Source organism: Mesocricetus auratus, unplaced genomic scaffold, assembly GCF_017639785.1.
Source record: "Mesocricetus auratus isolate SY011 unplaced genomic scaffold, BCM_Maur_2.0 Super-Scaffold_100009, whole genome shotgun sequence".
Classification (NCBI taxonomy): domain Eukaryota; kingdom Metazoa; phylum Chordata; class Mammalia; order Rodentia; family Cricetidae; genus Mesocricetus; species Mesocricetus auratus.
The window spans coordinates 21400953-21545131 of record NW_024429193.1 but is presented as its reverse complement, the minus strand read 5'-3'; the positions used below and the strand labels follow the sequence as shown (position 1 = coordinate 21545131).

At 41.6% G+C, this 144179-nt stretch overlaps 1 protein-coding gene and 1 long non-coding RNA gene across 2 annotated transcripts; one reads left to right on the top strand and one right to left on the bottom strand.

Moving 5' to 3' along the window:
- Nucleotides 1–83110: 83110 nt before the first annotated feature.
- Ddit4l (DNA damage inducible transcript 4 like) lies at nucleotides 83111–87223 on the top strand. Its single transcript, XM_005081967.4, has 3 exons — nucleotides 83111–83310; nucleotides 83551–83692; nucleotides 85211–87223. Exons 2-3 carry the CDS (start codon nucleotides 83602–83604, stop codon nucleotides 85699–85701), a joined length of 582 nt encoding a protein of 193 aa, XP_005082024.1. The 5' UTR covers nucleotides 83111–83310; nucleotides 83551–83601; the 3' UTR covers nucleotides 85702–87223.
- Nucleotides 87224–87564: 341 nt separating this feature from the next.
- On the bottom strand, nucleotides 87565–142702 carry LOC121142318. The gene is made up of 3 exons (XR_005879300.1): nucleotides 142596–142702; nucleotides 90916–91005; nucleotides 87565–87721 (listed from the first exon to the last, which is right to left on the bottom strand). It is a non-coding gene; the product is annotated as an uncharacterized LOC121142318 (long non-coding RNA).
- Nucleotides 142703–144179: the final 1477 nt, after the last annotated feature.

Below are 144179 nucleotides of genomic sequence, written 5' to 3'. Positions count from 1 at the left end.
GGCTGATTATCCTTTGCTCTATGTCTAATATCCACATATGAGTGAGTACATACCATGCTTGTCTTTCTGTGTTAGGGTTACCTCACTCAGGATGGCTTCTTCTAACTCTATCCACTTGCCTGCAAATTTCAAGAATTTGTTGGGTTTTTTTCCACTGAGTAATACTCCATTGTGTAAATGTACCACATTTTCTGTATCCATTCTTCGGTTGAGGGACATCTAGGTTGCTTCCAGGTTCTGGCTATTACAAATAATGCTACTGTGAACATAGTTGAACAGATGTCCTTGTGGTATGAATGTGCATCCTTTTATGACATAATTTGGTATTCTCCAGAATCAAAAAAACAAAGAGAATTTTAAGGTTTATATTGGATGTATGGCTATAAATCAAATTTTAAAAAACTCATATGAAGAAAATCATTAGCCTTACACTGTCATTTCTAGAAGTGGATAAATATTAAAGGAGAAAACACAGAAATTAACCTTTCTGATACTCAGAAGAGCTAAGACAAGTCAACTGAACAAATACCGTGTATCTCAAAATAGCGTCAGATGGGGTCTGATAACATTGCTGGTGAAGTGTACCAACTAGGAGAGGGATTGGCAAAAACAAAGACTAACTCATATTGAGTCAATTCTTTGAAAAGAGTCATTCAGTAACTAAGTCCCTAAAAGCAAAATCATTCCCAAGCTGAAATCATCCCAGCAAACTTTTTTAAATACCATAGATTTCCAAATGCTGTTTACTGAATAGATGGTAGTATCCCACTGTTTTCTTCTGCAAAATAGATACTGTTGACACAAAAGTGTAATTCTTATCTAAGCAAACTATTTATTTTAACATTAATGACTGTTTCAAAGCCTTCTCTTCTTAACATACAAAGCCTGTCAAAAGGCTTCCATCTTTTACATCTCCAAACTGATCAACAAGTAAGAACTGTTTTACTGAAGCCTCTCACCTCCTTTGGCTTATCTGAAAGAAGAAATTGCTTCTCGGAGCTCATGGGGTTCTGACAGTATCTTGGAATAGAGAGAATAACTCAGATGCATGGAGGCTGTTGGACTCCAGTGCTCCCAAAGCTCTCATGGGAGCTGGTTCTGCACAGCACACACATCTCTGCCATCTACATTGTTTTCCTTGCTACTTTTTTACCTTTACTCAACAAACATGCTACCTAGGTCTCAAAGGAACAAAATTTCATTTCTTTCCTAATCATTCTACCCCAACTTCACACACTTTTCTGCTGTGTTATTATGGTAGAGGTGCCAATTCTGCTTCTCTGGCTGTTTCTTGTTTGTTATTGCACATTGGGAATTGGATTTATTGATCCACTGAGTACCTGAAAAGCCAGACATAAAAGCAAAAGTTCTATTAGCTTTCTATTTTCTTCTAATATAACTGGAGATTACTTTTTCTTCCATTAAGAATTTAAAATTGAAAGAATTCATTCCCTTACTTAATCTTTGACCAGCACAACAGGATGCCTGACCTATTTTGCTTAGATTTACTAATTTTAGCTTTTGAATTTGCTAATTATTCTTTATAGTAAAACTTAAAGATGCGTGGTTCTGTCTATGTGATATGCATGGACCAGAAGAAGCAGCGACATGCGTGTGCACTTGCACACACACACACACACACACACACACACACATTAGTTTAGAGTCCTTATCTTACACTCAGAAAATTCTGATTCCAGTTGCTTATGCCTAATAAGAGACAGTGTGTCGATGTAAATACACATCTACAAAGTCTCATAAATTCACTTATGGGACATTCTCAATTATATAAAATGATATTCTCTTTCAGCATTTGTTGTTAAAATATACAATAGTGGTAGACACAACACAGAAAAGTCCAAAGGAATAAAGATGTTCGGCTCTTGTAAAGAGTAAACAGATTTTTCAAATATATTCTTTCTCAGAGAAATAACCTGGAATGTGAGAAATGCCTGGAGAGAAGCATGGTTATTAATGCATTTTCTTTCACTAAATCCTGAGAACCAGCCATATGCTTTATATTATGAATGTGCAGATGGTCTCGTTGCAGCTCTTTTTCTCTAATTGAAACCATCAGGGTAAAATAGTGCAGTCATTTAGAAAGCTGGTTCAGCCAGGTCTCTCTTTTCCCTTCTCCAAAGGGACCCGAGCCTCTGCATGCTTACATGAGTTGGGGACCCTTACTGTTCAACAAAAGAGAGAAACAAAGCACAAGCAGGGCAGCCTTAATCTTAGCTTATATGCACTAACTCTTGCATCTAGTTAAGTCAATGTACTACACAGATGAGGTTTCTCTTAGACACTTTTGTCTAGAGCCCATCTCTGGTGTCCCTTAAGGAGCAACAAGTCTGAATTCGGAACCCTTGCTGAATCTGTCTTTTACCCAATCATGATGTTGAAATCAAGAGTATGAAGTTAACCTGTCAGCCTGCCTGCATCTCCCATCAAGAGCTGCTGTAAACTAAGCATGTCATCCCGGTCTGGCTAAATTCTTCAGTGCAGAGGTTTGACAATCTGTCCCAAGGGGATGCACATCCTTCTTGGAGGACTGATTCTTGTCAGCCATGCCAGGACGTATATTTGGAAATCTGCCAAAAATTCAGGAGAGCCTCAATTTTTTTTTTTTTTTTTGGTTTTTTGAGACAGGGTTTCTCTGTATTGTTTTGGAGGCTGTCCTGGAACTAGCTCTGTAGACCAGGCTGGCCTCTAACTCACAGAGATCTGCCTGCCTTTGCCTCCCGAGTGCTGGGATTAAAGGCGTGGGCCACCAACGCCTGGCTGCAATCAATTTCTATTGTCTTTAAGATGTCAGTTAACAGATGTTCTGACCTCGGTGGAGAATGACTCCTATCTAAATAACAATAGACTTGGGCCAGGGAGAGTTTACACCCACCAAGACTAAGTGAGACTTGGTAGTATAGAGTGCTTGAAGGCCTTAATATGTGCAGCTAAGGGGTGTCTTTAGGATTAAGGGAAGTAATTGTCATATGCCCTTTATACATGATAATAGATGTCTTCTGCCATTGACCCTACCTTTGGATGGTTACTTAAGATGCTTGATCAATAAACTGGTGCTTTCAGTACTAACTGACTGCCCTCCTGTTATGATCAGATGTCTCTGTCTTTTGCTTAATGCCTCCGGATAGGTAGCCTTCCCTCAATCACACTCCCCTACTCAGGAACGTACTCGGAGGCCATTCGACTGGTTCCAAAGACATCAGTCCACAACATAGCCACAATGATAAGTACAAGATTCTCACTCCAGTAATTCTCTTTCGGGTTCTTCCCCTTCTGTCTACTCAGCTTCCATACCTCTGGCCCTTTAATGAGGACAAAACTATGATTTTTTTCAAGGCATTGTTCAGAAGGCAGCAGCCTTACATGTAGAAAAACTAGGCTACAGAAGGCAGACTTAAGTCTAAATCCACATGCTTTGCTTGACACCATTGTTCTGAGGGAAAAAAATGTTTTCCAGCAGCATACTCATATGTATACAAATGTGGTATTAATTCTTCATAAAAAGAATAGCCCGTTCAAAATGCAGTTAGAGGAATGAACTGTGAGGCACACCACTCTTTTAAAAAAAAGATCTTAGAACGTATGTTCTTAACCTGCCAGACACAGGTTGCGGACCTCATCATGGTGAGGTGTTTAGCTGCCTGAAGACAATGGTAGCTCATGGAGCAGCTTGATGAAACAGTTCAGGATGATCAAACACACACCCGTCTGTCCTCCACAGGATTCTGATTCTTAAACGCAAGTAGTTTTCAAATAGACAAAAATCATTTAGCTCAGTACAATGAAATCAAAAGAAGGAAATGAAAGAAAGAACTAACAACAAATTACCTAAATGTGCCATCAGCACAAATCCAAGTCCTGAGAGAAGACAGAAAGAAAAGGTCTGGATTGTTTATTTCCAGGAAGAACACGCTAAATAAACATTCTGTAGAATGACATATTTCTTCTCCTTTTCCAGCATGTGTGCACATGGAGCTAGTGCTAGTTGGAATGGAAATTATATATCACTGCACGTATTCACATCTTATTCATATCCAATGTGCCATTCAACCTGCAATGACTGTTCTTTCCATTAGCAGCAGCCTAAGGTTCTTCCTCTCACAGAGCCAGCTTCCAGGCATCGCCTCAGAGATTCTAGAAGCTGTCTCATCATTCCCCTTCAAAAGTGTCTACTCCAGCCCACCAGGACCCATTCTAAGAGGTCATTGCTCCAGTTTTTCATGACCCAACCCTCCTTGAGACCTCCAGCTCCCATCACGACTTGGTGACCATGAACACTTCATCACCTACCTCATCATCACCTCATCTTTACCTTCATCTCTAAAGCCCAAGTAACCCACCTGCACATGCCATTTATTATCCCAAATATTAATGCTAAGATATAGCAGAAAAAATTAACAGATTGAAACTCGTTGAAACTTTGTGAATTCCTCAACATCCTAGTCAAATTGGAAAGCAAATCACACAGTAGTGAATATTACTTTCATAAACCATGTTCCACCCTGCTATTGGTCAGAAGTGTTTTAGAACCCCCCACAAAAAATACCCACAACTTTGCTTTCAGTTACCCACCTGAATTTGATGCTATGACCCTATTGCTTTGTTCACAGGACAAGGAGCAATCAAGTTGATACTGACCAGGAAGCTTCCTCCTTGATAACTAGCTCTCATGGTACTGTGATGTACACTTCTGGGAGAAGTTAGGGGGAATCATCAACAGTCTTATGCAGCTGTAAACACTATGAACCACAATAGTGACCAGCACGGGAAAACACGCCCATGGGCACAATAGTGATGCAGATGCTATGAAAGTAACCAACTGCTTCGTGGTTGGGTTTAAGACCCACTCTACAGGACCAAACATGCTTGGTACTGAAAATCCGGCCAATAGCCCATGGTTAGGAGCTCACGTGCCCAGAGATATATTACTATTACTTTGCTAAATGGACACAGTATCACACTGCCCTCTAAGATTGTATCTGTGTGCCAATAGATTTGTGCAGTTCTCAGACCTCATCAGAGAAGTTTCTTTGTATAGTGGGTGGTGATTAATGCAGAAATTGACAAGTGGTCAAAGAGCAGAGAATAAGTGTGTGTGAATGCTAAGCCACAAACGGGACGACAATGTCTTGCCCTATTCCTGAGGTTCATGGATCACAGAGGAAGAGAGGGCCAGGGAGATTGTTAGAGTCACATATTAGGGAGAAAGTAGTGTCTTCCAGGCAAAGTAGTGTCTTCCGAACAAAACGGGGCTGCTGCTCTCATGAACCCACAGCATCTGTGGTTGCCTACATAAAATCAAACCAGTCAACGTTCCAGCATAGAAAAGAGTTTATGAGCCCTGACTCCTAACTGAGGAGCTATGGACAGTTGATGGCTGTTAAGGGATGTGAAGTCAGTATTCTTTAAGAGTAATTGGTAAATTGGCAAATTGGCCACACTTCAGTGGATTGGCCCACACTCAGAAGTATATGGACAATACAAACTGGAGTCCATAAGTTATCACCTCTTTTAAAAGAGGGCATGAAATTAAAGGGGTAGGGAGGTGGGGATAGATCTGGCAAGAGATGAGGAGAGGACTTGGAGGTGAATATGGTTAAAAACCATTGTATGAAATTCTCAAAAAGTTAATAAAACATTTATTTTAAAAACAAAAAGGAAAGAAGATTTTGTTAGAGATTTCAAATAACTGATTCAAACATCTGGTCAGGTATATCTTTGAACAGCATCACACTCAGATTAGAATCTAAATTAAAATAATCTCAATATTTTATGCAGATATTTTCATATATTGAACTCTCTGGCATGATGTAGTCAGACTGTCTAAATATTTAAATTATTGCCTTCTTTTTATGTTGTTATTTATAATAAGCTACGCTATCCCATGCAGCTACTAATCAGGATCTTGGCTAATTCATAACTTGCATGGTTCAAAAGTAATATATAAATTTATATGCCTCATTTCCTCTTATCTAAAGCTATGACTTTGTTTCTGAAGTAATACATTAAACATAAGTGTAAACATATGGTATGGGATTTGCCTTTATCAATAAGCGTGGAAAAGGTAACTGGAAATCTTTGGGTGAGTGCTGAATTAACTAGTTAAAGGACAAAGTAGTCCATTCAGAAAAGCATGAGGCAGCATTACCTGAGACATAAATCTACAAATCATTTAAAACCAAAGTGGGGAAAAAATCTATGTGTACAATCAAGTGCAATAGAGTCTTTCTCTACTAAGTTTATATGTTAATCAAAAATGTGCAGAACTTCAGAACACAGAAAAAATGCTCATCAAGTCTACTGTCCTTATGCAGACAGATGGCAAACAATGGGTCACTAAAACCAGCCAGAACATTAGGGAGACCTTCACATTTTCCAAAGGGCTGAAAACAGTATCAAGTATAATGGAATGGAACACACACTGAATCAGATTCTTCTCACCATTCACCCATTGATTCTAGATATGAAGATGCGTGTGCACATGCCCATGCATCTGTGTGGGAGTCCAAGGTCAACAGGCCCTGTCTTTCAAGATCAGGTCTATCTCTGAAACTGGAGCTTACATACTGACTAAACAAGCTGGCCACTGAGTGCCGGAGATCTGCCTATCTCCCTCCGCCCTCGCCCTGGCTGTACCAGAGCTCACGGCACCACACACATACCCCTTTTTACATGGGAAGGAGGGATCAAAGCTCAGGTTTTCATGCTTGTGTGGCAGGCACTTTGCTGGCTGGGCCATTTACCCTAACTCTATATTTGGACATTTGGTCAGCAAATTTCCCAGTCTCAAGAGTTTTTTAGACATGCAGTTCTAGTCATGCTCCAATAAGGATGAAAAATGCCTATGGCAGAGAGCTGCGTTGTATTACCTGAGAAAACTTAATACAATGACTGGCTCCCTCTCATATCCTGCTCTTATTCATGAGCAGCCACCAGTCCCTTACTCTGTCAATGTTTTACTAGCAGCACTGCCCCAAGAGCCCTTTCACTGTCGCTCATAACCATTGCCATCCTCTGAAGAAATGCCCCCTAAGGAAGATACTCCTGTGTCTACCCTGTTCATCCATAGTTCCATCACTAATGCTCAATAATGTGCCAAAGAGCCTGTTTGGAGGAGCACAGTAGAAGGGTGAACCGAAGCAAGGTCTCAGGAGCAGCCATTATTACAGATATAGCCCATAAGTTATTGGTTATACTCCAAGTTCTAGTATAAACACTTTAAATGCTACCTGACTCAGGAAGGACTTTCTTTATCCCTCAGGAACTAGAGGCCAGGTTAAAATATTTCTCCCTGCTTCACACACTTGATACTAAAACCGACTCAAGCTGAGGTTATTTCCTAATGGTAATGTCACAGGGTCTCTTGTGAAAATGGGAAGTTTCTGAAAGATTATTCTAGAAGGGCAGAAAATATGAGGAACTGTCCTACTGAAATCTCTAATGGAGCAGAAAACAAATGAAAGGCTTTCCGGTCCTCATCCCCATGTGCTGTGGAGGATGAATCATTGGCCATGCACCTGTGCATATACAAAAAAATAAATTAACTTTTAATACCTTCAGACTTCTAATGAAAATCACTGTATCTGCAAAGTGGATTTCTTTACAGAATTTTTTCTGATCATGAAATGACACATCAACTGAGATGCAATATTTCAAAACTAATCTTAAAAGCTGTACAGAATTTTGAGAGCAGAAGCCAGATGAATAACTCAATAAGTCTCATATCCTCAAACTTCAGGTGATTTATTTTTAATTACTTTTAATACCTACCACCTGTTTTGTACATCTATCATCACATGTAATCAAAACTTGGCAGTAAAACTGTTTCTACATTCTGTGCAGGTCAATTCAACTAACGGTTTGGGGACCTTGTGACGGGACATGTGGTGCTAGGACTTTGACATGCTTCCAGCTCTCTTAGGGAAGTCCAAAACTGAGCATCAAGAAGATACAGACCGGGCGGGCGGTGGTGGCGCATGCCTTTAATCCCAGCACTCGGGAGGCAGAGGCAGGCGGATCTCTGTGAGTTCGAGGCCGTGCTGGACCGATAGCCTCCAAAACAATATAGAGAAACCCTGTCTCGTAAAAACCAAAAAAAAAAAAAAAAAAGAAGATACAGACACTAGCCAATGCTAAACTCCGGTCATCTCTGATCGTAGCACATCTACACAAGAGCTGGAAGGAAAGCAAGTGCCAAGAAAGGCATCAACCTGCTGTGAGGAGGAATTGAGCTGGAGCTGTGTTGCTGGAGGTTTTCTTTCCAGCCTTGTCCCACAGTCGTTTAGTCCCAAAGAAACACACAGACGCCATATTAATTACAAAGCTATGGTCAATGGCTTGGGCATCTTACCGGCTAGCTCTCTTTTAATTGTTAACCCATTTCTATTAATCTATGTATTTGCACGTGGTCTTGGCTTACTGGAGAATGCCCTGACCTGCTACTCCTTTGGCTGCTACATGGCATCCTCTCGTAGCACCTCTCTGTGCCTACCTTTCTCAGAATTCTCCTCATCTCCCAGCCCCACCTATCTTCCTGCCTCTACTGGCTATTGACCAAACAGTGTTTTATTCATCAACCAATAGGAGAAACACATGTACAGGACATTCCCCATCATAGCTGTTAGGATATGAATGGCAAACCTGCAAGAGAAAAGCATCCAGAGAAGGACATGGGGGAGAAGGAGCCAAGATATGTGGTGTCCTGGGGGACAGAAGAAGTCACATAGTACATGGAGAAGTGTGAGCATCATGTGGGTTGTGGTCGTCAATAGTTCCCAAAGGTAACTAGGGTTAGACTGTAAGAATTCATGCAAAATGGATCCTTGCAAATGCTGCATGAAAGATAGAAAGATGAATGCCTGTGACTGTTCTTATTATGTAACCCTTTTTGAAAGTGAAAAAGACATAGGCAAGCAAATTGACATTGACATTAGCCGTGATCCTTCTTTCACGTAACTTTGAGTGAGGACACACTGGGTCCCACTAAGCTGTGATGGAGGAGCCAAGAGGCAAGTTCTGAGACTGCTTACAGTGTTGCCTTACGTGAGCCTGAGTAGTTTGCTTAGAGACAGTGCAAGGCAGCTAGCCCTGTGGATGACCTTGCTGGACTACCACAGCTCTGGAGACGAGGTTCCTGGGGGAGGTTCAGAAACCCTTAGCATTCATCTGGGCTTCCACAAAAGATTTTGCTGGGACAAGGTGTGCCAGGCCCAAAGGTGGAGGGAAAAACACAAAACACCTGACTGTATGTCTGCTGATGCTCCTTTAGGCCTCACACCCCACTAACCGGTACTACCTCTCTGTTGACAGTTACAAAGCTGCATTTCTCATTAACACTGGCACAAATGCTACATAAATGTTCGAGTGGCTTTATGAGTACGTTTGATGAGCTCTGTCATGGGTCCCATTATTCTTTCTTTAATGGAGTATGTGCTGTTTTTCTCATACTTGCTTAGGGACACATAGTCAAATAAATGAATACCTCGTAAAGACAGGCATAGTTAATGGTGTAAAGTAATGCACACCATGTAGAACTTCCTATAGAAAATGTTTCCTGACACAGTCATTATCCCAGCTGTTTTAACACCCTGGGAAATGCCTGAACTTATCCAGTGGGGCAGGTAGCAGATTGCCCAAAGTCCCTATCTTGCTCCATTCCTCAGCAGTGCCTCAGGGGTCAGTAGATCACAGCAAGGTGTCCAGTCAGTAAAAAGGCCAGTGGGCAGGAAATGAGACGCAAACACTAATTCACATGGGTAGATGGTTCTCCTGAGTACCTCAGCATTTGTAGTGACTTGGGCCTAAAGGATAGTTTAATGTTGAAGCCATGGTTATGTCCAACGTAACTAATTGGATGCCTCAAATCCAAAGAGAAGAACAGCTCCACAGAGAGGAGCAGATCTGATCCTATGTAAATGCTGGTCTCCTGTAAGAATAGGAATCTAAAGATAAGAATTCTGTCCCCACACTGCCCTTAGCTCCTTCAAGCCCTGGTCTCCCAGTCTCCAGTACCTTTAAGTTTCTGGACATCACTCAAGTGTAACTAAGACAAACCACTCAGGCCAGGTTTGGCTGTTGGTTTTTGTTTTAATTGCCACTTGTTCTTTATATTTGAGCATGTCCCTCTTGGCAAGGCAAAATGTCAGTATCTACCTGTAGTACTACCTTCTTAGGACTGATCTCCATTTTTTCAGGTTAAAAATAGTTCACGGAAGTTCATTTTTCAAGATTTTTGTGAAACTTGAAATATATCTGGGGGAAATTAACCTACCTAAGACTGCGCGTGGCATGTGAGAGCCCACCTACTGGTTCAGCCCATCCAGCTAAGATGAGAACTTTAACTAACATAGTCAAGAAAGCTCTTTAAAAATGAGGAAAGTATCTTTGTACTGGACTCTGTAAGAAAAATTGATTATTTTCAAAGGATTGAACCTAAGCTAGAATATATATTAAACATATGTCTATAAATTCTGTAGAGACAGGCACAAGCAGATTCAACAAATTACAAAGGATATACAATAGGCCTTGCATGTATTTGCAGTTCCTTACCTCCAAGAGTCTAAAAGCCCAGACAGATACAAGTGAGAAAGAAATTTCTCTTCTAACTTTGTCCAGGCCATCCTGGCTGTCAGTTTTTTGAGGTCTAACTGTCATCATATTCACTCGTGTTATCTGAAGTGGCCCGGTCAGCCTTGAGATGTTGTCTCAGCTTGCCCTTGACCTGATTTTTCTTAGTGTTTCATTTACAGCATTTATATTCTGGCTCACAGTCTGTTATTTATTTCTAGAGTAAAAATTCCCGAGACAGAATTCCCTCTGTTCATGTGTTGCCATACCAGGCACAGCAGAGCCTGACACTTGCTAAGACTGACTGGCAGCCATACTGGCTCTGCCACTTAGCATGCCACTCTTTTGAAATTACCCAATCCCTTTTGTTTCAGTCTCCTCATCCTTAGAAGTTGAGGACAACAAATATGTGTATTTAATCATGCTGCTGTGGAGGTTAATCAAAATAGCATTGTGGGAAGCAGTCACAAACACACTATTACTCAAAAAAAAAAAAAGGCTCCTGCTTGGAATTGGGAAACATGTACTATTGATAAAGGTACTTCTAAAGATGACGGCTGGACTGGCAATGACCTTCTAAACAATATATATCTGAATTCATATTAAACAGTGTGTGAATCACACATGATTCAGGAGTTGGTGAATAGGTCGCACCAACTCAAAGAGCTAAAACTAAAGCTACAAAGCAGAACATAGTTCTCATTTGCAAATGTGATCACTCAGTTCCTCAGTCTTAATTCTTATCTTAATAGAAAGGGGAAAACAAAACAGGAATAAAATGGTAGTGTAAGGAAATCTATGTTGGAGAGTTGCATGACACTCATATAACATTTATGAAAGAAGCTTTGCCTACATAAATTCTAATGGGTCTGGGAATAGCACACCCTCATTAGCATTCAAGTCATTTGAGGCTTCCAAGACAGGGGCCCAGAGCAAGATCCGTTGCTCTGTAAATTAAGTAGGTGGTGGGATGACACCATAGAAACGGAGGAGCCATTCCAGGGGTCTCTGGAGCCAGGAGGTGAGATGCCAGCGAGAGCTTTCTGAGCACCTCCTCTGGCTCTCACTTGGAGACTGACCTTGTGGTCAGGAACGGCATCAGAAGTTCACTGAAATTAATCTGGAGCTCTGGCACTGCTTGAGGTACACCTAAGCTGGCCCTGAGACATTCAAACCTCAAAGAAACCCAAACCGCATATGTTGTATTCCCATTTGTAAACTGACCCTAGGGCCAGCTGGGCTTCTGGGAAGCCTTCTAAATTGGAGATTTAGAGCCAGGATAAACCACTGTGTTTTAGCCCCTCAATAACCTCTTATCTGCTTACAGAAATGTTATTCTTTACTTAAGAGCCATTTGAAATATCTTCCTCCTGACTACCTATGCCTGCCCATGCCTATCTTCTTGTCTTGCCTCACCCTGGCCTCATTTTTCCTAGGTTGAAAAATTTATTGTATTTGTGTTCTGGTTGATTTGAAGTTTATTCTCATTTGTCTTTAATGTATTGCTTACACGGGGTGTTCTGGCTTCTGTTCCAGGCTCATCCTCTGGAAATAAGCTCCTAAAACTGGAATGAACATATTAGTTGAAAAGAAACACGGCCTGCATTTGGGAGAAATGAAGGAAGTGTACAGAACACGAGTCTATCTGTAGAATGATTGGAGTACACTAAGGAAGTCTCTTATCTTGCTTTTCCTGTTGCTATGAGAAGACACTCCGCAGTTAATGCAGAAGTTTCAAGGTGGCAGTCCATCATGTCCTGGATGTCATGGGCAACAGGAGCTTGAGGATGGTCACATGCTTTCTCAGTTAAGATGCAAAGACAGGCGACAGCTGCTGTCCAGCACCCTTTCTACTTTTGATTTGATCTAAGACCCAGGCCAATGAAATGGCAACTCCCACTGCTGGAATAAGTCTCCTAGGTCTGTGAACCTAATCCAGATGACCCCTCACAGACATGCCCATAGGATCCTTTCCTGGGTGATCGCAGGCCCTGTCAGGTTGACCATTGATACAAGACATCACAGGAAAACCTTCCCATCAACTCTGCCACCAAAGTCTGCCTCTTAATTATTCTCACGGAACACTTGCCTTCTTGCTAGAGGCTAAGGTGGGGTTAAGCATTATTCTTTTTTAAAAAAGCAAGTATCCTTTCAATGTCAGTCACTCGTCAAGAACAAAGTTATTCTTGAAGACAAGCAGAATGCTAAGGAGAGACAAATTATGTAAGCAATCATTGAAAACTTTGCACATTTTTACCTGAATAACTTTACAAACAATGTTCTTAAACTCTTTACCCTACAGAGGTGATGATGTGGGAGGGAAAACATGTATAAGCGAATGTGAAATGCTTAGAGTGTTAGGAATTCAGATCTGGACCCCGTTCCCCTCCCCACCATATGACTGAGTTATAGCTCATTGACTCTTTACCTAATGTCTTAGTTTGGGTTACTATTGCTGTGGTGAAACCCCATGACCAAAATAACTTGGAGAGGAAAGGATTTATTCAGCTTACACTTCCAAGTACTGTGTATCATTGAAGGAAGTCAGGACAGGAACTGAAACAGGGTAGGAACCTGGAGGCAGGAGATGATGCAGAGGCCATGGAGGGTGCTGCTTACTGGCTTGCTCCCCATGGAGTGCCCAGCCTGCTTTCTTATAGCCCCAAAGTCCAGTGATGGCACCACCCACAATGGGTTGAGCCATCCCACATCAATCACTAATTAAGAAAATGTCCTATAGGCTTGCCTAACCCCCAATCTTTTGTGTGTGTGTGTGTGTGTGTGTGTGTGTGTGTGTGTGTGTGTGTGTGTTGTGTGTCTGTGGTTTTTCAAGACAGGGTTTCTCTGTGGCTTTGGAAGCTGTCCTGGAACTAGCTCTTGTAGACCAGGCTGGCCTCGAACTCACAGAGATCTGCCTGCCTCTGCCTCCTGAGTGTTGAGATTAAAGGTGTGCACCACCACCGCCTGGCCTACCACCCAATCTTACGAAGGCATTTTCTCACTTGTGGTTGCCTCCTCTCCAATGACTCTAGCCTATGCCCAGTTGATACGAAATTAGCCAGCACACCTAACAAATATATATCATGCTGAGTGCAACCAGTAGTCATTGCTGTGATATATTATGGAAGAACTGTCGGCCACCAAGAGAGAGTAGTGGAGAACTCATGCCAAGGCTTCTGTGAGTGTTTTTGAAAGAGCTATAAATGCCATCAGTGTGATGGGATGCCACAGTGAGCCGAATCAGCAAATACTTAAAACTCTCTACTCATTAATTGTATATATGAACTTGTGTGCATGCAGGAGTATGTGTAAGTGTGGGTATGCAGATGGAGGTCAATATCTGGTGTCCTCTTCAATCCCTCCCCTCCCCTCTTTTTTTTCTGTTTTGAAACAGGATCTTTTACTGTGCTCGGAGCTCAGATTCAATGATATGCATGACAGACCACTGAGTCAGGGACCCTCCTGTCTCTGCCTCCTTAGCCCTGGGATTATAGACCCGCACCACTACACCCATCTGTTTACGTGTGTCCTAGGGAAAGACTACAGATATCCATGCTTGCAGTCAGCACTTTGTCTGTTGACCTATCTCCCCAGCTCCACTTTGTCTCCTGAGCCATAGCAACACAGAGGCCATAATAGAGAACCGCAACCAATCAAAATGCAGATGTGTAGAATCCAGTCCCAAGGATACATCTACAGAGCAACTCCTGTACCTAAGACTCGGGGATCACTGCAGAAGGGGAGGTGGAAAGAGTGTATGAGTCAGAGGATGAGGAAGTTTGCTATGAGAGACTGTCTCCTAGTAATGTCAGAAGCTATAGCCCCAAAGTCTCACCAATATCACTGTCTAAACATGAGCCAAAGAAGGATGTCATGAATAGACATGCCAAAGTGGATGGTGAAAAGCCCATGAGGCCTCAACTCTACATAAAATAACTACAAGCAACCAAGGAATGTGGAGAGTGAAAGAAAGAATATTCCCCAGGGAAGGGCTACCAATTGGTCATCTTTTGCCAAATGGTCATCCCTGAAAACATATGCAGATTAGGAACATCATATAGACTGAGCAGGTTATACTTACATATTTGGGAATACATAATATATATATGTATATATATATTATGTATATATATATATGGATGGATGGAAAAAGAGGCCATAAATTCAATATGGAAGGGGGGTTATAGGGATGAAAAGGAGGGGGGAAAAGACATAGTTATATTATAATCTTAAACATTTAAAAATTACCAAAAATAAAATATCTCCCAGGTACAGATAGAAAGGTTAGTGGTAAAACAAAGTAGGAGTGGTAGTAAATCCATGGGGATACTTTTTAATGCCCTGGATCAGGAGCAACCCCAAGAGAAGCACAAACAGTCTGAAAACAAGAGAAACTCAAGGGTACTAGTGGCTGAGCACTGGGCCAGGTTGTCAGAGCAAGTCTCATATGCCCTGGGAGGCTGATGCTCCTCATGACTCTATGCTGTCTATGGGCATGGTAACACAGCTGACACTGCATGGCACAAGGACCTCAAGATGAAAAGTCATGTGATAAGCCCATACCCAACTTCCTAACAAGATAGTAGATATCTCGAAATTTCCTGTTAAGAAAAATTTTTGAATAACTTTGGAAACCTTCAAGATAGTGAAAGTTCTGAATTGAAATAATGCCACAGTCATGCAGTGGGGCCAGGGGAAAAACCTGATTGTTAAGGACCAGTCCTGAACTAGGGTTAATGCCATTCAGCCTTCATCAGAGACGTTTCTTAGAGCAGCAGATGGTAGATAGTGCAGAAACTCACAGCTGGTCAAAGTACAGAAGGACACTTAGCCATAAATGGGACATCTGTGTCAGATCTATCACATGCTTCCCCAAGGTTCACAGACTGTCACAGAAGAGAGGGCAGAAAGATGTAAGAGCCAGGAGTCAGGAGCTCAAGATGAGGAACTGGAGAAAAACTGCCTTCTGCAATGTCAGGACACTGCACTCATAAACTCAACAGCTGCAGAGCCCAGACATAGGCTAGATCAAGCCACTCAACAGTCTACCATGAGGGAGGAGTTCATGAGTCAATGCCCTTAACTAAGGAGTTAGGGACAGTTGATGGCTTGGTGAGAAGGGGTGGGGATCAGTTTTTAAGGGGATGGCCCCCTGTTGGTCCACCATGCTCCAGTTGGTGGTCCCACACCAATAAATATACAGACAGCACAAATCAGAGTCCTTATGTTATTAAATTAAAAACAGTAAGAGAACAGGACATTGGGGGTGGATCTAGAAGTTAAGGTGAATATGATCAAAATACATTCCATGAAATTCTCAAAGACTTAATAAAAATATTTACCTAAAAAAAGGTGATTGTTGTGTGAAAACGGAAAGTCATAATTAAACACCTTAGTTTGTGTGGTGAGATTAACACCCATTGACTCCACTGGACTACTTACTGGTTCTTAGTCGCCACATTTGCTTTTCCATTGCCAGAACTGAATGGCTTATTCAGGCTTTAATTTTTGTACTTTGGTTATTTGCCAATATCACTTCAAGGATCTTTAAAGAAGAAAGAAAAAGAGAAAGCCAAGTCATTACAAACGCCCTCCTATTCTTGTCTTGTGAGTCTATGTGTACCCTGTGTGGTGGCAGTTTGAAAGGCTGAAAAAGAAAAGATGACAAGGACAGCAATTGGGATAGTCCTCTGATGCAGACTCTGAGCTGAGGTCCCTGCGACTGCGAACCCTGTGTCCCGCCGCTCTATTTTAGCAGATCTGCCTTTCCTACCTCTTTGAAGTGTGTCCAAATGAGACTGTAAGTCATGAAAGCAAGATGCCCCCCACAATCGCCAGGACCAAGACACATACTCTTGCTTGATGATGTCTCATCTAAGGAGCCTTTCAGCTTTTAAATGAAAGACTACTACTGCTTCAAAGCTGATAGTTCCTCAGCAAACGGAAGGCAAATTCTTGGGGAAGAGAGAATGGAAGAAAATGCTAAGCTCTCCCGTCCCTCCAGGGCTCCCTTTTTAGGTCACTTTCACCAATTAGCTCCCAAAGATCCTTGCTGACAGCAATTTATAGATGAAAATCCAAACCAAATGAGACCCAGCTGTGGGGCAAAGTCTTCTGTGTTAAATCAGGGGACACATTGGAAGTTGTCTGGAAAAAAAATAAAAAAATCTTTTGGAACTCCACTAGGGAGCCATAAGAGGCTAACCCTCTAGGGAGGACCTTGAGTCACCCCAGTCATTTCCCATCTCACTCCTTGGCTTTCTCCCCATGGCCTGATACCAGGTCCTGGCTTCAGCTTTCAGCATGCTGCCCTGGGTCCCTTATCCTTGACAACTGAGCATGAGTTTAAAAGTTGAGGTTCACTTTGTAGTATGTTCCACCTAACTTCTTGCCTTCTGAGTATGTGAATCCATTTTGTCCTTACTAAAAGGTTACAGAAAATGTCACAGGCAGAACGCTGAAGGAAAATTCAGGCAAATAAACCTCATGAATGTGAAGTGATTTCAGGGTATGTCCTAGGCAAGGCTATCTATTATGTTGGAAAAACCCAATTGTAACAGACAGAACATTGCATTCTGTACTCTCTTAAAAATGACTCACTGGGGATGGGGAGATGGATGGATGAGTGAAGTATTTCCTGAGCAAGTATAAGGATCAGTGGTGGGATCACCAGGACCCATGTTACAAAAGTAAAAACCAACAAACAAAAACCAGGTCAACATAAATGCATTTTCTTACAGTTGTGGAGATTTCAAGTCCACAGCCAAGAGCTTTATAGACTATATTCCCTCTGTGAGTACACATCCATGGTATGTCTCTACATGACCAAAATTCCTCTTAAAAGTAAGGTTAGTTAGGGATGTATCCTAACTTATAGAAAGTTAATTATATTTTTAACGTCTCCCCTTAAGATACATTCTAAAGTGAGACATGACTTTGGAATGACACAAGTAAGCCTGTCCATTGTCACACTGATATTTGCTCTTGTGGAGTTCTAAAACCAGAATCTGTGAGGTAAAGTCATGTGAGTCACATGACTAGCCATTGGAGAAGGCAGGTAAAGATGGGTTTTGATTGATGATTAATGGCAGATGGCCTAGATCACTGTGGGTAGTGCTACTCTTGAAATGGTGGTCGTGAGTGCGATAAGAAATCATGATGAGCAAATGATGATGAGCAAGCCAATAAGCATCACTCCTCCATGGCTTCCTCTATCCTACCTCCAGAACCCTGCCCTGTTTGCCTTCCCAGCCTAACTCCCTTCAGTGATGGACTGTGATACGGAACGGAAAGCCAAAATACACCCTTTCCTTCCCAAGTTGCTTTTGGTTACATTGTTTTATCACAGCAACGGAAATCACAACAATGAGAGAAGGCATATCATAGGTGGTTTGAATATCTGTTTGAAATTGAGACTTTTAGGAAAAGATTCACAATGTCTTCATTTTGGAACTAGATTAAAATGAGACCCTGCTAGAAAGGACCTCTCCCTGTTATGTATTCTCCCAAAGTACTGGTTTTGAACTTCTACTACCCTCATCCTAATTTTCCTTATTTTACACATCCAAATCTGGCCTAGAACCAGAGTCTGAAGAGAAAGTGGGATACCGCATAGACTGTTCATTGCTTGCACACTGATTAGATGCTAACACAGAAATACCTGAGGGAAGAGTTGACAGCAAATGAAGAAAACTAATTTTAAAAATTCTGAAAATGATTCAGAAAACAAAAAATGACTCAAAAATTGCATGATAAGACTTTATGACTATATTTATATAAAATAATATATTAACATTTTCTATCTCTACATGATAGAGACCACCCACCCAGGAGTATGCAAACTGTCCCTTCCAAGTATAAGTCATAAAATAATAGAGATATGATGTCATTAGGCTAAAGAAAACCAAAGCTACAAACTGTAGGCAGTAAAATGACCCTACAGCAGGCTTAAGAGAAGATGGTTTGTGAACCCATAGAAACAGCTCACCAAGAGCCAGCAGTGCTTTATCCAACAGAACGAGACCAGACAGGCTTATTTTTTCTCTAAGTCAAAAAATAGGCTGGGAAATGAGTGGCATCCTGGGGGTGTAGCCCATTTTGACTTCAGCAATGTATTTGAAAATGATTCAGAAACAATTTTGTGGGAAAGATTAAGAAATATCTGGCTTATGTAGATCCTGTTATTGTGGGAAAGAAGGTTTGTAATAGTTTGGCACAGGTCTAGTCTTGGGTCCCGCCAGAACAACATTTTATCAATACCTTAATGATTTTTTTCGTTGTCAGTTTCCAGACAATAAAAAATCTATGAGGGTTTACTAAAATACTGGACTGAGATCTTGACGTGAATACTCGACCTAAATACAAAAATTAATTTTAGTAGGAAAAATGTAAAATCCATACATACACGTTAAAATAACAGAACTAGGCAGATTTCGTTTAAGTGTGGTTTGTGTGAAAAAATAAGCCAAACCAGCCTGTGGTTTGGCCAACAGCAAGCTCCATATGAGTCATGCATCTTTGAACCCTGGGAAGGTAATAATCTCTTTTATTGCATTGCTGAGCATGTAGGATAAGCCAAAGAGGAGTGATGCTCTACCATATTAATGCAATGTTGGTCTGTCTGAGTGTGCCTGAATATTGAGTTTGAATTTGACCAATGTGGGAAAACCAAGGCCAGAGGGATGTTATAAAGTCACATAGTACCTCTTCACTAGTTAGGCCAACCAGCACTGCAGATAGAAAGCCCTGGATCCAGACAGTTGACAAAGTACCATAATAACATGCAGGAAGTATAAGCAGGGGATCAGGACTGAGTTTGAGGACAGTTTGCATGATACATCAAGACTTTATCCCAAAGAACTAATTTTTTCTGTTAAAAAAAAATGTCTAAACCCTGCCATTTGGACTTGTCTATGATAGCTATTCTACATCCACTACACTCTGATCTTCCCAGGTTTCTACCCATGATGGCTCTCTCAGGGGGTAAAAGGTATTATTCATTCATTTGTCAAACATCTTAATAATCACCTAGATTCTGGCAAATTTTCTAAGCATTTTGAGCATCAGTAAACCCAATAACCCTACCACATGTAGCTAATATTCTAGGGGAAAAAAGACAATAAATAATAGATTGCATAGATAAGCTAATTTTGAGGCATAAAAAAGCTGACACAGGGGATGGGGAAGAAAGAGAAGAAGTGGAAAGGGACATGGGGATGCTCAGGAATAGAGCAAAGCCAGCTGTGAGTGTTGTCAGTGCAGGTCTCACAGAGAGGGAGGAAGCATTGGAATGAAGTCTTAAAGGTTGCGTGAGTCACACACACCCCTACTGTGAAAACAAACACCTGAGACGATCAACTTACCCAGAAAAAAGTTTATTTTTAAATAAAAGAGGTTTAGAGCTTCCAGGCCACAGTTAGTTGTTCCCCATTGCTTCTGGGCCTATGCTGCAGCAGTTCATCATGTGAAATGGGACACATGGCAGAGCCAAACTGCTTACCACAAGCTGGAGTCCAAATAAGAGAAGCAGGAGAGACTACAGTTCCATCGAAGGCAAGCTCCTGATGGCCTCCTACAGGCCCCACCTTTTAAAGGTGCTCCCTTGCCCGAGAACACCAAGCTGATGACCAAGCCTTTACCACAACGGCTTCCTGAAGATGCTGCAAAACCAGACTGAAGCACAGCTGAGGGGGTTGCCCGCATGAGTAGTGAGAGAAAAACACTACAGGCAAGATCCCATGTGCCGTGTGCCAGGAAGGGACAATGAGAAGATGGCAGGAAATGAGCTCAGACGGATAACTGGGCACAGAAAGACTTCAGCTTCTACTCTAATTAAGATGGGAATCAACTGGAGTTTTGAATGGAAGAGTAACATGATCCGACTTGTGCTATGGGAAAGATCACTCTAACTTCTGTGGGAAAATTGAGTTCCAGTAGAGTTTGGTGGAAGCCCGTGTATGAGTGAGAAGCCAAGGCAGCAATCCACATGATCAATGACACTGCTCACCGCAGCATGAAGGCAGTGTGAAGGTAGGAAGTTAGAGCAAACACCACTTCCTGAACATCTGGATGTAAGTTGGAAACACAGAGCATCGAGGGTAACTAAGCTTGAACTGGTGAGAACTGAAGCTGCCATCAGTAAAAGTGACAATACAAAGACATCAGCTTGGGGAGGAAGAGGAAAAGATGAGTTGGAGGCAGATCAAACTAGAGGTCTCTATTAGACCTTAAAATGGAAAGGTCAAGTAGAGAAATTAAATGGCTTCAGTTATAAAAGTGTAAGTCTCTGGAAGGTAAGTGGCATTTCAAGCCATTCAAGTGAATTACAGCATCAAGGCAATAAATGTAGACAGAAGTGAAAAAGACCAAGGCCGTGCTGTTTGACACTCTGATGATAGAAGAGGATCAACAAAACAGTAAAGAGAGAGAGCCTAACATGTCAGGAAACTACTGTATAATGCCACAGAAGCCAAGTAAAGAACATGTGAAGAGGAAAGAGCTACCAACTGCCAACTGCTGCTGAGGGATCAAGTTCAATGAGCACTGAGAACTGACCACAGTACCAGGGGAGTCATGTGTTACCTTAACAAAAGTGGTTTCTGCAGTGTGGTCAGAGACAAGGTCAAACCAGAATAGATCAAAACAGGAATTTTAATCTTTTATAAAAGGGAGAATACCTAGAAAAAATGAGATCAAAGAAAGGCTTTTAAGATGAGGAGAGCAATTACAGTTTCCAGTTCATGCTTGTGTATTGGATCAATAGAACATAAATCTGGATTGCTGGAATGATGTCCTTTGATGGATGAGAATTCGTGTAGTATAGTGAGCAAGTGGGGAGCTTGGTGATGCCTCACGTTGCAGGTGTTCATCTACAAAACAAGTGAGATTCAAACAGAAGGGATACTAAGATGCTCCAGTGGTTAGGCAGTGTGGTAAAAGTTTGAGAAAGTGCTCTGTTGTTTTTTTCTTGGACGTAACATCCAACCAGTTCATTTACTCATGGTGCAAATTCTCCGAATGTTAATGCTGCCAGCTTCACAGGAAAAGGCCTCTTTTAGCTCCAAGCAGATTCCTTGGCTTAACATCCTTGCCAGCTGTAGACAACAAAAGAAACACCTTAGACATATGTAGTCTTTGGGAAAAAGACAATGCATAAGGAATGCCACTAGTTATATTTTAGTATTTTTAGCATTGGACTTTTGAGAAATCTTAAAGTAGAGGTAGCGCAGAAAAACCAACTGAAAGGTAAAAGCTAAGTTGCTAAAATACTAATGTTTCAATGTGTCCAAGTAAGCCAGCCTTTCTAACCTCATCTGTAATGCAGATATATTTTTCTGGCCTTTGACAGGAATATTTGATCTTATTCCCAAACTCTTGGAGGTCCAAGATGACAAGGCCTGGATGATGCAGGAACAGTGTGCGGCAAAGTGTAGACCTCCACCAGCATAGAGGAGCACCCAGGGATACAACTGAGGGAACACTGCTGGGGTCTGGGCTCTGGCCTAACCTTGGCTGTGTGCCTTTTCAACAGCCTTTAAATGAAACATCCCATTTATATGAAGGCACAGCCCTTACTTTTCTGATCTTCATCCCTTTGCCCTGGATTTTGCAAGTTGCATTCTAAGCAGTTGAAGTCCATCCCACCCTTGCCACTCAAAGGGTGATTTGCATAATGTTCTTACTACACTGCCAGTGCAGAGAGAGATGGTGCCAGTTACCAAGGAATTCACAAGATTACAGACCCCACCTTCCTCATTAGGACATACTGTAGGTCTATGCAAAGTCTATCATAATTGTGTCTTGTGGATAATTTGGTATCTTCAAAGGGGTGTTTGTAATGTGAATTTTATGGAAGAGTAAATCTAGAAAATTACCTAAAGCCAGCGCATGTGATTCGCCCCCATCATGAATTAAAAGTGCAACAATATTAATAATGCTCCATGGCTCAATCTCTGTTCAACCCTATCGAGATGGCATTCAGTTACCAATCTACATACATGCTCAGGGAAGAGCCAAAGGAGCTGATCACTAGTGTGATGTAATTAGAAGGAGTCCTAAAGGCTTCTCAGAAGCATCTCTACTTGCCTACATTGCACTATGATGACAAGTATTTAAGTCAAAGCTTTATGTTTCCAAGAGCTTGCAACATAACCCTCTTGTCTCAAGGGACATATACAGAAATACAGTCCAGTGGTTAGATAGCAAGCCTGAAGTCTGCCATAATGTCAATGAGCTACCATGTGAGGATGTGACCACTAATGGTCAGAGATGACAAGGAAAGGTTGGGAACATGGAGTAAGGTGCGGGCTGGTGCTGGATTGAGGCATCCGAAGTCCATAAAGATGCTGAGGGCCAGTCCAAGAAGGTGAGCTGAAATCTTGTGAGCAGGGTATGGGGTTCGATGCTTGCAGTCCCAGCACTGGGGAGGTTGAGGCATGGGGGTTGCTGAGACTTTTAAGGACAGCATGGGCTAGAGGGAAAGACTTCATCTCATTAAATGAAGACGGAGGAGGGGAGGAAGGATAAGAGGGGGAGAGGGAGAGACCGGGGAAAAAGAGGAGAGTTAGAAGAACTTTGTTTACCTAAGACCTAAAAATAAACACGAAGCTTCACCATTGAACTCCATAATTACAATTCACTACATAACTAGAAAGACTGCTTTACCAATCACAAAAAGATGGCCTAGAAAAAGAAAAGAGTGGACGAGAAAGCACCTTCTCTGGGTATAAAGGTATTCAAATGGTCAGGTTTACTCAACAATCCCATAAATTCTTCAGAAAAGACAATGTCTTTAACTACCCAAGCTTCAGAGAAGTCCTGTGATCTTATACAAAGTGCACGATGGGTCATTTTGACTGAGAAATGAACAAAAATCATTATTGCAGATGGATTGACTCAGATCGGTGCTGCTTTCCAAAGAGGGATGGGTCAGAGTTCATGGAAACCAGTGGCATTTTACGCCAGTGTGCTTAATGCCATCTCTCTCCATGGGAAATCTCATGTATCCCTGTGACTTTTCCCAGTGCTATGAATGCAATCCCTGCAGCCAGCAGCTAACTTGTGGGGGCCACAAGATGCTGTAAAATCAAGTGCCTAACATACTGAAGTGAGGCCAGAGAAAGAAAGGGGACAGCACCTGGCTTCTTCATAGCAGGGAAGGTGTCATGTCACCACTCTGTTGTACCCAAGGAACTGCCCCTTGGCAAACTGCGATGTCACAAGTTCATTAAACGTGGACCTTGAAGGAGTGAGGAAGAGAGCAGACAGAAATGAACACTCCTTTGCTTAAAGTTGTTAACACCTGCTGTTCAGATGTCCTTAATATGTGGAAACTGGGAAGAAAAATTAATAGGTAAAGATTAATTGAAAACATTTGGGGAACTTGGAGACGGCTCAGCGGGTGAACTCGGCCTGAATTCAGATCCTCAGCATCCACATAAAAAGCCAGATGTGCTGGTGCACTTCTGTAACCCCAGTGCCAGGGTGTGGGGGCAGGAAGACCATGAAGGTTTACCCACCAACAGGTCTAACGAAAACTACCCACTCATATTCAGTCAGAGGCCTTAGTCAGAAGCTAAGGTGAGTGTGCCCACACACAAATGTATATATGCAGATAACCACACAACACAACACATACACACACACACTAAAAGTATAACTAATAAAAAAATGAAGTAATCTTGTTTCAAATTATTGGCAGTAGCAAAAGCACAACGGTGTTTAAAACTATGAACTTTCAAATACAAGGTATTTTTTTCTTCAATTAACTGTTTCCACTTTAACACTGAGGAAAACTTGGAATTTACATTCTGATTATGAGTTTTTGTTTTGCTTTGCTTTGCTTTGGTTTTGGTTTGGTTTTTCCAGACAGGTTTCTCTGTGTACCTCTGGCTGTCCTGAAACTAGCTCTGTAGAACTAGCTAGCCTTGAACTCACAGAGATCGGCCTACCACTGCCTGTCAAATGCTGGGATTATAGGAATGTGGGACCACCATCTGGTGATAATTATGAGTTTTTAAAACCCCTGATCTCTTCTTCAAACTAGGGGCTTGTCTGTTTTAGAGTAACATCAAAGGTATCTATATGGTTACCCAGAGTAAACCAACAAGGGGGTGTTCATCTGCCTCCTCAGACTCCCAGGCCCCTCTCTGAGTTCCAAGCTAGTTTCCTGCCAGTCAGCCACAACATTCTCTACTGAAACACCTGCATTTCCTCTCATCTCTCTACCTAAACTCCAACTTCCTTGTCTTCATCTTTCTCTTTCCACTCTAGTCACTCTCGATGCATAACGTACACACTGCACTGTACAGACAATGCCCAAATATGTACCTCATGCCAGAATTCCCACTCTCCAGATCCTTCCAGTCAGTGGCACTGAGCCCCCACTCAATAGACCAACTGTTCTTGTATTAACAACCCTAGAAAAACAGATCATATCTATTCCAAAATATATTCTCATGCAGCATTGTCTTCCAGGATAACCCCTCTCAAAATCTTGATGTCATCTTTCAGTGGGCTGTGTGTGTGTGTGTGTTTCTCACATAGGCACCCACACCTTTATTTACATAAACCCAGTGATGCTGAGTCTCTTGTCCCTCTCATTAAGATGATAATTGTAGCCTGACTGGTACCTCTGGATCCCACATTTGCCAATTTTACCCATTTCTAGGTAGCCACCCCTCTATTCCAGAGTACTTTTCTTTCTCGTCTCACCCCCACTAAACTTCCCACACATGAAATTAAAACCCAACATTCTATGGCTGATGTACACTGATTCCAATCTTTCCTTCCAAGTTTCTCTTGCACTACAATTGTACCTTAACCTCATCTCTTGAAATAACAACCAGGAAAACTAGTGCTAAACAATCCAACATCTCAAGGACTTTCAACAAAGGTGTGTACTTCTTGGTATCATGCCCATGCTTTCTGAGCAGGCTGCCTCTGTCCTCCATGTTGCCTTCATACAAATAAGTGAAGGCAACTCTGCCTGAAGCTCATGATCTGCTGACAGAAGGAAAAGAAGGATGTCAACACAAAGCAATGGCTTTCTGAGCAGTTCCCATATTTTATTCATCAAAGAAAATGAACTTCCAGCCGAGGTATAATTCTCCCACATGGGAAACCCCAGGAAAAGAGAAATAGCAGAAAATATTTAGAACAGGTAATGCAATCTACCAAACCATCACTAAAGGTACACGTATGGTAAAGCTTGAGGGGAAACTTGCGTGGGGGACCTTGGCGGGTTTCATGGCAAGCGAGGGTAGCCGAGGCCGGGGACAAGCATGCCAGGCAGACAGAGCTTAAATGAGAAATTTATTAGAAAGGGGAGGAGGGAGGAAGTAAAGAGAAAAGAGTTAAAGAGACATAGAGACAGAGAGAGGGAGAGGACAGAAGAGAAGAGGAAGGCAGGAAAAGTCCTGTCTGCCCCAGGAGAGCCGTGGGATAGAGTGGGAAAGAGAGAGCAGAAAGAGTGTAAGCTGGTGGACGTCTTTCTTTTAAAGGGGTCCTTTGCGCCTGGACTGACCAGAGTACTGCCTAAGTGCATTCTGCCAGGTGACAGGGGCAGACCAGCATAATGCCTGAATCCTTACAGGTATAATTTAATCTCAGGATTATTTCCTGTTTTTATTACTTTGTCCCCAAAACATCTGAACCCCAGCAGTACTACCATCTTGAAGGAGCTGTGTGTGTGTTAACAAAGAATAACTGAATCTCTGTCCTTTACCTCCACCCAATAGGGGTCAATTGCTTTGTATTTCTCTGAAGTGTCAAGAAAAATGACTCCAGACCTTGTGAAGTCGTCCCTGGAGGAACAAAATCGGCTCTCATTGAAATGCTCGAACCTGGTATTTGGAGAGGAAAGGAATGATGTCTAGTGATGGCAGGACATCTGTGACATTGTACAAGCTTAATAATTTGTTTTAAAAGTAGTATGGAAATTGCAAAACAAAATTTTTTATTCAAAAATTAAAGGCATAGTCATCCCTTGCCTCTTATGGAGAATAAAATCATTAACTTAGGAGACAGAAGATGACAAGTTTGTATTTTGTTTCCCTGGTCCATAAAATGCTGCCAATGTCACTTAACCCCTATAAACCTCATTTCGTCCTCTCCAGCACAGGGAGTAGCATTTGTCTTTCAGTCTTCTGGTGAAAAGTCAATGCATGGTTTTTGGCATATGGTGTGTGTCAGTAAATGACAGCTGGCAGCAACGGGTACACTTTCTCTAACATACATAAAAGAGAAGTTGTTCTCCAAAAACCCAACACAGTGACAAACAAAACCTGTGCCCGTTTGCACAAAAAGAAAAAAAATGCCAAAAGTTCTCCCCAGAAACACAGCACCGTGGTCCTGCCCATTACTGCCTGGGTTTGTTTCTCTATAAATAAGACTTGTTGTCAAGAAACTTGAGCTCTGTGGATTTGCCATAAAACACATACCCTTGGATACGAGCAACAGGTTTCTGTAGCACTTTCCTGGATGTCAGCAGAATCTCACAAATCAGGCCAGCAAAGTGTAAAACATATGCCTCAGCAACCAGCCAAAAACCAATAAAAGGAACCTGCAGAAAAGCCAAAGCAGAGAGTCAGGCAGCATTCTGGGGCTGGAAGCCGCCATAAATTCCCATGGAGATGCACTTTTAGTGAGAGCCTGATAAAACAAAACAGTTTTAAAGGATGAAAAGAGTCTTCATATGGCTGCACACCATACAGTCGAGAACTTCAAAATGATCGGTCTCTGTCTTTTGGGGCCAAGTCTACGGGGCCCAGATAGGTTGGCAAGTCAGTGGTTGTGTGATTAGGAGATGTAACTCATTGTGGTGGAACTGGCCTTTCATGGGAGAGTGGCATGTTGTGCTATCATCAAGACTTGTGGCATTTGGTATCCAGGTGCGAAGTACTTCTGTTTGCTTGCTAAGAAGTTCACGGAATAGGACAAATACAAGAAGATTAAAGTCCTCTCTTATAAAACAGCAAGCTATAAATTCTATTTTCAAATTTACATGAGTCATCATCGGATCTAAATAGAAGAGTCTCCTGGCTTTGTATGTCACTCCTCCTCCACCTCCTCTTCTTCATCCTCCTCCCCCCCCCCCCCTTTGTCATTCTCCTCCTCCAACTCCACAACTCTTGGGAGACTTTCAGGTTGGTAGAAAGATTTAGATCCCAATACCCCAGGAGACTCAAATGCCCTGTTCCAGAAGATGCTGTAACCTCAACTCTCAGAACCCCCAGTGGTCCACCAACAGGCATGGCAGCAATAAAATATTTTTGTCAAAAAAAAATCAAATGCTTCCCAGTACTAACACAATAGCACAGAGTGTGTGCTCCATCAGAACTCAAGTTTCAACCCACAGGGAATTCATTGTAACTGAGCCCCTTTCGCCAGCAAATCTGGGGGCAGCTTACTAACAACATTAAGCTTTTTGACTCAGCTCTTTAGCACTCAAAAATCTGCCAGGCCTTGGGGCCTAGATCCTGGGCATCTTAGGTGACTCTCTTCTGCAACACAGATCTAGTGCCAAACATCCAGGGGTCTTCAAGATACCTGCTTGTCCCTGGCCCAAAGGTGGCTCTCTCCTTGCAGTGTCACAGCAACCAACCAAGAACGTTCAGCAAAGCAGGATCCCAACTCAGACTTTAAATGTATCTTCTTTGCTTGCTGCATCACTAATCCTGGAGTGGAAATTTTGCTTAATGAGCCCCGGAGGGCAGCCTCTGCCGAGCCTACTGAATTCTAATGAAATAATTAAGCCAGATAGGGAAAACGTTTTAAATTTGCAAATATTAAAACCAAGATTTATATTGTATTATGTACAAATAAATTGCACAGGCAAAGCAGCACCCCAACTTTCTATAAAATAAACTAAAGGTTAGTTCCAAACTTAGAAATGAGTACTTGCTCTAGGCAAGGTTCTGATTTGGTCCCTGGATATTTTTAAGTACTAAAAATGTAAACACAGAGATACTCGTTCATTCATTCGTTTAGTCAGTAAGTATGTATTCAACACACACTTGGTGACAGCTGCTGTTTGGGCCCCCAACAGCAGTAAGGTCGTGAGTTAAATATTTGATATAATAAACAATGGATTATAACAACAGATGTGTGCATCCATAATTTAGGGCCAAAAAAATAACAGACTGTAGGTGTTTTGTTTTTTTTTTCAAACTTATTTTCCCTGAACTCACAATTTCAGGAGGGGTCATCAGCCAGACACGTGCTTTTTTTCTTTTAAGTTTTGTGTACTTTCTCAATCACTCAACTGTAAGAAGATTTGCCAAGTAGAAAAATTGCTTTTCATGAAGTAGTTTTCTGAATCAACATAATTGAGTCACTTTGCAAAAGGAAATGAGAGTTTGATTAAAAATAAGGGGTACTGGAAGTTGATACTTTGTTGCTTAAGATCTTTAGAGAAAACCTAACAGAACATCTCATAGAATACTGGGTGGGGCATAAGAACTTCAAGACACATTTTAAAGGTAACATTCATCCTCTACTCATTTCTTACTTCCCACAAAACTCTCTTAGACAGACAGTCCCATTTAAGTTATATGAATGTTTAAAACATTGCTTAAATCACACTATATATTTTTAAATTTTAGTGAATTTTGTCTTTTTATTTTATGTGGTTTCTTTGTTTCTTTGTTTTTGCCTACATGTGTCTATGTGCACCAGGTATGTGCTTGGCGCCTTGAGAAGTCACAAGAGGGCACCGAGTCCCCTGGAACTAGTGTTGCAGATAGTTGTGATGCACCTTTGTGGAACTGAATCCGGGTCCTTCCTCTGCAAGAGCAACAAGCCCTCTAAACTGCGGCATCATCTCTCCAGCCCCCACCCTATGTGTTTATTTTGAGCTTATTTTCCCTTTTTTTTGACTGGTTCTCTTGGTGAAGAGGATGAGACAGTAAACTAGAGTTAGAGACTTCCCTTCTTCTCATCTTTCTTGATTGCTACTTGGTTTCTTCCAGGAATCGGTGGTCCCTGAGCAGACCCCTGCTGGTCATTGCCACACAGATCAATGACAAGCTACCACACAGGATGCAAACTCCAGTTGGAAAAGTGACAGGCTGGAACATCTGGAATTTTCCTAGACAGTTATTCCAACTGAATAATGTGTCTGAGTGGCTAGAAATGAAGCTTTTGTGTTTCTACCTGAGAGTGTTTTTAATAACAAATGATAGGGTAACTGCAGGTGAAATCTTTGTGGGAAACAGCAACTGAGGGTTAGCTTCATCCAAGAGGGACATGTAAACTAACCACTTCTTGAGACATCACTTCAGCTATTCTGGTGTCTTGCATCTTACTGGAAGGGAAACAGAACTAGGGTGTAAACACAAATGAGACGGTCACCCCTTGACCCGTTTTTTATCATGCTTCTCTCTTCCTTAAATATTTTTGAGTATTTGGTTCTGTCTCTACCTATCTATCTATCTACCTATCTATCTATCCATCCATCTATCTATCTATCTATCGATCGATCGATCGAACAATTTAATCTTATGTGTAAGCATTCACACACTTCTAGAAATGTGCTTTAGTCAAATGTCAAAAAAAGGCATATGATGTTATTAAATTTAGTGAAAACTTTCCACCATATGATTTACAAAACTACTTTTTGAGCTATGTGTCTGCTCAAGTAGGGCAGATCTTACTTTAAAATGTGTTAACAGTAACTATATTTACAGCTTTATTTTATTCACACCCAAATCCACTCTAATGATAGTAAGTATTCGTACCAAAAAGCTCTTCAAAGAAGACCCTGTTTTCAGTTCTAGAAGTCTGCTAGGCTGAGCACAGGCTGAAATCTCTACCGCGAGTCTCATATCTGCATGCTGACCTGTGTCAATGTTACAAGATACAGAGAACCAGGTGCAGTCACGGGGAAATGAACTGCCAAGACTAGGGAAATCAGACTGCAAGTTAGAGCGAAGATTTAGAAAGCCCAGAAGGAAAACACAGCGAGGAGTAATCCAGGCACAGCAAGTGAGGCAGATGGCTGTGAATACTGAAGAGGGGGTTGCAGAATCGGGTGAATGTCATGTGGGCAGTAGGCATTCTTTGCTACCACACGCTATAGACTGAGGCTTCACACCATACATCTCAGCCCCTGCCATCCCAGCTCCTTGGCAACAAGCAGCTACATAATCCTTCATCTAAAACCTCTGGAGCAAGTGGGTTTGGGAGTAAAGAAGTTTCAGATATTAATGCATGTGCCAACTTATATGGATCTCTAAAGGAATTTTGCTGAGTGGGAAAATGCCATTCACCAAATGTGACACAACATGTGATCCCACTTACCCAGCAGTGTCAAATGCTAACATTATAGAGATGGAAAACTGATTGCTGTTGGTCACAGGCTAGAGAAGAGGCATGGAAGTCTGGGACTGTCACTAAATAAGGGGATGCGGCTATCTTTCATCATGATGAAGGTGATGGTGGTTCAAATAGAATTAGTGACAAAACTGCACAGAACTTAACTTATACAGATACACAGAAACACAACAGACGGGGAATAAAACTGGGGAAATCCAGAAAGGTAAATGAGGTGTTTCAATTTCCTGAGTATGATACAGTATTATGTTCATGCAAACCTTAACACTGAATGGAAGCCGCAAACTATATCTCTATCACTTCTGGCAATTCCTTGTGAATCTACAATTCTCTATGACTATATGGAAAACAGCAGGGAAGCGCACTTGCTGTGTGTTATTCAACATTCAAACAGTGCCAACGTACTCGGGTTTCTCCAACAAAGCGTGGAACTATTCGTATCAGCTGACATGTAGACTGGAAGATGCCTCTCACCAGCCTAGGTCAGGTTTTGTGACCACAAAATTTCAGGTTCAGTCAGGTTTTGCTGCCAAATCAGCTTTTAGCTTTCCACTGCTTTTGAACTTCAGAAATAAGAATAAAATCTCACAAAGCCAAGTCCTGCCCTGACCATACCGATGAAGGCAAAGATGGAAATTCTTCATCTTCTAGCATTTCCTCCATAGTACCCCAGTTGTTGTTTAGGAATAAATTTTAGAACATCTGAAGTTCCTAAACTGTGAAACAGCCAGAACATATGTACAATCTGCATACACTATATTACCAATTCATTTTGCTACATTTACGCTCCTTTTTACTAGAGTAGATGTAACTCAGAGATGTAATCCTACCTGAGATATTTGATCATAAAATATTGGGTTAAATGAATATAAGCCATAAATATGCACAGTTTTCAAAACAAATGAGGACATCTGTCCGTGGTTTTGCTGTGGATACTCTCTCATATTTAGTTTGGATCCATATTATAAAGAAAGATGCTCACTCACCTTTTCCTGTCTTAAACGCTACTCTGTGCTGCCCTCTACACTATAACCAAAACTATCCTATTGCAATACGGAGATAACTGTGTCCCTCCCTTTTTATATCCTTGGGATCTGCAGACCACCATCTGAGTTGCCTAGGATTAGAGAGAAAGCCCTTTAGTGAACTGGTCATAGCTACCCTGATCGAGAGCCTTATGCCTGTCCACCACGTCCATCCCAGGCTACACCTCCGGCAAATGTTATCTCCACTTTTCTGAACCAGCCATGCTTCCTCACCTCAACGCTCTTCCACAAGCTCCTCGCTTGGGGTGGAAACCCTCTTCCCCATTACTACCTAGTCAACACCCGTGATCCTGTGAGGTGCCATTTTCTCCTGGAAATTTCTAGAACGCTGGAGGAGCACTTACCAAGTGTTTATCGTGCCACCTCACACTGTGAGGACCTGAGTTGTTCTCCTTCCCCAGAGCTTTTTTCTGGCTGGCATGGCGTAGCTATTTAGTAGACCAGTGACAATACTTATTTGATTAATGGAGAAACAAATACATGACTAAATGTACCACTTCTGCTATCAAAATATCATACAGCTTGTTAAATGCAGGTCTAGGGATTTACTTGTGCTTCCTACAACTCAGTGCTCCCCTTGCTGAGATGATAATGGTAACGCTTGTGTCCCCTCAATTCTATAAGTCTGTTAGCACATACAAAATGATCATAACCAGGCTCAATATGTACAAAGATCATGGGTATACAGGGTGGGCATTCATTGGGGAAAATTTTAAAATTTCCACCATTCTCTAACCCAAGGATTATCACCAAAGGATTTTTAGTATAGGATAATATACTCAGACCTCCTTCAAAAAGAGGGTTCTGTGGCAGATTTAATGTGGTTTGGATGTCAATGTGAAGGTTGGACAGACCTAAAAAACCAATTACATGGAAAGGTTGAACCAAGGGAAGAAATTAAAGATCAATTGGAGGCCTCAGTTACTGATGCCAATAAACAAAGAACAGGAAAACAGGATTCCTTGCAGCGGGTCCAGTTTTGTGGCCTTCAGGAAATTCACAGGAGAATACCTTACATTGAATCTTTATAGATCAATACAGAATTGTGTAAGTCAATCAATAAGTAAGAGACGGAGCCTTGACAGTTACAAATGAGGGTCTACAGCTGATCAGGTTAGGGTTGGAGTTCAGCCTTGGTAGAGCAGCTTTGAATCCTGAGAGAATTATTAAAGGGGAGAAGACAGAAAGTGAGAAGATTAGTAGAGCACAGTTCCAGAGTAGAGGCTTCAGGCGGTCCTCCCCTCCCAACACAGGGGTAAGCACTTAAGTGTTTGCCCAAGGCTCTCTGGGCAGTTTTCACACAGGCCTGCTATCTCCTTTAGAAGAAGTGTCTAAGTACTGATTTCCACTTGGCACAAAGTGAATCATATAGAGTAATGCCAAGAGGACATCCTCTGACACTGACATCCTGAAGCCCACGAAAGGAAAGGGAGGGAAGGAAAGGGAAGGAAAGGGAAGGAAAGGGAAGGAAAGGAAAGGAAAGGAAAGGAAAGGGAAGGAAAGGAAAGGAAAGGAAAGGAAAGGAAAGGAAAGGAAAGGAAAGGAAAGGAAAGGAAAGGAAAGGAAATTGGGTGTAATTGCATCCACAATTCCTGTTGGTTTCATGTCATCTCAAGGGAAGAGAAAAAAAAAGGATGAAGAATGGAAAAAGGAAGTGAAGGAAGGAAAGCAGAAAGAATGGAGCTGTGATATCCAAAAAGAGCAGGGAACAACAATAAGTAAACCAAGAAGTTCTTAGGGTGCTTCAAACATGGTCTCTTCATAATTTACAAAAGGATTCACATGGAAAGACAGGAGGATCCACTGACAGATGAGGTGGAAACCAAGACCTTTGCATAAGGGAAAAATAGAAATTCAAATGTCGAAAAGAATTGTGTGATTAACTGTTTTTTGTTCCATTTGAATTTTTTAATTTGGAAACAACCTTATTTTACATACCAATTCTCCCCGTGCCCTCTCCCTCCTATCCTCCCATGCCCCACCAAACCCCCCACGTATTCCCCAAGGATAGTGAGGCCTTCCATGGGGGGAATCATCAAAGTGTGTCACATCATTTAAGGGAGGGCCTAGACCCCCCCTCCCTGTATCTGGGCTGAAATAGTAGCCCTCCATAGGGTATGAGCTCCCAAAGTCCATTTGTGCACTTGGGATAAACATTGGCTCCACTGTTAGAAGTCCCACAGGCTGCCCAGGCCTCCTAACTGGCACCCACATTCAAAGGGCTTGGTTCCATTTGAGTTTTTAAGAAAATTTTGTTTGTCTTATATCTTGTGAAAAGCAAAAATGAGTGTTCCATCTCCTGAACTACCAGTAAATGGAATGGAAGGTGTCTCCTATCATATGTGAAAAATTTCTGGCACTATATTTTGTCCCTAAAGAATGTTCCACAGTCCAATAACACTTTGATTCAAGTCAAACACAGCTCCAGTGTCAGGGCTCTCTGGCAGGGGGAAGGGAGCAGGAAACTCATCCAAGGAAAAGCCAGGAGGTTATTGTGAAAAGAGACTGCAGTACAAACCACAGGACAAGGATAGAGTTCTCAAGAGACCCGAGTCAGCTTCAGGCCTTGCTTAGACAGTAGCTTCTCTGGCAAGATGCATTAGCTAGAGATATAAGGCCCCTATATCAGAGAGTTGTAGCATACCAGGTATAGTGGTATATACCTTTAATTCCAGCACTTTGGAGACTGAGGCAAGTAGATTTCGATGGGACTCCTTGACCAACAGCTCAACAAGATGTACCCCATTCCCAGTACTGGGGTTTTCCTTGATGGCATAAGCTGTTTGGTTGGGGCATTTTCTCCTATATGTGTATGTATTTTAGGATACTTCTCCAGTAGTAGGTTTCTATATGGCTTTTGAAAGGTCTTTAGTATGAGTTGTACCTCCTGTATTCCCTCCTTTACCCTTCCCTCCAATCCCCTCCTTATTTAATCGTCCTGCTCTACTTTCCCCTTTATCCCTTAATAACGTTATGTCCTATTTCCCCTTCCTTGAAAGAGTCCCCCTGACCTGGCCCCTTACTATCTATCTAACCTCTATGTTATTCTAAATGAAGCACACATATCTAATTTTTTTCATTTGTGGATAGCAATTCACAATAATTTGAAGGGGGAAAACGTCTAGAGAGGTGACTCAGTGGTTAAGAGCATATATTGCCCTTCCAGAGGTCTTAAGTTTGATTATCAGTACTCACACTGAGTGGCTCACAATGGCTTGTAACTCCAGCTCCAGGGGAACAGACCAACTTGACTTTTACGGGCACATACCCACATACATGCATACATACAAGCATACAAACATACATACATACACAAAAATAAAATAAATCCTTAAAGGAAAGAAGAGAAAAGAAGAGGAAGAAGTCCGGGAGAAGGATAAACAGGAAGGGGAGGGCAGGGAAAAAAGCAAGCATGAGAACCAGAGTTTGATCTCCAATATCCACGAAACAAAAATGCCAAAAGTGGTAAGATGTATGGCTTGTAACCCCGTGCTGCCAGGGTGGAGACAGGCTGACCACTAGAAGTTCACAAGTCATACAGGCTAGCCAACTTGACAAGTCCCTAGTCAGCAAGAGATCTTGTATTAATAAAAACAAAAACCAAGGTGAATGACTGAACCTAAAGAAAGACACTCAGCACTGTCCTCTAACTCTACATGTACATACACACACACATACATACACACACACACACACACACAGAGAGAGAGAGAGAGAGAGAGAGAGAGAGAGAGAGAGTTAACATCTGAGCTCTGCCAGAAGCTTTATTGGGCCTTTATAGACAATACAAAACCCAGAATGAACTTAAAGATCTAACCTCCTTCTGCGAGTCACAGTACAGAATGGATCAGAACACCTTCAGTCAAGTCACACCGGGGATCGTTTTGCTAGATATGAGAGGATCAGAATAAACTCTGGACCATCCTGAAACTTATCCTCCTCATCCAGCAAGGCCATCCCACTAGCAAGTTCTCAGGCCTCAGAGAGCAGATGAGAAAAATGTTCTCAACTAAGCTTAATAAATATTACCATTACAACTGAAGTTTCTACCCTTACTGGTATTTTATTCTTATTCTGTACAAATAAGTAATGACATATGTGATATATATTGAACAAATATGTGTATATGTATGTTATAGCATTTACTGGCCCTCCGTTAAGTAAAATATTTTATTAATCCTGTGGTTTTCAACCTTCCTAATGTTGTACCTAATGTTATGGTGACCCCCAACCACAAATTGTTTCATTGCTACTTCATAACTGTAATTTTGCTACTATCATGAATCATAATATCTGATATGAGACCCCCAAAGGGGTCCTGACCCACAGATTGAGAATCACTGAATTAATCATTAAGAAAATTCGTTCCCTATAGCTGTATGTTTCCTAGTTGTTTTGGTTACATTATAACTGGCTTATATTTATAAAATTTTGTACATTTTATTTTACTATACATTTAAATTAAAATATAATTGCTACTTCCTTATTTGCTTTTTCCATCCTCCCCACACATCCGTCTCCTTTGCCAACTCCTTTCATGTCCTTCCCCCAAGTTTCAAATTGATCTCCTCATCTACCTTAATCATTATTGTCACATATGTGTGCATATGTGTTTCTTGTATATCTATGTGCAAATATATAAATATAAGCTACTCAGTCTGTTTTTGTATGTATATGGTTTCTGTGCTGACCACTTTGTTTTGGACAGTATATTCGGTGGCTCCATCTGGATGAAGCTAACTCTCCATCTCTCAGCACTCATCAGTTGCCTGTAGTTCCTTTTCCAGGAGCGTGACTCTATGTGACTTCCTCCCTTTTGCATTAAAGTTTCTATTGACATTGCCATTATTCAGATCTTGTTTATGCAGCCATGTCTATGAAAGACTGCTCCACAGCAGGCTTCCTGGTATTCTGGTCTTTACAATCTTTCAGCTCCTTTTTTATGATGTTCTCTGAACCATAGGTGTCATAGCTGTAATGTAGGTATATCCAATGAGGCTGAGCTCCCCATGACCCATTGATCTCTGCATTGTATCCAGCTGTGGTTTTCTGTAGTGGTCTCCATTTGTTATAAATTGATGAGAAGTGGTAGCTACACTCACCTGTGAGCATAAGGATAAGATTTAGAATGTAGTAAGGAATTGTGCTCATCTAACAAGGGACTATAGTCAATTATCTTCTGCTGCATGACCGTACTAGCCCTGGGAAGTTGGCTTGGTTTTTTGTAGTAGGCCTGTTTTCCTTCCTGTTGAGTGGGCTTTAAGTCCAATTAGACAACTGTTAGCTATCACCACCATGGAAGCACCAGTTACTACACCTTTATAAGATACTTTCATAGGCGTCACAAGTGGATAGGATTATTAACTGCTTCCTTCCCTTGGTAGCTTGTATATTTTCTGGCTCCATGGAAACTAGAATGCAGAAAGGAGTATTTCAGATTAAAAACCTTGTGTCCTAAGTGTGTGGCATCTTCAATAATAGATGTGTAGCCCATTTTTTAATTGGGTGGTTTGTTTCCTTGACTCTTCATTTTTTGAGGTTTTCCTTTTATATTCTGGGCATTGATCCTCTCTCAGATGTATAGTTGGCAAAGATTCTCCTCCATTCTGTGGGGTCCTTCCTCACTTGTGGTTATTCCCTTAGCCACTGAGAAGCTTTCATTCATTCACACACCAAATATTTACTGAGCCAACTCCTGGGTGGTTGTTAGACGATGAAGGTGATTGCTAGACAGTGTTGGACCAAATAGTCACATTCTCTTCCCTCATAAAAATTATAGTCTTAGAGTAACGTGGTTGTAAGCTTCCTTGCTGAATGAAGAGAGAGAGGTCTCATCCAAATAACTGCATAATACAAGAACCTAGGAAACGTCAGAGCGGATTAAGCCATATATTATCAGGGATTGAATTTGGTTGCAAATAACAGAAGACAGAGCACATTAGTTTAAATATTAGCTGATGTTCTTGTATGTAAATGGTGTCCAAATGTAGATATTTCAGAGCTTGAAGCTGAAGGTAATCTTTGTTACTTTTCTATGGCCATAAGACAACATGACCAATGCATCCTATAGGAGAAAATGTTTATTGGAGCTCATGGTTCCAGGGGGTTAGTGTTCATGATCATCATGGCAGAGAACATGGAGCCAGCAAGCAGGCATGGTTGTGGAACAGAAGTTGAGAGCACAAGGCATACAGAGAGAGAGAGAGAGAGGGAGAGAGAGAGAGAGAGAGAGAGAGAGAGAGAGAGAGAGAGAGAGAGAGAGAGAGAGAGAGAGAGAACTAACTGGAAATGGTGTGAATCTTTCACCCACCAAGCCTGCCCCCAGTGACACACCTCCTGAAATAAGGTCATCCCTCCTAGCCCTTCCCAAACAGTTCTAACAACTGGGAACCAATTACCCAAACACATGATCCTAGGAGCTATTATCATTTAAAGCAGTGCCAAGGCTAACCCAACTAAGCTTATCAGTGACCCAGATTCCATGTGAACTGCCATCTTCTGTGTTATCATAAGTGTGTGACATTCAGTCAAAAGCATAGTGTGTCTCCAGAAGTTCCAGCAATCATAACCACTTTCCATTATGGACTGAAAAGGCAAAGAATGAAGTGTGTACAAATCCCTAAACAGTAAAGAAGGGGAGATGAATGATGCACAGAGAGATGGCAGTGCCCCCACAAAGCTCAGAAATTAAGGGTCAGTTTACTCACTGGGGCCTAATCAGGCTCATGATGTTATCAGAAAAAGTTAGGTGTGAGCAAAATGTCTCTCAAAAGACAAAGCAGAGGAGGGAAACAGCATACTACTATGGCCTGTGGCAGACTCTAATTATGACACTATGAGGATGTTAATGAGAAAAGGACTTCAGATTACTGTTCAATAGCACACAGAATTCCCTATTAGATGGGATTATGGAAGCAGAAAGTCAAAAGGCATGTAAGGACTGAAAAGCTTTAAGATGGAGGAGAAAAAACAAGATAAGCAAGACACTTAAAAATCCCTGTCACCTCGTGGAGTACAGGGAAGGGCTCATGGGGTTGCTGGCTCTCTCCTCCCATGCCTCTGGTGAGCTGATTACACAGCACACTCAATAAATGTTCATTGAATGAATTTGTCATGGACCATTGCCCACAGAACGCTGCCTTGCGCTCCAAATCCTTCCCACACTTATCTCTAGAAGCCTTTATCAACTGACCACAGATATGATGCTAAAAATAAGAAAGCTGTCTTCCTCCTATGGAGGTTGAGTTAACCAAGGCTCACCAACATGTGTGCATGGCAGAAATGGTAATATTGACTTCTGTTCTCCTACTACCCAGTCAAGACTTTTTAGGGGGAGCAAATGGGCCTGTCACTCATCTGGACAGGAAAAAAACAAAAAAAAATCTCCTTAGAAAGATGTCTGTCATAGAGAATTAAAAGAACTAGAGTAAAACCTGCCTAAAAGCATTTGGCGCAATGGTCCCTTTGGCCAATGCCCACTCTCACATCTTGAGAGTGTTTTTCTCCACAAAGGTCCTCTTGGTCACTCCTCTCTCCGACCATTGAATGTGTCCTCACATTGTTCTATAATAAGCACTGCCTTCCTTCTGTACTCAGTTTGTCTCACCTGAATTTACTTAATGATGATAATAAAAACTGGTGAGCCAAGGGGAAGGCAGAATTAGATTTTGATAATAATATATACAAAGGATGGTCAAGTACCTGTGATACTGTATGAGAAAATTCCAAATGAAACAGGAAAGAAACTGTCAAGAGCTGTCTTCTCCATGTGGAATTTCTCCTATGGAATAGGAATGGGTGTTTTATGTGTGTTTTAACGTGAAGTGGCACTTATCATCAAGAAACATGTGGGGACTGGGTGGGGGTTTGGGGGGTTGGCAGGGAGCCAGCGTGGAGAGGAGGGAGAGGGAGCTGGGATTGATATGTGAAGCAAGCTTGTTTCTAATTTAAATAAAAAATACAATTATGTATTTTGTGAATGACTTAGTCAATTAAAAGTTTCCATAAAAATAATTTGTCATTAATTCTAGATTTAAAAATAGTTTTTTGAAAGTAATTCACTTCTAAGTGATTGTTGAGTGTTCTGTCATAAATAGGATAGCTGTACCACCCCTTCCAGGTCTCAGAGATTATGGAAGCAATGTAAGAACCAGAGGAAAGTTATTGGAGTGGTACAGAATTCTGACTTTGAAGCATGTCATGGCTATTGTACCTTTGAACTCACAGCATCTGCACAAGATTGATTACATCACCATTCTATCAGGGAAGGAAATCTGGTCAAGATCCTCTCCGCCTCCAAAGATTTAACAGATAACAGTTGATGGGGAGCTTGGGACACAGTGGCATAACCACTGGTAAGCTGCCCATGTTCCCACATGCAAGCTTTCACCCATGCTCCAGCCCTAATGAAACTCACTGAGTTGCTCACCAAGAAAAAATGCAAGTAGAAAGGAGAATGGTTGGAAAGAGAAAGAAGGTCAACTGGAATGGGAATGCAGCAAGAGAGAATAACGAGAGTGAATTTGATCAAAATATATTGCATGTCTTCATAATGATATCATAACAAAAACCATTGTATAATTAATATATTTTAATAAAATATTCAAGAAAGGAAGTGATTCTCGCAGAAAATCTACAAAATCAGAAATACTAAGGAGAAAATTTGTTCTATAAAGTTCATTAAGTACCTACCAGGTACACTAATATAATGTTATTTCATTAAATGCATACTGTATGCAGTAATTAAGTGCTTATTATATATTAGATAAGCAAAACTTACATATCCCTTACATAATATGGCAATACAGATGTTCTTCACAGTCCAGAGAATAACCCACAATAGCCTGACTTCGGGTTTTGAATGAGTGAGTTTATTAAGTATATAGCAAGTAAAAGAACAAATAGCAAGTAGCATATAGACAGAATAACATCAAAGCACATATTTACAGCATCCACCAGAGATGATGGAATAGCCAGAATAAGAAACAAAACAAAGCATCAAATCATGTAATTGGTAATAAATAATAATAACAATAGTGACAGATGCAAACAACTAGTCCAGGTCATACAGAGAGCTGGTGGCATGTCCCCAGCCAGAGCTGTGGTCTATTTAGTAACTCTGATCAGCACTCTCAGGGCTTGGAAAAAGCACAAACTGTACTGGTCAATGGATTGAGAACAAGATTTTTTTTTCCCAGATCACTTTGGCTCACTGGAGGTGACTCCTGTACAGCTAGGGCTGTCTTCCAGGCCCTGGATTAGGCACAAACCACACCCAAACACCTGTTTTCACAGAGAGATCCTTTATTAATTGGGGAAAAACAGTTAGAGTGGCTGCTTTCTGACTCAGGCAGAAAAACAGCAGCAAATGACCTTGCAGGTGTCATTCTTAGGAAGAGAGAAGGGGGGGAGGGTCTGTGTTAGAATGGGCTAGGATGAGGTGGTAAAGGAGATAAAGGAAGAGGGAGAAAGGAAGAAGACAAGGGAAACGGGCAGGAATATTTGTCCCAAAGGGACAAAGGACTGTCTCTGGATAGAAAGGAGACAGACATGACACATAGGCAAATGGCGGTTTATAAGGTTAAGAGGGAAACCCTATGTTAGCATGCGATGTTTAATTTTGATTGGGCATGTTAATTAGGTGAGCCAAAGGGGGCTTTTAATTGCTAGACTTTGGTAGTCAGCCTCAGGAGGAGGAAGTATCCAAATAAGAGATAGACCTTGGTGGCTCTCTCTAGGAATGTCATCTAATGGTCCTTAGCAAGGCAGAGGGAAGGAGAGAAGGGCAAGGTCTGGCACTGCCTCAGTTCCGGTGTGCTAGCGTCCTCAGTTCCGGTGTGCTAGCATCCTCAGTTCCAGTGTGCTAGCGTCCTCAGTTCCGGTGTGCTAGTGCCCTCAGTTCCGGTGTGCTAGTGTCCTCAGTTCCTGTGTGCTAGTGTCCTCAATTCCAGTGTGCTAGTGCCCTCAGTTCCGGTGTGCTAGTGTCCTCAGTTCCGGTGTGCTGGTGGTATCCCCTCACTCCCTGCTTCCTTAGCCTGCCTGGCACAGTGCCATCTCTTCATGATGCTCTCCAAACAGACCCTTTGCTTCTCTTCCAGATGGTGGTCCTGTTTTCTTCCCTCTAGCCAATTACTCCATTGCCCTAGTCCTCACAGTAGGGTCTTTCCTGAACCTTTGGACATTGCACTGTACCCCTAACTTGCTTTGACTCTGTGTCTACATTTACTAAAATGCTTATAGTTGAACATACACCAACATGGAAGTTTTACCATCTATTATATCTTCCTTCCTTTTTGTTTTATCTTTTTTTTTCTTTTTGGTTGGTTGGTTCTTGACTCAAATGTGCCCTGCCACAGCCAGAAATTGCAAAGCCAGGCATAGAACCCAGGATTTCTAGTGTGGTAAACAAGCACTCCACCAACTGAAATACACCCCTCTCCCACATTACATATTTCTATTGCATAGTCTTGATATCTCCAGACCACAAAATTCAAAGTATTATCCATTGTGTCTAACACCTAATACTTTAGATGTTTCAGACATTTTTGTCTACAAAGGTATCTTTTTTCTTCTCTTGTTTCTGCTTGAATTGAATATCAATGAGATCACTGCATAAGCCAGAAAGAGCATTTGGAAGGCATTGCCACTGCATCAACAATGCCACTCTGCAAGTGAGTTGGATGAATTACACAAAATTCAATTTAAAAAAGTAACTCAAATGGACAGGATTGCCATTGATGAAGAATTCCTCGGGGTGAAAACAACAAAGACACATTCTTACAAACAACCCAGGCTTAATTAAAGTTCCTTGGCTGTCAGCATTGTGTCTCTGAAAGTTCTTACTCCACCTACAATAGAATAACCCAAAGTGTCTGTTCTCATTTTCGTGTAATTTCTCCTAGCTATTCTCTTGATAAACAAACTGTTTTTCAATCTGTTTACCTTCCCACGGCCTGAACAACTGATGACTAAAAGCTATTTTTACCACTCCCAGCCATACTGTTTTAAACTTATGCTCAGTGACCTTGACTGGGCTTCCAGTTTAGACCAATGTCTCCTTTCCCCCTACTCATCAACCTTTGAAATGACATGTCATCCTGCTAAGTTATCCACATTCTGTTCATCTCCAAATAACTCTTGAACACAGCTTTGCCCTCCTCTCCCCACCCTCTCATACTAACAGCTCAGGGCATTTCTTCAACTAACTATACACAAATTGTTTCTCCCGAATGTGGCAGACCCTTCTGAATGGCTCTGGAAATAGCATCCTCACAGATCCATGAGGAAGCAAAATCATTAGGTGTCAATGAAGCAACCCTTCTGTATTGGCTAGACTAACTCTTACTATGAATTCAGGAGACTTAATATGTATATATTACTTATGATTTCGTTTGTTTTTTTGTATGTGCTGTTTTGTTGTTTGCATGTTTGTTTTGAGATAGGATCTCACACTGTAGCCAAGTCTGTTGTGAAACTCAGCATGAAGGCATACTTGTTGTTTTAACTAAAATAATATCTATCAGAACTTTCTAAGTAGATCATTAAAACTTTACAATGTGGTGAAGAAAAGCACAGCTACTGTTTTGCTATCCTCTACCATATAGAAAAACCACACCCATAAGAATATAGGGTTTTTTCTTTATAGCCAACCTGAATTGCAGATGATACTGACTGTATTTGTCAAACTTCAGATGAAATAAGAGGTGGTCAAATGTAAGCTTACAAAACGTAAGCTCAGGCTTTTCTAACTAAGTAAACTACTTCCCAGTGGGGTCTGGAAAGTTTCCTGTGAAAGGGTCAAAACATGTGAAATCAATGACAGAGATTTTAGTCTCTTCTTAGAAACATGGCATACTGTGTCAAAGACCTACAAACCTAAAGGACCTTACATTTTGTAAATCTAAACTCAATTCAAAGCAATGTGTATACCATGCCCTAATATTTAAAAGATGACTGACAGCAGAATATGAATCTCTGCAATAAATGAAAATTGCATGCTCTGCAGTTTAAAATATAATTGTTGTTCTCCAACCACATAGTTGAGTCCATCTCCCTAACTGTATGTGGCCATTTACCACCAGGAAAGGTGGTAAATCAAATCCCAATGCAAAAAAATTGTTTTAGCAGAAAATGTGTAGAATGGGTTGGAAAGATGGGAAGTAAAGTTTGTCAGTCAAAATGTAAAGTCAGCTCATGTTGTGGAGTGGACGTGTGGTGCATATGCTGAGTGTTGGACCAGAGTGTCTTATCTAATAGACATGCATCTGACCTACTAGAATACAGAATAGACTGTGGCCTACAGGAGCACCATCTATTTAGTAGACTCATTCTGTACTAAATGGAGTTTAGACAACTAAATTTAAGAGCTTAATCTAGTTATTTACCTCAAGCCCTAAGTCTTTCCTTCTCAAAATTTAACATTGTATTTATAAATGTAATGTTACCACAGACTTATAGAAATGCCTCACTCGGGGTAAATAAAAACATGTTTACACAACAGCTTCCTTTGCTCCTAAGCAAACAAAAACAAAAAGCACATGGCTTTATACAAAAGAGCCACTGTTAAACATCCTCCCTAGGAATTAAAATCTCTCTCATGGAATGATTTTACCCCTTTCTTAACTGTGTGGACTTACACAACTAGTCAGGTTGTGTGTTTAAGTGGCTTCCTGTGGTTCTCCAGAGGGACACTCAGTGACAATATCATGTGTCTTTTAATATTTGGTAAGACAATGATCAGTGCTCTAATTACATTATAAGGGGGATGGTTTCATTAAGCAAAGTGGCAGAAATAACGAAAGCACCTAGTACTTATTCCATCTGGAAATTCTATAGAGTTAAGTGACTCTTCCTCATCAAAATGGCTTCCAGTAAATTTCTGAAGTGAGCTTCATCACTATTCACAAGTTATATGATTTAGATATTCTCCTAATTCATATCTCCCCCCCCAAAAAACACTAGAAATCCCTTGGGAGAGAGAAAAAATGTCTCCATCCACTATTCATATAGTGCCTAGAAAATGGCCCCTTACTTGTTATCTTGTTACTGAATGGAAGAATTCACACCAGTTTCTTTAAAGAGTAAATAAGATAACATGAAAGATATTTAGCAAATTCTAGGAGTTAATTACTTTCCTTCTTCAGTAACCCAATTATCATTCAGTACCACACTCTTCTGTCCATATGAGTGTCTTACTTAGGGTTTTTATTTCCCTGATAAAACACCAGGACCATAAGCAGTTTAGGGAGGAAAAGGGTTGTATCAGCTTGCATGTCATGTGCCATTGTTGAGGAGAGTCAGGGCAGGAACCTGGAGACAAGAACTGAAGAAAAGGCCATGGAAGGGTGCTGCTTACTAGCTTTCTCTCTATGGCTTGCTCAGCTGCTTTCTTATTTCTCTCAAGACCACCAGCCCAGGGGCTGCCACACCCACAATGGACTGCCCTCCACTCACATCAACCAGTAATTAAGAAAATGCCCTACAGGCCCACTGAGGTTCTGTCTTCCCATAGAAATCTATCCTGTGTCAAGATGGCATAACTACTAGCCAGTACAAACCTGCAGAATCCTTCACTACATTCTAAAGGTTTGTCCTTAATACACACAGTTCATATAGTTCTGACCCCTCAGCAAGGAAACCGCTCTTTGCAACAGATGGAGGTCATTTCAGAAAACTACAACTGATCAAACTGCAGCCCAGTCCCAGTGGATACATCCATAAAACAATCCCCACACCTAAGGCTCCAAGAGTATTGTAGAAAATGGGGTGGAAAGACTGTGAGAGGATCAGAGTTTGCTGTGATATTGTGTCTCCTACTAATGTCAGAAGCTACACTCATAAGGTCTCACCAACATGGCTGCCTAAACATGACCTGAACAAAGACAGCACCAATAGGCATGCCAAAGTGAGAGGGGAGAGCTCAGGAGGCTCCCGCCCTACACAAAGAACTGCAGGCAGCTGAGGAGTGCTGAGAGTAAGATAACAGCCTTCCCCAGGGAAGAACACACCAATTGGTTGTCCAATACTAAATGTTCATTCCTGAAAACATATATACAAGTAATATTATATAGAATAAGCAGGTTGTATTTAGGAATATATATGTATTATACCTATAAAATTTGTATATGTGCATGTAACAATAATTAATGAAAAAAGATCATGAATTTGAAAGAGCAGTGAAGGGTAGATGACAAAGTTTAGGAGGAGGAAAGGGGAAATAACGTAATTATATAATTGCCTCAAAATTTTAAGTAATAATTTAAAAAACATACAGAACTAGTCAGCACAATGAATTTGTATACTTCCGGTGGTTTCTATTGCTGTTGGTATTCCAGCTATATTCCATTGTGGTCAGATAGAATACAGGAAGTTGTTTCAATCTTCTTATATTTGCTAATAGCTGCAATGTGTCCTAACATGTGGCAGATTTTGGAGATAGTTCCAAGGGCTAATGAGAATATCAGCGTTTTGTTTAGTATTTGAGTGGAATGTTCTGTAAATGTGTTAGGTCCATTTGATTTCTTATATCATCTAACTCCAGCATTTCTCTTTTTAGTTTTTATCTAACCAATCTGTATATTGATGAGAGTGGGGCATTGCAGTCACCATCACTCTGTTGTGGTTAGTCTGTGGTTTTACACCTAGTAGCATGTGTTTTATGAAACTGGGTCCTCCTGTGTTTGATAACTCTGTGCTGAAAATTATGATATGCTCTTAGTGGATTTTCCTGAGATACGTAAGTACTGTCCTTGCTTATCTCTCCTGACCACTTTCTTATCTTGCCTGTTTCCCTGACTGTTTTGCCAGATGTAAGAAGAGCTACACCTGCCTGTTTCCTAGTTCTGTTTGCTTTGAATAGTGCTTTCTATCTTGTTTCCTAAGGGAGTGTCTGTCATTGATAATGGCACATGTTTCTTGGAAGCAATAAGAAGATGGATCCTGTTTTCTAGCTATTCTTCTAGTATGTGTACTTTTATTATGAAATTGAGATTCTTGATATTCAGAATTCTTAGTGAAAGTTGTGTCGTGATTCCTGACATTTTGTTGATTTTTTGTGATATTTCTTCTGCCTCTTTGGTTAACTGATCTGGTGTTCTGTATCTCTTATGGTCCCTTGAGTGTGTTTATTATATGCTTCAGCACAGAGAATTCCTTCCAGTGTTCTTTTTAGAGCTGATTTAGTGATCATAAACTACTTTAAGGTATTTTTATCAACATATTTTTTATTTCTCCTTCAATACTAATAAGTAGTTTTACTGGTCTTAATAGCTGTCAGCTGTAACATTTGGGATTCATCTTTCTAGACACTTCTGGCATAAATGTTTCCATCAAATAATAAGGTGTTGCTCTGGTGAGGCTACCTCTATAAAAGACTTCACCATCATCTCTTGTTCCTTTCATTTCACTTTTTTATCATTGATATTTTACCGGGTGATCTAATTCTCTACTTTGTCTTCTAGCCCTGAAACTTTTTCCCACAAGATCCCTCCTATTGGTGAGGCTTTCCATTTAGATTTTATCTGGATTCTTTGGGTTTTCATTTTGAGCATCATTTCAGATTGGATTTTCTTCAGCAATCCTGTCTCTGCTGAATTCTATTTTCATATCATGAATTTACTACCTCATTTCATTAAGCTCTTGGGTTTTATGCTCCTGGAGTACATTCATGTCCTCATTGAAAAGTTTGAGCATACTTAGAATCAGTCTTCTGAATCCTTTGTTTGGAAATTCTTCCAGGTCATTCTAGTGAGGGGGTCGATATTATGGGATAAATAACTGTGGGGGAACGCTGTCTTGGTTTTCCATCTTACTTTTGTTTCCTTATGGAGACTTGTGCATCTCATTAGCTGAGTCTTTCTTTTATTCTAATCACCTTTCCTCTTTCAGTGAGTCTGCATACAATGTTGAGAGAGGGCTGCGTGGTAAGAGGGTTGACACATCGCTTTCCTCTGTGGGAATGGTGCTGTGTGTTTCGGGTTCTATTATTCATCTTCTACACTAACTCAGTATCCCAGGGTCAGTGTACTAGCTACTTTCCTATTGTTGTGACATAACCCCATTACCCAGGCAGCTTACAGAAGACAGAGTTTATTTGGGCTTATGGTTTCAGAGGAATAATAGCCCACGACGGCAGAGTTGAAGTAGCAAACAGCAGACAGTTGAAGCAGCACCTGAGAGCTCACATCGTGAATCCCAAAGGGAACAGAGGCAATGAATGCAGTATGACATGGGTCTTGACTTGAAAGCCCAAGTCCAGTGACATACTTCTTCCATCAAGGCCATATCTCCTAGTCCTCCAAACATCCAGGAACTGGGAACCAAGTATTCAAAATAAGACTTATGGGAGGCATCTCATTCAAGCCACCACAATAGCACACCCCTTAAACCTTCCTGGACTTGACCTCCACATCCTTCTGGCTTGGCGTTCCGTGCCTGTATGCCCTACTTTGAGTCAGCTCTGGTCAACAAGAGGCTGAGATGCAGGTGATCCCAAGGAACTCAAGTGTGAAGTTGGGAGGTTTATGGAGTGGAAAGTCCTAGGTGGAGTCATGGGGATATGAGATCCTGGAGCACAATAGGATGACAACGCAGGGAAGTGAGATTCTAGAAGAGTCATGTGTGAAGTTAAGAGACAAGGCAACCCAGGGACTTGAGATCAGAGAAGTCAGGTGGTCTATAGGGTGAGAAGGAATGAAGCCTCCCAGGAGTACAGGCTTAACTCAAGACACAGTCCTAGCTATAGATGAGATCCAAGAGGAGTCAATCATCCTATGGGGTGGAAAGGAGCGAGGCCTGAAGAATGGTGAGATATCAGGGGGCCTAGCAGTGCAGGGGGCCAGGTAGCCTGGCAGCATGGAGAAGCAAGGTCCCAGAGGAGCATGGCAGCCTATGGGATGGGGAGCTGTTGACACCTAGTGACACAGGAACAGGAGAATGAGGAAATGAGTAGACTTATGAGTGAAAGAGTGGGCTTAATTGCTGAATCTTAACTTTGCTTTTCTGTACCATTGTATTATTCATATCATTCTACTTAGTAACTTCAAGTCTTTGTGAATTATTGATGATAAATACATACACACATAGATGGAACTCACAAGTTGTGTTTGGGAGACAATGAAAAAACGGACATTTAAATCAAACATGTTTCGTTTTGTTAAAAGCACCAATGCAAGATGTTAGAAATGAAATAATAAAGTAATTTAGTCATCAACTGACAAATTCTGAAAAAGATTCTGATAACTTGAAACAAGAGTAAGCTGAGAGCTTAGAGCTTCATAGAACCCATTTCCAGAGAAGAAAGGTGCAAACCAACTAAGACTCCAACATAGACTGCTGTTAGTGTATTTGTATTCTTCTCCTAAGAAAATATCTTTGGGAAATAAGCACAATACATATTTTCTTATTTCTGATGGTTATAGTGTATCTTTGGCTATTATGATCATCAAAACTATGAAGATATGCATATTTATGTGCACACGTGTCTACATACTTGTAGGTAATATGAATGTGGGCATCACCAAAAATTAAAAAACATCTTTCTAATGCAGAAATATTAAACTATACAAAACATGGATGTCCTATGATATTTTATTGAAAGAGAAATTACTTACTTGAAAAGCCAAGAAAGCCCAGAACCAAAGGTCCCCACCCTGCTCTCCAGGTCAAAACTGAAACCCAAAAAGAGAGTCTCCTCCCCCTAGCTCTATTTATCCCCGTATGTCCTACACACCCGTGAACACACCCATACAGGAATGGTTAGCACCAAGGATATGTAAAATCTCTCCTTACATCTTTCCTTTTTAGTATAGTATTTTATTCATTCCTGTAGAATTTCACACAATATAGTTTAATCATATTCAACCCCTACTCCTCTCCCTAATTTCTCCGAGATACATCCTTACCTCCCTGCCCCCTTCCAATGTCATATCCTTTTTTTTTAATAACCCACTAAGGAGTCCAGTTTGTGCTGTTCATATATCCATTGGTGTGAGGCCATCCAGTACACTATGATTTACCTACCAGTGGCCACACTTCTTAGTACTAATATGTCTTGGGGAAGAGGGCATACCTGAGAAATGACCTGGATGGCTCATTTATGTCATTGGAACCTAACATCTTAAGTTGCACTCTTTGTGTGGGGGGTGCGCTTATGAATCCCTGTGTCTATGGGTTCATGTGTATGCCTATATGTAGAGGTCAGATATTAGATGTCTTCTTCAATTATTCTCTGCCATATTTTTTGAGACTAAGTTTTTCTCTGATTCTGGAGGATGCCAATTCAGCTATACTGGCTGGCCAGCAAGCTACTGGGATTGTCCTATCTTTGCTTCTCCTGTACTGGGATCACAGGCACATGCCCTGGTGCATGGCTTTCACACACACACACACACACACACACACACACACACACACACACACACACACACGATTTCTAAAGAATGAAACATAGGGAGGGCCTCATGTTTGTACAGCAAGCACTTTACACACTGAGCCCTCTCCCCAGCCCATCTTATGCTGTTTTTTATCTGAGTGTATTTCCAGTCCTATTGTTGGTAGTCAGCCTTACTTGACTTCTGGTATTATTTGATGCAGACACTGAAGAGACAGCTCGGTGAGCTCGAGTTGTCACCTGTGACCAATCAAGTCTCACTGGACGCGGTGGCTGCTCAGCAGAGCTCTTACTTGTTGCAGAGATGTCACACCTGTCAGCCAGTTCGCACATCTTCCCAAGGACCTGCTAAGCTTTGTTTTCTCCATGTCTATAAATGCAACGTATGTTAGCCACACTCACTGACAGGCTTCGGCACTGTTTTCCCCTAGTCAAGCTGTTCCTTCAGGTGCCAAAAACAAGAAGTCCTCTCTAGCCTTCAAAGAACTGCAGAACTATAATCAGAACCATAGGCTAATAACAAAGCATGTTGATAGTGTGTCTATTAATATGCTGCTGCATTTGCTGCAATGCTTCCTCACATAGCCTGCCCCTCTTCCCCTCTCTCCAGAGAGTGGAATATGGAGGAAATGTACCTAGAATTCACAAAAGCACATGTCTGGAATCACAAAGACAGAGGAAGTAGTGTTCAAAAGACAGTTTGTGTTCTAGTCTCCAGTGAGTTGGGGTAATTTTGTCATGATTTATACACAGTCTCTGAGGTGGCTCCCTTCCATATACCTATTTGCAGGGGCTCTATGAACAGAGGCTGCCCAGAACTTGGAGATGTTCTCCAAGGGGTTTGCTTCAAAATGATCAAAGCCACACAAAGTAAACACAAGAAACAGCCAGTAACACTCTTAGGACTAGGTACAAAACAGGAACTATTGAAGGCTGGCGCTTGTGCCAGCTAGTTTTATATTGACTCAGCACAAACTAGAGTCTTCTGAGAAAAGAGGGCCTTAATTAAGAGAAGATCTCCATGAGATCGGGCTTCAGGTAAGCCTATAGGGTGTTTTCTTAATTAGTGATTTATGTGGGACATGCCAGTACACTGTGGGTGGGGCCATCTCTGGGCTGGAGATCTTGGGTTCTCTAAGAAAGAAGACAGAGAAAGACATGGAGAGCAAGTCTGTAAAGAACATCCCTCCAGGGCCTCTGTATCAGCTCCTGCCCTTGGTTCCCTGCCCTGGTGGAGTTCCTAACTTGACTTCCTTCCATGGTGTACTACAATATGGACTCATAAGCCAAATGAACCCTTCCCTCCCCAATTTGAGTTTGGTCCTGGTGTCTCATCATAACAATACAAATCTTAACTAAGACAGTACTGAGCAAAATTGTGAGACTGAGGTAAGAAAAATTTGCAGTTGAGTAATTCTAGGACCCTAAGAGTTCAAAACTACGACACTGGACATGAAATTGAGTGAGGTTCTTTTCGGTAGGGCTCTGAGAGGTCTCATTAAAGTAGTTCCTCAACCTAGGTGTGTATCACATTCAAAATATCCAGACTAGTACCAAAGACCAGGTGGAGCCTTGTCCAGAGACAGAAGCAGAATGTGATTCAAGAAGGATGGTTTCCTCTTTTTACGGAAAATAAGCTCTTTGGTAAGGGTCTCCTACTTAGAGTCTGCTGGCATCAGGGTTGTCAACACATCCAGAGCAGGGGAGAGATTCTCTGACCCTGACCTGGACTAAACGGGGCTGACAAACCCTTCACTTGTTCAAGCCCTTCACCTGTCAGGCACCTAGAAGAAAAGGTTAGTAAAAAGTATTATCAACATTAGGCTAACTTTATAAGGGATAAAATTTATATGCATTGTGATTTTAACAAAAATCCTGCTGATCAGCATAGTTGACAAGAATTTACATTGCATCTTTGAGGAAGACAGTGATAAATCATTTCTGGCACACCTGTCCCATGGCCTCTGTAAAGTCTTTTCTTCCCTCTTGCAACGACTATCTGAAATAGCATGATGAAAGTTGATCCAAGCAAATGACTGTGCCTGTCTTGATTCCCAAAGATCTCATATCTGGCCAGTCCTGAAGCCACATGCTCACAGCCTGACCATGCCTGGCAGGGAAGTGGATCCAGGCTGCAAACTACCAAGGATGCCACAGTTGGCTCAGGTTTCGCCCTCACCCCAGAAACTCAGGTTTCACTCCCACAGAACCTAAGAAGAATCATAATCAGTGGGGATCAGAAGACCATGTGCTATGGTGGAGAAATAACTGAATTTGTAACAAATTCAAGTTTACCCATTCCACTCCTTATGCTTATGACTGGGCATATATAAGGGAGTATCGTAAAATCCCTGCCCTTGGTTCCTCATTTGTAAACTAAGACAATAACATGCTTCCATGCTGGGTTGCTTTTGAGGTTAAATAAAGCCATATGTAAAACTATTCTGTAAAACAAGGAAATAATATTTGCTTGCAGGAAATGTTAGGTATCTGTTCATTAAAATGTAATGCTTTCTTGGCTAGCAAGATGGCTCTGAGAATAAAGAGCACTGCTGCTACCTGAATTCAGTCCCTGGGATCCACATGTCAGAAGGAAAGAACACAATCCTGTAAGTTGTCCTCTAACCTCTACTCATATGCTGTGGCATGAGAGCTCACATGTGTATACACACACACAAAATAAATGTAATATTTTTTCATTGCGTATTCCATGATCACAATGTGTCAACTAATAAGCCTACTCCCGGAGAATTATGTTCACTGAGTTTCAAAAAAAAGTCAGTTAAACAAAGACGCTTGGCAAAAGTGCCCCAGCACAATGTTATTCTTCCAAAATGACCGTGTTTGCCTTGAGGCTTGGTAGGCACATGAGCCATGAAATATTGTCAAGATTGTGAAGCTACATTGGTTTATCCATATTCGCATTCTTCCTTGATCAAGTCATAAGGAGAAGTAAGGACACAGTGATTTTTACCCTCCACTAGTGTCTGGAGGAAGATCTCTCCCAACTTCATGGACCTGTAGGAGCTGTCTCTTGACCTCCTCTGGGAAAAGAAGTGAAAGACACAGATGGAGTAGGCTTGGTTACCTCTCTGACTGAGACTACCATAGGAAGACTCCCAGTCTGAGAGTCAGTAAAAGCAGCACTCTGGCCCAGTTCTATCCAGAATGAATGCACCGCTTTCATTATGTCAACTGTGGCATCTGCTTTCTCATCTACTGCATGGAAGAGCAAGGGTGTGTATGAAATATTTGGCTGTTCCTCACCTATTTGTGGATTATGAGCCTCTTTGAGATGTCAAAAACCATACTCATGACATGAAGATCTCGCAATCCTGTCTCTATCTTATTACATTGTGAAGCTCAAGTATGTCAATAACACAAGACCAAATCTGTACCCAAGTTCAGGGAACCTGAACCCACATAGACTATCTGCAGAACACTTCAAACTCAATTATTTTACTCCTAGAGCATATGATCTTTCTCCCAGTGTATGGCTTTCCTAAACTGGAAAGAGGACACCTACTCCCATGTAGGTCACACCCAAAATGATAGCCCAGTGTGACTTCCTTCCTTGTAATAATAAAATAACTTAGAAACAAATATGCAGCACAACCAGCCAAGGAGATGACACACCAGCATCTTTGAAAATAATGCTGTTTCCAGGTAGTAGAAATAAACTAACTTTGTCCCTAAAACATGTAGAGAAACTGCTGTAGGTAGGCTCTGAGTCTTTCCTGCCAATCGCTCTCCCTCTATGTGAGCTACACCAGAGAGCTTTGTCAAGGAACTGTGGACTCCTGCCACTTCAAATCTCCTTCCTTTTGCAAATCTAAATTAATATTCACCAATATGGTAAGGGAATAAATGTATTTTCTGATGTTCAAATTGCCCAAAGACTTGATTTATGCCATTCCCCTTTAAAAGATTGCTGTCTTTTGTACCTAATCTTTGCTTTGGATCAAGTCAAGGCATCTCACACATTAAGTGAGACTTCTAACACTGATCATATTCCTAGCCTAAGAAGAGACCTCAATGAATAATGGCAAGGGTAAGTCCCATACAACATGGAGACTGGATGGGAAACAGAGCTTACAGTACCATAAGCAAATTCAGGAATCTCTACCAGAAATCTGAAAGAAGTCAAGAAAAAGAAAGCAAGTTCATGACAAAAATAAAAGCTTGCACAAGAAATTCCCTGGATGGCAAGTGTTCACAAGATGAAATGAATGGAAACTAGAAATATGAGTTGAACTATAAAGCTATTTTTTGAGATTTTTAGAAACTGTGTGTGTAAGAGAGAGGAGGGGAGGGAGAGAGACGGGACTGTATAAAATCAAATCTCCATGCTCCACACTTAAAACACAAAACACAGTGACGCCATGCCGCTAGGGTGCTGTTAGGAATATGTAAGTAAAAGCCATAACTCGACCTTCAGAGTGACTGCACCTGAAAAGTGAAACCCGGGATGCTGAGTCAGGCAATCTGGGCAGCATTATTTGACTTAAAAACCAATGGACACTACAAGCTTTGATAAAGGGGCCGGTGAGATGGCACAATGGCGATTTGAATGGGAACGCCCCCCATAGGCTTAAGTATCTGTGCGCTCACACATTTGTATGAACTGTGTGGAAAGATTAACAGGTGTGTCCTTGTTGGAGGAAGTCTGTCACTGGAGGCGGGCTTTGAGGTTTCAAAAGCCCAGGTGAGGCTTAGTAGCTCTCTCTGCCTGCTGCCTGCGGATGAGGATATAAAGTTCACACTCACAGTTCTAGCACCTGGCATACCCGCCACCATGCTCCCTGCTGTGATGACAATGGACTAACCCTCTGAAGCTGTAAGCAAGCCCCAATTAAATGCTTTCCTTTATAAGAGTTGGTCATGGTGTCTCCTCACAGCAATAAAACAGTAACTAACACAGAGGGTAAAAAAACACTTGCTGCTAAGCCTTGTGACCTCAGTTTGATCCCCCAAATTCACATAATAGAAGGAAAGAACCAACTCTAGCAAAATGCCATCTGACCTACACACACACACACACACACACACACACACACACAGAATGTCACAAGCATGTCCACACATGTAAAAAATTAAATAAATAAATAAATGTGGTTTGTTTGTTTAACTTTTTATTGATTCTTTGTGGATTTCACATCTTGCATACTGACCCCACTCATCTTCTTGATCCCTTGCTTCTGTCCTCTTCCCTTGCAAATCTCCTCCCCCTACAACAAAACAAAACAAAACAAAAAACCCTTTTGTTTGTTTTAAAAAAGTTTTTTTGATAACTAAACCTTAAGAAGATAATGGAAAAGCTAGGAGAGACAGCCCAGTGGTTAAGAAACCTCTGCTATATCGCTGCTGTGGTGGCCAAGTGTGAGTGTGTTGCAGTCTGCCCTTGTCCTGAAAAGACCTAAACCTGAGTCTCAGTTCACTCTTCTACACATGCTCTGACTTCTGCTAAGCAACATCATAAACTTGGACAAGTGTGCAAAGCTTTTGCGGTTAAAGGCCTCTGTCCCTTCTTTGTGGACCTCTTCTCCATGCAAAGGGGATTACTTTCTACTAAAACTGTGCAGCTTCACAAGCCTCTGCAACTGTCCAAGTCCATACAAGGGCAAGATATAAAGAAAACCTAAGAATGGCACCATGCAAATGCTTCAGGAGAAAGAAGGAAGGGTTGACTGGGAGAGAACACACAGAAGGAAAGAAGGGGGTAGAGGGGAGAGGAGGAGGATAAGGGAAGAGAAGAAAGAAGAAGGGAAGGGAATTGGAGCAAACAAGAGAGGGATATATTTTCTAGGGACAGCTGATATAACTGTTGGAGTTGGGCAAACCATTTTAGCCTCTCCTTTGTCAACAGAGTCATAATGTCAATCTAAGTATGACATTTTAATTATTGATTATTTATTAATTGAAGGATACATTTGGGGGGAAATATTTTTTACTAAGCAGATGTGTTGTCAGTCACAATGTAGGACACAGGAGAAATAAGAGATCTGGACCCTTTCTCCAGTAAGATAAGACCACGTGGAAATATTCAGATTAGCAGTTATGGGTTAATAATTAAGTCAGAGCTAACCAATAAGAAACCCAGAAAATGGCCAACAACAGATGGGTTTTTAATTTGTGGGAGGGTGAACATGTATGGAAGTCCGTGTTTTCATGCTCACACTAGGAAGCCAGATGAAGACCTCAGATGTTCTTGCTCATTGCTCCCTCTATTCCCTTGAGACAGGGTCTCTCACTTATTCTGAGGGTCACTTGTGAGCTGGCCAGCAAGCCATCATGGTCCTCCTTTCCCTCTCCTCCTCCCACTACTGAGATATGGGCTTTGAACTGAAATCCTCACATTTGTGCACCCCATGCTCTCACTCAGAGACATGTCCTCAGGTCCACAACTCAGAATGGTAAGGTATGCAAAAGTTACAAAGGGAAAGATTTATTCCTAATAAAAAATACAATGAAAAATGAAATAATATCAGGAAAAGCTGAATTTTAAACTCAGCTGCCTGAGACACTAATAAAGAACTTCTAAGTTCAGCTTAAAGCTGAGATAATGAGGAAGGTAAATTCCCCTAACAAAAATCCAGCATTTTATTACTAGACACTTGAGTAGAGGCATGGTGAAGTCTTTTCTCTGAGACCGTCTTCCTCTGGAGACTGGTCCTTGCATATCAAGCATACAGCCACATGGTCCCTTCCAAACGGAACAGCAGGGATCCCAGGGACATTTCACTCCAGCAGATTGCTGGAATTTGAGGTAAATATCACCAGACATAGAATTTCAAGTCTAAAAAACTTCTTGAAAGTTTAGTCAGGGACAACTTTTCACAGAACATAGAGAGCAAGATGAAAATTTTACGCTAGGGGCTTGGGTAGATGTACCTATGAGATGATGGATATAGGCAAAGGTTTGAGAACCTATCTACCACTGAAAATGAAAATCTTGAGTTTTGTAGGCCAGTGTTGAGGAGACTAATCTTTAGTATTTTTAATACTGGCCACTTATGTTTCTCAAATATGTGAAATGACATATTACTTTAAACATACCATTTATTTCATTGCTCAGAACATTTTGTTTAATATTAAGGAAATTTTTATCTTTTTCACTCAAAAAAATCTGGTTTCTACATCAGTCAGTGACTTGTTATGACTGCTATGTCCTTAGAACTAAATGAGTATGTATTATTCAGGGTCCTCCAGAGGAACAGAACCTAGAGTGGATATATATATCACAAAGGGGATTTATTGGATTGGATTAGATGATTCTGATTAGCCATCTTCACCCTGGAGAAGTTGAGAAACCACTAGCAGTTCTGGCCACAAAACTGAAGGCAGCAGCAGTCCCAACAGAGTGATAAAAACCTGAGGGATTCCTGGAGAGCCATTGGGGTCTTCAAGCCATGATGGCAGACCAAAGAGGATGGGTGCCAGTGTCAGGAAAGTGTAGCAGCAGTGGCACAGGGTAGATGCAGTTACCAGGAAGCAAGGAAAACAGACAAGCAAAACAACATCGAAAACATCCCAGTATGTGGGCCTGGACAAGAAGGTAGCATTCCAAGGCAGGGATTCCCTTCTCAAATAGTCCTTCAGGAAACACTTTTACAGACCCCCAGAGGCATGTCTTTTAGCTGATCCAAATATAGTCAAGTTAGCAGCCAAAACTATCACAAGCAATCACAACCATTAAGTTAGTGGAAGATAGCAGGATATATACAAAGACAATTTATCTCAAGTTTTAGCAAAGCAATGTACATTTAAACAATATGTTGTGGTAGATTTCTGGAACTGTGAAATCATTTTTAGATGGATTGTTTTTTACACAATTCTTAGAGCTGTAAATGGTACCCACATTCCTTTTTCATCTATCAAAGCAACCATATTTCTATCTATGAAAGTGTAACAGGCCCTGAGTCCTCAGCACAGCAGAGGCCATATTAGAGGCATCATTCTGACCTTAGAGCCCAACACTTAGGCCCCAACACCTGGAAAAATGGGAGCAAAGACATCATCCATCAAAGACCTAGTCCAATGTTCCAGGATCCAGGAAACTCCCTAAATGACTAACCTGACTTTTTGGCTTCTGTAGTTTCAGTTCTAAATAGCTGTTTTTTGCTAACTAAAGTGTGTCAGTCTGGTTTTTAAGATGTGGTTTTTAATGCATAAAAGGCAAAGAGCTGTGAGACTCAGGGAGGCATGATTTGGGTAAGCTTCCAATGCAGTCACTGGCCAGCAATACAGACTTTCTACTGGGATTTGGGAGTATCTGAGTTCTTTGGTGGAATTACCTTGCAACAAAAGCAACTAAATTTTTAGAATCAATAAAGTATAAGATTAAATATAAACATACATACATGTAGACACACATGCACACAGAGTTGTGTGTGTGTGTGTGTGTGTGTGTTTTTTACTTTGGATTTTGGCAATGATTATTAGGTCATAAAACTTTCTCCAAGATACACACACTTAAAAAATATGCATGTGTCTCTAACAAGTATGCAATCTCCAGGCTGTTGTAGCCTGGGATACCCTCACTGATTCTACTCCCATAACTTTATGGGGACCCTGCAATGGGGAACTAAGGATCTGCAAATAAAGTAACACTTTCTAAACTTAGTATGCCTTGCATGACTTGGGGAAACATAAACACATGTCTGTTCAACTTAGATTGGACACCAACGAGAAACCACAGAAATGATTCCACCCCAGCCTAACTTAGAAAACAAGTAGGTTAATTGGGATGACTTGCAGGAACCTGGATGACTAAAGAGCAGCTGCACCATTGACAAGTCTTGCCCAGCATTGGTGTGAATCATGAAAGCTGCATCTCTGGAGATCCCTGTGCCACTTGTAGACATCGAGGCTGCTCAAAGACTCCACTCTCCCCAGCAATTCCCAAGAACCATTATTGCTCACATAATCTCGAGAGGCCTTGTGAATCTTAAGTATCAAGAGCTTCCTGAGACTTCTGAGTTTCTTCTACTTCCTGAGACTTGTATGTTTCGTTCATTTCCTGAGTGTGGTGTGTGTGTGTGTGTGTGTGTGTGTGTGTGTGTGTGTGTGTGTGTGTGTGTGTGTGTGTGTGTGAGTTCAAAGGCTAGAGTTTGATGTCAGGTGACGTCCTCTATATATGCCCACCTTATTTTTAAGGCAGTCTCTACTTGAACCTCAAGCTCATTGTTGTAGTTAGACTGGGGCTAGTTGGCCAGCAAGTGCCCAGGTTCTGCATCCCCTCCTTGACTCTAGGGTTATAGGCATATACTTAACTTTTATGTAAATAGTAGAGATTTGAACTCAGGTACTTCTGCTTTCAGAGCAAACACTTTTACTCACTGAACCATACCTGCAGTCTCTATGCCTCTCTCCAGGATGAACTACTGGAATTCAGAGGAAGGAGCTACACATGCGCGCTTTCTACTTTCTGCATGCATTACATAAAGTATTTCCTTATGGCTGTTGTGTGGGGGGAAAGCTGTAACTAGCGATTAGAAATACAAAGGAAAAGGTCAGGTTTTGATATTTAGAGAGGATTAGGCAACGAGATCCACACTCTAGTTTTGAGAGATGCTTTTCTAAATACCAACCTCCATTGACAAATCAGTCACCAAGCCAAGGACGGTTAGTTACCAGAGTCTTTCAATACACAAGGACAATGACCTCTATTAAGCCTCACCTAGATTCAAGAGGGGGAAAATAAGACATAGGGAAAGTAAAGGGGAAATTCTCCCCTCACAGTCACAGCAATGGTTTAAACTAGTGAAGGAGAGCAACATGGGAGAGGGGGAGTGACATAATGTGTCTCATTAATATTTCCTTTGATTTTCATCCTGAGGCATTGAAAGTCAGAAAGAGGCTGTTGCCATGAGCCACTCCAACCCCTGACTGATGTGTGAGCACCTCAGTACGAGAGGAAAACAGATGCACGTGGGGCTAGGAGAGACTGAGTGGTAGTCCCTCCTGAATCACCATCGCTGGCCAGATAGATGGCACTTGGATAAGTAGCTGAGAATCCTGCCAGAGGGGACAGTTGATGCTGCTTGTCAATAATCCATCCCAAAGAATTCTAGGGAAAACCAGGGGTCCAGGAGGTGAAAACCAGTACAGTTTTCCCAGATCATAGAACATACTGAATAACCAGAAAGGTGAGAGGTTACACCAACCCACCTTTGTCCCCAAGGCCATAAGAGCCCAAGTAAAATGGGGGGGGGTCACATTGGACACATACTTGGGATGTGTATAGCAATTCTGAGTCCGTTAGGACGTGAAGATACTAAAAGGTTCCACACCCACGAGGCACTAACTAAGCTGACTGTCTGTGTACTAGGAAGAAAGTAGGGAGGAAGGAAGACACCCAATAACAGAGTAGAACGTTTTCTAAACGGAAGTTTGAAACTGTTAGACCTGGTGAACCACACAGGACACTGAACTCTTTTCTTCTTGTTAATTAGTAAGTAGGGATTCTAGCAGGCAGCCAATTAGTTTGGATGTAATAAAGAAACTGTTTTTACTGTATATTCTAATGATGAGTGGACTGTAATTGTGAGCTACTGTCCTTGGTTTTGCATATTCAGAAAATTCTTAATCCAAATTGCTTATTATTTCTACCCCCATAATTGTTCCTTATGTTGAGACTATGTATGAACTAACACTTGATAAGAAAAATAAATAAATCCATGCATAGCAAGAACCAAATGTAATTCATGACACAGTTGCCTTGGGCAAAAATGTAAACAAGCATCTAAATTCAGAAGATAAAACAAAGGTCATAAATTTGGGTTCTTCCATTTCTGTCTTCACCTTCAAAAGTAGTGGGGCAGACCCTGAATTGTAGACCTTAGCTTGTCTCTAGGCTAGTTGGTCCTTTGCACATCACTGGTTCCTCTACATGTCCTAGATTTTCTTGCCCTGAGTCTGTAACATTGCCTCGTTTTTTCAGGGCCCATCCTTGCTGTATCTCCTATCAAACTCACTCTGAGTCTCCTTGGGCACACTCTGTGTGATGAACTGATACAGAAGCCACTGCCTCAAATTTGCATCTCCACTCTGCCTGTGTGTGTTATTATCCTGCGCTTGTTTTAGAGTATTTGCCTGTGAAATTCTCTTTGTAGCTAGAATGGTTTCTGTCCTACCCTGTGTATGAAAAGATGGAGAATGAAAACTGCTTTCCCCAGGGCTCAGGACAAAGTCACTTTTAGATGTGGTGCAATGTTATTAAACACCCTATATCACCTACTTCATAGGTTTGCCACTAAACTAGCTAGAATCTCAGACACAGCAGCCTTCCCACACCATTTCCCTGGATTTATGCTTCTGAGTACATTCTTGACAGCAGTAACTTTGCATTTATTACTTGCTTCTTTGGATGAATGGCTTGGGTCTTGAGCATTTATTATTATTATCATCGTTCTGAATGTCTTAAACTTTGGTAGTTACATGAGTACATTGCCTTCAGTGAATCAAATTAGAGTTTAGAAGTTAAGGAAGTTATATTTAATGAGATTGTAGAAAAGTGTTGCTTAGGGACATTTCAGACTCTAATAATTTAGATTTTTATTCCTTTATGAAACTTAGTGATGATTTCTCAATAATGCAGTAAGAATCTTCATAACCATAAAAGAAGCAGTATCTATTCTCTTCGGTTCTTACATAAACACAAAGCACAGGAAAGTATTCCATTTCTATGAGTTGGGCTCTGAGACAACAAACAGTGCATTACAAGTAAAGCCAGTTGTCTCAGATTGTCATAGCTCGTGAAAAGATATGACTCCCTTTTACCTGGCCCTCACTGACATGCTTCTGCACTGCATAACTTAAATTCAGAAAAGGAATGTCAGAGAGAGAGAGTCTGGGGTCAGAGAGAATACAATTCACTAACATGAATACATAGTCCATCAAGATTCAATATTTGTGCATCCCCTAAGAGATAACCATTCTTCTGTAGTCAGCAGGTCCTGAAGCATATTCTCTAGACTATACGACTATACAAGGATGTGGTCTTCTTCCAAGATCTAATGCAGAAAAATAGATGTATGTGAATTCTCCTAGCAATAAGAGGAGGAAGATGGCTGTGTCAACCTGAATAACAAGTAAGGAGAGACTCTAAATAAAAATGAGGCTGCTCAAGAATAAGCATGAGATGTGTGCATCTAAGTATGGAAGCTAGTGTAGCCAAGCAGGCAAAGGAAAAGAAAGGGGGTTTAAAGGCAAAGTGAGAATGGTTATATAAATTGTTTAAGATAAAACCCAGAGAGGCTAGGTAACAAGGAGAATACTCAGAGAGACATACACACATACATGGATCCCTCTGGGAAGGGAAATAGACAAGATCTCCTAAGAAAATTGGGAGTATAGTGGGGCAGAAGGAGAGGAGAGCGGGGAGGAGAACATGAAGGAATGGGGTGGTTGAGATGGGGGAAAGACAGAGAAGACAAGCAAGGGAAGAAATATCCTGATTGAGGGAGTCATTGTGGGGCCAGTGAGAAACCAGGCGCTATGGAAATTCCCAGGAGTCCACAAGGATGACCCCAGCTAAGACTTTAAGCAATAGTGGAGAGGGTACCTGAACTGGCCTTCCCTTATAATCAGATTGATGACTACCTTAATTGTCATCATAGAACCTTCATCCAGCAAGTGATGGAGGCAGTTTCAGAGATCCAGAGCTAAACACTGGGACAAACTTCCAGAGTTCAGCCCAAGAGAGGGGGGCGTGATAATACAAACAAAAGTGTCAAGACTATTTTGGGGAAACCCACAGAAACAGCTGACCTAAGCTAGTGGGAGCGCTCTGACTCTGGACTGAAAGCTGGGAAACCCGCATAGCACCAAACTAGGGCCTTTGAATGTGGTGACAGTTGGGAGGGGCTTGGGCAGTCTGTAGGGCCACTGTCAATGGGCCAGGATTTATTCCTAGTACTTGAACTGGCTTTTTGGAGCCCTATGGTGGGAATCCTTTATCAGCCTAGATATATAGGGGAGGTTCTTGGTCCTGCCTCAAAGAGATGTGCCAGACTTTGTTGACTTGCCATGGGAAACCTTACCCTTTCTGAGAAGTGGATGGGAAGTATGGTGGGCATGAGGTAGAAAGAGCAGGAGGAGGGGAGGGAGGGGGAACTGGGATTGGTATGTAAAATGAGAAAAGATTGTTTTAAAATTAAAAAAATGATTTAAAAAATGAAAAAAATCATTGGCTACAAAGATTAACAGTCCCAGGAGAACAGGCAGTGGTTGGGCTGATGCACTCTTGGTGGTCACCATGGTGCAGGTTAGGCGAACATCCTGCATAGTTCCTATCATTCAGTAGCTTGTTCATGAGCACCCTTCTTTTGTGACCTCCTGACCACATCTGTTCTTTGGCACTGATAACTCTCCTATCTACAATGGAAACAATACCAGCCATGGTGCTTGAGAAGTCCCAAAGAAAAGAACAATGTGGAAAGAACCCAAGTAGAAGTGCGCATTGAGTTGAGCCTTGAAGAACATGTATTTCCCTTGGTAAACATGAGCATATGGCTGTCCCAGGTCAATAGTGACATTTAAATGTGGCAAGAGGAAGCCCCTAAGTCTGTACATGGCATTAATATTGCTAAAAGTCATAACTAGGAGCAGGGTGGCAGAGATATAAGCATCTACAGAGAAGAGGAAGTGCTGTCCCAGAGGCTGGAAGGAAGAAGGGCACAGCCTTCCAACCCAACTTCACTCCGGACCATCAAAGTGCTGTCAGGAAATCGGAACTGTTTTCAAAACCTGTGCAAATGAGGAGAAACTTTGTTGAACAAACAATAAAGCAAGTTGTTGAAGAGCATATGCCCTTGAACAGTAGTGTTGACCATTAGGGAACATGGCCTTTTGGTGTATTAGCTTGAGTTGGCTGACTTAAGAGTCTATGCCTCATTAGAAGCAAAAATGTAAACAAGATCAAACAAAATTTACATGAAATGTTTTATTCAGCTGAATTTTCTCTGAAATTCAAATTGGCTGGAGAAAAGAAAAACACCAATGGAAGACTGTTAAGAAAGTCAAATTCTTACAATATCCCTAGCGTGTCAGTCATAAGTCTTCAGTTGTCAGTAAAGAGCTGTCCAGCTTACCCATCATCTAGAACAGGCACAAAGTGGCCCATAAGATCCCAAAAGGAATGATTGAGAGAAATGCGTGGATTCATGTGTATTACTGTACAGAAATAGGTTTGGATTAATTTAAAAGAAAAAAATTTCCATTTAAAGAAGAAAAGAGAAAATGAGAGACGTTTTTAGTCTATGCTAACTTCACAAGCTACTGCGGTCCTCTTCCATTCCCCTGACAATGTGACTCTCCTGGAGACAGTAGATAGCATTGGGCCTGTGGAGTCAAACTGTCCAGTAAACACTGTGCAGCACTGACGTAAGCTCACGGTTCTCTAACAAGTTCATTTCCAGGCCCTTTAGCTCACAGCAAGACTCCAGCATCACAAATTTAGAGTCATAATCTTTGCATCATCAGCTAAAGAACTTTTAACAGGAGGTATTCTCAATAGGGAGAACTTACACAAAAGTTAACCAAATAACTCCCTGGTGCAGCAAAACCTTGATAGTCAAATAAGAACAGGATCAAGGGACAGGAAGGGCCATCACAGTAATCAGTCCCTGCAAAGGGAATAATCCTAGTGTACTATGTGATTTCGTGCAGGATGGGATCTTTCTCTTTCCTTAGTTAATCTAATAAAGATGACCGCTTAGAATGAAACCAGAACAATGCACCCTGGAAAGACAGTGATGTTTACTACTGTCAGCGTAAGAGTCTGGAATCACCTAAAAGATAAGTCTCAAGACACAAGTTTAGCCTCCAAGCATGTCTATAAGGGGTTTTCTTGGTTGGGTTAATTGAATGGGAAGATCCACAGGAAAAGTGCCATTCCCTGGACTTGGTTCCTGAACTGCACACTGAGGAGAAGGCCAGTCAACTGTGAACATCCATTCTTCTCTTCCTGGCTAGATGTGCTGCCTCAAGCTGCAGCTGCCTTCACTCCCCCACTATGCTGGACTGGACCTCGAACTGTGAGTCAAAACAAGGCTTCGCTCCCTTAAGTTGCCTTTGTTGGGTATCTTATGACAGTAACAGAAAAATAACTAAGGCAGTGGCCTCAGTTTTCTTTCTAACAGTACAGTGACTACTTGATTTGAAACAGCAAATAGGGAGACAATGAAACAGATACTCATCACATTTTATCATATTTTCACTCTGAGGAAAAGAGTCCATCTTATTTTCTATAAAAATTAATTAGGGGCCAGAGACATGGCTCAGTAAATAAGAGTCCTTGATGCCTTTCCAGGGGACCTAAGTTCCCAGCACCCACTCCAACTCCAGTAGATCCAACACTCTCTTCTGGTCTCCACACATGGGTGCACAGACACACAGATACAGATGCACATGTGTACACAGAGAGACAGACAGACAGAGACAAGACAGAGAGCAGCATAAATAGAAATAAATATTTAAAAGTACAGGCTGACATGATAGCTAAAAAGCACTTGTGCTGCCCACCTGATTATCTGAGTTCCATGCCTGAACCCATGTAATGGTAGAAGGAGAGAAATGCCTCTGGAGAGTTCTTCTTTGACATCCACACAGGTTCCATGTGTATATACACTTACACACACACACACACACACACACACACACACACACACACACACACAGCATCCACAATAATAGCAATAGATAAAAGTACAAATAACTACAGAGTAAACCTTACCTGGAGATTAGGAAAGTGAATATTTTCTGAAAACATGATTGTGGTTCCCAAGAAAGCCTGCTGTATTTGTGTTAGCCTTCAGAAGAAATAAAGAGCATATGCTAGTTTAGAGGTACTCTCTCTAATATTCAGTTTCCTACATAAGCTAGGCCACAGAGCCAGGAGGATGTGAATCTCCATCCATAAAACCAAGTAAGGACAGTATTAAAAAAAACAATAGGGATATCTAATAACCCTGTTGCCGAAAGTTGCAGATTGGTGCCTATTAAATTTGTTTTTTGTTTTTTGGTTTTGTTTTTTGTTTGTTTGTTTGTTTGTTTTATTCTATTTTTTTCCAGAACTGGAGACTAAACTCTGGGCCTTGTATTTGTTAGGCAAACACGCTACCCTGAGCCAAACCTCAGCCCCAAACCTGCTCTTCTAGAACTTGAATGCATACAACAAGTCAAGGAAGGCAGCCATGGATTTTAGAAGTGTTTGTTGGATATTTATGACTTGGTATACATCTGGGAAAGCATATAGAGGGACATACAACTCCTGTCACTCTGTCCCTGTCCTTAAGAAGCTTACAAACTTTAGAGTTGAAGAAGAGGTGAAGTCAGGTATAAACTAACAAAAAAAATTGCAGCACAATGGGAAAGAACAAGTGTGAATTAAACACTGGCAAGGTCAACATGCCAGGAAGCTTCTTTCTGCTTAAACAAAAAATTCCATACAGTTGAAAATGTTTCCGACACATCTCTCATCAGCTATATCCCACAGGTAGACCTGTTATCTTGGCTGCTCTGAAGAGTATCAGTCAAGATGAGAAAGTCACAGCATCTCACTTAAATGGAGATACAAGGATACGATTTCTTTCCTAGTATTGCTTCAGCTTTTGTGAGGTAAGCAAGAATGTTTCACTCCTCCAGAAGTATCTTTCTGTGTATGAAGTCTCCAAAATGCTGTCCTTTCTCTTTCTGTGGGTCATGGGCAGCCTCCTTCCTTCTCTGACTTTCAGTTCTCCGTCATAACCCCTACCTCACATTGTTGCATACCTGTAACCCCAGCTACTTGGGAGATGAGGACAGAGAGTCATGGACCCAAGGAGGGTCTGAGCAAGACCCTGAGGAAAAGATGTGGAGGGGAGGGGAGGAAAGAGGAGGGGAAAGGAAGGGGAGAGAAGAGAAGGGAAGGGAAAGGAAAAGAAGGGAAGAGGAAGGAGGAGGAGAGAAAAAGAAGGAAGGAGGACAGGGAGAGGGAGGAGAGGGACAGTAAAGGGTTATAGATAAGTGGTTGAGTGCTTACACAGAAATGTGAAGCCATGTTTGTTCTCTAGCACAAGTAAGAATAAAATAATAAGTGGAGACAGACACTGGTAAAGTGTTTTCCATGCAAGCATACAGACCAGGGTTAGTGCCACTGGACCCACATAGAAACCAGGCAGCATGGACAGCCACCTGCAATCCCAGGTCTTTGGAGAAGAGACAGGGCAAGATAGCTAGCTAGACTAAGTCAGAATTGGTGAGCTTTGGATTCAGCAACAGATACTACCCCAACCAATATAATCAATAAAATGAAGAACAATTGAGGATCAAGTCTGATATTAGTTGGGCCCCAACATGCACCTGTACGCAGGTAAGCCCCCACACACTGAAATACACATACACTACACGCATGTACTTGTGCACAAGTACTAACTCATATCTACCTTGTATTATAGTTGTCTGAATTTTTAAAATATAGTTAAAGTTAAATCAAGAAAATGTCTGGAGTCCTTAAAATTACCTAGTAAATACTTACCATAATTAAAATGTTCAGTAGCTGCAGATTATAGCCTTGTGATGTGCATGGCTTCCCAAAGATTTATTGTCAATTATGGAACGGGCAATGCATTGGAATCCATTGGACATTGAGAACATTTTTTGTAGAGTGAAAACCATACTGAAGGCTACATTGCCAAAAATGTAGTAAATGTAGCTGAATTTTAGCCAATTGCTTTATTGATCCATGCTCATTGATTTTTTTAATTCGTCCACAACTCTAGTTTCTATAAAATTTAACAATAAAAAAGTAGACCACCATGGATCTAGGCAAAGAATCTACTACCACCAGTTTGCTAGAGCAGCATAATTCCTTACTTCCATCTAAATCTCCTTACACCACAGATAGGTGTAGACTCACCCCTTATCAATGAAGCTTCTCTTTGTACCAAATGCAGACCATCACAGAAAGCCAAAACTGGACACAACACGGAGATCAACGGATCATGGGGACCCAGCCCAATGAAACACAGACATCACAGCTCCCACATTTTTGGCTCAGGAAACACCATGAAGGAGTGGAAAGAAAGATTATAAAAGCCAGAATACCAGGGAGTCTGCTGTGGAACAGTCTCTCAAAGAAATGGCTGCATGAACAAGAGCTGCACAATGGCAGTGTAATAGACATGCTAACACTTTAAGAGAAAATCTCATTGGCCACACCCTTGACAAGGAACTATAACCAACTGCTCACTCACTGATTGGGAGATGAAGTTAGACCCTCCCAGGCACGTGGCCCCTAATCAGTTGTCCAATACAAAAAGTGTTGAGTTCTAAAACATTTACACACAAACAACAAAAACAGAGTCAGATTTTATTTATTTGAATGTGTGCATGTGTATGTGTGTATGTGTATAAAACAATAGTAATCAATTTGATGGGGGAGAGGTCATAGGGAGGGTTGGAGAGAGGGTACCCAGAAGGGGCTAGAGGAAGGAAAGGGAAAGCGATATAATTCTATTTTAATTAAAAATGTATAAAATGCCTTAGAAATAATTTTATAAGTGAAAAGTTAGACCACAATTCTAGGATAAAATGACAAGAGTACTAGTGTGTCATCAACGAGGCATGGGAGGTGGAAGGGTTCATACTGGGAGAGGGAATAGCAATGCATCTTTGCAGACTTTCTCATTCTAATAAGGCTCGGGTGAGCACTGTGGGAAGAAGGTTTCATGCCAGTAAGGAAGAGAACGGGAATCTTCAAGTAAAGAACTTAAATATAGATCAGAAGAATATTGCGATCAGTTCTCCCACACAGCGACAGAACCTTTCTCTACGCTGCCCTACCTACCAGTACTAGAATACAGGAGAAATGTATCATGGAAGCCTCCACGCTGGGAGCATTTCTCCTCGGGAACAACAGCCATGCTTCCAGGATGTGTGCTTAGACTCGCTGTGGCCTCTGAGGTGCCTCTGAACAACTGTTCATGCCTGTCCCTCTGTCTCTCTTTTGGCTTCTGAGAATGTCCTCCCCAGCTGTCTTTTCTGCAGATCTGCCCCCACCCCACCCCTGTAAATTGTGTCAGGCACCTTTTCTCCACGGTGTCTCTTCTGTTTATTTTCCTTGGCTCTCCTACTTTGATGACATTGGATTTCTGTCTCACAGGTCACACTTAACTGCACACCAGAAATAAATGTAACCAGTATCTACCCGCTCTAGACATGAACTCTCCCTAAGGTCTATGGCTTTCAAATCTTTGTACACATATATAGGTGTACTCAATATAGGTGCTCAAAAATATCTTGACCATGAGGAATTCAGAATACAGCGCTGAAAGATATAGAGCATTCTATCTGTGTGCACATAGGCAGAGTGATAAAGGAAACATCCATCTGTTTGGGCTCCCCCCGCCCCTTGTTTTGTTTTGTTTTGTTCCAATTTGGAGCACTGCCTTCCTTCAGTTTCAGTACCACAACAGAGGCTTAAGAAAGTTACTGAACCATGACCCAACTGCTAGACTTCCAGATGACCTACATTTTAAACTTAAGACCAGTGAACCAATTCACAAATTGGATTGGCAAAACAGTATTAAAAAATGACCCAGGAGGCAAGCCTCCTTGGAAGAAAATTTTCTTAGTGCATTTGGGATTATTAGTCTCATGGCTGCATCAGGAACTCCTCAAGGAATTAAAGGGCCATTTTCAAAGAAAGCAAGCACGCCCCCATCCCCAGAGACTGCCTGTGCAACTCCATCGTTCTGTCCACGTGATCTTCCCTTGAACACTGACTCATACTGCACACAGCCAGCTACCTCCAAGGTCGGCTCCTCCTCCTGCAGCCCCCTCCTTTTTCCTATCCTTTTAAAATTGCTGGAGAGTTTTCTAATGGCTTCTATCTTGTATTTATTAATTACATCTATTTGTCATATTCCTTGCTAGTATATAAACTCCACAGAGGGTCTTTGTTTTGTTTGTGATGTACAAATGCACAAAGAATCTACAACAGTTCCCTACAACATTGGGCCCTCCATAAATACTTTTGAAAACGTAAGTCAGTGATTTAAAATGTCCCCTTCAGGAGGATCTCTGTGCTAGCGAGATTGTGAAGAGCCTTAAATGGAGCTCCTAATGGTATAACCTAGGAAGACTGAAAGGGTAAAGCATGGCCCTGCCCCAACAACTACAGTTTAGATAGAATCTCAGATAAGGGATGGGAAAAAGCAGACAACAGTGAAACCCTCGTGGTGTGGAGACATGGTCCAGTGTGTAAAGAAGCACTTGCTGCACAAAGACGAGGGTCTATGTCTACATTTGCATCTCCAGAACCCACATAAAGCCAGTCACTGCAGTGCCCTGGGATGAACTTTATCCTGAGATGGCCAGTGAGGACCATGTGCTGGCTTTTTGACACAGCATCTTTGCTGACCATGTCAGGAGTGACCTTCTATCAGTCACATTCACTGAAACATAGAGAGAACAATCTTATTAACCCTGATGACTCCTAATTTCTGAGCACTGCTGGATGAGGATTCTGCCTTGAAAATTCCACCCTGAGGAATGGTTGGAGGAAGAGCATAAAGGGCCGGAGACCTCTTTGCTGCATATCTTCTCATCCATTATGTTCATTCTAGAAGCAGAGCATCCAAAAATCAGAGGGACTTTCTCTTCTGACATCTGTGAGCACTTTAGCTACTGGGAGACAGCAGAGATCCCGGAGCTTATTTTGTCAATTTGTCCCTAAACTTCAAAATATCTCCTCGGGGTATAGCAGAAGTGAGCACGGGGTAGAAAGGTGTTAAGACATGGTGTGGACTCTGATATTGAGTTTTCCAAAGAAAAGCATGTTTTTAAATGCTTCCCTACCTTCTCAACAGTTTAAAAAGTCACGTGTCTTGACACTCCCACGAGGAATCAAGCCATTCTCTATAAGCATCGGGGTGAATCTAATGTTACTAGGGGAAAGTGGGCTCCCTGGGAACAGATTGGGATGTTCCAGGAGGCACTGAGCCCTTCAGGGTACTGTAGGAAATCCTCATGTACAAAATTTAGGAGATCTCTCATTGTACATCTAAACAGGCACACATCCACACTACAATTAAATTCAAAGCTCATTTTCCTGAATTCACAGAAGGGATATAAAAAGCAGAGACAGGAGGTGGATCTAAATTGGATACTGTTTCCCTCATGCCTTTTAAAGACTCTGTACCTCCCTGGGATTTTTCCACCTTTACAGCCACTTTTTCATAACTCTACACTGTTTGCTTCCATATTTTTGGCTTTGAATGTAGTAGAAGAAGGGAAAAAATTACTTGTGTCTTTTAAACCCTCCGGAGATGAGAAAACGTTGTTTCTATTCCAAAAGGCCTGAGATGATGCAATCTCCACTACATTTTTATTTCGGGCTAAAATGGCACACGGAAGGCAGATCAAGGAAAACAGTGGGAGAAAGGGAGAAATTCAAAGTATTTGGGGATCCTTATTTTCAAAGCATCTACTAGGTGTCAGAGGGTGGAGACAGATCATTATATACTTCAGAAGAGAAATATGACAAAGCACCTAGACATGGTCATTTTCTTTTTAAATAAGCAAACTGTGTTTAAGATAAGCATTCTGAAACACTTTCCTACAGGCCAGTGAGACATTAGCCTGAAGAAATGTTTAAGTAAGATAATCATACATTTTCCTTCAAGGAGTTGAATTTTCAGTTAGCCATAAAAGTAAATTAAAGATGTAAATGATAAGGAGGAATGGAGGAGATGTGGAAATTAAGTCCCATGTTTATAGTAAATAGTTAAAGATGTTGACCTTCTTAAAAATCAGCCTCAGCCTACCAACTATATAAAGCTGGGTCTGGTTCCTATCTTACTAGCCACCGGCACTCTGACATTAGGAAAGATATCCCTTCCTGGGATCTCTGTGTCCTGACTTTTTAATCAGTCAGATTTTCCTTTATCTTAAAATCAACTGAAATAACAGGGAAACCATGCATAGCCCCTAGAACACAGCCAGTCCTGAAGACTCTATAACACATACAAAATAATGAATCGCCACTTCTCCTCTGTCAGAGTCAAGCTAAAAAAAAAATTAATGTTCACCATGATTATGTATATGAAAAATAACCTTATTAAATGTACTCTAGTATATTTCTCAGTTACTCTCTTTTGACATTACTATTGTTGATAGTTCCCATTCCAAATTTGTGGTTAAATTTTATCCTATGAATGTGGGAATGGGAGAAATAGTACATATAGGATTCGATTCTTTCCAAGCTTATGGGTATCTAGGGGGCTTCTTAGGAAGTATCCCCCATGAGCAGGTAGGGACTACTGTATTTCTTTTTCATTATTCTTTATTTTGAAAATTCCCATAGTGTTTAAACTGTAATTGTTCACAATGTCTTAACATGGTGGTACTTTTCCTGTAAAATCGGAGCTTTGGAGATAGAGACAAGAAGACAAGGAGTCAAGATTTGGATCCCCTAGATAGAGAGCTTGAGGCCAGTCTGGATGCCATGAGACTCGGTCTCAGAAAAAAAAATAGAAACCTAGAGGAGTTTGAGTTTGCAGAACAGGCATTTGTGTAAGACGTGTGAAATAAAGGGTTCCAAGGCCCTCTCTATGTGTTTGTTGAGACTCTTTTGTTGTTCCAGCTTCTTTTTTCAAATTAGATAAAAATATAAGCAATATAATGCGTTAGGAGTTACTTTCCACCTGCTGTACATGGTAACCACTCATTATGACCTAAATTAGGAGCACTGAGGGTCTGACATCAAGCAGGTCTGTTTTTCAAAGGGATAGAAGTATACGGGAAAGGCTTGCAGCATGCAGCCTTGGGCAGGACAACCATTCATCCCTCAGTAAGAAGCTGGGGCTTTCAGACCCAGTACCCTAGGAAGCCAGCATAGGAAGCAGCCAGTGCCAAGTCTGCACTAAAGTGAAATAGAGGATAGCAAGTGAAAATCACTTCCTTTATGGTTTTATCATGGCCTACCTTCTCCAGACACAAAGCATCTGTTGAACAGGCTGTCATGGACTAAGAAAATCCACATACAGAGTGTATTCTCTGAGGTAAACAAATACCAGGAAATGTGGAAGCTAGACTTTTTGTTGCTGTGACTCAGTATCTGAGGGGGAAAAATTAGGAAAGATTTATCTGGACTCACTGTTTGAAAGTGTCAGTCTGTGGTTGGATGATGGTGCCATCTCTGTGCCCGGGTAAGGCAGAACATCATGAAAATTTGTAGAGGACAAGGTTGCCCACCTAATGATGACAGGAAGCAGCAAAGAGAGGAAAGAACCCAGAAGAAGATACATCCTTCAAAGTTATGCCCTAGTACCCGGCTCTTTCTAGCAAGACCCCTCCTACTAGAGCTTCCAGCATGCCCAAAAATAATGCCAAGACCCTGACACATGAGTTGTGGGGGATGCTCCATAGTCACACAACAAAATAAGGGAGTCTGTGGCATTTTATGGAGTCCCACTGCCTATAAGGAGACCACAGGTGCTATGTAGACCAGAGTGCTCCTTCTAGGAAGGAGTCATAGTCCATTGGGGGTCTAGAGGGTTACCTACTTTACAAAGTCAAGTCTTAGCAAAACTTTTAGAAAATTATCAAACTCTGGATTTCTTCCAGAAATGAATCCAATTGGTTACTTAGTCACTGGGTCAACTAGTCCTGTTAGGTAGTCAATCATTAATTGCTCTCATTTTTTTCTTTCAATGTTTTTAAATGTCAACTCCAGTGCATAACTGAATGAGCATGGTCACCGGGTTGGCACAGACTTGCCCTGACTCTCTTGGCCCTGTCTCAAGTCCAGAGATTGAAAATTTGGTGAATGCTGAATGGACCCTTTTGTTTTGCTTTTTATCTATACTTAACCTTACCCACAACCTAGAATGTGGTTTCAACATTTTCTATAGAGGTCATGGTGATTGATAATAAAATGGGGCTATAACAGATACCCCTTAAAATTTACTCAACAAACTGAAATGTCAAAGGTTTTCAATTCCTAATGCAAAGGTCAGGGATTCAGAGGTCCGTGAGCCAACACAAAGACAAAACTTCTTCCATCCAGAAGATTCTCCCATGTTAATTCTTTGGCCTACTCTACAGCTGCTTTCATCCCATCAAAGCTTCGTGAATATGCTTATTTTTAAGGGTAGATATTCAAATTCAAATTTATCCTCTAATATATCCATTTTATAAACAACATACCATCTAAAATTTTCTTTGCCAGAGAAAGTAAAATCAAGCAATTCCAAACGACACCAGGTCACTCGATCTCAGAAATGTCACTGCTAGAGAAAAAGTAGAATTAGGGTTTAGGCTCTTTCACAGGGCCTCAACTGACTGCACCACCAGGAGCAGTGTGCCCTGTCAGCTCTGTCTGATCTATACAAACTCTATTCCCAGTAACTGGAATAGAATTATCAACATAAACAGATTCGTGTTATTATTGAACAAATATAGGCCTCACACTGCTTTACTTCCAGGTAGAAATCTGTTTGGGAGTGCTTGAGATACAGTCATCCAGATTGCTAATCAATTAAGGTCTCTACTTAGAAAATATCCAACTATTAAGTTCAATTTGTTGTCAACATGCTTGAAATTATAAATCAGTTCTGTGCAAGAACTCTCTTTTTACAAAAATTTCAACTCAAAAATATAAAATAAAATAAATATTTCATTAATTCTCTCAGAATTTTATAGAGTGTGTTTTGAACATATTTGCCTCCTACCTCCTCTCACACAACTTTGAGATGACTTCTTTTTGCATTTCCCAGTTGGTGTTGGGAATGGTACCTTCCTGAGTGAGTGGTTTACTTCCAGGGATCACACTGTGAAAGAATACTAATGCTCCCTCTTCCAGAAACTACCAAATGCTAACAGTTTCTCAGCAAGTGATGAAATTGTGTGTCCATCTCCCTAACTCGCGATGGAGCTCTACAAGACTCTCAAATAGTCATATATTAACGCAATTTTCTGGGGTTTCCAAGGTCACAATGGATGCGCCATTGAAGATGTGTGCTGCTGTTTTCTGATGGTATAGTTTTTCAGGTAGAATTGGATTGAGCCACTATACTGTCAACAATATATCAACTAGAATGAGCTAAGGGATTCTCAGGTAGCTTGTAAAACATGATTTGGGGATCTTCTTCCAGAGGTTATTAGTGTTTGAATTGGTAGAGTGAGAAAGATCCAGCCTCGTTAATGTGAGCAGTGGTCATATAATATGTTTAGGCCCTAAAATGAATAACAATGTGGAAGGAAGATAGGTGAATTTTCTCACTCATAAATCTGGGACAGCTGTATGACATTTACTGTCACCACTCCAGATTCTCAGGCCTTTAGCCCCTTCCAGCATCAACCCTTCTGATTCTTGGGACTGTGGGTTCACCACACGTTACACTACCAGATTTGCTGGTTCTCCAAGTTCCAGATGGCATTTGGTGGGACCTCTAAACCTCGGTAACCTAGTGAGCCAAGTCTCTGTCAGTCTCCATGTGCAGACAGGTAGGTAGACAGATGAATACATACATACATGCATACATACATACATACATACACACTTCTTGAATGTGTATGAGTACCTGAGGCCAGAATAATGTGTCATATCTACTTAGTCCGGGGTTACAAATGGTTGTGATTTAACCGCTGGGAATTCTCAAGACTGAACTCAGGTCCTCTGGAAGAGCAGCAAATAGCTGTAACCACTGAGCCATCTTTCCAGCACCCAAATTTCTTTTCAAAGGAATTTTCCAGCTGATGTGGTAGTGCATGCCTATAGTTCCAGAACCTAAAAGGAAGATCAAGTGGAGCAATAACTTCCAATTAAGGCTGAGTTGCACAAGACTTTGTCTCAAAGGGAAAAAAATTTTCTCGTGTGTGTGTGATCTATAATTCTCCTTTTTGTCTTAAGGTAAGAAGATTTAGAGTTTTATAGTCCTGCATTTCTTAATGTGACCCAAACTGTAAAGTATCTGTGAAATTTTACACTTTTTAAGTAGCTATGCTTTTAATAGGCACATGAAGAGGCAGGAGAGATCAGTTCATGAAATGCAATTTATTTAACACAATAGATCCAATATTTTACCATTTTGATGTGACCAACATAAAATTATTAATATGATATTTTGTGCTCTTTGTATTCTACTAAATCTTTGAAAGCTGGCATGTGCTTTCCATGTCTTTCTCACTGAATTAGTTACATCATAAAGTCCCTATTGTTATAGTGTGTCTAGTGGCTATTGAATCAGACAGACCTGAACTGTAATTCACACCAGTGCAATTGTACACACAGAGACATGGACACACACACACATACACAACGCACACCTGTTACTCTGTGGCAACATCCATAACATGAGGCATGAGGTGTTTAACTGCACTCAGCTTAAAACATGGCATGAGGTGCTAAGACAAGCTGATCCCAGAGGCTCAATAGTCAGCCAGCCTACTCTGAGCAGCAAGCCCCAAGCTAGAGATAGACCCTGATTCAAAAACAACAAGGTCCACAGTGACTGGGTTATGACACCTGACATTGACCACCACACACACACACACACACACACACACACACACACACACACACACACACACCAACATATACATGAACTTCATAAATGAACACGTTCACATACATATGCCCTAAAAGTGAATGGGAATGGGAGTGCAAACGTGTTAGTATGTGCTTATATTTCTGTATGTGAGAAGGATTCATGAGAAACAGCAACTGTGATTCCCTAACAGTGGGCAGCACAGGGGAGAGCCAGAAGAAAGAATGTGGTTTTTAGTCATGTGGTGGTCATTTTCTGCCTTGCATCTTGAAAATCAGTCATTCCCTAAATTTGAAGTCATCTTTTTCTTACTAATCTTATTATTACATTGTGAGTTTCCTGGACTCCTTCAGTCCCCTGTTCTACATGCTTTATAAAAATATAAAAATCATTACTTTAAAGCATTTTGCTATTACATTTCTTAGGCCCCATGTTCATAAGTGTATGCAATGTTTTTGCTTTTTTAGTTGTATTAATAACAGTTCCCTGGTACATAAAATACAAAAGTATTCCTGATTTATAATTTTTTCACAGTGACCATTAAAATGCACATGAAAAATACTTTTAGAGAAATATTTCCTATACCATTTCTTTGTAGACAGTAAATTTTTCAACAAAAGACATAACAAAAAGTGTAAGCAACTTTCATATTGGCTCTAGATTTTAAGTAGAACTTCGAAGAAAGCAGCTTTAAAACATATGAATTGATTTGAGGTAAGATTTTTTATGCATGTTTTTCATAAGTGTTAAGTTGGGTGAACAGGTATGAATACTGTCATTCTTAGTTCGCAGACAGCAATGTTGCTGCTTTCTTATGTGCTATTTATTTTCTGATCCTGTTTTTGTTCAGCTGAGGGATATGTAAATAAGACACCACACCCTCTTCTCTGTTAATGGCCTCATCCCTACCAGATGAGGCCAGCGTGCACCCATGACTTCAAGTCCCAGCAACACTGAGGGCTGAGAGAGGGGAGAACGGAGACTGCGCGCCAGTCACCGGTCACCCAAGACTGCAGCTGAACCCATCGTCATCTGTGTCCTCAGCGTCACATCGCATGCGCACTTCTGCAGTTCCAGGCAACCCTCCAAAACGACAAGAATCTCTTCCACAAAAGAGGAATCTGCCTCATCGCTAAGGGCTTCCTGCGATTTGGTGGGTCCTTTACTTCAGTAGAATTGTGAGTTACATTGCTGGTGCTTCGAACAAGCACCTCTAACTGAGTTGACCTCAACTAGCTTCACTGGCACCAAATCGAAGCCTACTGTGCCAACTCATCTTCCACGAGTGAAACGATGAAACTCCAGAGCAAAGGATCTAACTTGCGTCACGATGCCTCCTTACTGCAGAGCTGGACTTTGAAGCCCTGACTGACTGAGTTAGTCTAAAGTCAGAACCTTGGACGTGCTGCTCACACACACTCAGATGAGCTGTGCATCATAAGCTTTAGTATGCAGACACCTGAGCCGACTGTACAGTACTTACGTAATCCCCTAAGTTAATTTGCTCAGTACCAGTTATCGGTCAACTCAGAAACGATACATCAGTAATGTTACGTAACCAAATGTCCTTCAGCATGCTGAGAACCCCATTAACATCTAACCGGCAGCTTCAGCCCTGTATGATTTATCTCCCCTACCACAGTGTATATCACCTATAAAATAGTCCTAGTCATAAGCATATTTCAAATCCCAAACATTTTGGAAGATATTTCGTACTATAAATACAGCGGAAGAAATAATGGCATGTGTGATGGCATTTACCCGCTCTAGTAAATTCGGAAGTAATAAGATCTTTCTGTGTTACTTTGCTTTGTCCTAATTGGCTGCTTCCAATACATGTTGCCACAGATGCACTACTTTAAATACATTTCCCAGTGTAAACCCCATCATGGGTTTCCTTGTGACTTTCTACTTCATTGAGTTGGAACATAATTCAGAATGTCATTGTGCCTCAGGTTTATTAAAGATAGGACTTAATTTTTATATAATATAGTCTTTTCTGACAAACAGACTGCTTCACAGAGCTGTGTGTAGTTTCATGAGCCAGGCACAATTGCTAGGAACCATACAAGGTGGATTAAATTCATTAGATGCATTATGTCTGATTTGATATTACAGAGAATCAACAAACACATGACTGGCTAGGAGTTGATCTAACTTACCTCCAGGCTGCATTGTCACATAATAAATGCTTTATAATATTTTTATTCATTGGCCTAGAAATTGTATTATGAGTTCTAAATAGCTTTAATGGTTTTGTTATTCTTTTCAACTAAAACCACCTATGTCCTAAACTTCAGCTGTCATTAGGGGTCTTGATTTAAAGCAGATTCTGTTTCAGTGGATGCAGAGTGAGTCCTGAGGTTGTGCATTACTTACAAATTCCTAAAGCACACACTGAGTTTGGAGGCAGGTATTGTATATCACTTTATATTGGGGCTCATTTTTTTCTATAGCAGATAAGGTTTGATGTTAATTTACCTAATGTGAATCCTATACATAATATACAATAACTGCATGCTTAATTAATCATTTATTGGAAATTTTACTTGTTGGAGCTTTTTCAAAGACAAGTGAAAAATGATTTATATCAGAAGAAAAAGCATAAAAATTTAGGGGATTCTATAGTCAATAATTGAAATCTATACATTTCATTTATTTCTACAAAACTGTTTCTTGAATTATAAAAGTTAACACATGTAACTGTATATTATATTAGGAAGTTTTAATTTTTATCTATTAATTTACTCGTGTGCGTGTGTGTGTGTGTGTGTGAGTGTGTGTGTGCTCATGTACACTGTTATGCACAAATGGACATCAGAGGACAGCTTGTGTGAGTGGGTTATCTCTTTCTACCATTTAGGTCCTAGGGAGCTTAGGTCTTCTCACTTGGCAACAAGGTCTTTATCCCTGAGTAATCTTGCCAGCTCAGTGCTTTATACTCATATTATTTTTTATATATAATATCAGATCTCCTTACCTGGTTAATGAATATATTCTATTTTCTTAATGTCTTATTCAGTTACAAACATTTTCCAGACATCTTGCAAACAGTGAAGACCATGCATTTTCTTCTATCAGAGCAACACTTGAACTGAACCACAAAACTAGAATATCAGAACAGTTAGAACAGCAAGAGTGGTAACTTCCCTCACTGAGCCCTCGAGACAGTCTGCATATTTGTGAGTTTGAACACTTGGTACCGAGCTAATAGTGCTGACTTGGAAGACAGCACCTCATTGCAGGAAGTTGTCACTGGTTGTGGGCCTTGGGCTAGATAACCCAGCACTACTTCCTCTCTGCTAACCACTTCCTGAGTATAGATACAATGACCAGCTGCCTGCTCCTGCTTCTATGCCTTCCCTACCATCATGGCTGTCTTCCTTCAGACTGTGAGTCAAAACAGGCCCTTCCTCTCCTAAGTTGTTTCTAGTCAGGGATTTGGTCTCAGCAACTAAAACGCTCAGTCTCCTCAGCATTTCATTTACAAATTTAGTGCACTCACAGGGAATCAGAGATGTGGACCTTTAAAACCCTCATGTTGTTTGCAAAGAAGCTGTAGCAACAGCATCAGTAAAAGGAATTTGTCCCATGAGCTTGCTCAGAAATCCACTGTACAGATTAGGAGACCTGGTACTCTCCTCTGGTACTACAGCTCATGAAATGAAGTAACCCACTAGATGTCTTCCCAAAGGTTCAGGAGCAATGGCTTACACTGAATAAAATGAGAAAGTTGACTGGTGAAATGTAATAAGCATTCCAAGTCACGAGACACCAGATTAAGATATCTTTGTGTGAGTACACTTTATGTAAGTAGTGACATTATGGATGCTGTATTTACACAAGGAAGCCCAGAACTTCAATGTTTGCACACATATCGGCTATAGTTGCCATTTAATATTGCTATTTTTCTTTTTGAATGTCAGATGAGTAAATCATAGGAATAAAACACTAAGCTTGCTTAAGATGAAAGGCTGCATTTATGACTTTGATAGTTTGTTATCATATATTGAGGTGCAACAGGCAAGCAAATTATTCAACCAATTAATTCTATTCATACACAGCTCTTACTTAAAGTGCCACCACAAGGATCTTTACAGAATTAGAGATGTAGTAAAACATATTGTGTTCTGATAAGTATCTGAAATATGTCAGTATGATGAGCTTTCTGCTATTCATGAACTATACCCACAACATTTTCAAAAACTTGAGTGCATCATTTATAACAAAAACACTGTAGTCTTTGTTTTCCTTGATTCCATTTAAATCCTTAAAATGCTTCATTTTCTTAAGTCATTTATTTAATTGCAAAGATGAAAGTTGGAGACAGAAAAACGGTCTTAAATCATTTTAGGTGGACTTCAGAAAGACAATCTGTCCATTACTACAGGTATACGTTCTATACCAGTGATTTCTTTTGCCCTACAATTCCTGAGAGTATCACTCATTTGGTCAAAAAGAATGCTGTCATTTGAAATCTTTTGCATATCAGGGAGTTATTTTCTGCAGTAAAATCCCAAAGTGTGATGTAAAATTGTAGCTAGATGAGTAAGTACTACATCCTAGAAGTTTTCATCATTTTGGCCCAATTATGAATTGTGTCTAAATCCCGTAAGGAGTGGAAACACGTGTTTCCTCTATTTCACCAGTGTCCATTCTGGTCACTTGTTATCAAACCAGCAGCTTTCCCTGAAGCAGGCAAGAAGCAGCTGCTACTTAGTAGCAAGGCTGATGATATAAGGACAAAAAGCTCTGTGTCTGGTGAAGGACAGAGTGCCATGGCTGTCAGGACCCCTGGGGGCGGGGTCATCCGCTGGACCTTCAGGCCCTAATCCCAATGCCTTTCTAACTGGCGTAAATGGGCGTGCTTGTTTTCCACTTTTGTTATTAAAATAGAAGTGGAAATTTGCTTTCCCCAGCCTATCAGCATCTCTTGCCTGACCTTGAGGTGGTGCAGCTGCTTCGGTGTTTAAAAATGGACCTTCAAGCTGGCTTTAGTTTCTGTTGCTCTGCCTGCAAGCGTCCTCCCACTGAGCTGTTTATCACAAGCTCGTTACCACTTCTGTTGTTGTTAGCCTGGACAGTTGATCTTGCTTTTCAAAGCCCTAACCTGCAGGTCCTTGTACATGTAGTCCCCAGAGTGCAGGGACTGATGAACCCCTCCTCAAGCAAAATGCACCCCAACTCCAGGTATCTCAGTAGTTTCTTCATCTTCTGATCCCTGGCAACGGGACTGGGGATACCCATGCCTAGCAAATCCTGTGCTTCGGGGACAGGGCAGCGGAGTAGTGGGAATAGGGTGGCTTAGTGAGTTAGGAAAAAAGTTTGGCGGCTTGCTTTCATGGGTGTGCGATCCTTTCTAATCCCGCTTAACCCAGGACTCGCTGCCAGAGTCACGGGCATTATCCCAACAGCATAACTCTTTATTCTCATACCTTCAAGCCTTTTGAAGACCAAACCCTAAACTTTTTCCAAAACAGGCCTACTAGGAACTTCAGCTTCTGGGAATGGCAATTGCTCCTAACTATCCTGCCTGTGGAGCAGGCAAGGAGATCACCTTAGTGGCTTTGTTTAGTTTCTTGGCACTGCCCCACTTCAATTCAAGCTCCCTGCTTTCAGAAGTCAGGTCTTAGAACTGTGCCAGGCTCATCCTGGCCACGGAGCAAAGGTTTTAGTCATAGGTGTAGCATCACCAAAGATGTCCCATTGATTCCTAAATGTAGCTGAAGCTAGGGAACCCTTGCCATATTCGACCACCTGCGGAGACTGGGTGCAGACTGGAGCTGATGGGTTAGATGTCAGAACATGAGCGAGCGAGCGTTAGGGATGCTCACAGAACGCTGACTCAACTAAGCCAAGTACCTATTCAGGATGACACAGCAAAGCCTCGGGCCATGGCTAACAAGAACTGGAGCTTCCTCCAGCCTGAACAGCTCCTTAGCCAAGACCTGGTCAGTCTGAGCTGGAAGGAAACAAACCTTGGGCAGGAGCTCACATCAAAACATCCAAGTTAGCAGCCAAAGGGAGGTGGTTCTTAAGTGAATTACAGTCAGGATGACCAGTGGCCTACCCAGAAAACGGCAGGTGTCCGCCCAACTAGTGGCAGATCCTCAACTCCCAGAGGCTTGTCTGGGCCCCTACCTTCCCTGGAACTAAATGCATGCGACCTGACCCGGCAGGGGCGGGCCGGGGCACGGGCCGGGCGGGTGGCGCAGGTGGGCGTGCCAGCCAGGCAGGGAGGCTGGACCTATAAAACACTCTCTGTTCCGGAGGCGGAGCGGCCGGGTGCAGGCTGTGCTGGTGGGCGCGGTGGCCCGCAGCTTTTGGCTCGCAGAGTGACTGTGCGGAGGGGCCACTGTCCAAGGATCGGGCTACTGAGGGGTGCCTGCCTCGGTTTACCCCTCAGCATCCGGTGAAATCCCTGCAGGTGAGCGGCCAGAGGAGGCGGGAGTGGGCAGGGTCGCTTCCCAGCTGTGCTACTTTCAGCTGGTTGGCGGTAGTTGGCGTCTCAGCTTCCAGGGCTTTGTCAACTTGAGTTACCAAGGCTGGTACCTCCCTCTAGAAGGGCAGTGCCCGGGCTAGTTCTCTCTGGCGATGCTGGGACTCTGGGGAGCCTTTGCACTTCTTGCATGCTTTTGCAAACTTCTCTCACTGTTTCCCCCCACAGCGCCTAAGGGGAAAACCGTTCTGCTCCGCGAGGGAAACAGAGCCGTTGATCATGGTTGCAACGGGCAGTCTGAGCAGTAAGAACCCGGCCAGCATTTCAGAGTTGTTGGACGGTGGCTATCATCCTGGGAGTCTGCTAAGTGGTGAGTCGCCTGGCTGCTCACGTTTCTCCTAGCCAAAAGTCGCAGCCCCTCTCTAGATAGTGTAAGCGTCCTGCCTGAGCCCGCGAGACCTCATTCCCTCCTAGACAGAGAAGACTGTGAAATCCATCTGAGATGTCTCTAACTCGGCTCTGCCGGTTTGCCATCCATTCCCTCTTTTCCCGGTCCCCAGGGAATCATCTTTCAGTGTTTGGTTACAATGTTAGTTTTGCTTCTAGTGTGTTAGATAATAAAGCAATATGTGTTCCTCTGAATTCGGTTTGTTTTCCCACAGCTTAATACTTTAAACTAGACCCTTCCCTATTCATGTGTTTTTTTCACAACTAAGTAAGATTCTATTGCAAAATGAATGCACTATTCCATTCTCGATGTCAGAGGAACAGTTTGGTAGCCTGGCCCCATGCGAATCATCATTTGCAACTTTGAGTAGCAGTTTCTAATTTAATGGGCTACTCTACTACCGAAGAGTGGTGTGGACATAAATTTTAACTGCTTAAGCTCTTTGGATCATCCTCATTTGTAAGAAAAATTAAGGTAACCCTGTAGAACAAAACTAAAATTGTCTGCCATCAGTGTAGCTAAAATATAGGTAAAATGCAGCTATGATTTGGAATATATTAGTTCAAAAAAAAAAACAGTGCCCAAAGTGAACGAATGCATGAATCAGAAAGCAGGGAGAGGTGAAGGAGGTTTGAGGTCACTGTGTGGTGTGGCAACCTGCCAAGTGGTAGGATTAATTCGGAAGGTAGGTGACCAAATGCAGAGCTATCTTTTTCTCTCTGAGCAAACCTAACTTTGTTTTCCTGGGTCTGTTTTGTTTTGCCCAGCTAAGAAAAACCTAACCCAGCCCAGTTATAAATAACCTCGTGAACCTCAAAGGTCCTCTCCTCTGTGAGCAAACTGTAATCAAATAACTCGATGCTAAAATGGGACCTTCAGGCCATTCTAGCAAAGACTTTTAAAGAAACATAAAAAGTTGGTAGACCTTTGGTACTGTGATGGACTTTATTTGCAAGCACTTGCAATCATTGTATGTTTTAATACATACACACCAACAGTCCCTTTGCTAAGCAAAACTAATGATTCTTATTCCAGATGTTCTGCCTGTTCTCTGTGAAAACACTAAAATAAACTAGAAAAGCCCTACAACAAGCAAGGAAATAATTAGTAATCTTGGATGACCATGGATAGATTTTTGCTTCATAATCCTCAAGACTATGAGCAGAGACATAGAAAGTTAACGAAATGTTGTTTTAACCTAGTCACTAGCATATTGGAGTCTTGAGTAAATAAGCTTTCAGTCTTGAAAGGTTAAATGACTTGTTTTACTGTCTATTAGTTAACAGCAAACTGAGGTATGCTAACTCAAAATGAGGTGTGCTAACTCTCAAAGCTGTATCCAAAGCAGCTAGATAATACAGAAGCTAGAAGTGGTCAGGCTCTACTATGCCAGGAAGACATTATTTCTCTCTCCTCTAAAATGTTCATTATTTCTTTCAGATTTTGACTACTGGGATTACGTTGTCCCTGAGCCCAACCTCAACGAGGTGGTATTTGAAGAGACGACGTGCCAGAATTTGGTTAAGATGTTGGAAAACTGTCTATCCAAATCAAAGCAAACCAAGCTTGGTTGCTCCAAGGTCTTGGTCCCTGAGAAACTGACCCAGAGAATTGCTCAAGATGTCCTGCGACTCTCCTCTACAGAGCCCTGTGGCCTTCGGGGCTGTGTTATGCACGTGAACTTGGAAATTGAAAATGTATGTAAAAAGCTGGATAGGATTGTGTGTGATGCTAGTGTGGTGCCAACTTTTGAGCTGACACTCGTGTTTAAGCAGGAGAACTGTTCATGGACGAGCCTCAGGGACTTCTTCTTTAGCAGAGGTCGCTTCTCGTCGGGCCTTCGGCGAACTCTGATCCTCAGCTCAGGATTTCGACTTGTTAAGAAAAAACTGTACTCTCTGATTGGGACGACGGTCATTGAAGAGTGCTGAGGAGAAACACACGTAAAGTCCCCTAATGAGTGGATAATAAAAGTCTGAAGCTGTCCAGTCAGCCGTTTGTAGTTTGCCTGCCTGCCTCCACCAGCAACTCCCAGATTTAGGCAATCTTCCTTCTATATTTCCCACCCATACCAACCTTTTCCAAAGGCTGTCTTTCTCTCTCTCTCTCTCTCTCTCTCTCTCTCTCTCTCTCTCTCTGGCAGCATCTTACCAGATAATGTCCAACCCATCAAAACATACAGAGGTCCATACCACCAGCTTCCTACTCGAATTTAAAGAGTTCTTACACAAGAGGGTACAGTTAAATCAATGAGCTTAATTAAAACATCACCTTACATAAGAAATACACAGCACAGTAACAAGAGCATGACCTCTCTGCTTAGCGTTCTCCTATGCCCATGCCCAAGAGACAGAGCTTACATTTTATTTAATGATTACAGGGTTACTTTCAATGTCTTGGTAGAATCATGTCAACTCAGTTTTCCTAGTTCTCAACTATTGAATGTTGTCGGATTTTTTTTCATATCGTCTTTAATTGGAGAAGTAGGAATGACATGGTGGCTTTTTTTGGCATGTAGTTGAGTGGACTGAGCAAATAGTGATTGTCCCTCTATGAAGATGAAGACAGGTAAGATGAGATCCTGTCCTGTTTGGATGCACTTGATAGCATTGCTACTTTGCGCCATGAAGATGCTCAGTCCCAGTGAAGCATCTCTGAGCATCTGTTTAGCTCATCTCTGGCCTCTTCAGAGTGTTTATATTTGTCAGTGTGTTTATATTTGCAGAACCTGGTTTGACTTTGAGATGTTGTTGCTACTACACACTAGATACCAAAATCCTATAACTTAAGACAGACAATGCTCACATCCAGCCTCTGCTCACCATACATACCTACCCCTAGAAAACAATAAATGCTTCATTCAACTGGTTTTTGCCTTATTCTGAGTAACTACATGAGTTTCTGCTTTTTATGGCCATGAGGTAATTTACCCTCCACATAACTCTTCTCTATTCAGCAAGGTCTTTTCGTCTTTGGGTCATGGAAAGGAGTGTTTTCAGGTCTCCTGCCCAAGCCTTTAGTACAAGTTCATGCACCTCAGGCACTGGCATGGCTGGGGCAGATGTCTTTACCCTGACCTTATACATCACTGCTCTAGTGAGCAGGTGTTCTAGCAAACTGTGCACTTTGAAGCTTGGAAAGGTACCCCAAAGCCAGGGTACCTTCACAGGACTGGGCCAGTAGGTAAATACCTATTGTTTTGTAGGTCTGCTGGTGTTCAGGGTTCTGAAGGTCACCGTGTTTCTGTAGCTGTTTTAAGACATCCCCTGGGAGGATACTGAGGCTTCTCAGGCATGCACATTGATCCTGTTCGCACTAGCAGTTGTGACTGGTTCTCTTGCCTATTTCTATTACAAAATGATGAGGACTTAAGGGGACTCTTACAATGATATTCCTGTTTTAAAAAATTAAAGTCTGTCTATTTTTTAATAATAAAACATTATACATTTTTAATGCTCTTGCCCTCTTTGTTTTTTTCTGTATTTGTGCCATGATCACCTTAAAATAGATTTGACAGTATGTGGAGGAAGATAACAAATTATTCCTTTTTGAAAAAGCTATTTTGCCCCCTCAATTATATTATTCCAATTACACTTATTCCGTGTACTTACATACCAATAAAGAGTGATTTGATTCAGAAACTTCCAACTTTCTCATAATATTTTCAATAGGAACACAATAATGATTTGAGTGCCATTGTCGAGTGCCTTCTTCAAAACAAATCCCAAGACTCATTATGTGAAGACATTTTGTATAGCTTTCTGAATAGCCAAACGCATGCATGCACCCACATATAATCAGTGTACATTCTCATTTTTACTAATAAATTATACTAAATGACAATTCTTCTGAATTATCCTTCAATTAGAATTTAAATTTTTCACAGACCTTTTGTGTCTCTTCCAATTAAGGCTCATCATCTCAGAATTCTTATAATATGACCTCAAACATCTGGAAGATAATGATATTACACACACTGAACATTGTGTAGAAAGAGTCAGGAACATTTGCTTTGAAAACAGATTAGAAAGATGTATTCTTTGTTTATGCTTGGGATGAGAACCACAGCCTCAAGCACCCCAAACACATACCCTAGTACTCACATACATGGAGCTGGACTCCAAAAGCAAATGTTTAGAATGGTTTCTGGTTAAGTAGGAAACATGAGGCAACAATTGTCAGTATTTGTGATGCATTTATAGCAGGGATCTTCTCTGATTTTAAAACCAGTCTGTGGACCAGTGAGATGACACAGTGGGTAAAGCTGCTTGCCACCAAGCCTGACTGGCTAAATCTCATCTCTTAGACCCAGATGGTAGAAGGAGAATCCAACTCCTGCAAGTTATCTCTGACCTCATGCCCACACACACACACACATACACACACACACACACACACACACACACACACACACCTATAATTTTTTATTTATTTAGGAGATTAAACCAGTAGGGGGATCGTTTGTGTGCACATGTGAAGGCTGTTATATGCATTTCTCTACTACATAGGTTTAAACAAATGATGACAATAATATTGAAATCCAGTACACATTGGCAGCAGCTAAGAAGGAAAGGGTGCATGTGACCTTTGAGGAAGAAGGGGCATAACAGTGTCTCGCAGAGTCCTGGACCACTGCTCACACCCAGTCATTGGTTACAGACTCAAAACAGTTTGCCAAAAGTTCTTTAAAAGTAATAAGAAAAGCTCAGATGGCCAAAAGGAAAATAAGTGGATACAAAAAGGAACTCACATGGCTGGTAAATGTATAAAAAGTTACTTAACTTTAATAATCAGAGAGATGCAAGTTAAAAGCATTAAAATGAAATCAGTGGATACTTATGCATATTAGGTAACAATTGATAAATTGATGAAGTCAGAGCAAAAACAAATCTCACTTCATCCCATGGGAACTGCACCTCAGTAATCAGTTATTGTCATGGAAAGTTAATGATAACTGTATTTAATGAACCAGCCATGCTATATTTCATTACAAGTGTTCTTTGAACCTTTTCTCTTATTATACATATAAAGAAATCATGAAATTGTAGCCTCTGTCCCATTTTCTAATTGCCATCCCAATTGCTCACCCTTAGTTTTAAAACTTGGAAATTATGTAAACTCTAGTTCACTGTAAATACCTGCATTTTAAATAAAACCATTACATCATTCTGCTAAGTGTTTCCAATGGGATGTCAATGGTGTAGTAATGTGACACCGGAATCTATTTAGAAAACGCTAGTGTAGGCTCTTCCATGGAAGGATATTGTGTACAGTGTTATTTCTTCTCTGTTGCTTTATCTTTCCAACCTTTACTTTTTTATACTGAATTTTACTTTAACGTAGTGGTTTTAAATGTTAAGGTTTTTCTTAGTGTTTTTCTCTAGGGGAAAAAAACACTAAAATTATAATGTGTAATTAAAATGGGTTCAATAGCATTTACAATAACAGGTTTTGGTGGTTGAGTTCACTTACAAATAATAAATTGTCTACAGTGATCAAAGACAATAAATGTGCCCTGAAGTTTTATAGAAAACATTCGTGATGAAGTGCTGGGCTACTTCTTGTTGAGACCACCATTTCCTTAGTTGTAAACAAACACTGGATTCTGCTATAGATTCAAGGCTAGGCTTCACTATGTTTTGTTTCCATAGCTTTGAGGAAGTCTATTCCCATCAACAAGATGGCCATGGAGAAGACTGCCTAAATACTATTCAGTCTTTGAGCCACTTTCAGATGCATGGTACTTTCAGTGATCAGCATGCACATTATTCAAACAGATTTCAGTGCTGCTTAAGGCAAAGGACAGAACCATCCAGCTAACAGAATTTCTTACTTATATCTACATATTTGTGAGAGTTGCCATAGCAACATACCAATAGTGAGGGCATGAGATGTAAAATCTAGTCTCTTCTCAGAGCTGAAGGCTACAAATACAAGATCCAGGTGCTGGCAAAGTGGTGTCTTTCCAGGGCTCCTTCCTTGGTATATAGATGGCCCTCTTGTCATTACGTCTCCCTCTATTTGTATATCTGTGTCCTAATCCTTCCTTCTTCTTACAGTTTTGGTTGTGAACCTAGCCTTTAACAGTTGAGCCGTCTCTCTAACCCACTTTCCTTCATCTGAAAACACCAGTCTTGATCGATTACAGCCTATGCAGGGGCACTATTTTAACCTATTTGCCTCTTTAAAAGCCCCATCTCTGGGCTGCAGTCAGTCCCCTGGTTAATTCCCAGACTAATGCCCTCTTGCAGTGTATACAAATCTATTCTTCCTACTCTCTCCAAAAGGCTGTATTCATTCTCTGCCTGCCAACCCCTCATCTGCTGCCACACCAGTGGATACTAGCCCATTGCAGTTATGTATGTATAGTGTGAGCCCTACCTCAGCCACTAAAAAAATAATGTGCAATGAGATCCACTAAAACACTATAAATAAAATGAAATTATTTTAAAATGAGATTAAGTCATTGTAAATACTGACTGTTCTTGGAGGACCTGGATTGGATTCCTAGCACCTACATGACAGCTCACAACTTCTTGTAACTATAGTTAGGCTTCCAGTCAGATTGCCTATCACCCAGGAAACAAAATTACAACAAATGCCAGTGACGGTCTGAGGAAAGGGGAATGTAAATGTGTGTACTCCATGGAGATCAATATGAAAGTTTCTCAAAAAGATAGTAAAAGTCAGCCGGGCGGTGGTGGCACACGCCTTTAATCCCAGCACTCCGGAGGCAGAGGCAGGCGGATCTCTGTGAGTTCGAGGCCGGGCTGGACCGACAGCCTCCAAAACAATACAGAGAAACCCTGTCTCATAAAATCAAAAAAGAAAAAGAAAAAAAAAGATAGTAAAAGTCGAACTATCATATGACCCAACTTACCAATCCTAGGTATGTACCTGAAGGACCCTAAATCCATATTTCATAGAGATACTCCACCTTCCATAGTCACTAAATCCATATATCATGGAGATACTCCACCTTCCATAGTCACTAAATCCATATTTCATAGAGATACTCCACCTTCCATATTCACGAAATCCATATATCATGGAGATACTCCACCTTCCATAGTCACTGAATCCATATATCATGGAGATACTCCACCTTCCATAGTCACTAAATCCATATATCAGAGATACTCCACCTTCCATAGTCACTGCTGCACCATTCACAACATCCTGGAAATGGAGCCAGCCTGCATGTTTATTGATAGATGAAGGGGCAATGGAATTTTCTGAAACCACAAAGAAAACAAAACGAAATCACGACACTTGCAGGTAAACAGATGCAAATGGAAATAAAATAAGCCAGATGTGGTCCAGGGGGATGGTTCTGTGGATAAAGGTGCTTGCTGTGGATCCTGACAACCTGAGCTCCATCAAGTTCAAGCCTCAGACGCCACACATGGCAGGAGAGAACTGACTTCCCTTAACTGTCCTCTTACCTCCCTAAGTTACTATGGTACTGCACATATACAAACACAAGAAGGGAAGGAAGACAGAGAGAGAGAGAGAGAGAGAGAGAGAGAGAGAGAGAGAGAGAGAGAGAGAGAGAGAGAGAGAGAGAGAGAGAGAGAGAGAGAGAGAGAGAGAGAGAGAGAGAGAGAGAGAGAGAGAGAGAGAGAGAAGGGAGGGAGGGAGGGAGGAGAAAGAAAGAGGGACCCTATAAAAAGAAAAAAAACAAATTCAGACAAATACTGCGTATTATCTCAGATGCAGAGCATAGATTTGGTATTACATATAGGAAGAGCTTTTGGGGAAGGGGTAACATAAGTCATGTGACACAGCTGTCTAAAATACAGAAATCAGCCAGAGGAGGTAGTGTGTACATGAAATAACTGGGGAGGACAGTGGATGAGGACTATGATGAAATACGCAAGCTGTCTTAGTTAAGGTTTCATTGCTGTGAAGAGACACCAGGAACATGCAGCTCTTACAAAGGAAAACACTTTATGGGTGGGCTTACAATTTCAGAGGTTTAGTCCACTGTCGTCACGGTGGGATATGGGGACAAACAGGGGCTGGAGGAGCTGAGAGTCCTACGTCTGGATTCAAGGCAACTGGAAGTGAACTGAATGTCACACTGAGCCTGATCAAAATAAACTCAAAGCCCACCCCCACAGTGACACACTTCTTCCAACAAGGCCACACCTACTCCATCAAAGCCACACCTCCTAATAGTGCTTGTGGGGGCCAATTACATTCAAATACCAAACATGCCATAATGTTACAGTCACATAGTGTCATCTCAAGTATGTCCATCTCAGCATATAGGAAATAGAGTGAGGACATTGCCCCGAGTTCCAAACCAGGCTGGGTTACATAGTGAGAGCCAAGAAAGCCGAGAAAGAAAGAAGAAGCAGGGGAGGAGAAGGGAAAGAGAAGAAATGAAAGAAAAAGGCAGTGCTATAATAAACATTACTTTGCATGCTGTCATAAAAACTAAACTGTCAGATTGCCAGTGAAAGGGCTTTGCTGGGGTCGCATTATGTGCAGTGAGTGGGGAGTATGAACAGAAAATTCTGACCTGACTCACTGAAATAGCACCAAGAATAGTTCCCTAAATGGCAGCTGTAGCCATGCAAACTTTTGCATGTCCCAGGCTTCTCCACTGGGGATCTTTAGGCTTTGTGATAAACAACCAGACCACTAGAGAGACTCACATTTTTATGATCAGTTCTCCAAATAAGAAAATCCTAGTTAAAGCAAAATCCAAAAAATAACATATCACGGAGGGTTGTACCATGCCAGAGGGCCTTTCCCAGATCCTGGAGGGACACAGAGTACTTTACCACTGAGTCACAGAAGTGCTGGTGTGTGCCAGGATAGCCAAAGGTCAAGACTGGTCTTAGTCCACAGCCTGGAAGAGTTTGCTGTAGCCATTCACAATGGTCAACCCAAACTGCATGCCTTCACCCCGCCCACCTCTCAACACTGAGACAATGGCAAGAACGGAATGCTCTCCATTAAAGGTGATTTCTTGAAGCTTGGGGACAATTCAGTGCTCAACTGCTCTTGTGCATATGTTTCTTAGTGTTCATGCATATATATTATATTTCTAGTAAGCAGAGGAAGTAATGGGAATTGCAGCCTAATGTTGATATGAACCAAGGGTTTTCTGGCCTCAGAGGTCTGACTAGAGGAGCAATGAAAAGGCTGGTATGGGAGAGAGGTATTTCTGGAAATCTAAATCATTATGTGTTGGCCCGTCTTCATCACTCTGAGTTTACAGGGTTATAACAATTCACATGTAGAACAAAGCTCTCATGATAGCCTTAGGGAATGCCTTTCTGCTACTTCAAGCAAGAAAAATAAACAAGTTCTCTCTTGGAAAAAAAGCAATTCAGGACTAAACCAAGCAATTAAACAAAATACATGAGAGAGACAAACTTTAAATGTTAGAATACTGTCCGCTGAACTGAATTAAAAATCTACATGGAGAAAACCCCTTGTCCCCATCTTCCTTAGTCGCTGTCTTGTTGCTGTAAAGAGACACCATGACCAAGGCAACTCTTATAAAAAGAAAGCATTTAGTTGGAGCTTTAGCTAAAGGATCTATCTCATCCCCAAAGAGTGCCACCAATCGGAGACTAAGTGTTCAAAGACATGAACTTATGGGTGATTATTTCTCATTCTAACTACCACGGTGACAAGGAAAAAGAAAACACTGAGAATCTTAACAAGGGAAGTGGAGCAAACCTCCCTGTGAAAACAGCATGACTAAACTGATGGGAGAATCCAGAGATGTGGACGGCAGAGCACACCATGTCTGGTCCGCCGCTGCCCTCCCGGTGTTCATGGAAGGTAGATAGATTTACCTCCTGTTAATTATTGGCAGTTCTAAGAACCAAAACAGAATCTACAGTATTCAGCTTGAGTCCACCTCAGCCAAAATGCTTGGAAGCAGATGCATTTCAGAGATCAGATTTGTTTTGTTTTGTCATATTTTCACATGAGGTATCTTTGGCAAAGATCTAAGTCTAAACCCAAAAGTCATTTGCCCATCACATGTATGCCTTCTACAGAGCTTGAGGCTAATTTTATACATCTGTTCATTGATTTTGTATGTGAAACAAGCTTTTTATGTGCCATCGTGTTACTTATGGAATGAGATCAGTGTTCAAAAAAATCAGATGGTAGAGCCATTCAGACTTTGAATTTTTCCATTTTTATGCCCACTTTGCATTGAGATGCTCCTCTTATTTAACAGTAGCTTGTGAGGTGATGTGTATCATATATAAACACAGTTTTTAGAAATAACAGAAGCACAGTAGATGTCCTCAAGGCCCCGGGAATGCTAGCCAAAAAGAACTTTTAAGGGGACACTTGAATAAGAGTAAAAAGGCATGTAATACCCACACTTTCTAAACCATGTCACTCTTGGGTCACAACTCTTCTCTGTCCCTGGTGTCACCACCCCATGAGAAACTGTTCACCCCCTTCTGGAACATAAACTCCGTACAGCCCTTCTCTCTGACACTCCGTCCTTTGGGTCAGATGTGAGAAACCCCCTGCACAGGAAGAAGCATGTGGACACTAATTTGTCCTTGTCACTGCACTCGACAGTTGGCACACACAGTGCAGTAGTCCCCATGACCCAATAAGCAGGATGTGATTTCTCTAAGAAGCAAACTCAGATATCCGTAAATGTGAAGTCTCACTTCCATTAAGATGTGGAATCCAAATGAAACACGTTCATTTGGGAGTCCAGCAAGGCCGCGGCAACATAAACTATTACGTGTCAGAAAATCAAGTCTCGCCAGCCCAAGCAGGGCATAAAATAGATAGAGGCCCAAGTACAAACACCACATTCAGGGTGGACAGAGCCCGCATCTGGAGTTCAATACAGATAAATGTGGGAGGAAAGCAAGTGTGGTAAGATGTCCCTGACCACCGCTTCAAGGCTTTGCCTGCATCTCTGTAGACTGGTATGGAGTTGGCATTGATACACATAGGGTGAGTCCAGCTGATTGAAAGCCTACTGTTAAAAGCTCAAGTGCATTTCAAAGGTCAGTGTGTGAAACACTTGGCCCTCCAGACTGATGCTATCAGAAGGTAGTGAAATCTTGAAAAGGTACAGCCTAGTAGGAGGCTTTTAGGTTATTCGAAGGATGTCCCGAAGTCAATTACAAAGCCAAATTCTTCCTCATTCCCTCCTTGAACTCACAGTTTTGAGGTAAACAGCCTTGTTCAACCATGAACACCTGAAATGAGATGATGCTTTGCCCAATAGCCAAAAGCCACCAGCCAGTGACCCCCCGATGTACTCTCCAAAATTGTGAGCCAAAATTGTCGAATTTTCCGACAGTCTCAGCTATTAGCTACAGTCATAGAAAGCTAACTAACACGGAGCCAGATACATGGCTTTGTGGGCCAGGGTTCCAACCAAAGTGGGCACTGTCTGCAGTCGGTGCTAGCCAGTAAAGAGCTCTAAACTGATGCCAGCCTGCGGAGCCAGGCCAAGCAATGGAAATGCACACTCCTGGAGCCAGAACCTGTTCCTAGCCTGGTTTATCACTAAATGACAGTGTGGCTTTCCTTACTCTGTTGTCTTTGGTCTAATTGCTTCAGAGAACAAAGCTGGCAGGGTGGGGGAGAGTGGCTGGGATGACAGCCCAGGAATTAAGAACGTACTGTTCTCATAGAAGGAGGACTAGAGTTTGGTTCCCAGCACCTATATTGGGAAGTTCACAATCACTTGTAACTCCTGCTCCAGGAAATCTAATACCTTCTTCTGGTCCCTGTGGACATCCACACACACACACACAGAGACAGAGAGACAGAGACAGAGACACAGAGAGAGACTCAGAGAGAGAGAGACACTCATACAAGCATACACATGAAAATATATTTTTTAATTGGGCTAACATCAAGGCTGTAGTGTTATATAATCTGATGACTTAGAGACACAAAGTTCCTGGGAGTGTGCCCTGGACAACTAGTAGTCTGCTCTTCATTTTTAGGCATAGCCTTTTCTTTCTGGTGGACACCGGTCACACACCGAAAGAGGATATGCCTTAATGCTCACAGGGTCACCAAGAGGCTAAATCCTCTCAAGTTTCCTGAATGTCAGGTGTGGGTACAGCAGACTATTTTTGGATCCCACTCACCCAACGCCGTGGCAGCTTTGCTCCCACAGGTTCAAGGACTTGGCAGGAAGGAGCCCACAGGTGGCAAATCTTTAAAAGGAAGGCCAAAGAGTGGCAGGTTCTCCTAGGGATAGACTGATCATATCAGTTTCAGGCCAGACTCTAGAAGCCATGAGTGAAGCATGCTAGGTCTACAGTCTACTGTGCTCCCTTTATCCTTCTCCCACAGCAGTTTGTCATTTATTTTTTAAGTTGGATTCATAGACCTCAAATGTATATTAAAGGAACTATGATAACTGGCCTCAAATGCTTTAAATGTGCATGCATGTTGTAAAGATCAAATTCATTAATTTTACCCTAAAATTCCAGGAAATCAGAGTTGCTGGAATCCATACTGTAAATGCAATATTCAGTAATAATAATGACATTTTTGAAAGAATCTAATCCAATGGGTTATAGACGGTGACCCCCACACAATATTTCATACTTATACAATTTTTTTTGTAGCTCACCAATAGTCATGTGGAAAGATCATACCTTTCTAAACTGTGCCATTGTGAATGGTAGCCCAGCAACTTGCACAATCTAATTCAAACATCTTTCTCTTCTTGAGAAACCTAATGGTGTAAAGCAAAGCCTGCATTCCCTTGCAGCAATAGCTACCCATGCTGAATGCAAACCCCTCCTGTGGATAGGGAAAGGGCTGTGTTCCAGTCACCTGGATCTCACTGCCTTATACTCCCGGTCCAGAAGGCTCTAAATACCTCCAATGATTTTTTTATTTCAGTATCAGCTTCCTTTTTTATTTAAATTAGAAACAATATTATTTTATATATAAATCCCAGTTCCCTCTCCCTGTCCTCTTCCCCTTACTCCCACTTACCCCCTATCCCATCCTCTTTCGGGGAGCTCCTTCCATAGGGAATCACCAAAGTCTGTCACATCATGTGTCTAGGCTGAGAGAGTATCCCTCTATAGCGAATGGGTTCCCAACGTCCATTCGAACACTAGGGATGAATACTGTTCTACTACCAGAGGCCCCATAGACTGCCCAGGTCTCCTAATTGACACCCACATTCAGGGGGCCTAGTTCTGTCTTATGCTGGTTTCTGAGCTGTCAGTCTGGTATCCATGAGCTCCCGCTTGTTCATGTCAGCTGTTTCTATGGGTTTCCCCAGTCTGGTCTTGACCCCTTTGCTCATCACCCCTTCCTCTCTACAACTGGATGCCAGGAATTCAGCTCAGTGCTTATGGGTATGGTTAGGGTTAGGGTTAAAGTTGGGATCAGCTACTGGATGAAGGCTTTAGGATGGCATATAAGGTAGTCATCAATACCACTATAGAGGAAGGGCATTTAGGATAGCTTCTTCATTATTGCTTAGAATCTTAGTTGGGGTTATCCTTGTATATCTCTGAACATTTCCTAGTGCCAGATTTCTCTTTAAACCTATAATGGCTCCATCTATTATGATATCTCCTTTCTTGCTGTTCTCTATTCTTCCACCAGCTTAATCTTCCTGCTCCCTCATATCTTTCTCTCTCCTCTTCTTCTCCCCTTCTCTTTCTCCTAACTCCCTCTCCCCTCCCCCCATGCTCCCAATTTGCTCAGGAGATCTTGTCCCTTTCCCCTCCTCCGGGGAACCATGAATGCCTCTCTTAGGGTCCTCCTTGTTTACTAGCTTCTCTGGGTTGCAGGCCGGTACCCCTTTGCTGTATGACTTTCTTAATACACACAAAGAGAAGACACTGTCTATGTCAAGACTCTCTACTTCTCCAATTCTGCCTCTTAGAGTCATTCAACAACCCCCGTTTTCTTTGCTCTTTTTGTGGGGCTATGAAAACTCCTGTATTCTTTTCAGTAAGAATCTCTCACCATTCTCTTCTTTAAACATATGTCCCTTTCAGCTACTCTGGCCAACAGCTGTAATAATTCTGTCTCTCAAATTTCAAAGGAAGTTTAAGGGGAAGAACCGGAAAAGCAAGTGCCTCCACAGAAACTCCTGAGGCCCTGCTGTGGAGTGAGTGGTGAAGGACAAATCGTGACAACAGCTATTTTTACCTCTCATTACCCTGGTATATGCTCCAATTAAATATGTCCAATTTTGAGATATTCTTTCTCATTTTTTTAAGCCTTACTAATCTGTACTCTTGAGAATGTAAGAATCATGAAAGGAATGGTTGCATTCACGTGTTAAGACAGGTTGTGTTTTCATTATCAAAGAGGGGAAAGAGAGTCCAGGCAGCATCATTGAGAGTTAAATGATGATGAAAACATCCAAACATAACCTAGGCAAAGATTTGTTTAGACAAAGAAAATCGGGCTAATTTTTCAAATGTTAACACTGTTGACAAGAACCTAGATGCAGCCTGTGGGAGGTTATGTTTCTAAATATACATGTAAATTAATCCCCTAGTCATCAGATATCATGATGTCCCACTGTTCTCACAACTCAAGATACAAGAAAATTCTAGGGACAGTCTCAGTAGAAATGTAATACTAGTTTTTGTACCTATGTCAGCTACATAGAAACATTCATTTATGTAATCAGCCCAAATATATGCAATAAATCATAATTTCATGCAAAAACAGGATAGCCGATATTTTAAAAATAATGAAAATCACAACTCTAATGTACGTTATAGTCAGAAAAACTTAACATTTGAAAGGAAACCTGTTTCCTTATTGCATTATTTTGAATTTCTATTATTAATTTCTACTTAAATTATTTCCAATTTTAACTCCACTGAGATTTTTTTTGAGAAATAATTAGGTTTTGAGAAATTTATAGCATTCCCAGGTTTTAAAGAGGGCACAGTATTTAAAGAGCTTGAAACATCTTTTTCTGAAGTTGACCATGGGGTGTCCACCGACAATTGATACATCTACAACACAACCCCTACACCTAAGGCTTGGGGAGCATGACAAGAGAGGAGACAGCAAGGTTGCAAGAGCCAGAGGAGCAGAGTGTCTGCTGGGAAATCGTGTCTTCTATACATGAAACGGAGGTTCCAGGAACAACACCTAAGCAAGGCCCGTACAACAGCAACACAGTTGACGTGCCAGCACTGATGAGGGGCTCTAACAAGACCTCACCTTGGAGGAAGGGCTACAGACCATTAACGGCTGCCTAGAAAGGGAGAATCAGTCATCCCTAATAAGTTATCCGACCTCAAGAAGTCAGAACTAGACATACAGGAACGACTAAATGGACTGTGCAGACTTTATTTATGGGAACACTACGTGTATGTATATGTGTGAATATATGTTTATATATTTAATGTATAACAGCGATAGTTGGGGAAGAGGTTATGAGGTTGAGATGGGGTGAGGACACAGAAGCCAGAGTGGAAGAAGCGGTGGAAATTATGTAAATAAAGAATTCACGCATGAAATTCTCAAAAAAAATTAAATTGAATTTAAAAGAGAAGGTTAGGGAGCTAAAAACTTCATGACAAAACTCATTATTATGTATAATCAATACATGCTAATAAAACATTAATAAGTAAATAAATGGCCAAACCCTACAAAACAAAAAAAAATGGCTTAAATAGTTTGGGGCTCAAAGGTACTACTAGGCTTTGAACTTGGTAAGTTTAAATTATTCTAAGTAAAATGAAAGAAGCAAAAAAATGTCCAAACCCTTACTTTTTCTTTCTTCCCAGTGTCTGTAAGAGTTGTTGGATGAAACCATAAATCACTGCCTCCAGGTGCACAACAGAACCTGGAGTTCAAAAGGTGGAGATGGAGGCCTGGCTTTGAACAATTAGAACCTGGAGTTCAAAAGGTGGAGATGGAGGCCTGGCTTTGAACAATTAGGTTAAAATGCAAGCCAGAGAAATAAGGAAAAGACAGACAGACAGAAGTCTGCAGTGCCGCATAGTGCCAGAGAAAACATCTTCACCATTATAAGGACCTCAGTTAAATCCTGACTCTGGAACTAACAACATTATCTGTTTGTGAGTGGGGGAGGGGAGGAGAGATCTGGTTTGGCAAGTCTGAATGAAAATGTCACCTAGTCTGCCCTCTGTCAAGGGAATGCCAGCAACCCCAGCCAGGAACAGCTGAGAGAGAAAAGGATCTTTGGTTTGAAGAAAAGACCATCTGCAATTACTTGAAGGGTGTCCATATAAAAGAAACGACAGGATCTTTCTGAGACAGTAGATCTTACAAACATGCACCTGCATCAGAAGGACCCATCCTCATGGCAATCCGACATGTCTGCTCTGCTTCACAAGGAAGCAAGCCCCTTCAGCAAGGGCATTGAACTCCCTCTGACTTTTAAGAGCCCCTCCATTCAAGGCTAAATTGATTTTATAACTTTAAGTGTTGACTTTCAAAAGCCAAGGCAAGTTTTCATTATTTTAAGTGTTCTCTTGGTTCATATTTTTTCATTATTTTAAATGTTCTCTTGGTTCATATTTGCTTTGGAATCTGCTTCCTTTGTCCCCACCTTTCCCCTTTTCCTGTGGTAGGACTCCACATAGGTACCTTCTTCATCGCCATCCTTTGTTTCCCTGCTTTTTGTTATAAGAACGTATTCTGCCTAAAATACACATCCATACCGATCTAAAACGGCATCTCATCACTGCATTCCCGTCTCTACCTGAAAAATCCAAAGGAATATCAGAACCTGACTCCGTTATAGGGATGAAAGTGTTCATCTGTTTGTGACCTCAGGGTGATATGGCTATAGACTGGTTTATGCCTTCAAAATAAGAAAGATGAAATTACATACGTTCTTAAAATTATCACAATGTTAGTGGTTGAAGTGCATAGCTCACATGGAGTCCTTAAGGGTACATAGCACCATGCCAAGGCCTTCATCTTCACTGCATAGGTGAATTGCGTAGAAATCTCTCTCTTCCCGTTGCCTAAATGAGGAAACTGGGGTGCAACTGATTTAAGTACGTTGCCATGAATACAAGGTCTCTAAAGTCAGCTTTGATCCTATGTTCTCCAGAGAAAGAGAAGGAAGAGACTGTAGAAAAAGCTAGCCAGGGATTCCCCAGCATTGGCATATGGGAGTTTGTTATCACACCCATCTGCATTCTGACTTTAAGTTTGTGGTTTAGGACTATAAACAAAACAGCATTTCAAATGAAAACTGTATTTTAAATGAATAAGAAAATTAGAGTGAGTGGGGCATTGTGTGAGAAGATAGAGGTGAGAACCCTGCTTCCAGGTTAAGAGATATGCCATCGAAGTGTCATATGTGTGAGAATGTTTGCAAGTTAGGTACAGAAGCGTTGTCCCAAAGAGCCAAATAGGACAGTATTTCCTGGCCTCACTAATAATCCCCTTGAAATACCGGAAGTTTGCTACTTAGAAAAACGGAATTGCTAATATAGGAATGTTTTCAGTTGTTTGTTGTTTCTTTATCTCCATCTCTACAAATCTTCTGATGTTCCCATCTCATATCACATACCAGAACACAGAACATCGTGTTCACACGTTAAAAATATACACAGTGGGGATGACTGCGTGAGCGATGAGTCAGCAAGCCTGTGAGGAAAATCACATAAACCTGATTGATGGGGTCAGATCACCACTTACAGCGTGATGTTTGCTGCAGACATTCCACGCTGAAAGCCACTCTCAGAGGACAGGACTTCTCTGTTGACACATCGATTGTTGGGTCTTAGCATTTCCTTAGTGCTAACTGCTATGCTTGGTATTTTGTGTATTTATGCTGTTATAACTTACAAAAAATATTATGAGATGGTCAAGGAGGGTAGTGTAGAACATACATTTTTGAGCTAGAATTCATGGCCCTGGCTCAGCAACTACCAACTGTTCTATTTTGAAACCTAACATTTAACCCCTTTATGGTCAATTTTCAAATCTGGAAAATCTAGTCCCTGCCTTGGCCAGATACTGAAATAAATGTGTGGTATAGATAAATGGAATTTGCTGTTACTACTGAGGTCTTGATCCAGGCTGCCTAGGTTCTAATCCCACTCCCATCTCTATGTCATTGTGAGCAAGTACCTTGGTCTCTCGGAGACACAATCCTGTCACCTGCAAACAGAAATGACAATACTACACACTGGGACCATTTATGAATTAAGTACATTAATATAAAGACGTTTAGACTAGTGCCTGGCATATACATACACTCAACGATTATTGGCTGTTTTGTACCTTATTTTGTAGGTGGGGAAAGAGGTTTAGTGAGGGAAGGGTAAGTACGCACTCAGCTCATAAGCCATGTAAGGGGGACCCAGGACTCAACCTCAGACAGAATGACTCCTGTAGCCTGACCTACTTTAAGCGACTGCCAGAAAATGTTGAGATTTTTAGTAAATTAAATCTAGAAAAATGTTTTACATTATTATAACCTTAAATATTTGTTTGGGATAAGAGTTATCCAATTCTAGGGGTAGAAAGATGGATCAGCGGTTAAGAGCACTTGCTGCCACCCTAGAAGACCTGAGGTTGGTTCCCAGCATCCATGTAAGTGGCTCAAAACCTCCTGCTACTCTAGCTACAGGATGTTGTAATACCCTCTTCTGGCCTTAACCTCTCTCTCTCCCCCTCCCTCCCTTCTTCCCTCCCTCCCTCCCTCCCTCTCTCCCTCTCTCTCTCTCTCTCTCTCTGTCTCTCTGTCTCTCTCTCTCTCTCTCATACACACACACACACACACACACACATGCACACACACACATTTAAAATTTTTTAAAAAGTCATCCAGTAGCTTCCAAAATGGCCCAATCACTAAATCCAAACATCCTAAAATTTTTCTGTTTTGTGCAGGAGGAATACTGGGCATGACTATTCTCAGCAAACCTTCTCAATGCCTCTCTCTCTTCTTAGCCCATGTATACCAATTCTAGCTACTTCAAATCTCTTACATCCTTTGGTTTCTGGTTTTCTTTTTCCTTGCCCTGAAAAAAAGGCTGGGGGCTTGCCCAGAATAGAACAATGTGCATGGAAAAAAACGTATTTTTTAGTTCAGAAAACATTGGCAAATTTATGTAAAAGAGCATGTGGCTTTGTGAATATTACAGCACTCTTTATTTCCTCCTTTCAAGTCCTTGTAGCTTTTATCCTCCAGGGTGAGCTGTGAGGTTTATTGCACCAGGGAAGGAAAAGGTGGAGACGATAACTGATCAGTTTTGATTCTCAGAGCTGACTTTCATGGCCTCTCAGGAAAGTGAGAGTCTGGCAGAGGAAGAAAGACGTCTAAATTCCAAAGCTCCACTTGGAGCATCTAGAGAGGTAGAACTAATTCAGCAGATCACAGATCCCAAAATATGACATGAAGAAAGTGGGAATCTGCTTTCCAACCTGGGCCAAGAAAGGAAAGCAAAGAAGGAAGGAAGGAAGGAAGGAAGGAAGGAAGGAAGGAAGGAAGGAAAGAGAGAAGGAAAGAAAGAAAGACGGGGTGTGTGTGTACTAATCTCTTACTTTAGAGGCTGAGTTCTAGACAGAAAGTAAATCTGGGGAGATGGCTACAAACTAGATGGCTTTTTTTCCTACTACTCATGAGAAAACTGGTGACTGTGACAGTGAAAGGTTTAACACAGTGTTATTGGGAAAAAAGTGGTGTGTGTCTTTAATACAGGTATGGAGCATACCTGTATATCCCAGAATTCAGAAGGATGAGATGGGAAGGTTACAAGTTTGAGGCCAGCCTGGAGTAGGTAGCAAACATCAGGTCAGACATGGCCAAGAAGCAAGATCCTATAAATGAAAGGATCTTAGTTGGAATCTCCAGAGAGCAATACCAGGTGACAGAGACAGAAAGAGAAGGGGAAGGGGGCAGAAAAGGAAGGCTCCCCAGAGATCCCATAAGGTAGCATACAGAAACAGCCCATACTCTGACTGGCTTCTAGAAAGTCAGTGTGGCAGGGCAAAGTGTTACAGTAACTAAATGGATACCATAGACATAGTAAGGAATGCTCCGTCTTGACCCTGGATGAATCCATAGGCAGCAACCTCAGCCTCTAAGGGTAACAGGACAAGCAAGTCCTTGGTAAACAAGAGGTATCCCAGAAGGATGAGGAGACAGAAGATATATCATCTTGAAAATAAATCTGAAAGACGATCCTTCTTAGCTACTTTTCTATTGCTGTGAGGAGACACCAGGGCCAAGGTAACCTACAGAATAGCTTATTAGTGTTTACAGTTTCAAAGGTTAGTCCATGACCACCACGACTAGGAGCACGACAGCAGACAAGCTGGCATCTTGCCAGAGACTAGGGCTATTGTGGGCCCACCCCTAGTGACAGACTTCCTCTAACAAGACCACACCTCCAAATGTGTCCCCCAACAGTTCTACCAGCTGGAGACCAAAAATTCCAGTATATGACCTATGGGGCCATTTGTACTCAAACCACCACGGTAATATTGCGAAATTTATATTTAGTGGTCATTCCGCAGCCAGGCATGAAATTCCTCAAGTGATTTGAATCTCCATAGAGATCCTGCCCCCTTTTTTAACTATTGAGTTGACTAATGGCTGCTGACACTTACATCCACCAGTCATCAATAAAGAAAGAAAGAAAAAAGAAAGGAAGAAAGAAAGAAAGGAAGAGAGAGAGAGAGAAAGAAATGAGGATTTCAAGTGTGTTGTCATTGGAATTTCTGTTTTTATTTTTTAAAAAATAGATAAAACAAGCCAGGCGTTGGTGGCGCACGCCTTTAATCCCAGCACTCGGGAGGCAGAGGCAGGCGGATCTCTGTAAGTTCGAGACCAGCCTGGACTACCAAGTGAGTTCCAGGACAGCCTCCAAAGCCACAGAGAAACCCTGTCTCGAAAAACCAAAAAAAAAAAAAAAATAGATAGATAAAACCATAAAAAGCCTTTTATCAGACTGAAGAAAGCTTATTAGTAAACACTATTTCTTTTCTTTAATGGTTTTTCTCATTTTTGTTTATAATTTATGTTGGATAATATTTTAAAAGAATTTCCAAATAAATATAAATCAGGAAGAAAGAAATAGGGGAGGGAGGAGACAGGGAAAACTTTGCATAGAGAGACCCTGGATCAGACCTTACATTTAAATTCATAACAACATTGGTCACTGTGACAGAATTGATTTGATACAAAAACTCCACCTGAAATGTAAAGTGTATACCCTGAAATAAACAAGTGAAGTCAGTTCTGTGGAACATATGCACAAAGAATACTTTTTAAATTAATTATAAGATCCATTTGTGTGAAAATGTATTACCATATATTTATCATTTCCAAATGTTATCCTTGTTCTCATTTTATGTGCCTTGCAAATAATATCCAATTTAAAATATTGGCTGTCTGCAATAAGTAGTGCAAAGTTTGGGTTTAATTTTTTGTTACAATTTTCCAATATAAGCTTAAGAGCTATATACTTTTTGCCTCTGGGAGTTCTTTTTGTGCAGTGGGAAATAAATCACTGTTTTCCTTCATATAAAACTTGCAATCTGTCAAACCACTGAAATTTCATATCCCAAAATTTGTTTCACTTAGTTACTTCAATGATAATGCAAAAGAATGTAGACAAAGGGGGATTGTGATCAATACTCTCAATGAATCCGTGATTGACACTTGAGAATTCCTAAGACTGTTACAGTGGGTTGTGAGACCAGATCTAATTCCATGACAGTCCTAAAATGTTAATGTCTTTTTCTGCAGTTTTAACATGTGGACTGACAGGACAAAAGTGACAGTGGAGAAATGTATAGGTGCTAACACCCAAACCAAGGCAATGGTGTTCAAAGTCCTTACCTGGTACATGTAATGAACATAATTATCAGAGGGAGAATAAGGGTAGGATTCAAAGGATCTTCTAAAGGGGTAAAATACCAACGTTATTAAATTTCGAACTGTACATTCGAAACACTTCTGCTTTGCACAGTGCAGGTCTAGTGATGAGGTGTGAGCCTTTGTAGGTACCCTGATTCTCATGAAGCATTTCCCAGTGTGGCTCCTCAGACTTAGCATCTCTTTAAGTGAAGAACGGAGCAGATCCACGCAAATGACTGAATCTGGGCACTCAATGAAACAGCAATTTTGGAAACACCTATCTAGTGCCAGTCTTAACAGTTTCCAGCCCTAGAGGGCATTTCCGATAGAAGGTGGTGTCTTTATTTCACATGGTGAAATGTATCAGCATTTGGGGAGTGTGTATGACTCAGTGGACCAGGCATTCTCAAGCAACAAAGCATGGAGTTATCAAGAAGGCCTGTGTAGTATCCATTGATATGGAAGGCAGGCAAGGCCAAGTGTGACGTACCTCCAGTGCAACGATGCACTAAAGACCGACAGCTTCGGATTCAGATTGCCACCAGCATGCGATCTTTACACAACTGTGGCTATAGTATAACATTCTACTATAAGGATACTGAAACATCCCCTCAAGCTATGCATCTCTACAAACTTTCACCCAAAAAGAACATATCACAACATACTGAATTCAGGAGGAGATCTGACAAGACAACTACCATGAAATAAATTAGATATTAAAAAGATTTTAAAGTGTAAAGCCACTGGGCTTTCTCACCAAATCATATTTTAATTTTAGAAAAAAGACAAATTTTAGTAAAACTATTATTCAGCATGTAACTGATTTATTACTTCACGACTTAACATTAATTCATATTTTTCACAGCTTCTCAGTTTTAGCTTCCGAGATGGTAAACCTTTAGAATATCTTTTACTTATTCTTTGATAGCCTCATACATGGATATAATGTACCTTGATCATACCCATCCTCTACTTCCCTCTCCTACTCTACCTGGACATTTCCCAACATATTTCCTACCAACCATCACACCCTATTCATCTTTGGTTTTCATTTTTTCTGTAACCCACTGAGTCCAAATAACATTTCTATTGGAATGTAAGACAGTCTTGTTGGCTTGATCTTATGTGAGAAACCATAGCTGCCATGAGTTCATGTCTACCATGGTGTGCCCCGAAAGCAGCACTCCTCCCCGTCCTCTGGCTCTAACACTATTCCCATCCCCTTCTTCCTTAATTTTCCCTGAGCTCTGGACTGGAGATTGATTCAAATATCCCACTTAAGGCTGATCATAAACAGTCTCTTGGTCTTGGCATCTCGGCCAGTGATGAGTCTCTGCATTAACCAAGGATGGAAGCCTTGCAGAGCATGGCTGAGAGCAGCACATGCCTATGAGTATAAACACACACACACACACACACACACACACACACACACACACACACAAAATATGTAGAAGGCTTTTGGACAACATGTCCATTTAGCAAAACAATTTTAGTAGGTTTCCCCCCAGGGCCTCTGACCTCCCCAGTCAAAGGCTTTTGTCAAAGTTTACAGTACCAGGCATGAATTATTTCCTATGAACTAAGCCTTAAACCCAATCAAAGAGCAATTAGTCACAGCCGTAACTTTAATGATACAATTACACCAGTAAGTATGTAGTACTATAACAGCCAGGCTTTACTGTGGAATATTACCATTGCTAACTCTTCTCCCCTGAGGCCTGAAGAGAACCTTCTGCAACTACAAAAAGCTAAGTTTTCAGGTCATTTTCAGGTTGTTTTTTCTGTCTTGGAACCAAGGTGTATTGTGTCTTCAGCAGTACATTATTACCATCTACTTATGATGAGCAACTTTGGTGGTTTAAAAGAAAATGGCCACCAAAAGGAGTGGCGCTATTTAGGGAATGTGGCTTTGCTGGACTGGATGTAGCCTTTTTGAAGGAAGTGTGTCACTGTGGAGGCAGACTTTGAGATCTCATATATATATGCTCAACATACCACATAGTACCTCATACCAATTCCTGATAGCTTGGTATGTAGATGTAGGACACTCAACTACCTCTCCAGCATCATGTCTTCCTGCATACCTCCATGTCCCACCATGGTGATAATGGACTGAACCTCTGAACTGTAATCAAGCCACCACAATTATAACATTTGCCATGGCCGTGATGTCTCTTCACAGCAATACAAACCCTAACACAGCAAGTAAGGGAAGCGGCAATGCCCCAGAGACCTCTGGAGCCTCCTTGGTCAATAACTCATAGGGAGGTATCAATATATGATACCAAAATGTTCATTTAATAACCCATGTCTTCTGAAGCAAACATTATCCACTTATGCAGTGTACATGTGCCCAAACTCCCTTCTCATTATATTTTAATTAGCTTATGAAGTATTGGGTTCCTATAATGGTTACTCATTTATGTATTCTTAGTTTTGATTAATCCACCTCCCACACCCTCCTCTCCTCTGCCTTTCTATCCTGAAACAGTAAATATTAAAACGTAAATTCATTCACATGAAAAGTCTTTGAGTAAATTCAGTATTTTTTTAAGTGAGGCCAGCATGGTAAAGTGGCTCAGCGGGTCACTTTCCACCAATCCTGATGACTTGAGCTCCATCCCTGGCATCCACACGGTGGAAAGAGAGAGGGGACTCCTGCAGGTTGCCCTCTAATGCCCACATGCATGCAATGGCATATGAACAACAGAGAAATTAATAGGTTGTAGAATGAAGACAGAAGTTAAACTCACAAGGCATTGAGCCACTTAAATCTCTTCCTTCTTATAAATTCTTCTTAAAATTATTTATAGATCAAAAAAGTATAATAAAACCTAGAATATAATATATTTGGGGGTTGGTCCTAGGACACTGGCAGCCCAGACATTAGATTTTGAGAAACTAAAGAAAATTCTCCCAGCTCCCCTCTACCCTCCTCATTCCAGGAGATTCCAATCTACAGGGTAAATAAATGTCACACCCAAAGTATAGGAGACAGAGTTCTGGAATGAAGCTATAGTAGATACTAGGGAGTGTTTTCTGGCATTCTTTCAGGAGAGATGACTAGGAAAATCCTGCCTTTTACTTCAAGTCATAGTATGCTTCTGTGGCATATTTTAGACCTCTGTAGTCATGTATATATCTTCTCCCTAGATAAATATATACGGACCCCAGAAGTTGAATTTCAAAATGGGCCAAGCCACAATAATCTGTTATGCAAACCACTGGAGCAGCTGGAAGTTATTCAGGAGTATTGTTTGGGGAACCAGCATTGAGAAATAACTTGAGATAACTGGAATGTGGCCAAAGCCTCTCCTGTCTGCATGCTGCTGTCACTCTTGTCCAGATCACTGATGAAAAGGCAACTATCTAAGTCCATTTTCTTTGGCAAGAATGGACCCACAGAAAAGAAGCTGCCTAGATGTGCACTGATCTGGTGTGAGAAGTGGTAAGTTTGCCTTCACTGTGTCTTTCAGCCATGAAGACTGTGTGTCTCAGATCAAATATGCACACTTCCTCTGCTTCCCCTTTCCCTGGTCCTATAACTATCCAACTGAACTTTTTGATGGGTGCATGTTTGGAGTTATCTCAAACAGCAATGCCATCCAGTCTTATGATCCAAATCAGTTATCATGGAAGCGCTGAGCTCCAAACTGCTGCATTGTATCTATTATTAGAGAATATTTTTCTAAAAATAGATTCCATTGTTGAATATTTCTGACAAGAAGTTAAATCAAATAACAAAGTACTTAGGATCATCTGGTGAAAATATAATTAAATACTAAATTTATAGTACATATATGCCAACAACAATGTAAGAATATACAAAAAGCATAAGTTCAAAGGTTATCCCTGAGAGAGCTAGAGAGGTGGCTCAGTATTAAGAGCACTGGCTGCTCTTCCAAAGGACACAGGTTCAGTTCCAAGAACCTATATGGCAGCTCACAACCATCTGTAACCTCAGTTCCAGGGAATCTGATTCCCTCTTCTGGTCTCCTCAGGCACCAAGCACAATACACAGACATGAAATAATCTATGAACATAAAAATTAATTAATTATAAATATTATTTAAGTGAACCCTGAGGACATAACACAACACTAAAGAACTTGTCTGGCATGAGCAAGTCCCTGAATTTGATCCTTAGCACTGGAAGGAAAAAAATAAAGGTAAAATTTATTAGCTGACTTGATAATGCAAACCTTCATCCCAGCTACTCAAGAAACTGAGATAGTTCAGGATTGGCCTGATCAATACAGTGTGACCACTGTGGTGGTGGTGATGATGATGGTGATGGTAGTAGTGATGATGGAGATGATACTGATGGTGGTAGTGGAGATAATGGTGATGCTGCCGCTGATGGTGGTGATGATGATGGTGATGGTGATGATGGTGATAATGATTGATGATGATGATGGTGGTGATGATGATGATAATGGTAGTGGTAGTGATAATGGTGAGATTACAGTGACGACAATGTAAAAACATTCTGGAGCGAATAAAACTATCTTGTATTTGTTTATGCTAGTTAAAACTTTTTACATTTATTTGTGTATGTGTATTTTTGTGTGTACACATGGCATGGCTTACAATTTGCAGAAGTCCATTCTCTCCCTCCACCATGTGGGTCCCAGATGCCCAATTCAGATTCCCAGGCTTGTGACAGGTATCCTTACCTGCTGAGCCATAGCACCAACCTCTATTTGTAATTTTTAAAAACTACACTTCAGAAGAAAACAAGAATTGGTAGACAAGACATTGAACCCTTTCATGGGAGAATGGCAAATATCTGGGTGGGTATTTTTTCATTATTTCTTTGTTTTGATTTTGTTATTGAATTGCATCTATTTTCAAGTTTAAAAGAAATAAATACAATAAGCCAAAGATCACTCTGGAAAGTGTGGTTGGATAGCTCTCCAATGGGGAAGAAAACATATTAGAACTAATTTTTACTTTAAATAAATTTATTTATTTATTTAACATCCTGGCTACAGTTTCCCCTCCCACCTCCCCTCTGCTCCCACCCCCCAATCCACTCCCCCTCTGTTTCTTTTCAGGAAAAGGCAGGTTTCTCATGAGTATCAACAAAGCATAGCATATCAAGTTGCAGTAAGGTTTAGCACCTTCCCATGTACTAAGGCTGGGCAAGGGGACCTAGTATGAGGAGTAAGGTCCCAAAAGTCAGTAAAAGAGTCAGAGATGGCCCCTGTTCCCACTGTTAGGAGTCCGACCAGAGGACTAAGCCACACAACTGTTAACATATATTCAGAGTGCCTAAATGCATACCCAGAGCCAAACATTAGGTGGAGTTTGGGGAATCCTGCAGAAGAGCAAGAGAAATGATTGCCGAAGTCAGAAGGGTCAACAACACCACAAGAAAACCCACAGAATCAACTAACCTGGCCTCATAGGAACTCTCAGAGACCTAACTGACAACCAGGGAGATGTTAGAACTATTTGGGGGTTTGGAGAGACTGAGAAAAGTCAGGTGGAAGCCCAGGTCCCAAGTAGTAGGAACTTCACTCTTGAATCTCTTAAGAGAAAAGTTGGGTGGGATGCACAGTATATTGACAGTTTTCTCTCCAACAAAGTGAGACATCTTCACCAAGGAAAAGGGACAGGGCCCATCATACATATTTGGTTGCCTCCTTTCTCTTTCTTTTTTTTTGTGTTTGCTTTTCTCCTTTGCTTTGTTTTGTGTGAGAGGGGTATCACTATATCTCAAAGCCTGACTGAGTCTCATGAACCTTCTACTTCAGCCTCACGAGTGCTAAGACTAAAGCAACGTGCCATCAAGATGGCTTTCTACACACCTTTAAAGGGGTTGAGCTCCGGCTGCCCCTGGAGCTGACTTCAGTCCTACCCTCCAACCACCACCTCTACCAAGAGACAAAGAATAAATTTCTATCCATTTGTTGCAGCCAATTAAAACAAGACAAGAGACAGCAAGATGGCTCAGTGGGTAGAGGTGCTTGCTGCCAAGACTAATTCAATCCCTGGGACTAACACTAGAGAAGAGACCAGGATTGCAAGAGCATGCCACCACAGTTGAGAGCTGGTGGTATGTTTGGGGTGATACCTAACATTAGAAACTATCAACATATAGGTTGTAATGGAAAAGGAAGCTTGAACTGAAGAAAGGGAAGAGTAAAGCAGAGGCCACAAGGTTGAGAGGGAGAGGACTCATGACAAGGTTACCTCCCAGGTTCCCTGGGCTCCTGCAATCCTGCAATCCTCCTCTGGGATTTCATTGGCCAGCCAAATTTAAAATAATCTGGTTTTTTCCTTTGTAACCACAGGACTCAGAGTGCACTAACTCTTACTAAGATTGAGGCCCCAAGTAGAGAACTCTCGCAAGACCTACGAAAAACTCCAAGTCTCCTCAGCAGGCACTGAGGAATGAAGGGAGAAAGAGCAGAAGGGAAGGTGTTTCATGTGACCTGCACAACCAAGAGGATTTACTACTAAGTTAGACACAAGAGGACTTGGAAGTATCCAGAAACATGGGGTAAGTCTAGATTCTTTAAGGAGGAGAGCAGCTAAAGAAATGATTTTGTTTTATCTGTTTCTTTGACTGGTTAGTTTATTGGTTGGTTGGTTGACTGGCTGCCTGGCTGGGGTAGGGGATTCATTTGCATTCCCTGGTTGGGTTGGGTTGGGTTGGGTTGGGTTTGATTGGTTTGGTTTGATTTTTGAAACAGATCCTGGCTATTTTGCCCAGGTCAATCCTCCTTCCTGGGTTGCCCAAGCACTGGGATAATGATGTTAGTATTGATGGGAACTGGGAATTGAGTATGCTTCTGGTTTGGCCTGAAGAACAGGGGTTATTGGGGTAAGAGACAACCCAACTACCATACCCAGATCAGTGATCTTTTAGATGGTTCTTATGCAGCACAAGTAATTTTATCATGAAAAATCTTTATTCACCAAAGATGTATGTATCAAAGAACTGCCTTTTTCTAAACAAAATTTGGGATGAAATGGCCTCACTCCGTTCCTGTCCTCTCGGAGTTGTGTCTCTTCTGTTTAACAATCTTGGCATGTCTGCTTCCTAGAATAGAGTCACAGTTCGGTGGAGAATCTTGACTAGTTGCTCTTCAGTGCAGCTGCCAACCCACAGCCACCTGAGAATCCATAGTCCCTTCCCCAGTTTCTGGTGTAGTATTTTCCCATCACTTCACCCTCTGAACCAGATCTGCTTGCCTCCCCCCACCTGTCATATTTATGTGAAACCTGTTTTTTTTTTTTAACCAGAATCATTCAGCACAATAGAAGAATGCCAGACCTGATTTCCATGGGCCTTTGAGGGGAGGCAAATAACAAGGGATGAAAAATAAAAGTGAAGGCAGCCACACATGGCAAAGCATACAAGACAATTAGTAGCCGTGCAGCAAAAAACTACAGGGAAAAGAAATCTGTTATTCATTTTGTCTTAATTTCCCACCCCTTTCATAGGACAGCACTATTCAAGGGAAAGCAATTCCTGTTGTGTAAAGGCCAATGGCTGTGATTTAGTGACCCCCTCTCAGCCATGTCAGGTAAGGCAAAGAAAAGCTGAAGAGCACTGTGTTGAGCACAATTGCTCGAGTGTAGTTGTTTTCTTTTCTCAAAGGCAGTAAACTGCATTGTCACATCGTGCTGTGTGTAAGAGCTTGTTACGAGTGCATGTGTTTGTTTCCACTTGGCTCTGTCAATGCTCAACCGAAAGAGGTTATTAGTAATTTGAGATTATTTCAGTGGTCTCTGACTTTAGTCAAAAAAACAAAACAAAAACAAAAAAACAAAACAAAAACAAAAAAACAAAACTGTAGGTGTTAGGAATTTAGCTGGGTGCTAGAAAGTTTCCTTGGTATACCAAATGTCCTGGGCTCAGTCTCTAGCTCTGAAAAAAGGGAGGGGAAGGAGGGAGGAGAGGGAAGGAGGGAGGGAGGAACAGAGGGAGGGAGGGAAAGAGAGAGAGAGAAGGAGAGAGAGAGTGAGAGAGAGAGAAGTGGAGGAAGGGAGGGAGGAAGGAAGGAAGGAAGGAAGGAAGGAAGGAAGGAAGGAAGGAAGGAAGGAAGGAAGGAAGGAAGGAAGGAAGAGAAAGAAGCAACTGTACATTCAGGAAACAGGTTGAAAGAAGCAATACTTTTTTTCCGTTCTATTTATTTGTTGAAAGCAAAAGCGAACAGTCTTACTACCAAATGGAGTTAGGTTTTAACGAGCAGAGTGCAAATGGCAGCACCTCGTTCGTCCAAACAGAAATGCATCTGCTCAGAAAGTGATTAAAAATCCAAAAGCGCCCTAGGGCTTCCGTGGCTTCAACCCAGCCTGGCTTCAGAGATCTTGGCTCTGGGACCAAGCCAAACCTTCCAGAACGCTGGCAGCCACCCCACTCAATATCTCCCTCCAGACCAAAGAGAGAAGTAGTAAACAAACCCATCAATCACCAGCAACCAGGAAGTGCTGAGAGCCATAAGTTTCAGCCACTGGTACAGAAAACGGCTGAGAATTCACCATCCATCACCCCTCCCGCTAGTGCCAATGCAGTTTCATGCTTGGGAGACTTGTTAAAAGGGTGGAATTCAGAATACTAAGCAGAAAGAGGACAAAGGCATGCAACCACCAGCCGGGAAGGCGCACTAAGAGCTTTCAGGCAGCTTGTTTAAAAAGGTGCCGCACCTGCTTTGTATTTTTGCTCTTTAAAAATCCTTACACAATTCCCTAGGATATTTATAATCCTCCGGAGGGAATACTATCAACATTCTGTCACACGAGATGCAAAAACGAACTGTTCCGTAGCTCATTTAGTCTTTCCTTTTAAAATATTTACCCAGGGGACAGCAAGATGGCTCCGCAGGTAATGGGTGCCTGACCCTGAGCCTGACGACCTGAGTTAGATGCCCAGACCCAGAAAGAAACTGACTTCTGAAGGTTGTTCTCTGACCTCCAGCATACACATATGTGCATGCGCGCGCGCGCGCGCGCGCACACACACACACACACACTTCTTAGAAAAGAATGAAAATAAAATATTTATCAAGCACTTTCTTGGCTCTTGCAGTTTGCATTCTAAGTAAACGTAGGAGATATAAAAGACATAGAGTGATAAAAGACAGTGTTTTCTACCCAAACTTTGTCATCTAATTGTGTGAGTGGGGGAATCTGTGTACACTGTCTGTATGTACAGCTTCAGTACCCCCAGACTCAACTGCAAGTTGAAAACATTTGTGAAAAAAAAATGTGTCTGTGCTAAACACATGCGGACATTTTGGGTCATTATTCCCTGAGAAATACAGTGTAAGAACTATTTGCATAGCATGCATACTGCCTTGGATATTATAAGTAAGTGGGAGATAGTTTTAAAAATCTGAGAGGATGTGCCTAGCTAGTACACAAATCCTGTCCCATTTGACGTAAGGGATCTTGGTATTGACAGAGGTCCTCTGTTCCTGAGAGATGACTACAAATTCAACATTTTTAAGGGGAGAAAAGTTTTGTGCTGTGGTGCATATAAAGAGGGAATCAGGAATCTCCCACCATCCGGACTTAGCAGCAAGCCCCTTACCTGCTGAGGCATCTTGTCAGCCCTCAGTGTTTAAACAGTGGGAGTTAACACAAGAAAGCTGAATTTAAAAAAAGAAAACACCAGAGAACTCCCAATAATTTAAAGACTCTACTCTGGTTATTACTGGCTACAGCCTTACTCATGACCCCTTTTACCTTAGTGAAGAAAAAAAAAACATGAGATTTTATTGCCCCATTTTAAATTAGTTTTTAAAGTTAACTTCTGTCGGCTGTGGAATGATCACAAGTTCAAGAGTGTAAGCCCTGGGAAGTAGCTGGGGACAGCCAATATGTTCTGTTGCAGGTCAAAGGGCAGCACAGGTGGAGCTAAGAACACACGGGCCAGACCTGGCTAGCGCACATGCAGACTGCTCTTTCTGGAAACACTGAAAAGGTGAGGGCAGTAAATTCCCAAAGTAAGAATCAGTCATTCTCTATCAGGCCACACACGCATCACATAGAAAACTTTTGGAAAACTTGGATGTCTAAACCCCACCTCAATAACTAATTCAGAACATCTGGATGCACAGCCTGGATCTGAATTGTTTAACTCCTCGGTTGATTTATCCGTATTAAGTTTGGTTTTTACAAAGGTCAGTCTAAACAGTCACCAAGTCCTTCATAGGACATGTAACCTCGGGCAATACACCTTCCCCATGTATCTCCCACAGCTGTCGTTATGAGCCGCTTCAGAAGTAATTACTTCTGTGACTGAGTACATGCAGAATAATTGCGCAGGACAGGACAATAATTGAAGGACATCAGTCAAGAGCATTATCTCCTGTCCCTTCTCAAAGTCTGCTCCTCCTCTTATCCACTCACACCCTGTACCTCTGTGACGACACAGTCACATCATACATCAAAGAATGGCAATTATTCCCTGCCACAGCCCCTCCTGAGCTGCATTCGCTGCACACCCTCATCAGATGGTGCTGAGGACAAATCACACCACTGTGGTAGCCAGCTATAAACTGCTACCCATCAAGTCAGCCCCACCTCGTGCTGACCCTCAAAGAAACACAGGGGCGCTGCAGAGGCGTAGGGGCCAAGGCTCCAGGTGGTGGGGTCAGGACACTCATTCCCATGTTTTCAGACCCAAGGAGACTAAGGCTGGGAAGGACAACAAAAGCCACACACTAACTGATGCGACTCCCAGCAGATGTATCCAGGCGCTAATAATGATGTGCAGAAGCCCTTTTGTTCCTCATTCAGCTGCAGCGATTACCATACCGGCTGCGTATCCCGTTGCCAAGGGAACCAGCTTAGATGCACACATGCTCAGGCCTCAGGGCCCAACATTATACGCTAATGAATCTTGAGAGAAACCCAGGAATCTGTATTCTTGATGAAAACCTAGCAATTCCTTTGCAGCTAGTCGGGGGATCCCTGCACAGAACCATTGTTTGGAAAAGCCAACAGTTCATCAAGAGGACAGCTGGGATGATTTTACGTCTAATAGGCATGCAGCTGGAAGGAGAGAGGCGGCTGCGCTCCTATGATGGCGACTGCACTCTGGACTCTCGGCTTTAGTTTTCTTCCTAGCTGCCATTTTCTTATATTTACATTTACTTAGTTTTGAAATGAAATTAGTTTCCCTGAATAAAACGAGTGCTCTAAAATGCTAGGGCATTTTTTATTTTTCTATTTTGTTCGCTTACTTCTCTCCAGATTTTAGAACAGAACTTACTCCATAGACATGCTCACTGAACACTTGACTATATGAATAAACAGTGAGTAAGCATTTAGGAAACAACTGAAAATGCCGGTAAACTGAAAAGTTAAAGTCTACCTAACAAAGCATCGCAGTTCAGCACTGCTCCAGCACTCTACCACTGCACCACACACTACCACTGCTCCACCACTGCACCACACTGTATCCACACTCCACTACTGCACCACAATACTCCACTGCTCCAGTGATCCACAACTGGACCACACTGCACTACTACAACAAACTATGCCACTGCACCACACTCCATCGCTGCACCCAGCTCTGGCACTGCACCCAGCTCTGGCACTGCACCACTGCACAATGCATCACTGCACCACACTCCACCACTGCACCAGCACTCCACCACTGCACCACATTATACCACTGCACCAGCACTCCACCACTGCACCACACTCCACCACTGCACCAGCACTCCACCACTGCACCACACTGCATCACACTGCATCCACATTCCACCACTGCACCACACTACACTGCACCAGCATTGCATCACTGCAACACACTGTGCCACTGTTCCAGCACTGCACCACTGCTCCAGCACTTCACCACTGCTCCAGCACTGTGCCACTGCACCACACTGCACCACTACTCAGGCACTGCATCACTATTCCTGCACTGCACCACACCGCACCACACCGCACCACACCGCACCACTACTCCAGCACTGTTCCAGTGTTCCACTGCACCACGTTGCACCACTGCACCACACCGCACCACACTGCACCACTACTCCAGCACTGCTCCAGGGCTACACTGCACCACACTGCACTACTGCACCATACCACACCACGCTGTACCACACTGCACCAGACAGTGTCACTGCATCCATTTCCAGCACTGCATCACTGCGCCACACTGCACCAGCACTCCACAACTGCATCACACTGCAGCACGCTGCATCCACACTCCACCACTGCACCACACTGTGCCACTGCACAACACTGCACCCCACTCCAGCACTGCACCTCTGCACCACATTGTGCCACTTCACCCCACTGTGCCCTTCACAACTGCACCACACTCCACCACTGCAACACACACCACTGCAAAGCAATGCACTGCTGTGCCATACTCCAACACTGCACCAGTACTGCACCACTACATCACACTGCACCACTGCCCAGGCACTGCACCACTGCCCCACACTGCACTACTGTGCCACACTGCACCACTGCTCCAGCACTGCATCACTGCTCCAGCGCTCCACCACTGCAGCACCGCACCACCACACCACCCTGCTCTACTGCACCACTGCTCCAGCACTCCACCACTGCACTACACTGCACCACACTGCATCCACACTTCATCACTGCACCACACTGCACCATTGCACCAGCACTGTTCCACTGCACCAGCACTGCATCACTGTACTTCGCCACACCACTTCCCTGCACTTGACCACTGTGCTGCACTGAACCACTGCAACACACCACCAGTTCAACACACCACTGCACCGGACCACTGCCCCTGCACTGCACCACTGCACCATGCTGCACCACTGCACCATACTTCACCACTGTTCCAGCATTGCACCACTGCTACAGCACTGCACCACTGCACCACACTATACCACTACCCCTGCACTGCACCACACTTCAGCACACTGCATCCACACTCCACCACTGCACCACAATTCACTACACCACACTGTGCCACTGTACCCCACTGTGCCACTGCACCCCACTCTGCCCTTCACCACTGCACCACACTCCACCACTGTGCCATACTCCAACACTGCAACAGCACTGCACCACTACATCACAGTGCATCACTGCTCCAGCCTCTACCTCTGCTCCAGAACTCCACCAAAGACCAGGAATGAGAAAAAAAGAAGCTACTTCATTTACCTATTTAACAAAGCTGCTCATAACCAGAGCAAAATGGTGAGGACACAGACAGGAAACGGAAAACCAAAGTGTCTCTATTTACAGATGATATGGTCCTGTATCTGAAAAAGAGAGAGAGAGGGGGGGGGGGGGGAGGAGGGAGGGAGGGAGGGAGCAGGAGGAGGAGGAGGAAGGAAGGAACGAAGGAAGGAAGGACGAACTTTAAAACTCACATGTGGTAACGCTCTCTGCAAAGGGTACAAAGCCAAGATGGGAAGCTCAGCTCTTCCCCCTAATGGTGGGGGCATGGATGGGAGAGGTTCCTTCACAGTTACGCTTTACAAACACCTAGACTTATTTTTTTTATTTTCTTGCTTGCTTGTTAGGCTCTGACATGACTTTATGAGACAAGGAATCTCTGAAGATGTTGCTGAGTTTGTTTTCTGTTGGCCATCTACTGCTGGGCATGTAGCTTACCTTAAGAGTAGCTTGAAGCCGGGCGGTTGTGGCGCACAGCTTTAATCCCAGCACTCGGGAGGCAGAGGCAGGTGGATCTCTGTGAGTTCGAGGCCAGGCTGGACTGACAGCCTCCAAAACAATACAGAGAAACCCTGTCTCGTAAAACCAAAAAAAAAAAAAAAAAAAAAAAAAAAGTAGCTTGACTCCCCAGTGAGACTCCCTTGGAGGAAATGGCATTTTCATTTGCAAGTGGTTATCAGTGAGAGATAGCTTCTGGTTTAGGGGTGGGGGCGAGTGTCCACTTCCTTCAGCTCTGGTGCAAACCTGTGCACGTCCCGTGCTTGCTGCCTCCGTCTTTGTGGGTTCGTGTCGGTCTTACTGTGTTTGGAAGGCCTTGTTTCATCGGTATCCTCCATCCCCTATGGCTCTTAACAATCCTTCTGCCTCCTATGACACAGGGTTCCCTGAGCCCCAAGGGGAGGTGTTTGATGGAGACAAGCCATTAGGGCTGAGTGTTCAGATAGCTCTCCTTCTCTGCATATTGTCTGGCTCTGTAATGGAACCCTTAAGGCATCAAAGAAAGAAATCGAAGAAGAAACTAGATAAAAAAACACTGCACATTTTGAGGATTTCTTCACTTATTTACTGACTATTCACTACTTTTCTTTTGACAACTGTCTGTTCATCTGTTCATTTACAGCGTGGGTGTAGATTTATTTTCTTGTTTAATATTTATTTTTTTTAGTTCTTCATAGATTCTAGATGCAAACTTCCTGTCAAATGGCAAAGATTATCCTTTTCAGGGGCTACCTCTTCACTCCATTGATAATTTCATGCAATTCTCTTTCCTAGTCTCTGGTATCATTTGGAGTCTTGTTTCAAAGGAAACACTATCCATGCTCATTGGCTGGTAGACTTAGTATTGTAAAAATGGCTGTCAATATAACCCTCAGTAAAACCCCAGTTATTTTTCATAGCAGCCAAGAAAATTCAAAAACTGATATGGAAGCAAAAAAAGTATCCAAAACAATATTAATTTGAAATAACAATGTTGAGGCCACAACAATACCTGACCTCAATCTATACTACAGAGCCATAGTGACAAAATACCACAGTAATGACACATAAACAGACACATAAACCAAAGTAATAGAAAAAGGACCCAGGAGGAAAAAAACCTGTGCTGCTACAACTAAACATGCCAAAAATACATTGAAAAAAAAAGATAGCCCCTTTAACAAATAGGGCTGGAGATAGTAGATATCTACATGCAGAATGAATCTAGGTGCATACCTCCAGCATTGCACAAAAATCAATTCAAAATGGACCAATGTCCTGAAACTCTAAAATAGTCAAGGAAGGCAGTCAGAGCCTCTCACAATGCAGCACAGGTGAGGACGCTTTTCAGCACAGGAGATCTTTCTAAGAGTCCACAAGTGAAACTGCACAATATTGAAGATATTTTTATAGTAAGTAGGCTACCATCAGAGTGTGATAAGACAACCCACAAAAAGGAGAAAATCTTTGCCAATTATACCTTTAACAGAGGACTAGTGTCTAGAATCTGTAAAGAACTCAAGAAATTAAATACCAAAAAAATAGAAAATAATAAATACACATCTATTGAAAAAACAGTTATCAAAGAATAAATATGAGGGGTTGGGGTATATTTCCATTAGTAGAGTATGTGCCTAGCATGCACAAGCCCTGGCTCCATCCCCAGCACCACAAGAAGAGTACGAGAGCAACAACAATACATGATTATCAAATACAAGAAGAAATGGCCAGCATCCTGAGCTATCCAGGAAATGCAAGTTCAAACAGTTTTTAGAGTTCATCTCACCTGAGTCAGAATGACTACCATGCAGAAAACAAGTGGTAACAAGTTGAAGATGTGTCAAAAGAGGAAACTGACAGGAATATAAACTGGTACAGCCACTGTGGAAATCAATGCAGATTGTTTTAGGTTACAAAAAACAAAAAAAAAAAAAAAAAACACCGATTCTGACCCAGCTGTACCACTCTGGTTATATACCCAAAGGAATCTAAATCAGAAAACCACAGAGAAACTTACTCATGCAAGTCTAATTCTGCACTATTCACAAAAGCCAAGACATAGAGGCAACATATACGCCCATCAGTGAACGACTACTGTGGCAGTTTGAATGTAATTGGTCTCCATAAGGTCATAGGGAGTGGCACTATTCGGACACTTGGCCTTGTTAAAGGAGTGTGTCACTGTGAGGGCAGGTTTTGAGGTCTCTTTGGCTTAAGCTTCACTCAGTGTCCCAGCTGACTTCCCGTTACCTTCTGATCAAAATGTAGCCAGCACTAAGTCTACCTTCATACCACATGCATCCTGCCATGATGATAAGAGACTGATCTTCTGAAACTGTAAGCTGCCACCTCAGTTCAATGTTGTGTCTCTTCACAGCAATAGAAATCCTAACTAACACAAATACATAAAGTGTATTGTGCATAAACAAAACAACTTTGTTTAGCTGTGAGCAAGAAAATGAGTGAAACTGGATGTCATCGTGCTAAATGAAATAAGCCAGACTCAGAAAAACAAATGTTATGTGTTTTCTCCATATGCAAAATAAATGTGTGTGTGTGTGTTTGTATATATACACATACTTGTGAGAATGGAACTAGAATGGTGACTATGTGGTCTAAAGGGACTGTGAAACAAATAGGGGTAATGGGGAGTTAAAGAAAATGTCACTGTTTCTCTTATACACAGAATCTAACATATATTTATATATAAATGTCAAACAGAGCTGAGTGTGCATGATATTTCTCACCAAACCTTTAGGTTACATGAACTTTTGCTCCCATGAAACCATTCAATCTGGGTCTGGCAATGAAAGTTTAATCTATACCACACAAAAACCATAGTCATCACAAAAACAGCTAGCAGTTTTAATATGTATTTTATTTGGAACTGTATCCCGACGAAGCGCATTTTTTCACTATTCACAAAATTAGGAATCTGACAAGAAAAGTGAGCTGATTTATTCAGTTCTAATAACTTTAACAGGATTTGAGCTTGAACAATGAATCTAGAATCATTCTCCCTCCTACATGCAAACTACCGACAGTTTACAATTCATAATGGTGTATATTTTGGAATACTAATATCTTGAACTGGAGTGAGCTTTACTAGAGAAACATCACCAGAATAAGTGAGAACATGAGCACGGTACAAAATCCAGATCCTCGGGCATTAGAGAACTAGCAAATGTGAATTTTCTAATAACGGATGAAAGATGTGATTTGAGCGAATCAAAGGAAGAAGGCAACAGAAATACTAATGAGAGAGAAATGATGTCAGAGGCATCACGATTTCAGCTAGAATTAGAATATTAGTTAAATCACTCTCCAGGAACTCTCTACTTTCAGAATGACTTCCATTATCTCATTAGAATGTTGAGCAAAATATATTTGAATAACTGCTTTTGGAGCAGAAGGAAATAGAACCAAAGAGACATAAATATGTCTAGACTTCCAGTATAACTTCCCACCTACCAATCCCTAGTGATTCATAGCACTCAGGAGTACAATTTTTCTAAACATGGTACTCATGTTTTTCAGAGATAAAGAATTTAAAAAGATGTAGCTCCATGTGTGTATATACATAGTATAACACATATGATCACTACATAAGACAAACACTAAGAAATTACACAAAATGATGGCATCAAAAACATTGTAATAGGGCCAGAGAAATGGTTCAGTGGCTAAGAAGATCTACCACTCTTCCAGAAAACCCAAATTACATCCCTCCCTAGCACCCACATTAGCAGCATACAATTGCATGGAACTCCAGCTCCAGGGGATCAGACACATTCATTTGCAGGCACCCATATACTCATGGCATACACTCACAGAGCTGCATACACAGTTACATTAAACAAATAAGTAATTTTTAATTGTAGCCAAGAACCTGAAACTAGTAGACATGCCATGGGTGGTGAGTGACGGGGATACCAACTACTTGTTCAGCTAAAATAATATATGCAGGTGGAGTTTCTCTGTGTCTCAGCATCAGCTCCCAAACAACCATTTAGAGACTTATTTATACATGCTCAGCCAATAGCTCAGGTTTCTTACTAGCTATCTCTTACATTTTAAATTAACCCATTTTTAATCTGTCCTCTGCCATGTGGTGGTACCTCCTTTCAACAGAATACAGCAAAAGAAAAATGACCCTAATGGCATTTTGCTATATCCATAGATCAGTATGCTGCTCAACCATCATCAGAGAAGTTTCTTCTAGTAGTAGAAAGGAACTAACACAGAGAGGTACAACTGGGCAATATGCAGAGAATCAGAGACTTTGGGACAGTCTATCATTTCACCGCACCACATCACTGCACTTCACCACTGCACCACACGGCATCACTGTGTCTGGCACTGCACCGCTGCCCCATCATCACTGTGCTATTACACCACAGTGCATCACTGCTCTGGCACTGTACCAGTTCAACACACTGCACCCCACTGTGCTCTACCTCAATATCCATCTATACCAGTCTTAGGCATATACCCCAAAGAATGCTTCATGCTGCTCAGCACTGTTCATTGCTGCTCTATTCATAATAAGCAGGAGTTGGAAACAACCTGGATGCCCACCAATGAGTAAATGAATAAAGAAACTGTGGCATATTCACACAATGGAATATTACTATTCAGCTGTTAAAAAATGAAATCATGAAATTTGCAGGTAAATGTATGGATCTAGAAAAACAAACATCCTGAGTGAGGTAATTCAGACAGATGTGGTTAAATTCACTTACAGATTAGTGTTAGCTGTTGAGTCACTGACAAGCAAGCTACAATTCCTATAACCACAGAGCCTCAGCACAGAGTAAGGGGTGAGAGGGGAGAGTTGGATCATCCTATGAAGGGGGAAAGACTAGATAGTTGAGGTTAGATGTGGAATGGACTGGAACTGGAGGATCAAGCAGGAAGGGGGAAGGAAGGAATCTGATGAGGGACAACTAAAGCTAAGACCCATTGGAGGGACTATATAGACACCTACAACAGCAGAAGCTTCCTAAAATATATGCATACATGAAAATGTTCTAAATGGAATCACCAAATAATGGGGAAGACAGAGCCCCACATGGACACCATTTGTCACCAAATGAAGCTTGTTCAGGAATGGATTACATCTACTCACGCTATTGGCCAAAGGGAACCCACACACATATACACCACACACACACACACACACATATATACACACACACATATACACCACACACACACATATACACCACACACACACATATACACCACACACACACATATACACCACACACACACATATACACCACACACACACATATACACCACACACATATACACCACACACACACACATATACACCACACACACACACACACGCACACACATATACACCACACACATATACACCACACACACACATACACACACACCACACATACACATATACACCACACACACACACAACACACACGAAATTTAAAACAATTTGCTTCTGTTTATTTTGGTTTGTTTTTGAAATGGGTCTGAAATACATCGAGTTGGCCTTAAACTTGCTATGTATCTGAGGATGGCCTTAAAGACTTTAATCCACCTGTCTCTAGCCATCAAGTGCTGGACTATAGATTTGTACCACCACGCCTGTCAAGAAACCTTCTTTCATAGAGGATCTAGAACTTTGAGTCATGGCAATAAAAAAAACAATGTTCTTTCCTACTTGTTATGTATTTTAAAACTTATATACTTAATCACAAAGAAATTACAATGAATGAAAGAAAAAAGTTATTGCATCATTGGGAAAATAAAGTATTCGGGCAAATTTGGTTGGCATTTGTCAATGTTCAAAGTAAGCAGATATTTTACAACAATCTGAATGTTACAGATAATAAAATTAATATTATGTTTTCATATTGTGCAGGTTGGTGTATCACTACCATGACAAGGGAAATACTGATATACTCAACTTTAAAATCATGAAGATTTATGTTCAGGATTTTAGAGCTCCTGTTCTCTGGTCACCCAACCCTGTTGCTATTTGGTCGGTCTAGACTAGGACATCCTGACAGGAAGATATAGGGAAAGAAGCCTGTCTTAGTTAGGGTTTCTATTGCTATGAAGAGACACCATAATAATAGCAGCTCTTATAAAGGAAATCATTTAACTGGGGCTGGCTTACAGTTCAGAGGTTTAGTCAATTGTCATCATGCTGGGAAGCATGGTGGCATGCAGGCAGGCATGGTGCTGGAGAGGAAACTGAGAGTTCTGTATTTTGATCCATGGTAGCAGAAGTGAAAGCCAAACAATGCCTAGCTTGAGCATCTGAGACCCCAAAGCCCACCCCCACAGTGACACACTTCCTCCAACAAGGCCACACCCCCTGATAGTGCCACTCCCTATAGGGCAAGCATTCAAGCACATGAGTCTTTTGGGGGCCATTCCTATTCAAACCAACACAAAGCTATTCACCTCCGGATGCCTAGCAAGCTAAAAGAGTATCAGGAAGCAGCTGGGTTCCCATATCCTTTGAGAGGCATGTCCACTAGCCCCAGCTCTTGATTCTATGGCCTCCCACAGACTAAAACCTAAGTCTAGCACAGGGGACACTGAAGATGCAAATGCTGCTAAGATAAAAAGTTCAACTTTCCTTCTTTAAAAAAAAATCTCTTAGCCTGGTTATGGTGGCCCTCCCAGCATTTGGGAGACAGAGGCAGGCAGATCTCTGAGTTCCAGGCCAGCATGGTCTACAGAGTGAGTTCCAAGACAGCTGCCCAGTGCTACTACACAAAGAAACCCTGTCTTGAAAACAAAAACAAACAAGCAAAACCTCCAATGCAAGAAGTAGGCAAGAAGTTAAGGAAGAGAAATCCCATGAGAAGAAAGAGGAAGGGGGGAGAGCAAAAACACAGCCAGACACTCTGTCCTCCATCATCTACTCCTGCACGATCAGGAAGCTGCTTGAGAGGTGTGCTTAGGAGCCTTCGTGGCACAGGATAGACTTAGCGACATTTCCAATAGTGCCAATTTAGTTACAAGTCCTGTATTTTGATTAGGAATGTCTTGTCTTGGGACTAGAGGAATAGCCCAGTCAAAGTAGAACTTGGCTCACAAGTATGAGGACCTGAGTTTGTCCCTGGGAACCCACATAGAAATGCTAACATAGCACATGTTCCTGTAATCCCAATGCTGAGGAGGTGGGGACAGAAGGGACTCTGGGGCTCACTGGTCAGTCATTCTATCCCAGATCAATGAGAGACCCTTCCTCAAAACCTGTGGATGGTGTTCCTCAGGATAGCAACCTAGTTTGTCCTTAGGTTCCACATACACATAAGAAAAATAATAAAACAATCTTTCTGTAGCAAGACAAAAATTTATGACCTTGGGACCTGACCACCTTGAGCCAAGCTTACTTCTGTCTGGTCCATCATGTTCCCATGCTGTAGCCCACCCCCAGTAACTGATATTTGAAGACAACCCCACATAGATAGTATGACAGTCCTTAGTATGTTTGAGAGGGGCTTTTATTTTCTTTGCTCTGTGGGAGATATTTTACTTCTTAGAAGAGCTTTACTATCTTTTTTTTTTTTGGTTGTGAGCCTAGCCTTTAACGGCTGAGCTATCCCTCCAGCCCCTTTACTATCTTTTTTAAGCAAAGCAGCTTACCAGTTTTATTTAGAAATGGACCCTGAGTACGTCACTTGCTATCTCTGTAAGAGAGTAAACGAACAACCAGATCCTACACAACTTGCCCAAGGATATGTTTATACACTAATCTACATGGATAAGCTGTGTAGAAGAGAATCATTTTCTGCTGTGTTGATTGCATAATTATGTTAGTTCATACGCTTAAATGTCTCCATAAATATTTTCTAAAGTATGTATTACAGCCATGTCTGTAAGTCTCCCATGCACTTTGGAAGACAAAGATACCCCTTCCATCACACTTGCAATCACCCACCATGGCACCACCTGATGCTACACCGAACACAATGCTGAGGGCGCTCATCCTAGCACTGGGCAGTAGGACTGTCTCCTTTTAACACATGGGAAAGCTGAGGTGCTATAAACGGCTACAAAGCCAAAACCATAGAGCATAGTGATTCCTGTCCTTAGTCCCAGGTCTGCTGATGCCATGGTCCATGTGACTCCACACTGGCAAGAGTCCCTGCTACTGGAGCAAAGGCTAGGCTACTGAAAGAGACTCTGGATTTTATTGTCTTTGGCAATAAAAATATAAATGTGTTGCAATTAAGTAGACTAATAGAAGTTTTGTCTTCATAAACACAAATATAATTCCCTATGTCAAGTAATATTCAATAAGAAGCATGGATATGGATGAGATGAGATGGTCAGCTGTCTCCCATTAAAATGTCCATGAAGATTAAAGAGAGACAGAACCTAATGATTGCAAAAGGGAAGAGAAGATGGACCAAAATTTCCAGGCCGTCGCTTCCAAATGCACTGTCACTGAGGATAAAGCCGAAAGGAAGTTGTTGGACTCTATCATATCTCTACCATCTATCTGTCTATCCTCTCTCTCTCTCTCTCTCTCTCTGTGTGTGTGTGTGTGTGTGTGTGAGAGAGAGAGAGAGAGAGAGAGAGAGAGAGAGAGAGAGAGAGAGAGAGAGAGAGAGAGATTCTGACACTCATTCCCCCTTAGGGCACTCAACACCAAAATATAGTAATCGGACTCTTCAAAAACAGGCAAAATATTGTTTTCAAATTAGAAACCTGGGGCTGGAGGGATGGCTCCACCATTAAAGGCTAGGCTCACAATCAAAATAGAAGCCTGCCTTTCTACATCGCCTCCATCAGCTCTTTCTTTTTCATTTTTCTGTCCATTAGTAGAAGGTAGAAAGGAGACTAAGATAGTATTCTGGGAGGGGGGTTGTGTTCTGAAAAATAGTCCAATGAGCGTGAGACAGGCCTACTCTCCCATCTAGGACACTCTTTAAGGAATGCCAAGTGGCTCCCTAAGAGAGACAGAAGCAAAAAACTCAATTCTGCACCAGCCCCAGCAGAGTCGGTGAAGGCAGTTCCAACACTGAAAACACAGGAAAGTCAAATGTTCCATCCCGACCTTCAGGTCTGGCTTGGTCCAAATTAAAAGCAGAGGAGACCATGGAAACAGCCATCCTGGGTAGCTCTCCTCCCAGGCAGCACACACAGGAAGTAACAATGGAGGTTGCCTCCCTAGGCCCAGGAGGAAGAAAGCATGGTGGGGAAAAAAGACTAGGGAAGGAGACTAAGGGAAAGGTCATGGCTCTGAAAATTGTTTCTTTCAAAATTGTATAAGCATTTTACAAGACTCAATCTGCTGACAAAACCCCAAGAGCCTACATTGCATAGACACAGGTATATCCAAAAAGGGGGAAAAAACTCTGCAATGAAAGCAGAGAGATAAAGGACATTGGCCAAAATGAGAAGGGGACCCAGGAGCATAATGAAAATCTGCTTTGGGGCCAGTAAAGTTCAGAGAATTAGAAAAACTACAAAGATGAGAGAGGTAGCCATATCTTTGGTGCCAGCACTCAGTAGACGAAGGCAGAAGGTGAGGTCTACAGAATAACAAACTAGAAAAGCTCATGTAAGACATGCAGTGCAAACACAGAGACACCACACACACACAAAAGAAAACCAAAGGGAAGAGTGTTCCCACTCTGAGAAGTAAAGTTGTCTGAAACAGAGACAGTCATGAAATGAGATGCCGGGGCTGTGGTGGCACGTGCCTTTTACCCCAGCACTCGGGAGGAAAAGGCAGGTGGATCTCTGTGAGTTCCAGGTCAGCCTGGTCTACAGAGTGAGTTCCAGGACTGCACAGAGAAACCCTGTCTTGCAAAAGGAAGAAAGGAGGAAGAGGAGGAGGAGAAAGGGGAGGAGGAGGAGGAGGAGAATGAAATAAGACTGCTGTACTCTGGACCATAGAACTCACTTAATACTCTGTCAAAACTGGTATACAAATTATTAAAAACATGATGATACAGAGGTTGAAAGAGTTCATCGTGTTTAAGCTCAGTCACTATGTATGTGTGAGAAGCAAAACAAAAATATTTAAAAACACAGTCTTTTTGTTCCCAGACCCACTAAAGCATGTTTATTCAAGTAGGGACATTTTATGAAAGCATCCTTATCAAGCAGAACAAATAAAGGGTGGCCATGGCAACAGCTAAGGCTCTGCACTCACTGACCTCGGAGAGTTAGGAACCCTCTGTCCACTCTCCTCACAGCATGCCTTGAGGACAAGGCCTACTCCTTTCAAAGTGCAGAATCACTGTCTTCACTCGGAAAAGAACTTAGCTGCTGCTACCCTAGAAAGACTAAAGTCAAGGCCAAGATCAAAAACAGGGGTAGACTTGCTTTGAGTCAGTGACCTACGCTGGCACTCAGCAGGGGCAAGTGAACATTGCAGCTCCCAAGCAAGTATGTAAGGGACCAGCTGTGAGTCAGCTCCTGAATGGTCCAATCACACCCATAGGAAGAACATGAGAATGAGGGCTCTCACGACAAAAGTTGCCAAACTGTACCACTGACGGCCCATATAACAGGACAACAGAGGACATCAACAAAGAAGCTCCTGTATACCCGGGCAGGGCCATGTGAACTTATCTCAGCGTCTCAGAGTAAAGGTGGGACCATTTAAAGTTCAAGGTCAGCTTAAACATTTAGTGAGGCTGACTCAAAAATGATCAGATAGATAGATAGACAGACAGACAGATATGAACTGTTAACAGCATTGAGACCTCAGGGAATATTATTCTTCTGGATTTTTCCCAAAGAATCTCCTGGAGTACAGGCTTCAAAAAACGAGACAAAAGTGACAGAAAAATAAAACATACTTGTTGTAAAACAAAAACAAAAAAGAAAGTTTTTAAAAATAAGGAAAATGTTGAGTGTAATAGCCACATGATCAGAAAGCATATGGCATAACTAACAAAATGGAGAGGTAGAAAATGAGAAGAATATTCAAGAAAATGTTGTGTTCTCTGTTACTATCTTGCTCTAAACATTGCTGTTGTCCTGAAATAGCTAAACGGAGTAAAGCAACTGATTGTGATATGTTCCAGTTCTCTGATTTTGTGTCCTTGGGAATTGGGAATTTAGTATAAGAAAAGAAGACAGAGACATAAAGTAAGAGATTTTAAGAAAAATTAATTATCCTATAAATGAATTTTGTGGAACCTATGAGGTGTTTGTCTTTGGAGCTATGCACACGTGTGTGTGTGTGTGTGTGTGTGTGTGTGTGTGTGTGTGTGTGTGTGTGTATCTGTGTGTGTTGTTTACCTCTCAGCACACTGGAGAGATCTAGGATGAATGACTTCCTAGCCAGCACTGGATACATCTCATATTTATATTCTTAAAATACCATTTCCAAAAGAAACCTGAGCATTTTTTCAGTAATAGCAGACTCTAAACACAGGGCAGGAAAGGTTCCATGGACCAGGAAAGGTTCCATGGACCTAGAACAAACTGTCACACTGTAGCTATTCAGAGAAGCAGGTGTGGGAATAGGGAGGAGCTATTGTGTTGTCTGACATTAAGCCCCTTATTTTTTCTACTTGTTCCTAAGACAAAAGATGCCCAAGCCAAGCATGATAGTATACACTAGGACTTGAGAGGCTGAGGCAGAAAGATTGCAGGCTCAAAACAGCCTAGGCTGCAAATACTGTCTCAAAATATTCCAGTCCCCATTTAGATCCTGGCTGCATCCTCTGCAACTTCCCTACATTCATCTTGCCCGTTTTGTCATTTCACAATTCCTTGACAGCTAACCATTAGATGTCTGCTTTATTTTTGGTACACATGGGGTTATTTGTAAATCTGGGCTTCTGCAAGTCACCACACAGAGTTTAAGCCTTGTTTTAATTATTTTAACTATTCAAGTCACTTTTCATTTCTCAAAGTGACTACCACCCATTCATTCTTCACCTTGGTCCACCTGGGAAACCTGTTTGCCTTCCATTAAAGAATAAAAAAAAACTATAGATTCACCATCACCCAAGCACATGACAAGCTAGAAAGAGCAGCACTAAACTTATGTCAAAAATAATCAGACAGTGGGCAAAATCTTGGCTGTTCTACAACTGACCAATGACTGATTGTATACATAACCCAAGGGAGAAAGCAAGCTGTCAAAGACAGATGGGACACCAAAACCTATTCACCATGGCAGAGTCCCCATAAAGGCCAGTGAGAACTCAGTGAGATTTCTGAGTTAACTACCCAGAGCCAGCTTCTATTAGCACAATATCATGAGCCTATGAAATCACCTGAGAGCTCACCAGGAAGACTGAAGGCAGCAGGGAGACCTTAGCAATCCTCCCTCAGACCCATGGCAGGACAGAGAAAGTAGAAAATACAGGAAAGAACAAACACCAGAGTTCTTCCTCCCTTTCTGACCTTAGGGGACCAATGCTCTAAAGTACTGGGAGGGAGGCCACACCTCATCACCTCAGGACATAGGTCAGCCTGAGGTAAAGGTGTAAGAATGCTCACCAATGTCTCTAAATGCAGGAGAGATCTATGATGGGAGCTAAGCCAGAACTACAGAACATGTTCCTTCCAACCACCAGGCTGCCAGGCATTAAACAACATCAGTTTTCTCCTGAGATGATTCAGAACCACAAAGAGATACTCCACCAAAAGGAATCACTGGCAATTTTCGGCACAAAATTCAAAACAACATTAGAGTCATTTGAAACCAAGAGTTTAGTCAAAATGGGGAAAGAAACAAAGCCCTAAGCCAAATAAGCCACTAACTGTACTGACTCAACTTGCAACACTAGTAAAAGACATGTCAAGTCTGTTTTCAGGAACAAGTACCATTTACATCTGTGTACTGTGAACCTTTTATCAACTTGACATAAGCCTGAACACTCCTGGGAAGAAGGAATTTCAACTGAAAAACTGCCTGTATCAGAATGACCTAGGACATGCCTATAAGGCATTTCATTCATTGCTAATTGATGTAGGAATGACCAGCCCACTGTGGACAGTGCCATCCCTAGGCAGGTAGTTCTGAGTTGTATTAAAGGTAAAAGAGTAAGTAGAGGAAGCAAGCTAGGAAGTGGAAAGCCTCTGCTGATTCAGTTTCCCCAAGCTCATGCCTCGCCTTACCTCAGTGATGGACTGTCACCAGTAAGTGAAATAAACCCTTTCCTCCTCAAGTTGGATCTGATCAGGGTTTGATCACAGCAATAGGCAAACTAGAAAACTAAGACTTTATTGTTCTCAACAGAATGCTTGACTCTGGTCCAAAAATGGAAAGACACACAAAGAAGTGAAGGAAAATAATTTACCATCAAGGAAAAAAGCAACCAGCCCAACACAAGCAGACTTAGCAATAACACACTGATGGGGGTGTGTCAGACAGAATAACTAGTCACTTCACTCATTGTTCTCATATAAATATGAGGAATTTCTGTGATACAGGTACAAAGGCAGCAGAGAGATAGATGTCATGAGAAAACAGGCAAAATGATAGAATTTTTAAGGCTCTTTAAAAATTGTGTTATGCATGTGTGTCTGTGTGTGTGGGTCTGCACTTGTGCATGCAGCTTCCTGTGTAGGCCAGAAGGGGGCATGAGATTTTCCCAAGGCTGTAATTACAGGTGATTGTGAGCCACTCACCTAAGTGCTGGGGACTGAAATCAGGTCCTTTGCAAGAGTGTTGGGGCCCATAGAAGTGGCTCCATTCCATACTGCCTTAAGGTCAGAGAGCTCAAACCTATCCTTTCTCTTTCAAGTTTAAAGGCCTAAGGCCTAAAAGTCAAAGGTGTGGCTACTGAAGGATGTTTGGTCTAAGGTGTGGTCACTGAATGTCTTACCTAGATAACAGAATACTTGATCTAAGGTGTGGTTACTAAATGTCTTATTCCTCAAGGCCAGATAACAAGAGGTTTGATCTACGGGGTAGTTACTAGATGTTTTGAAAATTAAGGAAGCAATTTTGTCTGTTTGTTCCTTGTATCATTGGTGAGGAAGCTCTTTTGTCTTTCACCCCATTTTTGTTGGGTTATATAAGAACTTTGAACAATAAACTCAGGGTGGATCCCAATATTCACTGGATGCCCTGCAGACTCTATCTTATCTGTAGCTACTCTTGGAGAGAACTACAGTTACAAGGGAGCCCATGTCTTTTTCTTATCTCTATGGGCAACAGGTGTACACATGGTATTCATATACACATGTAGACATACCACTTATACATATAAAATAAAATAATTCTTAAAATAAAAATAAAAGATAGGTCACACATTTCCAACATACAATGACACAGAATGATAATCCCCATGCCAAAATAGAAGAATGGGAGTAGAGCAAGGGATAATCAGACTAATGCAAGACTGACCCAGCAAGGAAAACACAACTTCTGCAAATCCAGGTCCTTCAGGCTTGTGATGGAATCCTCTGATGTATAAAAGGATTTGGTAGTCCCATCCTTTCAACCCACACAGCACATAAAGTCTCTCTCTCTTGGACAAGCTCCATTCTGTACATACAGCTTTCCTTAGTGTATGTTCCATGGTTCTGGCATCCTCAGTATCCTGGGGTCTTCATTGTAATATATGCTTTACCCTTATAGCTTTATAAAGTTCCTTTGCAGGGCCTTCTTGCAAGGACTCCAACACTGCCAAACATTGCCTGGACCCAAAAATTCTGGCCAAGAATATCATATATCATAAATATACACAAAGAAAATTTTCTTGACAAAGAAAAAAATGATATTTTTTCATATTGTAGTATAGAGTTCATCATCTGCCAACAAAGCACTTTTCATGTGTAAATACTAGCAGTGAAACTTATAGTCTTTGTTATTATTATAATATGCCCTGTATATCAGAGACCCTAAAGCAAATCACCTACCTTTCCCATCTAATGGAAGACCCATGGGATATTTATGATCAGAAGCTGGCATTTCTCCTATGACTGCTTTAAGGTATCTTTGTAAAGTGAATCCCTAAGAGCTCAGATTGTGATGGTTATCTATACTGAGACAGCATTCAATTCCCCTGTTCCTATTTGATGCCTGCCACTCACCTAAGGTGATGGTTCATTTATGTGTCAACTTGGCCGAGGCAAGGCTTGTCCAGATACTTAGTTAAACATATTCTAGATGTTTCAATGGAATTGTTTTTGATATATTTAGTGTTTAAGTCATCAGAATGCCGTCTCTATCTTGGGTGGACCTCATCATCTAAAATGAAGCAGCAAGTGCCCTGTAATAACTCAATACATGATGGCAGATCAGGTATAGGTAGACCAACAGGTAAGTAGGTAACTGACAGGTAGGTGACAGTATTTAATTGAACTATGTTGTAATAATATTTAAAGAAACATACCTTAGTTAAAATTGCTTCACATTCAGAACAGAAAGAATGCTCCTCCTATTGTAATTATGTCTGTGATGGTTAATATTGTAACTTTTTATGCCATCTGTATTTTGTCTTTAACTTTTATCCTCTGGTTTGAATAGATGTGCCTATAGTTTTACTGTTATTTTGATTTATCTTGGTTAGTAGTTTTAAACTTCTGGAGTATGTGATTCCTTTAGAATTTTTTTTGATGTTCATACACTTTGAGAAAGTTTTTGCTATTATCTTTGAAAATATTTAGTTCAGATCTTTTCTTGTTCTTTCCTTCTAGGCTTTATGTTTTATATCTCCCCCAACCCAGTCAGTATCCTAGATTCTTAGAATTTTTCTTTTTTTTAATGTTTTATTCTGTCTTTTGGTGTTTTGCTTTGAGGAGTTTTTATAGACCTACTTTCATGTTTACCAATGTTTTTCCCACTTGTGCTGTATCTGTGGACAAATCAATAAAAAACACACTGTTTTTAAACTTTTAAAAATTTATTATTTTTTTGTTTTCAATATATCCCAACCACAATTTCCCCTTCTCCACTCCTCCCAGCTCTCCCCATCCCCACCAAATCCACCCCTCCTCTGCTTCCCTTCAGAAAAGAAAAGACTTCCCAGGGATATCAACCAAACAATAAGATACAATAAGACTAGGCACAAACCCTTGTATCAAGACTGGGTGAGGCAATACAGTAGGAGGATAAGGGTCTTAAGAAGGGGCAAAAGAGTCAAGACATCCGCACTCCTACTGTTAGGAGTTCCACAAAACCCCAAGCTAAACGATCACAGCATATATGCAGAGGACCCAGCACAGACCCCTGCCAGCTCTACGATTGCCACTTCCATGTCTATAGACCATATTCCCCTGGTTTCCCTGACCCCTCTGGCTCCTACAACTTTTCCTATCCCTCTTCCACAGGGTTTTCTGAGCTCCAAGGGCAGGGACTTGATGGAGAGCTCCAATTTGGGCTCTTTCTCTGCTGGTGCCAGTGGTGGTGGTGCCGGTGCTGGTGCTGATGGTGGTTTGGGTGGCTAAAATATGTCTCCAGCGTTTCTCTTCTTAAGCTTATTACTCCATTATCTGCACACCTGCTGACAATCTTAAGCATAAAACTCCATGAATAAAAATGACCCCATTACTGGTTTTACACAAATATTCTTCCATGAAAAATTACTTGTCTATTAAATATTGGTCCCTGTACTTACATTGAACTCCTACTTACGTGTGAGGATTCGTTGGGCCATTTTGACAAACTCATGTAATTGGTTGTGTATATTTTTATTGTTAATAAGTTTAATATTTCCTGGCAACATTCCCAGCCACAGGTTTTCATCAGTATGGAAATTCAATTTTCCACCAAGAAGCACAATCTGATTTGTGGCTGTGTTTCTTGTTTTATGTACAGCCTTTATTCTGTATCAACAAAAGTGGGTCAGAGTATAAATCTACATAATCAAATTTTGCTTTAATTTTCAGGGGGAAAATTTATAAATGCTAGAACACTTTGCTAAATGCTTCGGTCATCTTCTCAATAGTCACAGAAAACTTAATGAGATTCTACACAGGAGCGTGGAGACAATGGTCAGCATAATTATGTCTGTTATGCCAATTATTCCTTTTCCACCTTCATGTGAGAGAGGAAACATTATGGTGTTAGTATTTTTTAAATGGAATTCAGTCAACAAACCTTTATTTAACAAGAAAAAAAATGATCACGGGCATATGATGTGTTTACAGGGATAGCAACTCACTAAGCCTGGGAGAAAAAGTCAAGAAAAAGTACAGCATTCCTATGTAACTGCTGAGTTATCTGTCTGCTCTGCATTTAGTATTCACAATAGAGAAGTTACTGTTCATCACAGCTGGGATAACTTGGCCTTCCAAGTGTGGGAACTGGGACACTAAGAGAAAATTAGCCTTATTTTAATCTACCTCCACTTCTGAATTATTACTTTAAATTTCATACATGTGTACAGTGTAGTTGATCTTTCTTTGGACCTCCAGCTCCTAAATAATGACATGGAGACTTATTATTCATTATAAAAGCTTGTTCTCAACTAGTTCTTACAACTTAAATTAACCCATTTATATTAATCCACATTGTGCCACATGGCACATTACATCTCAATGCTGTACATCCAACTTCTTCCAAGTCTTGCTAGTGAATCTCCCACTTAACATTTTTCCCAGAGTTCCTGTCTCTGCTTGGAAGTTCCACCTATCCTCTTCTGTCTAACTATTGGCCATTCAGCTCTTTATTAAACCAATCAAAAGGTGCGTTAGGCAGGTAATGAAAAATAGAAGTACATATTCACACAGTATGATCAAATATCCCTAAACAGTACAGTGTATTTTTATTGTATCCATCTCCATTATTCTGCTGTAGAATAATCCTTCTGTACACTGTGTAAATTACACTGTGGTTGGTTTAATAAGGAAGCTAACTGGCCAATAGCTAGACAGGATAAGGTTAGGTGGGGAAATCAGACTAAGGACCCTGGGAAGAAGAAGGGTGGAGTCAGAGGAGTCTTGAGCCAGACACAGAGGAAACAGGACATGTAGAAAATAAGGTAACAATCATGAGCCATGTAGTAGAGCTCAGATAAGAAATATGGGTCAATTTGAGTTGTAAGAGTTAGCTAGTAACAAGCCTGGGCTATCAACTGAGCATTTATAATTAGTATTAAGCCTCCATGGCGGTTATGTGGGAACTGGTGGGTGGGAAGGAAAAGCCCGCCTACATTTTCCCCTTCTCCCACTCCCACTGAGCTTATTGCCAGCAATCCCTCATCCTATGTTCATCTTTTCTAACTTGGCATAAAGTCATTTTTTTCTGGATTTCATTTTAAAACTGACACTTTAAAGGGAACTGGATTTATCTAAAAGTGCCGGGGAGGAAGGATTAAAGAAAGACATTATAGGTTCTGTCATTGTTCCAAACAAAGTCAACTGAGGTGATCTGATGGTATTTAAAGTATCTGAATACCCATAGGAAGCTCTAGAGGATGAGCTAACCATGACAGTTGACCATTCTGCCTATACAATGGCAAGGGTTTGTTTTCTTTTGGGTTTTCCTTACTTATGTTTGCCAAATGTAAGATCCACAGCTAAGATTCAGACTTTTCTGAGCAAGCTTCAAAGAGTAATGTTTGAAGAAAGGAGCAATAAATCTATACCTATGTATGAATGAAGGCAGCATTTCCTAACCCAAAGAGACCAACTTTAAGGATAAAGTAAGACAGCCTTGGTCCAGCAATGAACTCCCAGTGATAAGAGACAGAAGGATTTGAATATGGCTGAGAATCTGCCGTGCTGGATAAAAGATACAGGAGAACAGGAGTTTCTGTTCCCTGCAGTATCCCACCAACCTTGGGACTAGGCTAGGGTAAGGGACAGATAGATTGCCCTAGGAAAGGGAAATAGAATAGCTGAGGACGGATGGCAGCATGGAATTGGAGGATCAAGTAGGGGGATAGAGGGAAGAGGGGACAAGGGAGGGAATATGGAGAGAGATAGCCAAATTTAAGGGCCATTTGAGGGGTAGCATGGAAACCTAACACAGTAGATTCTCCCTAAAATTTTTACATATATGAAGATGATCTAAATGAAATTGCCAAATAATGGGGGAGGCAGAACACCAACTGGAGTACTAGGATTGGGTTACATCTAAATGAGTTGTTGGGCAAAAGGGTCCCACGGGAACCCCAAGTTAACCCAGGCTGTTGCCAAAACTTTGGGCTGCTCTCCATGAATGTTCCAGCATCTTTGGTAAAGGAAGGTACTGTGCAGGCTACCAAAGGAGAAATGTAAACACCAACCCAGCCACAGGCCCTTTGATATTCAATGATACCTGCCTGCAAGAGGGGTGTATGGGAGGTGTGGGGGTGCATGCATGTGTTTGTGTCTGTGTCTGTCTTCCTCAACCTCTCTGAACCTGGAGCTCCCTCATTCAGTTAAACTGACTAACCAGAGGGCTGATTCTCTGGCACTGAGATTCCAGGCATGCCGCTCCATACTCAGCTTTTTACAAGATTCAGGGGATACCAACACACATTAAGCTCTTTACCACTGAGCCATCTCCCAAGCCCCTACACCTGGGAGATTTTGTTTGTTTTCAGTTCTGTTTCCTTTTTGTTTATTTGCTTGTTTGTTCGTCTGTGGGGTTTGGGGGGGAGACTTAGGAGTTTGGTTTTCTGTTTTGTTTTGATTTTTTAAGGTAAAAGTTCAGGTTGAGTTTATGGTGAGATGAGACTACTAGAAACTACTGGAAACATCTTATCTATTAAAAGAGCGACAGCAGTCAGGACAAGGGAAATTCTCCACTTTCAGAAGCTGCACTCTATGCTGAAGTCTTATGTATAGTCCAACATTTCAAAAGGTTCCTTGAGTAGCTCTACTGCCCACAGAAGCCACAAGCTTCTGGGTGTGGCTTTTCAAGGCAGGGTTTCTCTGTGTAGTCCTGGCTGTCCTGCAACGTGCTGTGTAGACCAGGCTGACCTCAAACTCACAGAGATCCACCTGCCTCTGCCTCCCGAGCACTGGGATTAAAGGTGTGTGCCACCACTGGCTGGCCAACACTAGAAACATTTAATTAGATGAGTAAAATTAAAGGCTTGGTTCACAGCAAGAGTGGAAATGTAATCTGGATGTTTCAGTGTCAGAAGGGTTGTCATTTAGAAGGATATGTTTTGTTCTGTATCACATCAGAAGGCTGACCTGGAGTGGTGAATAGAAAGAACACAGAAGTGATGTCACCTTAATATGGACAGAAAATTTCTAATGCTCGGGGCAGCTAAAATGCGAGTGAAACTGGCAGGTCAATTTTCTTTCCATTAAACCCCCACTGAGCCCTCACTCAGAGCTTTCCAGATCCCTCCGTTGTTCTGAGCTCGGCTCCAGTCCCTGGAGCGTGTGAAAGAGGGGAGAAGGGTGTGAGAGTCAGCGCCATGCCCTCTGTCCTAGACTCCCGGCACTTTCCCTACAAGTTACCTCCCACCCCGACACCCACCCTGAGCAGTGCCAAAGTCTCATTCCACCAGGTCACTGCTCTTTTTTGTTTCTGTCTTTCTCCCTGTTTTGAAGAATCCTGAGGTTCTTGGGGTTTTGCAACTGTTGGTTTGACATGAGATCTTTCTAGGTTGCCCAATCTGGTCTTAAATTCATAAACTCAAGTATCTTGCTGCCTTCGCCTCCCAAGTTCCTAGGAATCCACTGGCACACCACCACATCCTGCTATTATCTTTTTTGTTGTTAAACTCTACTGAATTCCAAATGCTTTCCTGCTTTAACTTGTGTCTCATTATAGCACAGCTAGCCCAAAACCTGTAGCAAACCCAAAAAAATGTCTTCAAATAATTCCATGTGGCTCTGCTTAGCTTTACTGCTTCCTCTGATAGCAAACTGAAATTTGCACAAAGACATGCCTGATGGTGCACCCCTCAAACAGCCCACTAAGTGATGCTACCCGTGAGTTTTAGTCTTTTTTACAACCCTACCAGGAACAGTGTGCGAGTGTATAACGTGTGTGTGTGTGTGTGTGTGTGTGTGTGTGTGTGTGTGTGTGTGTGTACTGGTCAGTTCTATGGACCTTTCTGAGGCAGATACACTTTAAGATCACTAGGCTCTCTAGGCAAAATTGGGTCCAGAGAAGGATCAGATATCTAGCACAGAAGTTAACACAAACAGCCACATAAGACTAAACTTTTCTCAAGAGCTTCCCAGGAAAACATCAATCAGTGCCTCAGAAAACAGCACACTGCTTAGGGGTCTCCAGGTCCCCCCCATCTTGGTCCCTCCACCCTTCCACCCAACAAAGATCAATGTATATACATGAGACAAGACTGAAATAGACCTACAGGGCAAAGGCAAAAGAGCACTGGTCATCTCATCCATTTAATGGATGCATAGAATCAAACCAACTTACTTTTTAATTTCGTGAGTGAATAGAAGAGCAGAATGCTTTTCTAAGAATAGATTTATATTTTAAAAAGTACAATCCCCATAATGTCTATGAACACTTCATTCACAGTACCCAATTGAAGAAATACAAAGAAGAAAAGAAAGAAGAGAGACCTTCCTCCACACAAAAATGTGACCCTAAAATATGTTTTCAAAAATCAGAATCTCTTACAGTTAAGAGATTGTATAATACATATTCTATAAGCACATAATATAGTTATATAATTTCCTAATCTAAACTTGTTTCTTGGCAAAGCCACATTAGTGTTTTTATATCTATTTTGAATGTAGATATGGTATTAACAATAAGACGAAGAACAGCTTAGGGCGAGAGAAATGGTTCAGCAGCTAAAAGCCCTTGCTGCTTTTGCAGAGGACCAGAGTCCAGTGCCCAGCAGCCACACTGTGATTCACATACGACTGGAATTTCAGTTCCAGAGGAGCCCAACACCTTCTTCCAAGGTTCCTTCACACATGTGGTTCACATAATTCACACAGACAAGCATACATATACATAAAGTAAGTAGGTAAGTAATTCTTTAAAAAAATAGCTTGTATGTTTTAAATGTCTCATGTATTCCAGTTACTTCCTCAATTAGAGTTTAGAATGATGCCATGAGTTAAGTGTCACTCATCTTCACCACCACCATCACCACCTCTAACATATGCATGACAAAACTGAACCTCAAGCTACTGATTGTTGCTGAAGGATTTAAGACAGACTTTAGGATGCACACTCCTCTCACTTGAACTGCTACCTGCTCATTCTTCTGAGATCACCCATCACAAGTTCTAGCAGGAACCTGAACCTGTCAGCTCTGCAGTGCGACGACAGAATGTGGGTCCCTCTTCCATGCCCTTGCGATGCCGCATTTTTAAGACCATGTGTCCAGAGTTCCAAATCAGACACCAGGAGCACATCATGAAGAACATGGATGCCTGCCTCCTGTGATGTGATCAGATGCTAAGCAATGAAAATGCACACGCCCCTTATTGTAAGCCAGACAATTGTGAGGAAAGCACTAATAAACTGTTAGGAAGGAGGGGGTGAAGCAGCTCGGACCCATGAGAGGAAATTCCTAGTTGAAAAGGTCACTTAGAGATGAACTCTTGATGTTGTCACAGCTCCTCGTTCAAAAGTGAATATACAACTTGAGTGGGTCAAGTTAAGTCATGTTGTCCATTTATACAGTTGGTAGATCTAATATTGTGAAAGATTGCTCCCTTATACAGTCCTGTCTTCTTCTCGAATGACGGAAGAGGACAGTCAAACCTCTGGAGTTCTATTTATCAGTGTCTAAATCCTCATGATCAGTCCCTAGATCCAAAAATACCACCTTAAGGAGTAAGAATGAATTTCAGGGATTGGGTATACTCGAATTGAATCCATAGTACAGAGTATTTGTCAAAACCCTTGCCTTATTTCACGCTTGTTTGACGAAGTTTGAACTTACTGGAGAAACTGTCAATTCCGGCCATCTTCCTCAATACCACTGCTGAAGTCCAGGAAACAAATCACAAGCACAAATCATAAGCATAAGATCAAGGGAGGTAGGGGCCTTCTCCCAGCCCTTAGGGAAGGATTTGACACTCCCAAGAGAGTAGAGGAAGATGGGCTTTACTGAGGACCACTGCAGCAGGTTCACAGGTGACTACAATGAGATGCTGAAGTGAAGGAAAGAGATTGGGCTCCACTCCAAATACAGAGTGCTCAAGTGGAAACTCATAGCCAAGGAGCAGGAAGGGGTCAGGGGATGGAAAAATACTAAGACTCAACAGCGGGAGTAAGGATGATTCTGGGCAAACAGACATAATCAGATTCCAGATGCACAGTTCAGGATAATGAGACTTCAACCATTTAAAGGGTGGGGCTGCAACCTGATATCCAGGTGATCAAAGGCTAGAGCCAAGGCCTCTTGCTAAGTTGGCTTAGCAGGTTTCCTGCTAGAACTGTGTTTCCATGGAAATGTCAATGGGCCTAGATAGAAGCACTCCTGTCTCGAGAAAAGAAAATTCAATAGTTACAGGTGAAATATTTAGAAAGACACTGAGAAAAATAATGGCTAATATTTGAAAGCAAGTACCATTCCTGTCTTACCTCCAGTGATGGAGACTTCACCTGCTGCCCATGTTCCTATGGGTTTGGGAAGTAGATACTGAGATGCAAAGGGTCTGAAGGAATAACCAACCAGTTAGGAACAAATCACCCAGAGACAGCCCAGCTGGGGGCTCATGAATATGAATGAGCCGTCAGAGGCATCTGAAAAATACAAATGAGAACGCCTCCCTCCTTAAACTTCAGAAAACAGAAAACAGCAAAAAAGGATTCTTCGGGGACCTGATAAGTAGCCAATCCCTAATTAAGTAAATGTAACAAGACAGCAATTGAAGAATGGAAAAATACAGGGCCCAGAGAACTGATCCTGGCTTGGAGCATTCCACATGAATGAGAAGTAACTTCACAGCACTGGGCTTAATTGCCTACTGGGTTACCACATGGATAGCTTTTGTATGGGCATATTTTCTAAATACAAATGGGCAGGAACCAAAAGGCAACAAGTGGTTTAAATATCTTTGTTTTCTCCTAATTCAGTTAAAAGGGTATTTTCAAAAATATTTCCTTCGGTTTAAAACAAAAATCTGTATTTTATAGAATAAATGTTGTTTTCTGGGGAACTGTCATTAGTGTTTGAGGATGGGTGGTTTGGTTTTGTTTTAATGTACTCATCTATCCAAGCAAGCACTCAGTGTCTCCTCTGAGTGAGACACTGGCAACATAAGAGACCTCATCTTTGTCTCTTAGCAAAGTTTAATAGAGGCAATAAAAACTATTCCCTCCAGTTTCTAGAAAGTCCCAGATCAAAACATCAGTAGATTCTTGCCTAATGAGAATTCGTTTTCTGGGCCATGCTCAGTGCCCTTCACCCATGACTTAACAGAGTGGCAGGGCTGGGGGAGGGGGTCTCTTCTAAATTTAAAAGAAATTATGGTTAGAACAATATAAGTAGAACAAATTGATATAAACATGAGGACACTAATCCCATTCCTAATGGTCCCAGCCACAGGATTTAACACCTATCACAGACCACGCCCATCACACTGTCCGTTTAGCAGCTGTGTGAATTGAACTTATGAACAGGGAGGTCCAAAAACTATTCAGTCCATTCAACTCCCACCAAATGTGTGCCTACTGTGTGCAGCTTATAGGCAAAGTTGTTTCATTCTCAGACCATTTTTAGAAGAGCTCAAAGTGTCAGCCGGGCGGTGGTGGCGCACGCCTTTAATCCCAGCACTCGGGAGGCAGAGGCAGGCGGATCTCTGTGAGTTCGAGGCTGGGCTGGACCGACAGCCTCCAAAACAATACAGAGAAACCCTGTCTCGTAAAAAAAAAAAAAAAAAAAAAAAAGAAGAAGAAGAAGAGCTCAAAGTGTCTGACTTTCCCAAGTTCCTAAGCCAGTAATGGTGTGCACTCCTCTGATACCAGCATTTCAGGAGTCAGAAGCAGAAGTGACATTTGATCAAGGCCAGCCTTGTCTATACAGTGGGAGCTATGAGAGCCCATGCTACACAGTAGGACCTTTTCAAAAGAAACAAAGTTCTCATGTTTAAGGAGACAGATGGATTTAAACCCAATCTTGCTTCCAAAGCTCCTGATCTTGCCACATGCTGAAGTGCCTCACAA

Excerpts from the sequence above, each read along its gene's own strand:
- Ddit4l (XM_005081967.4), top strand. The coding sequence starts at position 83,602 with ATGGTTGCAACGGGCAGTCTGAGCAGTAAGAACCCGGCCAGCATTTCA. Across the intron at positions 83,693-85,210 it reads TCCTGGGAGTCTGCTAAGTG|ATTTTGACTACTGGGATTAC; the intron begins GTGAGTCGCCTG and ends TATTTCTTTCAG.